Source organism: Phacochoerus africanus, chromosome 5 (assembly GCF_016906955.1).
Source record: "Phacochoerus africanus isolate WHEZ1 chromosome 5, ROS_Pafr_v1, whole genome shotgun sequence".
Taxonomy (NCBI): domain Eukaryota; kingdom Metazoa; phylum Chordata; class Mammalia; order Artiodactyla; family Suidae; genus Phacochoerus; species Phacochoerus africanus.
Genome location: NC_062548.1, coordinates 101,127,302 through 101,239,123, shown reverse-complemented (window position 1 = coordinate 101,239,123; position 111,822 = coordinate 101,127,302). Strand labels below are relative to the sequence as shown.

The 111,822-nt window shown below is 42.6% G+C and overlaps 3 protein-coding genes across 7 annotated transcripts; 2 read left to right on the top strand and 1 right to left on the bottom strand.

Moving 5' to 3' along the window:
- The first annotated feature begins 3,696 nt into the window (after positions 1 to 3,696).
- Positions 3,697 to 54,742, top strand: DYNC2LI1 (dynein cytoplasmic 2 light intermediate chain 1). Of its 4 annotated transcripts, XM_047782169.1 has the most exons (13): positions 3,697 to 3,831; positions 5,659 to 5,776; positions 23,233 to 23,267; positions 24,288 to 24,357; positions 26,749 to 26,837; positions 38,451 to 38,637; positions 39,581 to 39,649; positions 40,249 to 40,326; positions 44,748 to 44,824; positions 45,454 to 45,524; positions 49,137 to 49,234; positions 49,671 to 49,763; positions 53,802 to 54,739. In XM_047782169.1, exons 1-13 carry the CDS (start codon positions 3,824 to 3,826, stop codon positions 53,862 to 53,864), a joined length of 1,056 nt encoding a protein of 351 aa, XP_047638125.1. In that variant the 5' UTR covers positions 3,697 to 3,823; the 3' UTR covers positions 53,865 to 54,739. The 4 variants fall into 4 exon arrangements, with proteins under 4 accessions (XP_047638125.1, XP_047638127.1, XP_047638128.1 ...); XM_047782171.1 differs by lacking the exon at positions 40,249 to 40,326 and having other exon boundaries at positions 53,802 to 54,740; XM_047782170.1 differs by lacking the exons at positions 3,697 to 3,831; positions 5,659 to 5,776 and adding an exon at positions 20,391 to 20,489 and having other exon boundaries at positions 53,802 to 54,742.
- A 1,875-nt stretch (positions 54,743 to 56,617) lies between these two features.
- On the bottom strand, positions 56,618 to 93,108 carry ABCG5 (ATP binding cassette subfamily G member 5). 2 transcript variants are annotated; one of them, XM_047782167.1, is made up of 13 exons: positions 92,963 to 93,108; positions 92,247 to 92,368; positions 83,022 to 83,158; positions 82,803 to 82,901; positions 78,089 to 78,221; positions 75,886 to 76,025; positions 74,907 to 75,036; positions 73,984 to 74,197; positions 73,696 to 73,901; positions 72,778 to 72,916; positions 68,268 to 68,453; positions 57,820 to 57,932; positions 56,618 to 56,816 (listed from the first exon to the last, which is right to left on the bottom strand). In XM_047782167.1, the coding sequence occupies exons 1-13, from the start codon at positions 93,106 to 93,108 to the stop codon at positions 56,623 to 56,625; spliced, it is 1,959 nt and encodes a 652-aa protein (XP_047638123.1). In that variant the 3' UTR covers positions 56,618 to 56,622. The 2 variants fall into 2 exon arrangements, with proteins under 2 accessions (XP_047638123.1, XP_047638124.1); XM_047782168.1 differs by having other exon boundaries at positions 56,623 to 56,812; positions 57,816 to 57,932.
- Positions 93,109 to 93,388: 280 nt separating this feature from the next.
- ABCG8 (ATP binding cassette subfamily G member 8) lies at positions 93,389 to 111,532 on the top strand. The gene is made up of 13 exons (XM_047779224.1): positions 93,389 to 93,524; positions 98,519 to 98,620; positions 100,229 to 100,379; positions 101,926 to 102,164; positions 102,612 to 102,744; positions 102,835 to 103,104; positions 105,795 to 105,957; positions 106,045 to 106,125; positions 107,644 to 107,843; positions 108,376 to 108,452; positions 109,440 to 109,707; positions 110,637 to 110,764; positions 110,850 to 111,532. The coding sequence occupies exons 1-13, from the start codon at positions 93,462 to 93,464 to the stop codon at positions 110,985 to 110,987; spliced, it is 2,013 nt and encodes a 670-aa protein (XP_047635180.1). The 5' UTR covers positions 93,389 to 93,461; the 3' UTR covers positions 110,988 to 111,532.
- Positions 111,533 to 111,822: the final 290 nt, after the last annotated feature.

Sequence of the window (111,822 nt, the reverse complement as noted above, 5' to 3'; positions counted from 1 at the left end):
CTGCTAGGCTACCAGGGAACTGCCTAAAATTTTATTTTAAATGTTCTGCATTTTCGTGTGTCTGTCCTTCAAGTCAGATACTACCAGAGCTTAGAAATAAATTTAACTCTGAATTTACAGGAAAAATTAGTTACAACTTATAGTCTTGAAAAATGTGTTTATTAAGTGGTTGTTTGGACACTTTTTTTTTTCCCCGCATGGGGAAAAAAATACATGGTAGTTGGGTTTCTGGAATAATACGTGTAACCCATAATTGTACTGACGTATAATCCTGAAGAATTAACCACCATGGATAACCCTTTTTCTCTAGAAAAAGGCTTTAAATGTTCCTGGGAAGCCAGGAACACATTCACCCATCCACCCACCTCATCCCCAGCTGTCATGGAATCTGGACTTCCTCTCTGCAGAGTCTCTGGGCTGATTCCTGTAAAGCAAAGGTTTAAGCTTAAAGAGAGTTATTAGCTTTGGGATTATGCACAAATTATAGGATACCCCCCACCCCCCGATGTAATATCATTAATGCTGATGTCATGCCCCCACTGTTCTACTGAAACTTCTTTATGCAGGGTTACCATTGACCCTCTCACTGCCAAATCCAGTGGACTCCAAATCACCCCATTGTGTGCTGGCCAGATCTCAAACTCGTCCTCTAAACCTGACTCTCCTACTCTGTGCCCCCAACAATTTGTTGATAGGATCATCATTCATCAGTCACTCAATAGGGAAATAGTGACTTATCTCCCTTTCCCTGAGCCCTCGATTTCTGCTGTTTAGTAACTATATCGAATAGCACTTGTATTTTTGAAAAGCCCAAAATTCAACTTGAACTTAGATTTAAAAAGAGAGCGAGAACTTATTACAAGGATATGAGGAAGTGTCACATAAAGCGAGAGCTGAGCAACCAAGTCATAAGAAAGATAGACAAAGATGAGCCTCAGGGAGGACCGGAACCATGAGATTCATGCCAGTTCTTCCTCTTCCCATAGCTCTGCATCTGTTTCATGTTCTCTTGCTACAAAATACCTCCTTCATTTAGCAGGAAATATGCCAGTTTCCTTCAGAGGGAATGACTCGATTTTCCCAATTCCAGTTTGGAAAAATTGCAGAGGACTCTGATTTAGCCCAACTCAGGTGAGGTATTTACTCTGAACCATCTCAAATACTCATATTAGGAAAATGACTAATTATTAAAAATCTCTATAGTGGAATCTTATGCAGCCATCAATGATATTTTATTGCAGGCGTTTAAAAAAAATTGACATGGGAAAACACATGTTAAAATCAGAATATTAACTCACTTTACAGTAAAATTTCAACTATGAAGAAAAAATATTAGCATGAAATACATCAAAATGGGAGTTCCCTTGTGGCACAGTGAGTTAAGGATCTGGCATTGTCACTGAAGTAACCTGGGTCTCTGCTGTGGTGAGGGTTCAATCCCTGACCCAGAAACTTCCACACATCCTGGGTGCAATCAAAAAGAAGGAAAGAAAGAAAAACAAATACATCAAAATGCTTAACAGTTGTTACTTCTGGCATTTGCTGATTATACCCTCTTCATCTTTTCTGTACACTATTTGTTTCTACAATATGCTTATAGAACTTTGAAACAAGGGGAAAATGTAAAAACTCTGTCACTTTCTGGGTTATTGTTAATAATCTCCATATGGACTTGCAGACTCCAACACATCCTTCATGCAGCTGCAAAAAATTGTCTCACTGAAACTCAGGTCTAGCCGTGGCACACCCTTATTTGAAATCCTATTTGGTTTTTCATCACCAACATAGTAAAATCCAGACTGCAAGATCTTTCCCTGCAGCCCAATCTACCTGCCCAGTTTGCTCTCCCACATTAGTCCCACCAGACACTTTATAAATTTCCATCCAAGCTATTGATAGGTCCCCAAATATATCCTGCACATACCTTTATCCTTCTGTACTGTTGCTCATTTCATCCAGAAAGCAGCATAAAATTATCTCCTCCATCACCACCGTTGAAGTCTGAGTCTTCTTGAGCTGATCCAGCAGGGGAGCTCAAATTTTCATATGTTCTTAACCTTAAGTACAATTTTCATCTACCCAAGAAAGTCACTTTCTTTGTCCAAGTATGAAGCCTCAGGAGGTGTAAGGGTAGAAAAGGGAATTCACCTGTTCAATCAGATCAGCTGAATCAACTCAGTCACTCCTGAATGAATGCTGGTGATCAGGGACCAGTCAGATTGCTTTCACCTTCCTTGTTCCTAGGCTTCCTTCTTCAACCACCCATCCCAGTTATCCAAACAATTAAAACTTTAAAATGCTAGTACTGTGCCTAGGACCCAGCAAGCACTTGGCAAAATGTTAGCTGCCATTATTGTTATCCATACCAATAGGGCTTCTCAACTAACACGCAAAGGGATTCTGAGCTTCCAGAATCCAAATCTTTATGATTCATTACAGTTTGTCCCATGTCAGTCTGTGGGTTTAGAAGCACGCCAGCCCCAGGCTATAGATGCTGATTCTATGGTAGATGTAGCAAACGCCCTTGCTACCATCCTTTCTCCCTTGAACTCCATTTCTTCTCTGATGTGCAACTATAGTCTCCTATGTCTCAAAGGTTTTGGGAGAATCTTATCCCCAAAGATTTTATCTGAAGCTAATGCCTCTTTCCTTCTACCAACCATCCCCCTGCTTCATTTTCTTGTGTTTCTTTCCTCAACGTTGCTGATCAGCAGCTTACCACACAATAATAAAACTTATTAAGCACTTATGTCAGATGCACATTAGTTATGTTTTACATGTATTTATCTCATTTAACACTCATCTTTTTCTCCTGCTTTACAGGATAGGAAACTAAGACTCAGAGAAATGGAGTGATGTATTCATTGTGGGAATGCGACAATGTAGCCAGTGTGGCTGTCAGGACTTAAATCTATCTTATTGCAAAGCCCATATTCTTGAGACCAAGCCAAATGGCAGAAAGGTGGAGGAGGAGTTTCTCCTTCAAATATTCAGGACACCTTGGGCTAGAAAGCCTGGGTCTACTCAGCATTCAAGATAGATCAAATATTTTCACTGCCATGTATGTTTCACCAACTCCTTTAGGCATAATTAGTCCCTTGTTCTTATGTAAATTGTTTGTACCCAGCAATAGCTTATATCACTTGCTTCCTTTGAATTATTGTAATTAGTTGTGTATTTCTCTCTCGAGGGCAGTGATCTTGTCACAGTCATCTCGTCATTCCTTACTCTCTATAGCAGAGTCTTGCATTCAGTAATAACTCAATGTTTGTTACTGATTTGGAGATACAGTAAATGAAGTATTAAGGAGATGCATTTCTTTACTAACTTATTAATAAATTATGCGTTATTGCATAAATCCTGAAACAACCAAACAAGTAGAAAATTGGAAAATACTAAAAATCGTAAATATTTTTTGTCTCTAGTAAATTACTAGCAAATAGCTCAGTAGATTGTTCCGTCCTCAATTTCAAATCATTGCTACTGGGAAGAGAAAAGTAATTGAAAAGGGAGAGCCTCCTGGCATATAAGTAGTCGGTACTCAGTAAAATATTTTTTTCAGTCAAAGAACACGTCCAGCCCAGAACTTTTAGGTCCCAGGTTTATTACCGCGTATCTCCTCTCTGTCACCCACTACCTAACGAAGAACTCTGAAACTACATCTCCCGTGATGCCCCTCTTCCGCACGCATCCCGTGCTTGTGACGTCGCTACCATGGCAACATAAGAGCCCGCACAACCAGGCCCGGCTCCGAGCTCGCGGACGGATAGGCTTTAAGCTGGGCCCTACGCTTCGATCAGGACACCGGGACGCTCGGGCCGCGATGCCCAGGTATCCCTGCAACCCTGCTTGCTGCTGGCTTATGCTCCCCTCGAGAGCCTTCCCTTTTTTCCAGTCCTGCCAGAAAGGGGTGGGGTGGTGGGGACTGGGGGGAAGAGGCCCCCGCAGGTATATTTGGTTAAAGATCCACGCGGGACCTGCTGGTGGAAGAAAATTTGGGGTCTCTCCTGCTTGCAGCGCTTGTTTAGATGGTTAAGGATACGTAGTCATTATTCCTGAGCGTGTGGATTTTGCCGCAAACCGAAATAAAAGTTCCCCAGGTGGAAAAGCTAAGAGATTTCGAAAGATCATTCTACTCCAGTCATTTACTTCTTAATGAGAGTTACTGGCGGGACAGGGAATGTTCTAGGGGCCGAGTTTCAGACGGTGAGCTAGACCACCAAGCCACTTCCAGGTGCAGATGTTTGCCACCACAATAAATGAGGGGGAACTTGTGAAAGTTACACTGTGAAAAGTGTCAGCTCAAATTTAAAGGGGCAGCAGGGGTGGGGGCTGGGTTTTTAATCACCTATCAAGTCCTCTTCAGTTCTCTGATGTCAGTGTTAATTCCTTGTTCTCAAGTAGATACCTAAAACTTCTCTGAACAACTTAAAACGACATCAGGAAGAGAGGGGTCCTGGAGTCCATTACCGAGCAGGATAAGTCTGTTTTCCTTACATGTGGGCAGTGTGATCTCTGTAGAGTTTGTGAACCTTAAAAATTGTCAGCTTCCCATCACCGTATAATTGGTTCTAGCACCTACCAGGTTTTAGCACCTACCACCTCCTTCTCTTTTCCCCCGCCCCGCTGGTAACTTGGAAAGAAGATAATCACATCATGAAGAAATGGTGTGTAACTAAAGAGCCAACAGGCCCGGATTGAGTTCCTATAGGCTCACCTGCGACATAAATGTGTGAATTTTAGTGCTTATTTCGATCTTTTCTCTGCCCCCTTTTCATTCCTAAAATAGTAATTATAAGTACTCTATTATTTTAGGTGACTGTATATAGACCAGGCCCTAACCTAAATGAATTATCACATTTTAACAATCGTGGCAATCCTATAAAGTTGGTATTTTTTTAAATCAGCATTTTAGAGCCTGGGGTCTAGCACAGAAGCTTGCATATATTAGGTGCTCAATAAATATGTGTTGAATTAATAAAGGAATGAAGGCTCCAGGGAGGTTAGGTAATGTGCCCAAGTTGGCATACTTGATAGATGTAGAAGGTAGCAAATTCAAGCTTATAACATCAAATCTTACTCATAGTTTTTTTAGTTCAATACTCCATAATTCATTTAGGCTTTACTTTTTTTTAAGAAAATGGTGTCTTATTCGTGTAAAATTCATGTGTAGAGAGATGAATGATAGGATGATTTTTAAAAGTGATTTTAGGTGACTTCCCTTTTTTATATTTTTAAAAAGGAATCTTGAGCCAAAAAATATAATGAAAAAAACAAAAACATATTTCAGGGAGCAAAGATTATGTGGTACACTGCTTTTACACAGTCCTCATTTTCTTAGATATTGGTGGTTTGGAAGTTGTACATTTCCAGAAGGCATTGTATATCCATGTGTTTGAGAAGCTAACACATACAGCAACCAGCCTTGCCCGGGAGCCCCCAAATAAGACGACCTCAAATCCTGGTGATAAAGGCTGTTAATCATTTTCTGTCTCGATGGTCTAGTGCAAAGATCCTTAGAAGTTTTACCGACTTATTTCCCCCCACAAATAATGACTTATAAATTTGACTGAAATAAAATTTCTCTGGGCTTGAAATAAATTCGTGGAAGAATTCTTTTGAAATCCTCTGAATTTTGGTTTGCTGCCTCTCATACAGTGAAACTCTCTGGGAAATCGCAAAAGCTGAAGTGGAAAAACGGGGAAGTAATGGAAGTGAAGGTGATGGAGTTGAAATTGGAGAAAAGTCTGTGTTCTTCATTGGCAGTAAGAATGGGGTAATGTGCATTTTTTTCCTACCTTTTTAAAGTATGGTGATGATTTAACAAGGGTAAAATTGATTTTAATATTTTGATAAAAATTTAAGTACTTCAGGCATTCTCATTGCAGCTCAGTGGATTAAGGACCTGACAATGTCTCTGTGAGGATTTGGGTTTGATCCCTGGCCTCCCTCCGTGAATTAAGTATCTGACCTTGCCATTAACTGCAGTGTATATCACAGATGCAGCTCAGATCCCGTGTTGCCATGGTTTCAGCTGCAGCTGGGATTCAACCCCTGGCTTGGGAACGTCCATATGCCGCAGGTGTGGCTGTAAAAAAGGAAAAAACAAATTTAGGTACTTCAGCTCTTTAACCAGATGACCAGTCTCCGGCCTGCTGGTTATGTTGATCTGGTTGGGCCCTGCTTGTGGGTGGTGGGGACTAACATCCAGCCTTCTTGTCAAGTGGTGTGCCCTGACCTGAGCCACACCAGCCAGAAGAAGGGCTACTCACTTCTGATTGGACAGCCCAGAGGAGTCATCTTTTCCCAAGTTGCCCAAAGGCACCATAAATACTTCTCATGGTCATATCAGGTAGTTTGTATAAACTGAAACAAGCATATAGATAATAAAAACATGAAACATGTAGAGTATAATACATTTAACGTTCACTTGTCTTAAAACTAGCATTCCAGGAACTGAAGGAATCTTTGACAGTCTAGTTTTCTACAATAGGGAGTCTTACCCTGGAGTGCATAGAGCTACTTGTTGGGGTCCATGAACTTGCTAGAAATGTATGCACAATTGCGTGTGGTTGTCCACTGGTGTTGGTTGTTTTGTTTTTTGAATGGGAAATTAGATTCCCCCAGGGATCTAGCACCTCCTGAAAAGGTTGAGAGCCACTGCAAACAGTGGCTGTATGGTCTAGGGTTGACTATTTCCAACAATGAGGTGTCCTCTTTCACAAGGCAGCCTGCTTCTGTTTTTTGTTTTTTTGTTTTGTTTTTTTTATCTTTTTGCCTTTTCTAGGGCCACCCCTGTGGCATATGGAGGTTCCCAGGCTAGGGGTCTAATCGGAGCTGTAGACACCAGCCTGCGCCAGAGCCACAGCAATTCGGGATCCGAGCTGTGTCTGTGACCCACACTGCAGCTCACAGCAATGCCGGATCCTTAACTGGCTGAGTGAGGCCAGGGATCGAACCCGCATCCTCATGGATACTAGTTAGGTTCTTACCCCAATGAGCCACAACAGAAACTCCACCATTTTCATCTCTTTTACTGTTTCTTCTGTCATTTACTTCTGTTTCTGAATAGTGTGCTTATGTGTTATTTCCAGACTTTCAATGTTAGACACTATCTGTTGAATTTCTGATAATAGTAGAAGAGTATTTACTTTGCTGTGACTCTCAAATGCCCACTTCCAGCAACATTGTTGCTATTATCATTTGGGGCTAGATCACTATTCAGTGTTAAGTATCTAAATTGTTTTTGCTGCTACACCAAGTGCAGAATTGTGATTATTGCCTTTCTCAGATAGCTTTTTCCTGAAGTTTAAAACTTCTTTATTTTTTATTTGCTTAGTTTTTATATATTTACCTTAGTTTTTATGTGCATTAATTTTTTATTGCTACGTAGCAAATTACCCCCAAACTTATATCAGCTTTTAAAACAACAAACATTATCTCATCCAGTTTCTAAGGGCCTGGAGCCTGAGAGCACCCTAGTGAGGGTGGTTCTGGCTTAAGAATTTTCAAGAAGTTGTAGTCAAGATGTCATCTGGGACTAAAGTAATCTCTTAGTTTAGCTGAACTGGAGAATCAAATTTCCAAGCTCCTTGGCATGGCTTTTGGCAGGAAGCATCAGTTCCTTGCTGACTGCTGGCCAGAAGCTTTAGTTCTTCATCTCCACAGGGATGCTTACAGCATGGCAGCTTGCTTCCTCCAGAGTGAGAGATCAAAAGTGAAAGGGTACCGAAGACAGAGGCTGCAGTCTTCTGTCACCTGATTTCGGAAGAGACATGCCATCACTTCTCACATGCTATTGGTCCAAAAGACCAACTCTGGTACCATGTGTGAGGGTCTACACGTGAGTAGTGAATACCAGGAGGTGGGGATCATTTGGGACCACCCTGGAAGCTGGCTCTCCAAGTACCTCTTGCAAATTCTTTCCACAATCCCCAGCAGATGGTCAATATAAATTTTCGTGTGGCCTGTTGGATCGAATCATCTGAAAGTTCCCCTCTCCAGCCAGAGTCTTCCCATCTTTGAACCTTCGGTGCCAGTCTCTACTGGTTATTCCTGGGGGGGAGCTGCACAGCTACCATCTCCTCCAAACATCTTGGAGACTCCCTTTGCCTCTCTCTAGTGTTGGAGCTTCAGTTTCCTGGAGCCTTGTCTTCCTTTTTCTTGCTTTACTCACTTTTTGTGGAGCACATTCCTTTGTAGTTTTCTGGGAATGTATCCATGGAAAACCTTGCATCTCTAAAATGCCTTTATTTTACCCCTACTCTGGATTGAAAGTTTAAGTATAGAATTCCAGGTTGTAATTGGTCACTTAAGCCATGTGAATCTGGATTATTTTCCCCTGGGAGTGAGAGAAAACTCAATTCAAACTGACTAAGACACTGTCTTGAATAATGATATCCCCTACAGTGTTGAAGTTTACCTGTATTCCTCTTGTGATGTGTATCATGAGATCATCTATGTATAATTAATTTCAGGTGGTCAGGCCACAAGATTGCATATGTTCTCCTTTATTTTCAGTTGGATTTATTTATGCTGACACCATCTGCATGTGTGCAAGTTTCCATACAAATACACAAGGTGTGCAGCCTTTTTTCTCCTCTTCTGTCTCTCTCTATTCTTTACATTGAAATTTCACACTTTGCTCATGCCACAGGTTTTGGTAGTATATATGAAGTCATTTTCTCTGTGATAATACTAATTTTACTTGTACAGTTTTGCATCTGGGGCTATAGATTATGCTAGGGCCTTGTCTCAGCTGGTTTTTTTTTTTTTTTTTTTTCCTGTGAATTACCTGGACCCACTTCCATTATTTTATTTTTATTTTTTTAATTTATTGAATTTTTTTAGGTTTTCATTTTTTCCATTATAGTTGATTTACATTGTTCTGTCAATTTCTGCTACACAGGAGTTCACTTCATGGCTCAGTGGTTAACAATCTCGACTAGGAACCATGAGGTTGTGGGTTCGATCCCTGGCCTGGCTCAGTGGGTTAAGGATCCGGTGTTGCCATGAGCTGTGGTATAGGTCACAAACATGGCTCAGATCTGGCATCGCTGTGGCTGTGGTGTAGGCCAGCAGCTGTAGCTCCAATTTGACCCCTAGCCGGGGAACCTCTATATGCAGAGGGTGAGGCCCTAAAAAAACAAATAAAAAAAAAAAAGATTTTCTGCTGTGCAGCACAGTGACCCAGTCACACATATTTCTCACATTATCACATTCTTCTTTTTTTTTTTTTTTTGGTCTTTTGTCTTTTTAGGGCTGCCCCCACGGCATATGGAGGTTCCCAGGCTAGGAGTCGAATCAGAGCTGTGGCCATCGGCCTACACCACAGCCACAGCAACACAGGATCTGAGCCACGTCTGCGACCTACACCACAGCTCACGGCAACGCTAGATCCTTAACCCACTGAGCAAGGCCAGGGTTCAGACCCGCAACCTCATGGTTCCTAGTTGGATTCATTTCCGCTGCTCCAAGATGGGAACTCCACATTATCACATTCTCTTTCTCATGTTATCCTCCATCGTGTTCCATCACAAGTGACTAGATATAGTTAATTTACAATGTGGTGTTACTTTCTGTTCTACAGGAGAGATTCAGATTTTATAAATATACATATAAATTCTTAAATATATTTTCTTTTTCACTATGATTTATAACAGGATATTGAATATAGTTCCCTGTGCTTGCAAAGTAGGACCTTGTTCATACATCTATGTCATACTTTGCATCTGCTATTCCCAGACTTCCAGTCTACCTTTACCCCCCCAACTGCTCCTAACAACCGCAAGTCGGTTTCCTATGTCTATGAGTCTGTCTGTTTTGTAGATATGTTCATATTTTAGATTCCACATATAGGGAATATCATATGGTATTTGTCTTTCTCTTTCTGACTTTTCACTTAGTATAATAATTCTAGATGTATCCATGTTGCTGCAGATGGCATTGTTTCATTATTTTTATAGCTGACTGTGTGTGTGTGTGTGTGTGTGTGTGTGTGTGTGTGTACTTCTATGCATTCTTCTCTATCCATTCGTCTGTTGATGGACATTTAGGTTTCTATTTCTTGGCTATTGTAAATAGTTCTGCTGTGAATATAGGGGTACAGGTATCTTTTTGAATTATAGTTTTGTCTGGATATTTTCCCAGGAGTGGGATTACTGAGTTGTATGGCAAATCTGTTTTTAATTTTTTATTGATGTATAGTTGATTTATAATGTGTTAACTTCTGATGTACATCAAAATGATTCAGTTATACATATATATTATATAATACACTCTTTTTTATATTCCTTTCCATTATGGTTATCATAGAACACTGAATATAATTCTCTGTGCTATACAGTAGGATCTTGTTTTATCCCTTCCACGTATAGTAGCTTCCATCTGCTAACCCCAGCTTCCTACTCCACCCCTCCGCTAACCTCCTCCCCCTTGGCAACCAAAAGTCTATTCTTCCTGTCCATGAGTCTGTTTCTGTTTCAAAAATAGGTTCAGTTGTGGGGTTTTGGTTTTTTTTTGGTTTTTTATTGTGTGTGGAGAGGGCCTTGTCTGCAGCATGTGGAGGTTCCTGGGCCAGGGATCGAATCCACACCACAGCAGCAGCCCAAGCTGCTGCAGTGACAACACTGGATTCTTAATCTGCTGTGCCACAGGAAATCTCCATTTGTGTCATATTTTAGATTCCGCATATAGGTGATATCAGATGGTATTTGTCTTTCTCTTTATGACTTCACTTGGTATGATGATCTCTGGTTGCATCCATGTTGCTGCAAATGGCATTATTTCATTCTTTTTATGGCTGAGTAGTATTCCATTGTATATATGTACCATAGTTTCTGTATCCATTCATCTGTCGATGAACATTTAGTTTGTTTCCATGTCTTGGCTATTGTAAATAGTGCTGCAGTGAACATAGGGAGTGCATATATCTTTTTGAATTATAATTTTGTCTGGATATATGCTCATAAGTGGGATTGCTGGATCATATAGTAACTCTTAGTTTTCTGAGGAACCTCCATACTATTTTCATAGTGGCTGTACCAACAGTGGAGGAGAGTTCCCTTTTCTCCACATCCTCTCCAGCATTTATTATTTGTTGATTTTTTAATCACGGCCGTTCTGACCAGTATGAGGTGTTAATTCATTGTAGTTTTGATTTGATTTTCTCTAGTAATTAGTGATCTTGAGTATTTTTTCCTGTGCCTATTGGCCATTTGTATTTCTCCTTTGAAGAAATGTCTTTTTAGGTCTTCTGCCCATTATTCAATTGGATCGTTTGGCTTTTGTTGTTGTTGTTGAGTTATATGAGCTGTTGGTATATTTTAGAAATTAAGGCCTTGTTGATCACAGCATTTGTAAATATTTTCTCCCATTCCATAGGTTGTATTTTCATTTTGTTTATGGTTTTCTTTGCTGTACAAAAGCTTATAAGTTTGATTAGGTCCCATTTGTTTATTTTTGTTTTTTATTTCTATTGCTTTGGAGACTGAAGAAAACATTGGTACAATTTATGTCAAAGAATCTTTTGCCTATGATCTCTTTTTTTTATTTTTTTTTTTGTCTTTTTTGCTATTTCTTGGGCCAGTCCCCACAGCATATGGAAGTTCCCAGCCTAGGGGTCGAATCGGAGCTGTAGCCCCAGGCCTGCACCAGAGCCACAGCAACAAGGGATCCAAGCCGTGTCTGCAACCTACACCACAGCTCATGGCAACGCCGGATTGTTAACCCACTGAGCAAGGGCAGGGACTGAACCCGCAACCTCATGGTTCCTAGTCGGATTCGTTAACCACTGTGCCACGACAGGAACTCCGATCTCTTTTAGAGTTTTATGGTGTGATGTATTATGTTTAAATCTTTAAGCCATTTGAGTTTATTTTTGCGTATGGTGAGAGGGTGTGTTCTGACTTCATTGATTTATATGTGGCTGTCCAATTTTTCCAACAACACTTGCTGAAGTCTTTTCCTCATTATATATTCTTGCCTCCTTTGTTGAAGATTAATTGGCCATAGATCTGTGGATTTATATTTCTAGGCTCTCTATTCTGTTCTGTTGTCCATATCTGTTTATGTGCCAGTACCACACTATTTTGATTACCATAGCTTTGTAGTATTGTCTGAAGTCAGAGTCGTTTCTCCTGCTTTGTTCTTTTTCTTCTGGATTATTTTGGCAATTCCAGGTCTCTTATGGTTCCATATAAACTTTAGGATTATTTGTTCCTTTTTTTTTTTTTTTTTTTCATTTTTGCCCACCCTGCCCCATGTGGTTTGGAGCTCCTGGGTCAGGGATCCAGATCTGAGCCACAGTTTTGACCTAAGCCATAGCTGCAGCAATGCTAGAACCTTAACCCACCATGCTGGGCTGGGGATTGAACACACATCCCAGGGCTCCAAGATGCTGCCAATCCCATTGAGCCACAGCTGGAGCTCCAGGATTATTTGTTCTAGTTCTGTGAAAAGTGTCATGGGTAATTTGATAGGGATCATATTAAATCTGTAGATTGATTGGGATAGTATGCCTTTCTTTTCTTTTTGGCCATGCCTAAGGCATGCAGAGGTTCCCAGGCCAGGAAATGAACCTGAACCATAGCAGTGACAAAGCTAAATCCTTAACTACTGGACCTGGAACTTCCAGTATGGCCGTTTTAACAATATTAATTCTTCCAATCCAAGAGCATGGACTGTGTTTCCATTTATTTAAATTATCTTGTTTCCTTTATTCATGTTTTATAGCTCTCAGCATATAAATCTTTCACCTCCTTGTTCAGGTTTATTCCTACATATTTTATTTTGGGGTGTGCAATTTTAAAGGGTGTTGTTTTTTTATTTTTATTTTTTTCTTTGTCTTTTTAGGGCTGCACCTGCAGCATACGGAGGTTCCCAGGCTATGGGTTTGAATTGGAGCTGCAGCTGCCAGCCTGCACCATAGCCACAGCAACACCAGGTCTGAGCCACATCTGCGACCTATACCACAGCTCACGGCAACACCAGATCCTTAGCCCACTGAGAGAGGCCAGGGATTGAACCTGCATTCTCATGAATACTATTCAGATTCATTTCCACTGAGCCACACTGGAACTCCCTGGTATTGTTTTTTACAATCCCTTTCTGATATTTCATTGTTTGTGTAAAGAAGTGCAACCATAGAGTTCCCATTGTGTCTTAGCAGGTTAAGACCCCAACATAGTGTCTGTGAGGACTCAAGTTTGCTCCCTGGCATAAGCTGTGGTGTAGGTTGCAGATGTGGCTTGGATCTGGCATTGCCATGGCTGGGGCATAGGCCTGCAGCTGAGGCTCTGAGTTGACCCCTGGCCTAGGAATTTCCATATGTTGCAGGTGTGGCCCTAAAAAGAAAAGGAAAAAAAAATGCAACTGTATGTTAATCTTGTATCCAACTACTTTGCTCAATTCTTTTATCAGTTCTAGTAACTTTTGTGTGGAGTCTATGTATAGTATCGTGTCATCTGGATAAAATGTCAGTTTTACCTTTTATTTCTTTTTCTTGTCTGGTTGCTGTGGCTAGGATTTCCAATGCTATGTTGAATAAAAGAGGTGAGAGTCGGTATCCTTTCCTTGTTCCGAATTTTGGCAGGAAGGCTTTCACCTTTTCTCTGTCAAGTATTATAATTGGCTGTGGGTTTTTCATAGATAGCTTTTATTATGTTGAGATGTGTTTCCTCATACCCACTTTAGTAAGAGTTTTTATGATGAATGGATGTTGAATTTTGTCAAATGCTTTTTTTGCATCTCTTGACATGACCATCTGTTTTTTTGTCTTTTTTTGTTGTTGTTTACATGATATATCATTGATCTGCATATGCTGAACCAAATTTGAGAACTTGGGATGAATCCCACTGGGTCATGGTATATCTTTTTTATGTGCTGTTGGACTCAGTTTGCTAATATTTTGTTGAGAATTTTTGCATCTATATTCAAAGATATTGACCTGTAATTTTCTTTTTTTTTTGGTGATCTTCATCTGTATCAGGGTGATCATGGCTTCATAGAATATCATTGGGATATCATTGCTTTTACCATGGGTTTTTTTTCCTTTTAGATTTGTATAGTGGCTTATTTTAATTACTTTCCAGTTGTGATTTCCTCCATCCTATATCTTCTCACTTCTTTCCCGTTTAGAGGAGACCTTTCAATATTTCTTTTAGAGTGAGTTTAATATTGCAGTATTCTTATAGTTTTTGTTTGAGAAATTCTTTATTTCTCCTTCTATTTTAAAAGATAATCTTGCTGGGAGAGCATTCTAGGTTGTCAATTTTTCCCTTTGAGAATTTTGAATATATCTTGCCACTCTCTTCTGGCCTACAGCATTTCTGTAGAGAAATCAGCTGATAGGCTTATGAGATTCCCTTATAATTAACTGTTTTTCTGTTGCTGTCTTTGGAATCATTTCCTTTAACTTTTGCCATTTTTTATTATAATATGTGTTGATGTGGGCCTATTTGGGTTCAACTTGTTTGGGGTCTGTATCTGTGCTTCCTGTATCTGGATATCTCTTTCCTTCTTTAGATTTGGAAAGTTTTCAGCCATAATTTCTTCAAATATATTTTCAGTCCCTTTTTCTTTTTCCTCTTTCTTAAATCCCTATTGTGTGTAGATTAGCATGCTATATTATCCAATAGGTTTATAGTATTGCTTTCATTTTTTAAAAAAATTTGTTTTTATTTCTAATGCCCTATTGTGTGATTTCCATTATTCTATCTTCCAAGTCATTTATTTGTTCCTCTGCATTATTCATTCTGGTGTTCAGTGCCTTTAACTCAGCTTTTGTCTCTGCAAATGAATTTTCTAATTTTTCTTGACTCCTCCTCATGGTTTCTATTTTTTTTTAAAGTAATCCAAGTTACTGTTGATACCTGTTCTTAATTCCTTCAGTATTTTCATTACCTACTCTTTTAACTCAGTGATCATTAGACTGCAGAAGTCTGTTTCATTGTTTGCTTCTTCAGGGGAATTCTCCTGTTCTTTTAACTGGGAATGGTTCCTGTTCTTCTTCATTTTGCTTATATTTTTCTTATTTTATGAGTTTAAGAAAAACAATTATCTGCTATAGTCTTGAAGAGCCATTTATATGTAGGTGCGTACCTGGGTAGCTTATGAGGGCTTACTCTTTTTGGTGTGATGGCTGCTTTTGGTTTGGATGCTTGCTGCCTCTTTCCTCAGTGTGTACAGGTCACTATCCCCTTGATAGGGGGTGTGCAAGTAAATGGCCTATGTGTGCTTCCAGGGAGGTGGGGGCAGTGGGTAGTACCTATAGACAGAGCCTGGTCATCAAGCCCCTGGCAGTGGAGAAGATCCATGGGAAAGTGGGGGCAGCAGTCTGCTTCTGGTTGCAGGACCCTGGGTAATGGCAGTGACCCTCCAGGATGTGGGGGCAACACCCAGAGCCTTTGGCAATGGCAGCAGCAGCGTGGGACGTGTCCCTTCCCAGCTGGGTGAGGGCAACAGGTGGCACCCAGTTGCATGGCCCTCCACATTGATGACCCCTGAGGTGACTGGGACTTCAGTCTATACCCACCCACAGAATATTCAGTGGTGGCAGGCTGCACCCATTTCAGGAGTCCGGATTACTGTGGCAGTTTGCTCCTGCCCCCATAGCCCATGCAAGAGGCACCCAGCTGCCCAAGAGCCTGTGTGTGAGCAGAGAAAGAAGTATCTGTGGTGATCCCACTCCCCCTTTATTTCCCCCCAAAATAATGCCTTGCTTCTCCTGTGGGCCAGGCCTCTTCCTGCACTCCCTTGGCTGTGGTACATTCCTCCCCAGCCTGTGGTGCACCCCTCCGTAGCCTCCTTGGGCAGTTCCCACACAGCCAATTCTAGTGCTCTTTCTGGAACTGCCTAAGTAGCCTGAAGAGTCTCAGCACCCAGCCCCTACCCAAGTGTCTAGGGTGTGGTGTCCTGGGCTATGGTACCAATAGTCTGTGTGGCTCTCTCTCTTTTCCTTCTTCTGACCAGCCACTGTTCTTTTCTCTGAGGCTTTGAAGCTCCGTCTCTGTCCTGCCTGATCTCCATGTCAGTTAGGTTGCCTCCCAGGGTATAGATTCCTTTCCTCTTTCACACTCCCTCTCAGGAGTGTTGTTCCCATCCTCATTCCTTTTTTTCTCTTCTCTCTCTCTCTTGCTTGCTCACTCTTCCCCCCGCCCCTTTTGTTGTATCCAGTTATATGGAGGGTTTCTTGCCATTTTTGAAGGTCTGAGGTCTTTTGCCAGCTTTCAGTAGATGTTCTGTGGAAATTGTTCTACATGTAGTTTTGTTTTTTTTTTTTAACGTGTTTGTGGGATAAGCAGAGTGCCATGTTTTTCTCCTCCATCATCTTGCTTCTACCCTGCTTTTGATTTTTGCTTACCCAGAGGTCCCATTGTGGCACAGCAGAAATGAATCCAACTACTATTCATGAGGATGTGGGTTCAACCACTGCCCTTGCTCAGTGTTGCCGTGAGCTGTTGTGTAGGTTGCAGACATGGCTTGGATCCTGCATTGCTATGACTGTGGCGTAGGCCAGCAGATGTGGCTCTGATTTGACCCCTGGCTTGGGAACTTCCATATGCTGTGGTTGTGGTCCTTCAAAAAGAAAAAAAAAAAAAAAAAAGAGAGAGAGAGAATCTTAAATTATAGCTAATTGCCTTAGACTGGTAGTCATATAGGCTCAAACATGTTCTTGGGGGAAAAAAATCTACATTTTCCTCCTCCTTTCCCACATTTTATGATTTTAATGTCCTCTTTTGCATCTTCATGTTCATCCTTTGCTGTTCATTGTGGTTATCATCACTGTCACAGAAATTTTTTGATTTATTATGTTTTTAGTCTGTGTACTGGCTTATTTAAATGGTTTACTTTGCAGTTGTGATTTTCTCTTTCCTATAGACTCTTACTTCTTTTCTATTTAAAGTCCTTTCAGTGTTTCCTTTAGGATAGGTTAAATATTGCTGTATTCTTTTAGTTTTTGCTTGTCTGGGAAATCCTTTATCTCTCCTTCTATTCCAAATCATAATCTTGCTAAGTAGAATATCCTAGGTTGTAGATTTTTCTCTTTCAGAACTTTGAACATATCTTGGCACTCTCTTATTGGCCTGCATGTTTCTGTAGAGAAGTCAGCTGATAGAACTATGGGGGTTCCCCAGTCATTAATTCTTTTTTTCTCTTGCTGCCCTAGAATCCTCTCTTAGACTTTTGCCATTTTTATTTTAATATGTCTTGGGTGCAAGTCTGATTGGGTTTATTTTGTTTGAGACCTTCTTTGCTTCCTATACCTGGATATCTGTTTTCTCCTATAGGTCTGGGAATTTTTTAGCAATAATTTCTTCAAACGTATTTTTGATCCCCTTTTCTCTTTCTTCCCCCTCTGGGATCCCTATTATGCATAGATTGCCACACTCTATATTATCCCATCCGTCTCTTATATTGCTTTATTTTATTTTCTTTAATTTGGCTTTCTGTCTGCTGTTCTTATTGGGTAATTTCCATTCTATCTTCCAGGTCACTTATTTATTCCTCTGCATTATTCATTCTGTTATTTGTTGGCTTTAGCTTGGCTTTTGTCTTCTCAAATGAGTTTTCTAATTTTTCTTGGTTCTTGTTTATAGGTTCTAGTTCCTTTTTACAGTATTTGGCATTTTTGTCAATAGCCTTTCTTTCTTTCTTTTTTTTTTTTTTGTCTTTTCTAGGGCCAAACCCATGGCATGTGGAGGTTCCCAGGCTAGAGGTCTAATCAGAGCTGTAGCCGCCGGCCTATGCCACAGCCACAGCAACGCAGGATCCGAGCCACACCTGAAACCTACACCACAGCTCATGGCAACACTGGATCCTTAACCCACTGAGCAAGGTCAGGGATCGAACCCTCAACCTCATGGTTCCTAGTTGGATTTGTTAACCACTGAGCCACAACAGTAACTCCTGTCAATAGCCTTTCTTAGGTCCTGCAGTATTTTCATTATCTCGTTTTTGACCTGAAGACATCAGTTTTATTGTTCTTTTAGGGAATTCTCTTGGTATTTTAATTGGGAGTGGTTCTTCTGCCTCATTTTATTTATATTTCTCTTATTCTGTGAATTTAGGAGAAACAGTTGTTTACTGTGGTCTTAGAGGGCTGTTTACATGTAAAAGCATCCCTGTGTAGCTTGTGTAAGTTAAATATTTTTGGCGCAAGGCCTCTTTTTAGTATGGGTGATTCTTTTCTTAGTGTGTACAGGCCATTATCCCCTTGATAGTGGGTGTGCAGATGTGGCTATGGCAGCTGGTACCTGGTCCTGGGGTTATTGGTGATGGTGATGGTTCCTCATACACACCCTTAGAGCACACAATGGGAGTGGAGGTGGCTCGCAACCACTGTTTATATCTGCAAGAGAGGCAGAGGTGGCTTGCAACTGCTTCTGAAGCCTGGGAGGGTGGAGGCGATGGTTTTTACAATTTTTCTTAATGTCACCTACTAACATCTTAATTTATCTGGACCTTTCTCATTTTCTCTGTTCCTGTTTAATTGTCAGGTCTCTAGGCATTGTCTTCTGATCCTCTTATGTTTCCTCTCTTAGCAGAGAATAATTCTTCTAGTATTCTGAGAGTGTGGTCCAGAAAACTTGTCATTGACTAGTCCTTCACTTCCCAGAGCTTACTTTCTCACTCCAAACCTGAACCTCTGGGTGGTAGAAAAGTGGGAAAAAAGCTACCTAGACCTAGACCTCTGAGCTGTTCCTTTTGTAACTTTCCACACTTTAGGATCTGGTTGTCAGAAAATGCTTTCCAGAGTTCCTTAGTAGATAGCAGATACTAGGCACATACCTTGTTAATCATGGTCCCCTTTTCTTGTTTTCCTTTCTTTTTTTGGAGGGGGGGGGGTGCTGCCGCTCCACGGCATGTGGAGATTCCCAGGCTAGGGGTCTAATCGGAGCTACAGCTGCCAGCCTACACCACAGCCCACAGCAACTCAGGATCCGAGCCATGTCTGCGAGCTACACCACAGCTCATGGCAACGCCAGATCCTTAACCCACTGAGCAAGGCCAGGGATCAAACCCACAACCTCATGGTTCCTAGTCGGATTCGTTTCCGCTATGCCATGACGGGAACTCCACGGTCGTCTTCTCTGGTGGGCCTGAAGATGACATCTGATCCATAGCATTCCAGGAAAGTGTTGGCAGTTGAGATAAAAATCTTTTTGTCATTTCTAACCCTAGTAATGTCATTTATCTCCACACGAATTAGCAGAAGTCAGCCAGAGTCCATGGGTTGATGTATGCACAGGTATTGCATACCCTTCAGATCAACAGAGAGGTAATTTCACATAGAATACCACATTATGTCATTTGAGCACTTTAAGTATTGTGTACCATAGAAGGAAGTTAATTAAGAAATAATTTTGACTACAGTATTAACACTCTCACTGAGACATGTGATTGGAAAATATGCAGATGAAAGAATTTTACGTATGGAAATTTATTGTCTTTATCATCTAATATTAGAATAATTTAATTTTGAAAATATTATTTAGACATTTTGTGCAAATTCATGGTCATGGAACTATTGAACTTGAAGTTGGTGAACTAAATTTATTCTTAGTTAATACCATATTTAGCATGAGTTAGAAAGCACTTATACTGAGCTAGGCAAAATTGTAACAGTAAACAATTAAAATATTTTTCAATAGTTGTATTTCATAATTTGAAAATATTAAACTTTTCTACTTCAATTGAGTATAGAAGCCACGATCTATTTAAATATCTGAGTCACTAAGTCAGTATCCTAATAATATTCATATGTTGGATTCAGTTACTTCACTCTTAGGAGTCATATTTAAGGAATAATGGCTTGTGCCAATGATGTTTGTCAAAAGGTTATTGTTGTGAAAAATATGGGGGGAAAGGACAGCATATCCACTGGAACACTTTAGTAGCAAGAGACCTTCTCCCCCACCCTGTGTAAGTTTCTGTTTTGTTTAACAAAGATTACGGAAAGGCTTAGGAAGTGGCCATACAGAGCAGGAGCAGATGCGTCATATCTTCATGCAGCTTTGCTTAGCCCACAGAGTTCCTGCCAGAGATGCAAAACGGCTGGTGACACTATCTGAAAAAGGCTGAGGCATGCAGATCCAGGATGCTGAAAACCGTCCTATTTGGGGTTTATATTACAGACCTGTCTCGACTTACCATGGGGTTACATCCCAATAAACCTATCATAAGTTGTAAATACTGTCAGCCGAAAATGCATTTAATAAACCTAACCTAACCTACATCATAGCTGACCTAGCCTGTCTTAAATGTGCTCAGAGCACTTACATTAGCTTACAGCTGGGCAAAATCATCTAACACAAAGCCTCTTTTATAATGAAGTGTCGAATATCTCATGTAAATTATAGAATACTGTTCTAAAGTGAAAAACAAAATGGTTGACTGGGTATAGAATGGTTGTGGGTGTATTGGTTGTTTCCGCTTGTAATTGCAGGGCTGACGGAGCTGCAGCTCACTGCCCTGCGCAGCATCATGAGGTAGGATAGCAGTGTGGATCACTAGTCTGGGAAAAGTTCAAGATTCAAAGTACAGTTTCTGCTGAATGTCATAAGGTCGAAAAATCATAAGTGGAACCACCCTAAGTCAGGGACTAATTTATCATACCATATATTTACTCCTGTGCTTCATGCTTCTACCTTAGGGCATGTTAACAGATGGGAAGCTTTCTGCATCACTGAGGCTGCATTTTTACTAAGCAGAATCGGTGCCCAGGTAGCCTGAGCACCCCTTTGTCTCCAAAAGCAGACATGGACTTTTAAGTGTTTGAGAGAGATGGATGGATTTTTAAGGCCTCTCACTAAAACTAACGAGTTATGACTATGGGGATTTCTGAGGAAATGGTGAGAGAATGTTTTATGTGTGATTTTGGAAGTGGTAACATTTCCAGTAGTGAAACGGTTCGAGACAGAAACTTGAAAGTGACATGTGACAGGATAGAGTGAAGGAAAAGTTCTCCTGAGGAGGCCAGGGGCACTGAGCGGTCAGGGTCTTGGATGGGTTGCCATGCCCACATGGGTGGGAAGTAACAAGGCTAGTGACAGCAGCCAAGAGGGAAAGGGAGCCTGTGAGTCCGAAGAGATGACAGCCACAAGGGTAGGCTGATACAAGCCTCTAGGGGGTTGCAAGAAGAGGAGGGTCGAGTAACTGCTTCCAGGTGGCACTGGGGAGCAGGGCCCTGAAGTACATCAGGCTGCTGAGAAGTAGCCTTATTTAATAAGACTGCCGAGGAAGTGGTCCAAAGACAGCCACATTTTAGCACAGGCCAAGAGGAAGAGACGTTCTAGAGAAGAGGTTGGGGATGTAGGGCAGATGGTATCATGGAGCTAGAGTTGTGGGTTAGACGGATTTTAGGGGGAAGAGGTCATTATGGCAGAGGAAGGGACATGTAGGGGTTTATGGAATTTGAGTTGCAGGGCTAACAGGCCAGAGGAGAAGCCTAGATTTCTGATGTGACGGCGGTGACGGGAAGGAAGATGGTGTTCATTTTGATGGCCCCTCAGTGAACTTGTACTAGATCAGTGCTTTTTGGACTAGGAAACCCGGGAGTCTATGGATGCATTCTCAGAAGGCAAACTTAAAAAAAAAAAAAATGAAATTTGGATTGTTATTTTAATGGTAAAAGTTGATTTGGGTGCCCAGAGTTGAGTTTATTTTTATTTGGAATTCTACTAAATAGCCCTATACATTTAAATTATTTGTATTATAACTTTATATAAATCAACACTATGGGACTATGATAATTTGGAAAATTAGCTAGATATTACCTAACATTCCTTCCAATTCAAAGATACAGTAATTCTGTATGCCTTCTTATACCTAGAATACATTAATCCTTAGGTATTGTAATCATTTATTTAAAACTTTAAAAATACGCTACACATGATACATATTCAGTATAAGATAATTAGAAACTCCTACTAATTTTCTTAAAGAATACATTACCTACAAAGTTATTACCTAGAAACTTTCACCGTTAACATGGGATATCTTTCTGGATTCATTTGTGTTTGTTTCTCTGTCTATCTATGCACATGTGTATATATCTGTGCATCTCAAAGGAGTAGAAAAAGATGTTTTTAAATTGAAAAAAGGTCATGCAAATCTGTTACCTTAGCATGGCATGTCCTACCATTTCAGTATGATATTCCTGCATCATTCCTCCTAAGAGCTGCATGTGATTTCTTTTATGGATTGTCATAATGAATGTAGCCAACCCCCTATTTGGGACATTTAGATTATTTCTAGTTTTTCACTTTGTTATAACACCCGCTAAATAAATATCCTTCAATAATGTACATTTGTAGTACTATTCTAATTATATATCTCATTACTGAAAAGTCATTCATTTTGTTCATTTCTGGATATAATCTAGAGTCATGTACTTATGATTATCCTTTTTGGATGAATATAGGTTTCTTGGTTAAAGAAACATATGAAAGTAAAATAATCTTTGTTTTTGATAGTCCAGAGTTTTCTAAACTGCTGTCCTTGGATCCTAAAGGTGTCCTTTGATAGAACTTTCCCTGCTGCTCCTCTTTTATTTTTTTGTAAGAGATTATTTTTCTTAAGAAAAAGTTTTACTATTAAAAAAAAAAAAAAACAAATGATTTAAAACACTGAGCCAGTCCCTGATTAAGATGTGAGGTTAATTTTCATAGTTAGTGGCAGAAATGGGACCCGAGCCTTTATTTCCTGACTCCTAAAAAGAAATTTGGAATAAGTACATCCTCTAGAAATAAAACAAACTCAAAAAAAGTCCTCTAACCTGGTATCTGGGTTGCTTACCTTGAACATATTAGCAACATGTTCTTTATTTGTATGTTATCTTTTTTTTATTTCCACTTCAACAAATTGGAATTAAAATATTTTAGAAGACACTCATCATCAGCTTAACCAGTAATTAGCGTTGATGAATAGAGAGAAAATTTAAGACAGCTGCCAAGTTGACCACTAAAATGAGGTATGATTTGCTAGTATTTGTCATCTGTGGAACTTTATAATTATAATAATAGCAGTGTAGTTACACTCTGATGGAAAGTTGACAGTTAACTTTTTCCACTCATCAAACTTAGGAACAATTCTGAAAGTTTCCAGTTTCTAGTTTCCAGGTAATTTATCATTCAAGTGATTAAAAGCTATTTTGGGCCACAATTATGAACAATAATAAAATTTTACATGTGGATGACATTAACGCACTATTCTTTCTTTTTGAATTTCCAGGGGAAGACAACTATTATTCTAAGGTGTCTTGACAGGTAAGTGTTATGTTAACCTTTAGACTAATTTTTGCTTATTCTTGTTGTGTAGGACAGGTTAGACTCTGAAAAACATGGAGAATAATTTTGAGGCTGAAATAAAACATTTCAATTCTTAGTGAATCTTCAGTATGGCTTTTAATAGCTCCTTTAAAAATAAAACCAACAACAAGCAGAAAAAAATTACACAGGATTAATAATTAGATTTCCTTTTTTGGAGGGGAGAAATTAACAGAATTACTCAGCCTATGGTAGTACTTACTGTTTTTTAGGCTATGCTACTCTGGTATTTAAAATTGTTTTTAATCTGCCTAATTCATGATTATTTGAAGATTAATTATAATCTTTAAATTTCTCGTAGGTACATTTTTGAAGTACATTATTGGTCCTCATGCTGTACATATTCCCATGTGTTTTGTATACTTGCTCATCTTCTGTACCATAGAAGCGAGCCATCAGATTAAGGTTTAGGATGACATGTAGGTAGTGCCAGAAGTTGATAAGGAAAAGTCCTATTTATTTGCAGCTCTCAGTAGCTACATAATGGCCACGTTTGAGCCATGATTTCGGATAGAGAACCAAATTCAAATCTTTCCTTGATGTCTCCATTAAATTCACAGTCATTAGGTTTCCTGCTCCCCACATCCAAGCTGGGCATAACCCTGATGTCAGGGCTTCCCACATGACCGAGATGCAGCGAACTTGTGCCCTGACCTGTCCACCATCACTGCCAGCCTGCTGCCTTCCCCCCCTGCCCCAGTGGTGTTTCTGGATGCAGCCACTGCTACATGCAGATGCCGTCACTCACCTCTGCAGCTGCTACTGAAATAGATGGTTTTTTGAAGGCTTAATTTTTAGGTACATTTTTAATCATTTGTATCTCAATGTCGTATGTAAAATGTAACTTCTCTACTACTAAAATAAAGTTTTTAAGAGGAAGCAAAAATAAATCAGGTAAGATGATAGCATAACAGAACAACCCCACCCATGATGGTAATGCTACCTGTCTTTATTGTACAGGGATGAGCCACCGAAACCAACCTTAGCTTTGGAGTACACATATGGAAGGAGAGCGAAAGGACATAACATAGTGAGTGTCTGTTTAGGTGATGCTGCTATGCCCTTAGTTGGAGAAATAATGATGCTGACATTGTTTTACATTTTCCATCTTATCTATAATCAATAAAAGTATCTAGCTATATACTTTCTAGTTATGTGCTTTTTTTTTTTTTTTTTTGGCAGTGCCCATGGCATGCAGAAGTTCCTGGGCCAGGGATTGAACCTGAGCCACAGCAGGGACAATGCCAAGTCCCTAACTACCAGGCCACAGAGGAACTCCCTTAGCCTTGTATTTTTAAACATAAGTGCAACTCAGCACATTTGAAGCCAACCAAACTGTGAAAATATTTTGGTCTTCTCATTTGTTATGTCTTAAAATGCTGGAATAAGACTCCTTTGGAAATATCTTGCACAGTTTTTGGCATTTTTTTTTTAATGAGAATAAAAGTGTGAGTTGTCTTCTGTCTCCCCCAGAAAATCTGCTAAAAATATGAGCTTGACTTGTGTAATGTTTATGAAAATATTCTCTATTTTGAGAAATTATTAGAAATTATTAATATTTTATAAATACATCTTGAAATTGGTAATGCTATTTGAGACCACAGGCCCTAATTGCTCACAATTCTATTTTCACTTGTTTTAGTGTATCTGCAGAGGAAAGCTAGAAATTGTTCAGGATAGAGGGAGAACTTACAGTATATGCTGGGGGAATGAAAATTCCTAAATAGAATTCTCTTTCCGAGTTCTCACATGAAAAGAAGTCCTTCCTTCCCTGCTCCCTCCCTCCCACAGCATATGGAGTTCCCAGGCCAGGGATCAGATCCAAGCCACAGTTGTGATCTGTGCCACAGCTGTGGCAATGCCAGATCCTCAATCCCCGTGTCAAGGCCAGGGAATGAACCTGCATCTCAGAGCTCCAGAAATGCCGCCAATCCTGTTGTGCCACAGTGGGAACTCCAATAAGTCATTTCTTTTTTTTTTTTTAATTAATTAATTAATTTTTTTATTTTTTCAATAAGTCATTTCTTAAAGTTAGGTGTGTGGAAGAACAGTCTAGAATAGAAGGTCCCATATCTCCCATAACATAGGCAAATTTTTATATATTGATCCAATCCAAATGTTTAGTTCTTAGACAGTGTATAAAGAGTTAAAATTGCCTGCTGCTGCTTCCTGGATTCACCAATGCAAGTTGTAGGCCAGCAACTACAGCTCCGATTTGACCGACCCCTAGCTTGGGAACTTCCATATGCCATGGGCATAGCCCTTAGGAGACAACAACAGCAAAAAAATTGGAAAAAAAAAAAAAAAAGAGTTCCCATTGTGGCACAGTGGAAATGAATCTGACTAGGAACCATGAGGTTGCGGGTTCGATCCCTGGCTTCTCTCAGTGGGTTAAGGATCCAGTGTTGCCGTTAGCTGTGGTGTAGGTTACAGACACAGCTCAGATCTGATATTGTTGTGGCTGTGGTGTAGGCCTGCAGCTATAGCTTCGATTTGACCCCTAGCCTGGGAACCTTATATGTTGAGGGTGCAACCCTAAAAAGCCAAAAAAAAAAAACCACATTTGAGTGAGTGTCTGCTACATGTGATGTTTACAGATTTGGGGCGCTGTTTAATGTCTTCTATTAAGGTATTACTAGAATTGGGGCATTAATATACACATGTATATTCTTTTTTTTTTTTTTCTGCTTTTTAGGGCCGTACTCACGCATATGGAGTTTCCCAGGCTAGGGGTCGAATTGGAGCCATAGCCACTGGCCTACGCCGCAGCCACAGCAACATCAGATCTGAGCTGTGTCTGCGACCTACACCACAGCTCACAGCAACGCCGGATCCTTAACCCACTGAGTGAGACCAGGGATCTAACCCGCAACCTCATGGTTCCTAGTCTGATCTGTTTCCGCTCTGCCACAATGGGAACTCCCACGTGTATATTTTTAATGTTTCATCTCCTTTGGAATAGATGACTTGGTGCATTTTGAAGGATGAGATAGAGAATGGAGAAAATTTTGACTGCCAAGAAAGGGTTGATTGAGAACTGTAGTATTCTGTATCCATAATTAATACTGGCCAGTGCTAATGAAGTATAAGAAGTAGTTAAAATTCCAAAAAATTGGAGTTCCTATTGTGGCGCAGCAGAAACGAATCCGACTAGGAACCATGAGGTTGCAGGTTTGATCCCTGGCCTCACTCAGTGGGTTAAGGAGCCGGTGTTGCCGTGAGCTGTGGCGTAGGTTGCAGACGCAGCTCAAATCCCGTGTTGCTGTGGCTGTGGTGTAAGCCAGCAGCTGTAGCTCTGATTGGGCCCCTAGCCTGGGAACCTCCATGTGCTGCGGGTGTGGCCCTGAAAAGACAAAAAAAAAAAAAAAAAGCCAAAAAATCAAAAATTTTAAAGTGGAAAAAAAAAACCCTTTCTTTTCAGCCAAAAGATATTGCTCACTTTTGGGAACTAGGTGGAGGGACATCTTTACTGGACTTAATCAGCATACCAATCACAAGTGACACCTTACGGTAAGTGGACTAACTCCAGGAACTGTTGCTAGTAGGTATACAGGAGAGGCCACGGGATGAATATGAGCAGGCTTTTGTGAATCAGAATTTGCAGGGACACTTTTATGTTGCTGAAGGGCTTAAGTTCACTTCTTTTCTGTGTGCTTAAACCGTAACACCCTCAGATTTTGAGAAAAACCAAGGTTCTGGCCAGTGCTGAAGTGAGATAGTTGGCATTCCAACTAATACCATATATTTCTCAAACCTGCAAACAAACAAACAAAAATATGTCAGATGACACTTGGGCAGTGAATTCACTTGGCAAAAATCAATTTGAAAACAGTTCTTTCTAATACCCATCCAAGTGTGAGCTCATTGAGCCCTGAGTTTTTCCTTCAGCTGGATGTTACAAGTCACCTTTGAATTTACTGCTAATTCGTACCACTGAAACCTCATCCAAGGGAAGTCTATGAGTTAGAGGAGAAAGGAAGTCTGTTGCTGACCTTAAAGAAATAGAACCTGGGGGAAAACCTCAAACTCCTTGGTGGTGCTTTCCTGACAATGACTCCCACATGTTGGCCAAATCAGATGTGGAAAATTGTGACATTTCTCACAATGTTCCTGGGAACCCATCTTAGCCAAGGAAAACAAAATTTTGAAATCTAAAATATCTTACTCTTGTCAGAGTTTAGCACAAATCATTGCTGCTCCCTGGACCAAATACGAAAGGCTTGACAATTCTTTGTTACATTTCAGCCATTAAGATCCAAATAAGTATGGCATTATTTCTTGTTACCAGGATAATTGTTTTTCCATAACTAGCCAGTAACATTGGCTTTATTTGTCCAGTGATTTTTTTTTTCTTTTAAAGAAATATAATTTACTGTCTTATCACCAAAGTAATGTATGCCATATAGAAAACTTAGAAAATCCTAAAAAGTACCTAGAAAGTAAAAGCATCCTCAACAATGTGAAAGATAACCACTCTCCACATATTGAGGTATTTTTCAGTGTTTTCGGAGTTTGTAAATTCACCTTTGAACAGATGTGAGATGTTTTATATCCACATTGAGATCTTTTTCACTTAGAACCACCATTTTCCTCTGATGTTGTTTTTCAGAATCTTGGAATTTTACAGTTATATAGTTTATTTGTCCTAACAGAGAAAAAGAATCAAAGCTGCCTGGGAATTAGGGCAGATCATGGTGGTTGGTTGAGGAGAGATGGCGAGGGTGGGGAGGAGCTGAAGGAAGCAGAGCCTGGCCGGAGGCTGACAGAAGTGAGAAAAGGCTGGGAGCAGCTCTTTCCTGGCCGGGCGCTGGCTCCAGTTCTGGCCCTGACGTGTCACATCACCTTGCTGTGTTACCTCACTTCTCTTCTCTAGACCTCGCTGGCTTGTAGAAATTCCGGTTTCTACTGGAAGGCAAGTCTTTCTACAGCTTCTGTGTAATGCCTCGGTTTGTGGGCTCTTGGTCTTCTTGCCCTGCAACCCCAGGCAGCTAGAGGCTGCTTTCAGAGAAAAGAAGGTCAGGGTTCTGATCAACAGAGGGAAGGGCCACCAGAGGCTTGGGTCCAGAGTAGTTTGCTGAGTGGTTGAAGAATTCCTGGAAAACATTTCACTCCTAATATAGTTGCAAATCTGAGTGTTTTGTGACTGGATTTAATTTGACACATAATTTTCTTGTGTTGGACAAAGCCCAGCAACTTCAGAAAATGATACCAAATGCTACCAGCAGTGCTTATCTTTAAAATGACTGTTCATAGAATAATTATAAATGCATAGAACATCTCCAGAGACTTGAGATAATTTGTAATAGAGCATTTCCTGTGGTCTGCTTCCCTGGTTTTTGTGGCTGTTGTTTGTTTGTTTGTTTGTTTGGCTTTTTAGGGCTGAATCTGTGGTATATGGAAGTTCTCAGGCTAGGGGTCGAATCAGAGCTGCAGCTGCCGGCCAGAGCCACAGCAACACCAGATCCGAGCCACGTCTTCAACCTACACCACAGCTCATGACAACGCCGGATCCTCAACCCATTGACCAGGGATTGAACTAGCATCCTTATGGGTAGTAGTCAGGTTTGTAACCTGCTGAGCCTCAATGGGAAGTCCCCACTTCCCTGCTTTAAGAGGATGGCTGTGTTAAAAAAAAAAAGTTTTTTAGCTGCCATTTGCCATGAAGGTAAAAGTAACATGAATATTTCTAGTACACTGGATGCATACATTTTAATCCTAAAAAAAAGTTGAATAATCCCTTTCACCTTTGCTTAAAACAAATTTATTCTTATTTGGAAAAAAGATGATAAATTTTACGTTATATTTATTTTGCCATAGTGGAAAAAAAGTTGGGACTTCCCTGGTGGCATTGGGGATTAAGGATCTGGCATTGTCATTGCTGTGATGTGAGTTTGATCCCTGGCCTGGGAACTTCTGCATGCTGTGTGGACAAAGCCGAAAAAAAAAGTTAAACCATAGGCCTCTTTAAAAGAAAAAAAAAAAAAAAAGGCATTAACAATACTAAAACCCTGAAAATAAAATTTGTTTCCTTACTATTAAAAACTGTATATATTATGTTGTTAAAATTAAGCAAACCAGTTTATGAGCTTATTAAAATGACATATGATTGGCTAGATAATTTAATAGCACAGTAATTTTATAGAAAATCTTGATAATGCCTAAAAAGACTACTTTCTGAATTTAGACATATTATAGAATTTAGCTACTGATTTGCTTTACACAAAATAGCTGATTTGATCAAAATAAGAAAAATAACTTGACTATATTATAAAATAACATATATTGTAACTCTATTAGCAGAATGTTTACCTGTTGATCAAGGATATATTGGCCCATAATTATGGCCCTACATACATATTATGTCATCTTCTGAAATACCCCTAGATTTATATGCGTTCATTTTTATTATGGTAAAAGATCATAACAGAAAATTCACCACTTTAGCCATTTTTAAATGTACAGCTTAGTGGCCGTAAGTATATTTACATTGTTATACAGCCATCACCACCATCCATCTCCAGACTATTTCATCTTCTCAATCTGAACTGTCTGTAACTATTACTCAATAACACCCTAACTCCCACTCCTCCAACCCCTGGCAACCACCATTCTAGTTTCTGTCTCTATGATTTGACTACTCTCTGTACCTCATGCAAATGAAATACAGTACTTGTCCTTTGAGTCTAGCTTATTTCACTTAAAGTGATGTCTTCAAGATTCATTCATGTTGTAGCATGTATCAGATACCCTTCCTTTATAAAGCTGAATAAAATTTTTTTACATTTCATTTTATAACACAAGTGTAAGAGAAATATATTTGTGTTCATTTTTTGGTCTGGTTTTTCAAACTTGTCAGGAAGATCTCACCATTTCTGTTCTATTTTTTTCTTTTTTAAAACTTTATCAGAGCATAGAGTTCCTTTACAATGTTGTATTAGTTTCAAGTGTACAGCAAGGTGACTCAGTTATAAATATACATATATTCATTCTTTTTTCCCATATAGGTTATTAGAGAGCATTGAGTAGATTTCTCTATGTTATACAGTAGATCCTTGTTATCTTTTTTCATTTTTAAAAATGTTATTGAAGTATAGTTGATTTACAGTGTTGTGCCAATTTCTGCTGTACAGCGGAGTGACCCAGTCATACATACATATACATTCTCTTTCTTACATTATCTTCCATCATGATCTATCCCAAGACACTGGATATAGTTCCCTGTGCTATACAGTAGGATCTCATTGCTTCCTCATTTAAAATGTAATAGTTTGCATCTATTAACTCCAAACTCCCAGTCTATCCACTTCCTCTCTCTCTCCCCCTTGGCAACCACAAGTCTGTTCTCTATGTCTATGAGTCTGTTTCTGTTGTGTAGATAGGTTCATTTGTGCTGTATTTTAGATTTCACATAATAAGCAGTATCATAGGGTATTTGTTTTTCTGGGACTTACTTGACTACAAGAATCTCTAGTTGTATCCATGTTGCAAATGGCATTATTTCATTCTTTTTTATGGCTGAGTAGTATTCCATTGTGTATATGTACCACATCTTAATCCATTCATCTGTCAGTGAAAGTTTAGGTTTCCATGTCTTGGCTATTGTAAATAGTATTGCTATGAACATGAGGGGTGCATGTATCTTTTTGAATTGTAGTTTTGTCCAGATATATGCCTGGAGTGGGACTGCTGGATTATATGGTAGTTCTATATTTAGTTTTCTGAGGAGTCTCCATAGTATTTGTACCAATTCACATTTCCATCAGCCCGGTAGGAGGGTTCCCTTTCCTCCACACCCTCTCCAGCATTTGTTACTTGTAGACTTACTAATGATGGCCATTCTGATCAGTGTGAGGTGGTACTCCATTATAGTTTTAATTTGCATTTCCCTAATAATTAGTGATGTTGAGCATTTTTTCATGTGCCTACTGGCCATCTGTATGTCTTCTGTGGAGAAGTGTTTAAGTCTTCTACCCATTTTTTGATTGGGTTGTTTGAGTTTTTTGTTGTTGAGTTGTATATGAGTCAATAGTAAATTTCAAATATTAAACATTTGACAGTGCATCGTTTGCAATTATTTTATCCCATTATGTATGTTGTCTTTTTTTTTTTTCTGGTTTCCTTTGCTGTGCAAAAGTTTTTAAGTTTGATTAGATCCCGTTAGTTTATTTTCGTTTTTATTTCTATTGCCTTGGGAGACTGACCTAAGAAAATATTCATAAGGTTGATGTCAGAGAATGTTTTGCCTCTTCCAGAAGTTTTATGGTGTCATGTCTTATGTTTAAGTACTTAAGCCATTTTGAGTTTACTTTTGTGCATGGTATTCTAGTTTGATTTACATGAAGCTGTCCAGTTTTCCTAGCACCACCTGCTGAAGAGACTTTTTCCTATTTTATATTCTTGCTTAATTGACCATAGGTGTCTGGGTTTATTTCTGGGCTCTCTATTCTGTTCCATTGATCCATATATCTGTTTTGTTTCTTGTTGTTTTGTTTTGTTTTTGCTTTTTGGGGTTGCACCCATGGCATATGGAATTTCCTAAGCTAGGGGTCAAATTGGAGCTGCAGCTGCCAGCCAACACCATAGCCACAGCAATGGGGGATCTGAGCCATGTCTGCAACATACACCACAGCTTGTGGCAATGCTGGGATCAAATCCTCATCCTCATGGATAACTGTCAGGTTCGTTTCCACCGCACCACAATGGAAACTCACAATATATATGTTTTTGTACCAATACTACACTGTCTTGATTACTGTAGCTTTGTAATATTGTCTGAAGTCTGGGAGAGTTATGCTTTTTTTTTTTTTTTTGGTATGCTACTGCTTTTTCTCTCCCCTGAGGATTGTTTTTGACAATTCTTGGTCTTTTAAATGGTTCCATATAAATTTTTGGATAATTTGTTCTAGTTCTGTGTAAAATGTCATGGATAATTTAAAAGGGATCGCATTGAATCTTTTGGTCATGTGACCATTTAAACAATATTAATTCTTACACTCCATGGAGCATGGGATATCTTTCCATTTCTTTGAATCCTCTTTAATTTCCTTGATTAATATTTTATAGTATTCATCATATAAGTCCTTCATCTCCTTGGTTAGGTTTATGCTTAGATAGTTATTTTTTTGGTGCAATTTTAAAAGGTAATTTTTTTATATTCCTTTTCTAATATTTCATTTTTAGTACACAGAAATGTAACGGGTTTCTGAATGTTAATCTTGTATCCTGCTACTTGGCCAAATACATTTATCAGTTTGAATAGTTTTAGTGTGGAGTCCCTAGAGTTTTCTACATATAGTATCATGTAATCTGCATATGGTAACAATTTTACCTCTTTTCAAATTTGAATACCTTTTATTTCCTTTGTTTGTCTGATTGCTGTGACTAGAACTTTCAATACTGTGTTGAATTAGTGAGAGTGGGCATCCTTGTCTTGTTCCAGATTTGAGCAGGAAAGCTTTCAGCTTTTTTCTGTTGAGTGTTGGCTGTGGGTTTGTCATAAATGGTTTTTATTATGTTGAGATACCCACTTTGCTGAAAGTTGTTATCCTGAATGGATGTTGGATTTTTGTCAAACGTTTTTTCTGCAGCTATTGGGATGATCACTTAGTTTTTGACTTTTCCTTTGTTAAAGTGGTGTATGACATTGATTGCCTATGTTGAACCATCTTTGTGAACTTGGGATGAATCCCACTTGGTCATGATGTATGATCTTTTTTATGTGTTGGATTTGCTTGGTAAAATTTTGTTGAGAATTTTTGCATCTATATTCATCAAAGATATTGGCCTATAATTTTCTTTTTTTTGGTAGTATCTTTGGTTTTGGTATTAGGGTGATGGTGGCTTCATAGAACATCTTTGTTAGTGTTTTCCTTCTTCGGTCTTTTGGAAAAGTTTAAGTAGGATGGGTGTAAGACCTTCTTTGTATGTTTGGTAGAATTCACCTTTGAAGCCATTTGGTCCTAGACTTTTGTTTGTAGGGAGGGTTTTTTTTTTTTATTACATATTCAATTTCATTTTTAGTGATTGGTCTGTTCAAATTATCGACCTTCTTGGTTCAGTTTTGGTGGACCAGTATTTCTAGAAAGTTGCCCATTTCTTCTAGGTTGTCAAATTTGTTGCCATGTAATTGTTCATAGTATTCTCTTATGGTTTTTTGTATTTCTGCAGTATCTGTTTAGATTTCTTCTTTTTCATATTTTGCATATTTGGGTTCTCTCTTCTCAGTGAATCTGGCCAAAGACTTGTCAATTTTATGTCCCCTTTAAAAGAACCAGCTCTTGGTTTTATTGATTTTTTTTCTATTGTTGTTTTAATCTCTATTTTATTGATTTTCTCTCTGATCTTTATGATTTCCTTCCTTCTGCTGACTTTAGGTTTTGTTTGTTCTTTTTCTAATCCTTTTAGGTGATAGGTTAGGCTATTTATTTGAGATTTTTTTTCTTGTTTTTTGAGGACAGCCTGTATCACTATGAACTTCCCTCTAAGAACTGCTTTTGCAGCATTCGATAGCTTTTCTATGATTGTGTTTTCATTATCATTTGTCTCAGGTATTTTAAAATTTCCTTTCTGATTTCCTTGTTGACCCATTGGTTTTTTAATAGCAGGTTTTTAGTCTCCATGTAGTAGGTTTTTTTCTCATTTCCTTTCCTGCGGTTGGTTTCTAGTATTATGCCATTGTGGTCAAGGATGTTTGAAATAATTTCTATACTCTTAAATTTGTTGACATTAGTTTTGTGTCCTAGTATTTGGTCAATCCCAGTGAATGTTTCATGTGCACTTGAAAAGAATGTATATTCTGGGTTTGGGGGATGTAATGTCCTGAAAATATCAATTAAGTAACTGTTCTATTGTCATTTGCAATCTCTGTTGCCTTATTGATTTTTCTGTCTAAAGGACCTGTACATTGATGTCAGTAGGGAGTTCAAGTCTTCTACTATTATTGTATTCCCATCAATTTTTCCTTTTATGTCTGTTAGGATTCGTTTCATGTATTTGGGTGCTCCTATATTAGGAGCATATATATTCACCAGTGTAATGTTTCCTCTTCTTGAATTGATCCTTTTATTTTTAAATAGTGTCCTCCTTTGTCTATCTTTATGGACTTTGTTTTGAAGTCTATTTTGTCTGATATGAATATTGTGACTCCTGCTTTCCTGTCATTTCCAGTCACATTAAATATCTTTTTCCATCCCCTTGCTTTCAATTTATATGTGTCCTTTGCCCTAAAGGTGAGTCTCTTGTAGGCAGCATATTGTAGGCTTTTGTTTTTTAATCCAGTCTGCCACTGTATGTCTTTTGATTGGAGTATTCAGTCCATTGACATTTATGATAAATATGTATTTATTGCTGTTTTAAACCTTGTTTTCCCGATGATTATGTTTCTCCTTTGTTCCTTTTTCTTTTTTTGATGAATGATTTCATTTTGTTTTATGCTTATGTCCTCTTTTTGGTTTTTGTGAATATATTGTTTGGTTTTGATTTATGATTGTTAACCCCTTCCTATATCTGCTTGCTTTAGCCTGATAGTCATATAGGCTCAAACACATTCTAAAAAAAAAAAAAAAGACTCTTGATTTTCTTACTCTCCTACATTTTATGATTTTGATGTCCTTTTTTATATCTTCATGTTTATCCTTTTGCTCTTCCTTGTGTTTATCATCACTTTTACAAATAGTTTTTTGTTCTTTTTAATCTGTATAGAGGCTTATTTAAGTGATTACTTTCCAATTGTGATTTCATCCATCCTATGTCTCCTTACTTCTTCTCTGTTTAGAGGAGATCTTTCAATATTTCTTTTAGAATGGGTTTAATATTGTTGTGTTCTTTTAGTTTTTGTTTGAGAAATTCTTTATTTCTCTTTCTTTTTGAAATGATAATCTTGCTGGGGAGAGTATTCTAGTTTGCAAATTTTTCCAGTTTTGAATATGTCTTGCCACTCTCTTTTGGCTTGTAGAATTTCTGTAGTGAAATCAACTGATAGTCTTTTGTGGGGGTTCCATTGTAATTAACTCTCTGTTTTTCTTTTGCTGCCTTTAGAATCCTCTCCTTTAACTTTTGCCATTTTTATTATAATTTGACTTGGTGTAGGTCTATTTGGGTTCAACTTGTTTGGAGCCCTCTGTGCTTCCTGTATATGGATATCTCTTTCCTTCTTTAGATTTGTAAAGTTTTCAGCCATAAATTCTTCAAATATATTTTCAATCCTCTTTTCTTTTTTCTCTCCTTCTGGAATCCCTATTGTGTGTAGATTAGCATGCTCTATGTTATCCCATAGATTTCTTCTATTGCTTTCATTTTTTTTTTTAATTTGGTTTTCTGTCTGCTGTCCTAATAGGATGTTTTCCATTTTTCTATCTTCCAAGTCACTTATTTGTCCCTCTGCATTGTTCAGTCTTCTGTTCAATGCTTATAGTTCAGCTTTTGTCTCTGCAAATGAATGTTCTAATTTTTCTTTGCTCCGTCTTATAATTTCTAGTTCATTTTCAAAATAATTTGCATTACTGTTGATATCTGTTCTTAATTCCTTCAGTATTTTTACTGTCTCTTTTTTTGAATTCAGTGTCTGTTGGACCACAGCAGTCTGTTTCATTGTTTGTTCCTTCAGGGGAATTCTCCTATTCTTTCCACTGGAAATGGCTCCTGTGCTTCTTCATTTTGCTTATATTTTCCTTATTCTGTGAATCTATGGAAAACAATTATCTATTGTAGTCTTGGAGGGCTATTTATATGCAGGAGTGTCTCTGGGTAGCTTATGTGAGCTTACTATTTGTTTTTTGGGGTTTTTTTGGGGTATTTTTGGCATAAGGACTGCTTTTGGTTGGATGCTTCCTGTCTCTTTCCTCAGTGTGTGCAGGTGAATGACCCATGATAGGGGTGTGCAGGTGAATGACCCATGATTGGGGTGTGCAGGTGAATGACCCATGATAGGGGGCGTGCAGGTGAATGACCCTTGATAGGGGGTGTGGAGGTGAATGACCCATACATGCTTCCATGGAGGTAGGGGCAATGGGCAGCACCTGTAGAAAATGCCTGGTTGCCAGTTCCTTGGCAGTGGTGAGGGCCCACAGGAATGTGGAGGCAGCAGGCCCTGGTTGTAGAGCCCTGGGCAGTGGAGGTGACCTTATGGGAGGTGGGACGGCACCCAGAGCCTTTGGCAGCAGCAACAGCAGTTCATGGTGCATTTCTAGGGGGGTGAGGGCAACAGATAGCACCTGGTTACAGGGGCCCTCCACAGCAGTGACCCTTGAGGTGACAGGCCACAAGCAATGCCTGTTCACAGGACCCTTATTGATGGTGGGCTGGACATACCTCAGGAGTCCAAGACGGCTGCTTGTACCCACACCCATAACCCTCGCAAGAGGTGCCCTGCTGCCTGAGAGCCCACACACATGCAGAGAAAGCAGGTCCTACAGCCATCCCCCCCTCCTCCTCCTCTTGCCCTCCCCAACACTGGTACCTTGCTACCCCTGTGGGCCCAGGCCTCCTTTCGTGCTCCCTCAGGCTGTTTCCACACAGCCAACCCTAGTCCTTTCCCCAGAACTGAATTTTGCAGCCCAAGTCTCTCAGGCTGTGGAGCCCCGGGCGGTGGTGTTGATGGTCTATGTGGCTCTCTCTCTGCTTTGCCCTCCTCTGACTGGCTGCTGTGCTTTTTTCTGAGAAGCTTTGAGGCTTCTTCTCTGCCCTGGCTGATCTCCTCATCAGTTAGGTGGTCCCCCAGGGTGCTGATCCCTTTCCTCTTCACAGCTCCCTCTCAGGAGAGCTGATCCCGTCATAATTCTTTTTTTTTTTTCTTTATTCTCTCTCTTTTTCTTTCTCTTTTTTTCTTTTCATTCTACTCAGTTATGTGGAGGGGTTCTTGCCTTTTTTGAAGGTCTGAGTTCTTCTGCCAGCGTTCAGTAGATGTTCTGTGTGAATCATTCTACGTGTCGATGGTTCTTTTTTTCTTCTTGATGTATTTGCTGAAAATGGTGAGCACCACGTCTTATTCCTCTGCCATCTTGATCATACTTCCTGAATAATATTTCATCAAATGTACAGACCATGTTTCATTTATCCATCAGTCCATTGATGGACATGGGTCATTTCTACCATTTGGCTATTGTGAATAATGCTGCTCTGAGAATTTGGTGTGCAAATATCTATTTGAGTCCCTGATTTCAAAACACCCAGAAGTGGAATTTATTGAATCCTCTAATTTTTTGAGGAACCACTATACTGTTTTCCACAGTGTTTGCTGTACTATTTTACATTCCCACCAACAATGCACAGGGGTTCCAGTTTCTCTGTATCCTTAACAATGGTTGTTATTTTCAGGCGGGGGGGTGGGTTGTTTGTTTTTATTTTTGTTCCCTTTTTATCAAAGCTATCCTAGTGAGTGTGAAGTGGTATCTCATTGTGGTTTTGATTTGCATTTCTCTAGTGATTAGTGGTACTGGGCATCTTTTCAAATGTTTACTGGCAGTATATCTTTAGAGAAATGTCTATTCGAGTCCTTTGCCCATTGTTAAATTGGGTTGTTGTTGTTGCTGAGTTAAATAGTTTTATGTGTGATATACATGAACATGAGGATACGTGGTGACGGTGGTGGTATGTGTCTTGGTCAAGAATGTGCTTTCAGAGAGACAGCAAAGTATAGTAGAAAGGTGACTTTGGATCTAAATACCAGCTCTACAATTTATTAGTTACAGGAATCTGTACCTCAAACTTCTGATCCATAAAATGGCCATTATAACATCTTCTAGGAGGTGTTGATGAATAAGCTAGATCATCCCCTAGCAAAGTCCCTCAGTAAATCTGTTTCCTTCTCTCACCTGATTGTTGAATTGTCGCTGATGCGGTGATTGTTTTAGCTTCCCTTCTTTGGAGCACACAGCAAAACTGGATATAAACTTTTTGCTTGCAGATTATTTGAACTGGATTATTATTAGTTTGAATAAAATCTTCAGTTGTTACACTTAAATACTATTAGAGAAAAGCACTGGAATAAATAAGGCTGTAATTTGGTCATTTCTTTCTTAGAAAATTGCTATTTTTTTCCTTATAGTGTTACTCTTAGAAAACAAATTTCAGTAAATGGTAATTATTTTTGAGTCTTTTTTTTGAAAGATATTTTTACTTCTTTAGGACATTTTCTGTCGTTCTTATTTTGGATCTTTCAAAACCTAATGACCTTTGGCCCACCATGGAGAATCTGTTGCAAGCCACAAAACGTCATGTAGATAAAGTGATAATGAAGCTGGGGAAGAAAAATTCTAAAGCAGCTTCTGAAATGAGACAGAAGATATGGAGTAATATGCAGAAGGACCATCCAGTGAGTGGCTGTTGGGGTTATTCCTGGATTTCTTAGCTCCATACATAGTTAAAGTTAACATCACAAACACATTCTTGAGATTTGTATGCATGAGTTGAGATTCATTTGATGTAGATGAACCTGTTCACTGGAAAATTATAGCAATTTAATAAAACCTCAGGAGCAAAACAAGGAAAAAGATTTTGTATGTCTTATTAGACATCTTCTGTGATTGTTATGGCACATTACACCAATCAAAAGGAACAGAGTTTTAAAGTAGTAGTTTGATACTGATTTTATAATCTCTGTAAAATGAAGCTAAAAAGCCAGATTGTACAAATGTCACCTGGCAAAGACTAGATGAAGCTACAATTTTAAGCAAGGAGCAGGGTTTTAACAGCCTTCACCTTCACTCTATACTTTAGATTCATTCAGTGGCTGTCACATAATCAATATCTTTTTATCATCTGATAATTAATAAAATTATAAAGTTGCAATGTGATAACACACACCCTTTATATACAGCCATGAATTTTGTCTTTGAGAAAACTAAGAGCAGTATTTTATAGTACCCAGAGTGTATATGAATGTATTTTACAAAGGTAATATCAGAACATAACTGAAAGTTTACGGATCCCACGTATGCAGTATAAATGTTACTGTAACAGACAGTTAATACAAAATAATAAAAAACAAAAACAGGAAGATGACATTTTCTTATGTTACATAAGAAAATTAAAGGGCAGAACATGAAAATGTGATTATATATCACAGTAACTTAGGAACTTATTTCTAGTTTTATGCTTGAGAAATGTAGCTTAGTAAGTGGAAGTTAAATATTGGAATAACCTCTATGTCAAGCAAACATTGTCAACATTATGAGAAGATTTAAAATGAGATAAGTAGAATTTGCTGAATACATAGTAATAAATAATTATAACCAATGAAATATATTTGTTAACAGGATCGTGAATTAATTGATCCATTCCCAATTCCTCTGGTCATAATTGGAAGTAAATACGATATTTTCCAGGTAAGCTCTTCCCCTTCTAGTTGAGTTTGTGTACGTGCATGCCTGGTCTTTATAGGAGAGAAACAAATGCAATAACGAAATGACAAAATTGACTTGGGGAGGGAGAGGTCAGGGGTCACACATCTTAAAGATTTTGGAAAAGAGGATATAGTTGGGAAAGAGAAAATAGGAAGAGTAAATACTGTGAAATGGGGATAAGGTAGAGGATTTAGAAACCAAATCCAATCCAGTTACCAAGGGACAGGACTTAACGTCCCAACTTTTAAATTGAAGAAAGTAGAAAATTGGTTTCTTCTTATCTTGACTTGTCAGAGAATCCTCAGGGTATTCCATGTTATAAAATGTGTGCTAATATCTAAATTCTATTGAGCTAAGTGTTTAAACAAGGAAAGATCTGAAAGCTGTAGCTCTAGAAGGCTGCAGCTCTGTTCAGCTCTCTGCAAATAGCAAGGTAATAGAATCCTATCCTTCAAGGTACATTCCAAAAAAGTAAATAAATAAGAAAGAATCTATTTCTGTACTTAAAAATTTCTGCTTTCTTGCTACAGATATTTAGTTCCCTCAACTTGTTTTTTCTTTGTAATAACATATTTCTTCAGGACTTTGACTCTGAGAAGAGAAAGGTAATATGCAAGACACTTCGTTTTGTTGCACATTATTACGGAGCATCATTAATGGTTTGTACACTTCCTATCCTTTGGGTTTGCATGGACAGTAGCAATTTTTTTTTTTTTTTGTCTTTTTGCCATTTCTTGGGCCACTCCCGTGGCACATGGAGATTCCCAGGCTAGGGGTTGAATGGGAACTGTAGCCACTGGCCTAGGCCAGAGCCATAGCAATGCTGGATCCGAGCTGCATCTGTGACCTATACCACGGATCACGGCAACGCCGGATCCTTAACCCACTGAGCAAGGCCAGGGATTGAAACCACAACCTCATGGTTCCTAGTCGGATTCGTTAACCACTGAGCCTCGATGGGAACTCCACAGTAACAGATTTGATAGGTGCTAATGCTTTTACGAATGCATGTCATCCCCTTCTTTCCTTTCCCATTGCCCCCAAACTCTCTTGTTACAGAGTGTTTATCATCCATTTATAGAACATCCTCTGCTAGGTGTTGCCTAGGTGTTCAAGCAAAAATTCTAAATTTCTGATAGCCATAAATACCAATCATCCTTAGAAAGAGATAAATTGGTTATATATTTATCCATTTTTACAGTTTCCCCTTAAGAGAATCTGTTTTCTTTTGAAAGAGGAAAAAAACCTTTAACAACATGTTGGGTTTTTTTTCTTTCTTTCTGTCTTTCTTTGGCTGCGCCACGGCATATGGAGTTCCCAGACCAGGGATCAGATCTGAGCCACAGTTGAGACCTGCACCACAGCTGTGGCAACTCCAGATCCCGAACCTATGCTGCCTAGCCGGGGAGCAAACATGCGTCCCAGTGCTCCAGCTATGCCCCTGATCTTGTTGCATCACAGTGGAAACTCCAACAGTGTGTTCTTTTTTAAACTTAAAAAAGGGCTGCTTGTTGTAGAGGTTAAAAATAGGAACTTCGGAGTCATGCTGCCTGGGTTCGTATCGCAGGGCAACAGTGTACTAGATAATGTGGTCTTGCACAAATCGCAGAATCTCACTGAAGCTTCCGTCTCCTCCAGGGTAAAATGGACAAAAATAGTACCTTGTTGTGAGGATTCATAGACGGGAGTACCTGTGAAATCCTTAGCTCAGGGCCCGACACAAAGTATTGCTCAGTAAAGGCTGGGTCATATCATTACTATTATCATTATCTTCTCCAGCAGGACCAGATATTGCTGGATATTCTTTAATGTAATAAAATATAAAAACAGTTTTATTTAAAAAAGATTTTTTCCCCATTTGATTGGCCTCTTTTCCCCTCTAAATCAAAATGTTCAGAGGAACCTGGAGACAACATAGCCTAGCCCCCAGCCTTCATGGCTAGTATATTCTGACTAAAGGTAATACATAGGATTTGTATTTAAAATTTTTACATTTCTCAAAATATTCCAAATACATTTTATCATGTATTTTTCTTTAAAAAAAAGCAATCCCCTTTTATGTTTGTGTGGTATCTGCTTACATATTAACAAAGCACTCTGGAAATATTCTTTCCTGTTTTGAAAAGATACAGGAAATTTAAAGTAAATTAGTCATTCAGGGCACAGAAGTAAAGACTGTGGATCTTGTAGTTTCTCATTTTTGTCACTAGATGAGGCCCTACATTTACTTCGGGTTAATTAGCTGGGGGAAACTCCTGCCTTTCATTAGGAACAGATCCTGCTTGATGATCAGCCAAGGCCCAGGCAGCTTTTATGGGGACAGATTTCAGTGAAGTCAGGTCAGTGCAGGCCACAGCAGGCTGTGTTAACCATAGCTCAAAAGATTCAGGAACTGGGGAAATGATTTGAGAATTCTTCCTCTCAGCTTTCAGTGAGCCAGAGGGATCAGTGCTTGGGGTTAGAGGAGTACTTCTGGACCACCAAGGGAACCAGAAAAGCCTTTCCAGCTTCCCAGGCCCAGAAGAGAGCAGCCAAAGTTACCAAAGCCCCATCTTTCACGTCCACTCTTACCCTACAGCCCATTCAAGGGAGCGAGTTGGGTACTGCATTACAAGATTCAGTGACACTCAGGAGTTCCCGTTGTGGCTCAGTGGTTAATAAATCCAACTAGGAACCATGAGGTTGCGGGTTTGATCCCTGGCCTTGCTCAGTGGGTTAAGGATCTGGCGTTGCTGTAAGTTGTGATGTAGGTCGCAGACGTGGCTCAGATCTGGCATTGCTGTGGCTCTGGTGTAGGCTGGCAGCCGCAGCTCCGATTTGACCCCTAGCCTGGGAACCTTCATGTGCCACGGGAAGCAGCCCTAGAAATGGCAAAAAGACCAAAAAAAAAAGATTCAGTGACACTCAGCAGGGTTTTTTTTTAAAACATAGTTTACCTTCAATAGTATGGGCAATCTAATCAAGTTAATAAAAGCAAAAAGAAATAAACGTTGATAAGTTGGACCAGATTAAATGGAGAACCACCAGGATGGTAGGGGACATAAAATTATGATCTAAGAGGAACAGTATACAATTAGATTGTACCATCTAGAATGTGGTAACACTAAATACTTGAACTGTTCCATGGAAAAGGGATTAGATGTATTCTTTGCTCTTTTAGAGTCAAGAACAAGGAATCAAGAGAGTTTGGTTCAAATTAAGAAAGAAACTTCAAATACTAACATTTTCTGAAAATGGTATAAGTTAGAGTTCCTGTTGTGGCTCAGAGGGCTAAGGACCTGACATTGTCTCTGTGAGGCTGCGGGTTCGATCCCTAGCCTCGCTTGGTCGATTAAAAATACAGCATTGCCATGAGCTGCAGCATAGGACGCAGATGCAGCTCAGATCCAGTGTTGCTGTGGCTGTGGTGAAGGCCTCAGCTGCAGCTCGGATTATACCCCTAGCCCAGGAACTTCCATATGCCACAAATAAAAAGGAGGAAAAAAAATGGAATAAGTTGTTTCTGAAAATAAGTTCCAGGAGGCACTGAGTTCACAAGTAGAAGCTCTACAGCTATTTGTGGAGGATATTTTCAAGGCAACTGATGCAACAGATGGGGAAGGGGAGTTGAGTTAAAAGCTTCTTGGGAGTTCCCATCATGGCGCAGCAGAAACGGTATCCATGAGGATATGGGTTCGATCCCTGGCCTCACTCAGAGGGTCAGCAGTCTGACATTGCTGTGAGCTGTGGTATAGTTCGCATATGCAGCTCAGATCCTGCATTGCTGTGGCTGTGGCCAGAAGCTGTAGTTCTGATTCGACCCCTGGCCTGGGAATTTCCATATGCTGCAAGGGTGGCCCTTGTAGTCCCATGAAATACATTTGTGGTGAGGTTTTCTTCACCATATAGGGAACATAATAGATAATATAAAAAGAAGAAGAGAAAGAAGTGTTTTTAAAATTCGATTAAAGTTTTCATGTTAAAAAATTGTCTCGGAGTTCCCGTCGTGGCGCAGTGGTTAACGAATCCGACTAGGAACCATGAGGTTGTGGGTTCGGTCCCTGCCCTTGCTTAGTGGGTTAACGATCCGGCGTTGCCGTGAGCTGCGGTGTAGGTTGCAGACGCGGCTCGGATCCCGCGTTGCTGTGGCTCTGGCGTAGGCTGGTGGCTATGGCTCCGATTCGACCCCTAGCCTGGGAACCTCCATATGCCGCAGGAGCGGCCCAAGAAATGGCAAAAACAAAAACAAAAAAAAATTGTCTCAATAGAAGCATAAAATTGCTTTAATTTTAAAAAATATAAATGTATCAAATCATAGATTCACACTAGTGTTCTCCTTGGAATACTTTCCCTGGGAGCCTGTTCTTAATCCGTAATGAATCTTATCCTGAAAGCTGATCTCTCTTTGCCTTATAATTACATTTCATTTTGGTTCAAGATTGTTTTTCCGGCTTTGGTACCTCTGAGTCACTCTGATTTGGCTGGGTGACGTTTGATATCTCCAAAAAATCCAAATTAGTCTTCAAAAGATTTGTAGAGTAACCATATATCCCAACTTTCACCTGATTTTTCTCAGCTTAATTATTAATAGTACCCACCCCTGCCCTGTCTTATTCTCTAAGATGTTCCAGTTATGATCACCCTAGTTACAGACCACCCCTGAGAATATTCAGTAGCTTATTTTTCAGGCTCCAAAAGCAATGCAGAAGAGAAGTTAAAAAAAATCATTTTAGTGAGTGTGAGTATTGTTGGACAGGCCTTCAACTCCCACATTAACTGCTTTGAAGACAGTAATATGCCCTGGGAAGGGAAAGTTATTTATGATGCCCACTTCCTGTTTTGTAACCAACCAGTTTGCACCTTGGCAATGAGGATAATCCATTCGATATCATGCATTCCTGTAGTTTGAAGAGTGGATTAAGACAACTGCTTTTGAGCTTGCTTTCTTTTCCTTTGCTTACTCAAACACAAGTATTTGTTAGGCAAATAAATAGTAATTCTCCCAGTAATATGTACTCACTCAAAACCATATTTATTTTACCTGCTATTTGAAAAGCAGAGCATGTAATTGATTCCCCTGATTTTTTTTTTATCTTTTTAGTTTACCAGTAAATCGGAAGCTCTATTACTAAAAATACGTGGAGTTATTAACCAGTTGGTATTTGGCATTGACAAAAGGTAGTTAAAATATTTTTTCATTTTATCATTTTTGGTATTATCTCATTCAGTTATCATCTTTACCAGTCTTTTGTTTCTTGACCCCAGAAGTGCCTCGGATAACTGTTCTTAAAAGAGATAATTTCATATTATCTCCTGCTGCTTATTTTGTTTAAATATATCTCGGGTTTTACAAGTAAAATGTTATAAAATACTTGAGACTAGAATAAAATAGTGATGTTATACTTGTTTCCCTGATTTCTTTTACTTCTTTTCCCTCATTTTAGTAGCTTTCCCTCTATTATGACTTGTTTATATTGATTAGAAATTGAATCGATAATTTTAGTATGTATTTTTCTTAACCTTCCTACTTTTCTTGCCTTTAAGATAATTTGGGTCTGTCACTTCTTTGTCCTATAAAACCTTTATTAATGCTGTGTTTTAATTTTGGGGAAACAGCTGTGCTCACCACTATACATCCAATGCACAATATTTTAATTTTTGAAATCACTTGCCTTAACTTTCACTCTTTCATTTTGGGTGATGCTCTCACCAGTGGCTAGATATAAAACTCTGCTCTTGTATTTACAGTAGGCAGGCTATTCGATTGATAAACTAAATTAGATTCTTTTTTCTTCTTATCCATGTAGTAAATCAATATGTGTGGATCAGAATAAACCACTGTTTATCACAGCAGGATTGGATTCTTTAAGTCAAATAGGTTGGTAAACTTATTAAGATTGTTCAATCTTTTTTTAATTGCTTATTGATTTTATCCTACTCCCTGTTCACTTCATCTCCAACTTTACCACTGTTTCTGGTTTCATTATCATTGCTGTTATTTCTTACATATTTATTCGTATACACAGAATTGATGCATAATGCATTACATTGACATATTTGCAAAAGAAGGGATGTTGCCTCATGAAAGGCTGATTTCTCTGATCTCTAGTCCACTAAAAAATTCGCATGTATTTTCTTTTCCTCACTGATTTCCAGGTACTTTTAAACTTAAGCTCCTTGAGTTTAGAAGGAAACCAGAAACATAGAGTGGTCAGGAAATTAAAAGCTATACATTATGGCAGTGATGAAACACCTGAGAGATGCAAGTGATGGAATAAATCAAAAAGACCACAGTTGTACTTTGTAATTAGATATGCCTTAATTTCTCATTATGAAAACAACTTGCCTCATCTAATGGGATGTGTTTCCTAAACTTTAGATGCCACAGGCAAAAGGAATTTTAAGAGTTTAAAGAGTCAGGCTCCTTGTCTTCTCAAGAACTGTTTTCATTGTGGAGATTTTTAGACCCAGCAGCTCTTTATTCTCAGGTTGCATAGTTTGGTTTTAAAATTGTAATGGACAATAGCTTTCTTTTTTATCCCTCATCCCTCATTACTCTTTCAAGCTAAAGTTGACTTGACTTCAAATGTAGAGATCTTTCTGCTTTTTAGGGCCACACCCATGGCATATCGAAGTTCCCAGTTAGGGGTCAAATCAGAGATACAGCTGCAGGGCTACACCACAGCTGCAGCAATGCAGGATCCAAGCCACATCTACAGCTCACAGCAAAGCCGGATCACTGACTGACCCACTGAGCAAGGCCAGGGATAAAACCCGCATCCTCATGGATACTAGTCAGACTCATTTCTGCTGTACCACAATGGGAACTCCCAAATGTAGAGATCTTTGACAAGAGATTATAAATTGAATTGGAATGAGAAGAATAGATGTGGTAATGAGTGATCATAGACTGATTTTTATATTTATTATTAGTATCAGCTTAATTTTATTAGCAGTGAGAATCACTATGTACTGATAGATAACACTGATAGAAATCTTTTGCTGAGTTCCCCTCATGGCTTAGTGGGTAATGAATCTGACTAGGACCCATGAGGTTGTGGGTTCCATCCCTGGCCTCATTCAGTGGGTTAAGGATGAGGTGTTGCTGTGAGCTGTGGTGTATGTTACAGAGGCAGCTCAGATCCCACGTTGCTGTGGCTGTGGTGTAGCCCGGCAGCTACAGCTCTGATTAGACCCCTAGCCTAGGAACCTCCATATGCCATGGGTGCAGCCCTAGAAAAGACAAAAAAAAAAAAAAGAATTTCTTTTGCCCATGTGAGTAGAGATGGTCAGAAAACAGATGAAAATTACTGAATTTAAAAAATCATGGAGCTTGGACCTCATCAGAATTAAAAACTTTTGCTCTTTTTTTTTCTTTCTTTTTTTGGTCTTTTTTAGGGCCATACCCGCAGCATATGGAGGTTCCCAGGCTAAGGGTTGGATCAGTGCTACAGCTGCCAGTCTACACCACAGCAATGCTGGATCCGAGCCATGTCTGTGACCTACACCACAGCTCATGGCAACGCCGGATCCTTAACCCACCAAGCGAGGCCAGGAATCGAACCTGCATCCTCATCGATACTAGTCAGATTCATTTCTGCTGAGCCACGATGGGAACTCCAACTTTTGCTCTTAAAAGCCCATGTGAAAAGGATAAAAGACATGTTAAAATCTGAGAGAAAATATTTTAAAACTACATGTTTGAAAATAGGTAAAAACTACATAAATGACTAGTATCTAGACTACATAAAGGAATTAATAGTAAAAAAAAAAATCCAACTAGAAGATATGCAAAAGACATGAGTAGACATTTCACTTAAGAGGATATTCAAATAGCAATAACATGAAATGATGCTTAGTATCATTAATTGTTAAGGTGTTGCAAATTGAAACTGCAATGAAAGACCACCACATACTTATCAGACTGGCTAAAATAAAATAGAATGACAACACCAAATGCTGGTGAGGGGATGCAGAGAAACAGGATCACTCAGACATTGCTGCTGGGAATGTAAAATGGCACAGCCACTCTTGAAAACAGTTTGACAGTTTTTTATAAAACTAAACTTGCAGCTACTTTATGACCTAGAAATTTCACAATTGAACATTTATCTGAAAGAAAATGAAAACTTTATGTTCACAGAAAAATCTGTACACAAGTATTCATGGCACCTTTATTTGTAACAGACCCAAAGTGGAAAAACCCAGATGTCATTCAACAGGTAAATGGATAAACAAACTGGTGTATACATAGCATGGAATAATACTCTGCCGTAAAAAGGAACAAACTATTGATACGAACAGCAACTTGGGTGAACTTTCAGGAAAGTTTACTGAATGAAAAAAGCCAATCAGGAAAGGTTACATACAACATAATTCAAGCCTACAAAGGTGATAAAAATAATAGAGAACTTAATACACACACAGGTGAAGACAAGGAAAAAACTTGGGAAATCTGAATAAGATTGGTGGATTATGTCAAAGTCTTTCCCACCAAAGTGGTAAGGACGCCTCAGGAGATCAACAGTAACATAGTGTGAGTGAACAGTGTAGGTGCTGGAATAGAAAGCATGAGAAATCTCAGATTATGGATTGAAAATTGCCAAGAAGTAGCAGCATATTTTCAAAATTTTCATGTTAATCTTTAAATTAAATTATGCAAGAAATACATAAAGACATCTGCCTTATAAAATCTTGAAATAGTACATATAAGGATCAAGTTTTGTATGTATCTTTCCAGACTATTTTCTATATATGTGAATGTGGTATAGAAAAAAACTATTTTAATGTGATTGTATCATTCTATATCTATCATTTTGAAATTATCCTTTTTTTTACTCAATACAGCTTGGTGATTTTTCCATATTAATTCCACATGTAGGTCTATTTTGTACTTTAACTGCTGGAGAGCATGACAGAGTGTGGCTGTGCATAGTAATTTAGTTCACAAAACCTCTATTGATGGACATTTTCAGGTGGCCAGTTTTTTACTAATACAAATGATGCTCCTGTGTGAAATCCTTAGTACATGTATGCAGGTGTTTCTAGCAAGAACACCCCAAACCAGAATTGCTGGTTAAGAGGTATGATCTTTTTTAGTATTTTCATAGTATTTAGTGGTGTCAAATTACCCTCTGAATTAGCCATCCCAATTTGCACTCTAACCAGCAGCACGTAAGAATATCTGTTTTCTTACAAATTCACGAAAACATGGGAATATCAAACTTTATATTTTTGCTGGGCTATAGTTTAAGTGTGGAGAAGGAGAACTATAATTTATCATTGCTCTGTCTCCTCTTCCTTTGATATTCAAATCTGCCCCAATGGCCTTGCTACACTGGGTTGGGGTAAATTTTAATAGTGACTGTATTAGGGAGAAGAGAAGTGAGTGATCTAAGATTTATGTTTGCATAAGTGTCATCAGCTTTATTGATAGAGTTTGTAAGGTTTCAGTCAATGCAGTCATTTAGAGTAAAACTTGCAATTTTAGGATCGCCTCCTGTTCCTGATAATGACATTGGAAAGATTCAAGCCCATTCACCAATGGAGTTGTGGAAAAAAGTATATGAAAAGCTCTTTCCACCAAAGGTATATATATTTCTAATTCTTTCAAAACAAGAATTTTCAGCACTACTCAACAGTTCTTGGGAAATGTTCCAGTGGGCCTATTATGGTACCTTTGTTTCCTACTCACATGCCCCAACATCAACTAAACATTTGCCAAAAATCTGTTGTAGATGAGGCACTGTGGGGTTTCAAAGATGGGTAAGACACAGTTCTTGCTCCCCTTCCAAACAGAGTTCTCTGGCTCTTAGAGAAGAAAGAGACAACATCTGAAAGGAGAGGGAGGAGAAAGGACAGGGGGAATCCGAAATGGCCCTCAGAGGTGCCAATAAAAGCTCAAAAGATAGCCTTCACCTTCACCGTCTGGGTGGGGAATGGGAACTTGGCCTGGGAGGTAGATGATAGTCACTGAAGGTCTTGACTTATGGGCATGCAATGATCTGAAGAATTGTGATTTCAGAGTATCAGCACACGAAAAGATGTCAGGGACCCTGCAAGAGACCCTCAGTACGCTGAAAGTGAAGTTGATGAAATGAGAATCCAGAAGGATCAGGTATTATCCTAAACACTTTTAAAATTTCATCTTGTTTTATCACAGAAATATCCATATTAGAATTCCATAAATTTTTCTCAGTTGATTTCCTTAAATTTCTTTACTTTTAAAATTAGTTAAACAGTACACCTTCACTATATTAAAAAGAAACTAAAATTCCGACGTGCACGTAGAAGGAGCTAAGAATCACCTGTCCAACTACCACCCAGAGATGTTCACATATCCTTTTTGGATTTTCCAGTTTCCTTTGTGTTTAAGATAGGTAGTGATTCTTCCCTCATTGCTGTGGAGACACTTCCATGATATCCTTTTGTTTGTGGGACTAGTTAAAAGGTTTTGTTTTTTATTAGGACATTTAGATGTGTCTGTACTTGTATCAGAAAAATTAAGGACGACCCAGTCTAAAAGCACAAAAACACAGATGACAAAACACAATTTCCAGGCTCTCCCAGGAAAGTGATTGCAAGTGGAGACTGCCTTCCCATTTGTGATACACAAGTCTGATGTAAGAATGAAAAGGTTGGTAAATTTATCAGGAGCCAGTGTTTAGATTTTTCCCAGATCTCCGCTTAGTTTGATAAAATGAGACCTGGTGCAGAACGTGACCTTATAGAATTATGCACAGTACATTGAATACTTTGACCTCAGGTGGGATTTGTAGAGCTGAGTAGCTTGGGCAGCCACATGGTTACAAGGGAACTGCACACAACCACTCATTGCGAGCAGTCACCAGGGCCTTTTTCTCAGCACTAGTGTTTCACCTTCACGGGCCCTCGAATAAGTAAGTAAAACATTTTATTTAAACACAGTCCAGAGGGCTTTTGAAAAATATGAATATTTAGAGGGTTTTGTAACTGTAGCGCAGGGAGAGGCATGTTGTTGGAAGGGTAAAATGACCTCTCGTAACCCTTATGTTGGTAGTTCTCTCTGAATTAATAGAGATTAGTTGGAAGTTATCTCTGAATTAATGTTTACCTAGGAGCCAGTGACTAACTGCCATTGTTGATAAGAGGATCTGTTTAAATTATACAGGGATACCTTTTGTTATTTGTATATATATACACACATATGTGGGTATTATTAAAGGGTTAGAGTATTTCTGAGCATCATGAGTTTTCATGTTCCAGCCCATCTTCCCTAACTGACCTAAAACCATACAACTGTTGAGTGGAACTGGAAAGCAGCCCCACAATACCGATATCATTCGTTACTTCACCTTGGACCTCACCGCTTCTTCACGAATTCCCATACCCTCTTGCCCGAGAGATTTTTTTTAACTCATCTGAAGAGTTATAATATCCAAATTTTGCCTCTAAACCAGTTTCATTCATGTTATTTTAGTAAGTGAATGGCATTGATTTCAGTTTGCATGTGCAGTACCTTAAAATAATTTTATACTTCTGTTTTAAAGTCACCCTAAATATTACTACTTGATGCTGAATTATTGAATTGATATCCACATTCAAACCTTGACATTCTAATATCCAAAATTTTAAACTTGTATATTGTTCATGTTCTTCCAAAGTAGTTGCAGGGCCTTATGTTGTTTCCAGTTGTCTGCTGACATATACAGAAACTGACTTAGGTATGAGAGAGTTGTCAATAGATTAATGTTGAAAGATCCCTATGAATTTCCCTCTTAACATTTAAGAATACATTTTCATTTATATGGGCAAGATGGTGCGAGTTTTATTAACACATTGAATTTGTGTGTTAATTAAAGCATTTATCTGCATTAGGTGAAAAACTAATCTGTAGCTTTTAACATTTTTCAGTGAAAACAGCATTATAATCTTTAGATTTGATTTGCCTGTTAGAACAATAATAGCCATCTGAAAGAAATGTCTCACTCAGTAATTACACAAAAGTATGTTCTTATTTAAAAACAACCTCTAAATGCTTGAAAAAGTGTATACTGTATGCTCTGTGTCTTCATACCTTTAACCCAAATAGTTATCCTCACTCTTGAACTTCTTAGGAGGAAAGATGACATCCTGCTTCATTAAAATATAATCCAGTTGCATATGAGTGGAAGGCTAGTCCTGAGCCTGTCTGAAACTAGATGTGATCCCTCCTCTTGACTCCTTCTCCGTCCCCAGACCTCACTCCTAGTGGCTTAAATAATCAGTAATCAAACAAAATATGGCATGGCCGGCGTGACCAGATCCATTCTCTCAGTTTGCTGTATGCAGAAGGGAGAGACTACTAGCACAGACCCTCAAAGCACTGTCCTCTCTATTATCATTGCTAAAAAGAATTCAGCACTTCCAATTAAAGAGTTTGTGATAACTGATTACTGTTAATTCTTTATGAGCTAATAACCTTTGAAACCATAAGCTAAGGTAACGGGTGAACTGAGTTAAGTTCATTAGAAAAAAATAAGCCAACCTATAAATACTACTTTGGAGTTAATACTATAAAAATTCTTCGAGGAGTGCCCGTTGTGACTCTGCAAGGTAAGAACCTAATGTAGTCCCTGAAGGTGCAGGTTCCATCCCTGGCCTTGCTTAGTGGGTTAAGGATCCAGTGTTGCTACAAGCTGCAGTGTAAGTAGCAGATGCAGCTCAGACCTGGCTTTGCTGTGGTTGTGGCATAGGCTGGCAGCTGCAGCCCCAAGGTAGCCCCTAGCCCAGGAACTTCCATATGCCACAGGTTTGGCCATTTAAAAAAAAAAAAGAAAAAGAAAAAAAAAATTCTAAAGTCTTTATACAGTTTTGAAACTTTCAACATTTAAATTTTATTTTTTTTAACATTTAAATTTTAATAACTTAAGGGTATAGGTATGAAACAGACCATTTGTAATTTTCCTGAAAATGAGAATGGAATTTTCCTTTCCTAGCAGCCGTGAACTTGTTACATCAGCCAAAGGGCAGTGGCTGCCTTATCTTGCAGAGTAACCACTTTTTGCTTATCTGAAATAATAATATACTTTGTACAGTTAGACCTTGAACCCATGTACGAGGCCAGGAAGCCGTCCCCTTAGATTGTCCTTTCTGCATGTCAGTTGTCTCGTGCAGCATTTCCACCCCCACTAAAATGTACCTTGACTTTATGAATTGTAAAAGTAACATAAGCTCATTGTGGGAGGAAAAAAAAGCTACAGAAGTATAGAAACCAGAAAATGAAAGTGTCATGCCCTTTCCTTTTTCATGTGGCACATACTACCTACCACTATTATTTTTGCTGGCTGCCTACAAAGTCGGGGGTGAATGAGCCCCCATGTATTTAATCAGGCCTTACTGGGAGTTAGTTATCCAAATTGTTTCCAACTGCATGGAATACACAATGTACACAGTGTAGTGAATATCCTTCTATTTCTTTTTTCTGTTTTGTTTTTTTGGTTTTTTAGGTCCGCACCCTTGGCATATGGAAGTTCCCAGGCTAGGAGTCAAATCAGATCTGTAGCTGCCAGCTCACACCACAGCCCTAGAAATGCAGGGTCCGAGCCGCATCTGCAGCCGATAACACAGCTCACAGCTATGCTGATCCTTAACCCACTGAGTAAGGCCAGGGATTGAACCGACGTTCTCATGTATAGTAAGGGGGTTTGTTTCTGCTGAGCTATGACGGAAACTCCAATACTCATCCTTCTATTTCTGTCCTTCTGCTCTTCTCTCTTATTCTTTGTTATAAATTTCTAAAGCACAATAGGATGTGTACATATTAGGCATTAATTGGCAAACTTCAGCCATGACTTGATGAGAGTTGAACAACAAATGGTTAAAAATAAGATCACTTTATATACTTAAAGTATGACAAATGCTTTATTTTGTTAGTCGAAAGACAGTTTGTATATACCATATAGTGTATAATTTTGTCTGCAACTTTAATCTCTGTAAGTGCTGCTTAGAAACTCTGAAGAATATGTTTCTACAAAATAAATCCCAAGTATAATCATTTATAAAACAGTTGTCAAGAAATTTTGAGAAGGATAACACCATAATACCCCCAAAATACCCCCAAAATGCTAAGGCAGTTTTAGGTGCCTAGTTTAAATTTTAAAGTTTATTTTTTAAGTAATATATGTTTTTGTTTTAGGAACTAGAACAGTACAAAAGAAGTTCTTCCAAGTCTTGGAGGCAAATTGAGCTTGATTCCTGAACCTACTTCAACTACAGTGAATTTATTTCTTCTTTCCCAGATATAAGTAAGATCATTTTATTAATTATTATAATAATGAGTGAGGAAAGTTTAGACATAAACTTTGTTTAAAGGAAAACAAACATTTGTTTAAAGGAAAAGTGGGAATTTCTTGTTAGTGCAACTCCCTGGATACTTTTAAAGTCTCTTAAAAGGGAAAAATTATATGATTACTTGTAATATTTTTTTAAATAAAAAGAATCTTGCATTCCCTACCTCTAACATGTTTTAAGCAGTGTATTCTCGGTTCAGCATTTATAAGTTTTTGCTTAAGTTTTCAGGACTATGAAAGCAAGAGCATTTAGTAACAGCTGTGAGTATGAAGTTGAGCATTTATATTAGACACATTGTGTCTGATGGAACAGTGGATGGGGGGTCACTTTCATGGGTGTCATTTTACTCTAATTAATGGAGGTGCACAAGAAGCACCTGAAGTACTTATTTAAAACACACATTTCTGAGTCCTCACACTCAGAGATCCTAAACCAGTGGGTCTGGAATGGGGCTCAGGAATCTGCATTTTTAATCAGTACCTCTGGTGATTCTGACTTAATTTGAATATAACTTTTTGAAGAATGGGCAAATATAAGGAGGTATTCTTTCAATAAGCAGGCCCAAACTGCATGAGCTGGTGATAAGCAAGATGATTTCCAAGATGGAATAATCTTTAAGAAGCCCTCTAATGCCTGTAGATTTGTGTACCTACAGTTCAGTTTGAAGTAAGCATAATTGCTGTCATTAAACAGGAAAGTATTTGTTCTGTGCTCTTCCCTTTCCACTATAGACTATGTTGACTTTAATATGCTATGCACCCAGCTACAAATAAGCACACTTACCAACCCCAAGAACACCATGGGGTTGGTAAGTGTGCTTATTTGATGAGTGCTATCCAAGTGGATCGCAATGAAATAAAGACTTCCTAAACTAGTTACAGCGCATGTGGTTCCAATACTCTTGAATTTTCTGCCTATCTCCAAGGAACAGCAATCGCAGGAGCAGACAAGCACCCTGCCCGGGTGCTGTGCAGAAAGAGCTCCTTTTAAAATAACAGTGAACATTATGATCTCAGAAACATCACTGACTTGGTCAGAAGAAACAGCCTATTCCACAATAGTAATAGGAATTTTTATTATATAATGTGATTTTTCTTAGATATCACTGTCCATTTTTGACTTGAGACACAAACTATCACATGTTGAAAGTCATTGTGTTTTTCTAAGATGGTATCACTAACATTTAATAGCTTCAAGTCATGTGCTATGTCAATTTCCCAAATGTTTCAGAGCTAGAATGAAATTCATCTGCATATGAATAGCAGAAAATGTTTCCACTTATATCGTACACCCATATCTTTAGTACGTTGAAATCAGTGATTTCAAAAGAGGTTCCTGTGGGACGCTTTGAACTACTTTAATAGACTTTCATCTCCAGAATTGTCTATAACTGATGTGACATATATAATCTGTAAGGCATTATGTAACTATTATACCATAATCATCAGTGTCAAAGACCTTTTATAAAAATTGACAATACTGTTCTGTAATTTACCAATGTCTCTAGATCCTTAAATACTGCTCTAAGAAATAGAATTTTACTGTGGTTTTCTTAATGAACCGATCTTTCCTACTATAATGTGAGACATTTCAAATGCTATAATTTATCATTCTTTATAAGCTAGGTCACAGTAACAAGTTCATGTACTCACTGAGATATTCTCACTCAAAGTTACCATGGTAACATGGAGACAGTTTCATTTCAGATTTGTACATTAATTGAAGATAAATTAGAAAGATAATCATTTAGTCCAGAACCCACTTTTAATAAATCTATATACATAATTTTTTCATGCCTAAAAATTATTTAATCAACTTACTTTCTCTTTACAGTTCAAGAACATGAATTCCTAACATAGAGCTGTTCTTCATAGTGTAAATGTTGGGTCAGTTGAGCATCTCTTCTATATGGACTTTAAATAACAGCTGCTCTCCAACTTTAAAAATGTCATTTCTCAGTACATACACTTTTTATCTTGTAACATGGGCTCTTAATTTTGTAGGTAAACTAAATGGAAAGTGAAAAATAGCAAACTAATCTTTTTGTCTGGTGTGTTCTCAGTTCAGCCCATTCCTGCAGTTTTTCCTTTTAACTCTCAGTAAAATCAGTGGGTGCTCGGTGTCAGGGGTCTTCATCCAGCACCTGTCCAACATCCTCTCCCTGTGACCAGGTAACTTATGTGAACACGTGCACATAAATGTGGGTTTTTAAATGATAATGAAGGCATTCTTACCCAAGTCTGTGTGCCGCTTTGCTTCAATCAAACCACAACTCTCTTTTCTGTTACTTATGTCAGTAATCTTTCAGGTGTTTTCTTTTTTTTAACTAAATCCTTTATCAAATGTAAGCATAATTTAACTGACCTATTTTGCTGTGTCTAGAACAAAGAAAACAAATAGTCACACTAGTCTCCCATAACTTTATGAATTATTATTATTTACTTCTTTGGAGCAGCTCAGTCGCAACTTCCAAATACCACATGTCCCCTGCAAGTTGGAGTAGCATTCAAGGCCAGCATGGATCCAAGGGGGCACAGATGGAGTCTTAATGGTTAAAAGACTTAAAATGTACTATTAAGAATCACATGGCATCCTTTTTCTCAGAAAGTCAAAGCACTCCTGTACATCTAGGAGCTTAAGTTCCATTTTCACAGCAGTGTTCTTTACTATCTGCTGATGAGATGATCCCTTATTTTAAAAACAATTATTCCCAGGATGACAAGAGTTGGGATAAATGAATACAAAATCACAAAGTTTGTTGTGAATCTGGATGTTGCACCTGGACAGGTTCTCTCAATGAACTGAATTCCTTGACTCAAGGCACACATTGGATTAGTTGACACAGAAGCATTTGAGCTGCCTGTGGGGGGATGGGGGGGGGGAAGATCGACAATGTCAGATGTGTTACTTGCAAGGTCATTTAATCAACACATATTTATTACCAAATCCCCACTGCATGCTTAGCATTCTGCTAAGTACCCTTCTTCATAAAGATATTGGATGCAGGTTTATTTCCTTTAGGTATATACTCATTACCATAGATCATGCTAAAAATTATGATCACTTAGCACTGAATATCCCAAGGTTACTGTTATCACCTAAAGATGTTTAGAACAACTGCTAAATTCTGCCCTGTTCTTTAGTTGTCTTCAGAGTGGCCTAGGATTTTCAGAGGCCAGGAGTGCCTTGCTGAGCTCCTACTGCCCTTCCAAGGGATCAGGGAACAGACTTTTGCCAAAAATGGTTCACTCAGCTACATACTACGTACATTTTGGAGAACAAAAAAACCACTGCATCCTGCTTCAGCCTGTTCAGTAGTATAGGAATTAATTCCATCCAGAAAATATTAGAGTTTACCTAAGTATACATTGTTTTCTTATTTTTGTTTTTCTTTCTAAGGCCACACCTGCAGCATATAGAAGTTTCTGGGCTAGGGGTCGAATCAGCTGCAGCTGCCAGCCTATGCCACAGCCACAGCAACTCAGGATTCAAGCCACATCTGAAACTATACTGCATCTTACAGAAGTGCCAGATCCTTAACCCACTGAGCAAGAGGAGGGGTCGAACCCGCATCCTCACAGAGAGGACATCGGGTACTCAACCCACTGAGTCACAAAGGGAATTCCCCTCTGTGTACATTGAGTCTGTAATTTTCTAAAAATATCATGGTGGGCTTAAGCTGTTGACCTTTAACAGGTGACTAATTTGACTACTGCTTATTTTAAAAACTAGAGGAAATATTATCATATTTCAAAATATAGCTTTTATTTTAAATACATTTCCCTCAATGTATTTTTCTGAATATGTAAAAATATTTTCTTGAAGTAGTATGTTAAAAATAGATTCCAAAATAGAATACTTACCACAAGTGAAATTCTGTCCATAGAACTCATTGACCACAAGAATTTCAGAACAATATTTTTGGAATGTAAAATAGCTGAGGATTTTAAAAGGGATGGGCATTTCTTCCATGTTTCTTAAAAAACAAAAAGAAAGATGAAATTTAATAGGCTCTGGTTAACCGTCCTACCAAATGAAAAGGGAACCCTTATGTTTCGCAATAGGAATATATGCAGCTTTTCATCTCTCATTATCAATATTCTCACTATAAAAACTTCAAAAAAAAAAACCTCAGAGGTATAAAGAAATACCACTGCCCGGAAATAACTATTGTTAACACTTTGGTGACATATATAACACATGTGTTTATAACATTTTGCCTAAATGAGATTAAACTCCTCAGCCTCTTTCCTAACCTGATTTTTCAAACATATGTCTCAGACACCACTCCAAGTCAGTAAGCATGGCACTCTATCATTTTTAATCACAGCTTGGTGCTCCATTAAAATAGAAACCTTAATGTAACAATCCCCTAGTGATGGACTGGTATCTAATTTTATTGGTAGGCACCACTGTTAATAAACATGAAACATCACATTAGAGGAGAATGTTTGTGATTAAACAGATTTGAGGGTGCTGATGTATGAAGTGAAAACTAAACTATAATACAAGGGGGAAAGGATGGAGAGAAGAAGTAGAAGATATACATTGTGAAAATGAAGTATGTCACCTCTTCACCCTGTTTCAGGAAAAACCTCACTCTGACCCTACAGCCTTCTTTGTCCACCATGTAGTTTCTATCAATCAACGAATATGCATTAAATCTGTTTGCAAAGCACTAGTTCTAGGTGCTTAAGGAATTAAAAAGAAGTTTCCTATCTCTAAATAACTCATAATGCAGTTGGGGAACATAGATTATGTATCCCTAAGACTATAAAAATACATAGTGGGGCAGGGTCAAGATGGCAGAGGAGTAAGACAAGGCACTCACCTTCTCCCACAAACACATTAAAAAAAAATTCTACTTGTAGAACAATTTACACAGAACATCTACTAATGCTGCTGGCAGAAGACCTTAAACCTCCGAAAAGGGCAAGAAACCCTCCACATAACTGGGTAGAACAAAAGGAAAAAAAAGAGAAAAGAATCAGGATGGGACTAGCAATCCCGAGAAGGAGCTGTGAACAAAGAAAGGAACCCATACCTGGGAAGCCACCTAACTGATGGGGAGATCAGTTGAGATGAAAGGACCTCAAAGCCTCCAAGAAAAGTGCAACAGCTGTACTGAGGAGGGCAAAGCACAGAGAGAGCAACATAGACCATCAGTACCACCTCTTGGGACACCACAGCCTGAGATGCTCAGAAGGGGGCTGGGCACTGAGACTCAGGCTCTGGAGGTCAGTTCTAGGGAGAGGACTAGGGCTGACTGTGTGGAGACAGCCTGAGGGGCTAGGGAGTGGTGTGCCAAGGGCTGGTGAGTGGAGCACCACAGCCGAGGGAACCCAGGAGGAAGTCTACACCTGCAGCAGAAGCAAGACACCATTGTTGGGGAGGGCAAGAAAAGGAGGGTTGGACCACATAGGAATATCTTTCTCTGTGCCCACTCAAACTCTTGGATGGTGGAGCTACAGGCAGTGAGTAGCTGCCTACTTGCACAGACTACAGGTGGTGGCACCTCCTACGTGGGCTAAGCTTGACAGGGCACCTTGTGCATTGTCTACAGTCTGCAGGGGAAAATAACCAGTCATCTCAGACTCCAGAGGTAGGCATGGCCTGTCACCACTAGAGGTCCATGAACAGGAACCACCTGTGGCCCTAGTCACCTCAGAGGTTGGCACAGAGGAGGCCACTGCAACCAAGCACAACTCTTTGTTGCTATCACTCCCCTGGGAATGCACATGCCCTGATGCCGCCATTGCCAAATGCTCTGGGCACTGCCTACACCTGCCTGAAGGTCACTGCCACTTTCCAGGGTCTTGCAACTAGGAGTAGCCAGCCTGTGCCATCTTCCCACAGGGTCCTTACCACTGTCAAGGGCCTAGCAACCAGGCAGTGGCTACTATCCCTGCCCATTACCTCCATCTCTATGGAAGCACATGTAGCATCATATCAAGAGGATAACAGCTTGCACACACTGAGAAAAGAGACCGCAAGCATCCAAACCAAAAGTAGCCCTCATGCCAAAAATAAAAAGTAAGCCCTCAAGAATACTCAGGGGTGCTCTCGCATATGAATAGCTCTCCAAGATTATAGTAGTTGTTTTCCCTAAACTCACAGAATAAGACAAATACAAACAAAATGAAGAAACTCAGGAACCATTTCCAGTTAAAAGAACAGGAGAATTCCCCTGAAGGAGCAAACAATGAAACAGACCTCTGTAGTCTAATAGATACCAAGTTCAAAAAGGAGATAGTGAAAATACTGAAGGAATTAAGAGCAAATATGAAGGAATTAAAATTAGATATGAAAAGCAATGCAGATGCTTTAGAAAGGGACTAGAAAATACAAGGAGGAGCCAAGAAAAATTAGAAAATTCATTTACAGAGACACAAGCTGAGTTAAAAGCACTGAAGAGCAGAATGAATAAAGCAGAGGAATGAGAATAAGTGACATGGGAGATAGAATAATGGAAATCACCCAATCGGGACAGCAGATAGAAAACCAAATGAAAAAAAAAAAGCATGAAAGCAATATGAGATCTATGGGATGATATAAAGTGAGCCAATCTATGCATAATAGGGATTCCAGAAAGAGAAGAAAAAGAAAAGGGGATCAAAAATGTATTTGAAGAAATTATGGCTGAAAACTTTCCAAATCTAAAGGAAACATATCAAGAACAGGAAGCACAGAGGGCTCAAACAAGTTGAACCCAAACAGACCTACACCAAGATATAATAAAAATGGCAAAAGTTAAAGAGAGGATTCTAAAAGCAGCAAGAGAAAATTATAGAGTTAATAAAGAGTTAATTGTAAGGGCACCCCCATAAGGCTATGAGCTGATTTCTCTATAGAAACACTACAGGCCAAAAGAGAGTGGCAAGATATATTCAAAGTTCCAAAAGGGAAAAATGTGCAGCCTAGAATACCCAGCAAGATTGTCACATAGGAATTCCTATCGTGGCGCAGCAGAAACGAAGCTAACTAGGAACAGTGAGGCTGCAGGTTCAATCCCTGGCCTCTGTCAATGGATTGAGGACCTGGTGTTGCCATGAGCTGTGGTGTAGGTCACATATGCGGCTCAAATCTGGTGTTGCTGGGACTGTGGCATAGGCTGGGAGCTGTAGCTCCAATTAGATCCCTAGCCTGGGAACTTCCATATGTCATGGGCGTGGCCCTAAAAAGACAAAATAAAAGTGTCATTTAAAGTAGAAGAAGAAATAAAGAATTTCTCCAACAAACAAAAACTGAAAGAGCACTGCAATACTAAACCCATTCTGAAAGGGCTCCTCTAAATTAAAAAGTATGAAGAAATAGTAGGAAGAAATCACAATTGGAAAGTAATCACTTAAATAAGCCACTATGCAAATCTAAAAGGAAAAAAAGAAACCTATTGTAAAAGTGATGATAAACACAAGGAACAGCAAAAGGATAAACATGAGGATGTTCAGAAAAGGACATCAAAATCATAAAATGTGGAGAAGGAAAGTAAGAAAATATGGACTCTTTTTTTCTAGAATGTGTTTGAGCCTATATGATTATCAGGCTAAAGCAAGCAGATATAGGAAGGGAAAAAACAGGGCAACCACAAATAGAAACCAAACAATACATTCACAAAAAGAAAAAGGGGACGCAAACATAAAAAGAAACCATCCAACCAAAAAAAGAAAGGAACAAAGAGAAATGTAGAGTCAACTGGAAAAAAAGGTTTAAAGTGGCAGTAAGTACATATTTATCAATAATTACCTTAAATGTTAATGGACTGAATGCTCTAATCAAAAGATGTAGAATGGCAGACCGGATAAAAGAGCATAAGCCTAGGGAGTTCCTGTCGTGGCTCAGTGGTTAACAAATCCAACTAGGAACCATGAGGTTGTGGGTTCGTCCCTGGCCTTGCTCACTGGGTTAAGGATCCAGCGTTGCCATGAGCTGTGGTGTGGGTCACAGATGTGGCTCAGATCCCATGTTGCTGTGGCTCTGGCGGAGGCAAATGGCTACAGCTCTGATTGGACCCCTAGCCTGAGAACCTCCATATGCCACAGGAGTGGCCCTAGAAATGGCAAAAGAAAAAAAAAAAAGAGTATAAGCCTTTAATATGCTGTCTACAAGAGACTCACCTTAGGGCAAAGGATACATAAATTGAAAGTGAGGGGATGGAAAAAAATACTTCATGTGAATGGAAAAGACAGGAAAGCAGGAGTTGCAATACTCATAAAAGACAAAATAGACTTTAAAATGAAGGCCATAAAGAAAGACAAAGAAGGACACTATTCAACCATAAAAGGAACCATTCCATTACACTTGTCAATATATATGCCCCTGATATAGGAGCACCCAAATACATAAAACAAATCCTAACATACATAAAAGGAGAAATTGATGGAAATACAATACTAGTAGGAGACTTTAACACTCCATCACATCAATGGACAGATCCTTTAGATAGAAAATCAATAAGGCAACAGAGATTGTGAATGACACAATAGAAATGTTAGACTTAATTGATATTTTCAGGACATTACATCCAAAAAATCAGAATATATGTTATTTTCAAGTGCACATGAAACATTCTCAAAGACCGACTACATACCAGAGCACAAAACTGACCTCAACAAATTTAAAAGTATAGAAATTATTTCAAGTATCTTCTCTGACCACAATGGCATGAAACTAAAAATCAACCAAAGGAAAAGAAATGAGAAAAAACTGACTACATGGAGACTAAACAACATGCTACTAAAAAAAACCAATGGATCAATGAGGAAACTAAAAGGGAAATTAAAAAGTACCTTGAGACAAATGATAATGAAAACACAACCATTCAAAATCTATGGGATGCTGCAAAAGCAATGCTTAGTGGGAAGTTCATAGTGATACAAGCCTTCCTCAAAAAAGAATAAAAATCTCAAATCAACAACATACCACCTAAAAGAATTAGAAAAAGAATAGCACAGAAAACCTAAAGTCATCAGAAGGAAGGAAATCATACATCAGAGAGGAAATCAACACAATAGAGATTCAAAAATGAATAGAAAAAAACAATAATAAAATAATAATAATATAATAAATAAATAAATAATAATAAAACCAAGAGCTGGTTATTTGGCAGGGTAAACAAAACTGACAAATCTCTGGCCAGACTCACCAAAAAGAAGATAGAAAGAATCCAAATAAAATAAGAAATGAAAAGGGAGAAATCTCAAAGGATACTGTAGAAATACCAAAAAAGCGCGAGAAGACTATGAACAATTATATGGCAACAAATTTGACAACCTAGAAGAAATGGATAACTTTCTAGAGACATACGACCTGCCAAAACTGAATCAAGAAGAAATAGATCAATTGAACTGAGCAATCACTAGAAATGAAATTGAATATGTAATAAAAATACTCCCTATAAACTAAGTCCAGGAGCAAATGGCTTGAGAGGCAAATTCTACCAAACATACAAAGAAGGTCTTATACCCATCCTTCTTAAACTTTTCCAAAAGCTTGAAGAAGGAATAATCCCAAAGACATTCTATGAAGCTACCATCACCCTAATACCAAAGTATAGGTATGTATACTTGGTTTTGTATATAAAACCAAGAAAGAAAATTATAGGCCAATATCTTTGATAAGTACAGACACAAAAATTTAACAAAATTTTAGCCAGCTGAATCCAACAACATATAGAAAGGATCATATACCATGACTAAGTAGGATTCATCCCACATTCACAAGGATGTTTCAACATATGCAAATCAATTGATGTCATACACCACATTAACAAAAGAAACGTCAAAACAAACAGGATCATCTCAATAGATGCAGCAAAAGCATTTGACAAGATCCAACATCCATTCATAATAAAAGCTCTTACCAAAGTGGATAGAGAGGGAATATATCTCAACATATGACAAACCCATAGCCAATATAATATTCAATGGAGAAAAGCTGAAAGCCTTCCCGCCTAAATCTGGAACAAGACAAAGATACACACTCTCACCACTTTTATTCATCATAGTATTGGAAGTCCTAGCCACAGCCATCAGACAAACAAAAGAAATAAAAGGTATCCAAATTGGAAGAAAAGAGGTAAAATTGTCTATGAAGATGACATAATACTATATATAGAAAACCCTAAGGACTCCACACAAAGACTACTTGAACTGATCGATGAATTCAGCAGATTGGCAGAATATAAGGTTAACATTCAGAAATTGGTAGCATTTCTGTACACTAACAATGAAATATTAGAAAAGGAATATAAAAATACAATACCTTTTAAAGCCACACCCCAAAAAATTAAATACCCAGGAATAAATCTGACTGAGGAGGTGAATGACTCATTTGCTGAGAACTATAAAACATTAATCAAGGAAATTAAACAGGATTCAAAGAAATGGAAAGATAGTCCATGCTCATGGATTGGAAGAAATAATATCATTAAAATGGCCATGCTACCCAAAGCAATCTACAGATCTAATGCAATCCCTATCAAATTACCCAGGACGTTTTTTACAGAACTAGAACAAACAATCCAAAAAATTATATGAAACCATAAAAGACCCAGAATTGCCAAAGCAACCCTGAGAAACAAAAGCCAAACAGGAGGCATGAGTTTCCCAGGCTTCAGACAATATTACAAAGCTGTGGTAATGAAGACAGTGTGGTACTGGTACAAAAATAGACACCAATGGAACAGAATTGAGAACCCAGAAATAAACACAGATACCTACAGCCAGTTAATCTTCAACAAAGGAGGCAAGAATATAAAATGGGGAAAAGACAGTCTCTTCAGTAAGTGGTGCTGGAAAACTGGACACCTGCATGTAAATCAATGAAACTAGAACACACCCTCACACCATGCACAAAAATAAACTCAAAACGGCTTAAAGACTTAAACACAAGACAAGACACCATAAAACTCCTAGAAGAGAACCTAGGCAAAATGTCCTCCAGCATCAACCATATGAATGTTTTCTTTCTTAGGTCAGTCTCCAAAGCAATAGAAATAAAAGCAAATAAGAAACCAATGGGACCTAATCAAACTTACAAGCTTTTGCCCAGCAAAGACCACAAAAAAAAAAAAAAAAACTCAAAAAGACAACCTCCAGAATGGGAGAAGTTTCAAACAATGCAACCAATAAGGGCTTAATCTCCAAAATTTACAAACTCATACAACTCAACAGCAAAACAAACAAAAAAAAAACCTCACACAACCCAATTGAAAAATGGGCAGAAGACCTGAATAGACATTTCTCCAAAGAAGACATACAGATGGTCAACAGACACATGAAAAAAATGATCAACATCACTAATTACAGAAATACAAATCAAAACTACAATGAGGTACCACTTTACACCAGTCAGAATGGCCATCATTAATAAGTCTACAAAATAACAAATGCTGGAGAGGGTTTGGAGAAAAGGGTACCCATCTACACTCTTGGTTAGTAGGATTGTAAATTGGTAAAACCCTATGGAAAACAGTATAGAGGTACCTCAGAAAACTAAATACAGAACTACCATATGGTCCAGCAATCCTACTCCTGGGCATATATCCAGACAAAACTTTCATTGAAAAAGATACATGCACCTTTATGTTCATTGCAGCACTATTCACCATAGCCAAGACACAGAAACAACCTAAATGTCCACTGACAGATGAATGGATTAAAAAGATGTGGTACATATACATGATGGAATACTACTCAGCCATAAAAAAGAACAAAATAATGCTATTTGCAGCAATGTGGATGAAACTAGAGATTCTCATACTAAGTGAAGTAGGTCAGAAAGAGGAAGACAAAATACCATATATTATCACTTATATGGAATCTAATATATGGCTCGAATGAGCCTATCATAAAAAACAAACTCATGGACATGGAGAACAGACTTGTGGTTGTCAAGGGGGATGGAGAGGGATAGAATGGGAATTTGAGGTGAGTAGATGCAAACTATTACATTTAGAATGGATAAGCAATTCCAGGTCCTGCTGTATAGCATAGGGAACTAGATCCAATCACTTGTGATAGAACATGATAGAAGACAATATGAGGAAAAGAATATATGTATAACTGGGTCACTTTGCTGTACAGCAGAAATTGACAGAACATTGTAAATCAACTATTATACAAAAAAATTAAATAAAAATAAACAGTGGTGAACAATTTGTGCCTAGAAAAATATGGAAAACCATTGCCACATGTCCAATGACATTCTTGTATTTAGTATTTATGGTTTCATCTATTCCTATTTTAATTAAAGATTGTATAAACATCTAGCAAGATACACAATAAAACTTAATTCTGGACAGTGATACTTAAGGTAATTTTTACTTTTGTCCTTAAACATTTCTTTATTGTGTGCATGTTTGTTTTTCCCAAAGAACTGTATTACTTTTTAAGCAGAAAGAATAGCAAAGCTGTTTCCACTTGTGTTTAATGGGGAAGTATCAAAAATTGCAAATGCTGTAGGCAGTCAGTCAGGAACGATGATAACTTGAGGGAAAAATATAAATTCAGTGACTAGGAGGTTGATGTGACCTTCAGGGGTGGAGTGTCACATTGGTGATGGGAGTGGAACCTAGGTAAAGCCTTGGGATGTTGAGATTTTGCAAAGAATGTGAGAGAATTTTGGTAATGTTGGCTACTGCCTCTCTCTTAAGAACAATCCTCTTTTTTTTTTGTCTTTTTGCCTTTTCTAGGGCCAGTCCCAAGGCATATGGAGGTTCCCAGGCTAGGGGTCTAATTGGAGCTGTAGCCGCTGGCCTACACCACAGCCACAGCAACACCAGATCCGAGCCACGTCTGCGACCTACACCACAGCTCACGGCAACGCCAGATCCCTAACCCACTGAGCAAGGCCAGGGATCAAACCCGCAACCTCATGGTTCCTAGTTGGATTTGTTAACCACTGAGCCACGACAGGAACTCCAAACAATCCTCTTTTCTTATAAATCAAATACATGAAATAGTGCCAGACTGATTGGAACACACACAGATTCAAACATGAAAGAGGAGATGCTGCTGAAAGTTGGGTCTGTAACTTGCTGGCTTGATTCCATGCCATTGGGGTGATTTGAGTTGCACATTTTTCAGAGATGCTAACAAGCCACTTAAGCTACATAGACAAATGCAATATCATAGTATCATTGTAAAAAAAAATCCTCCTTGACCGAACAAAACCTAGGTCACTTGGCTTTATAATATATCACCTTTTATAACTCACTAGAGTTCATGAAATGTTTCCCCGCTGATGATCTCATTTGATTCTCATGATCCCTGGAGGCAGGTGGAGCTGAGATCATTATCTCCATTTTATAAATGAGGAAACTAGTTTAGATAGAAGAGTGACTTGCCAGTGGTCACATGACAGCAAAGTGGTAGGAGGGAGACTGACTCCAGGATCAGTCCTCTCTCCAGGGAGACCCATGCCTCCTGGGAAAGTCTTGCCAGCTGGTGACCAAGCAACATCACATCTGAGCTTAGCCCCCTTACCTGAATGTGGATTGCTCCGAGAGTGAAGTCATTAAATAAATACGATTACATATAGTATTTGCTCAATAGCTTTTAAATTGTAAGTCAAAGAAACAGAGTCACCTTCACCATTTTCTCAGGGACCCATGGTTTCCAAGATCCCACTCACATCAACCACCGAAGACCACTTTCACCTTCTAAAATGTTCCACCCTTCCCTATAGTACTTTTTAAAAATTTATGCTTGTGTATTTTTTTTCTCTTGGTTAAAAAATAGAAAATTCACCAAAAAAAATAAATAAATAAAAATGTAAAAGAAAAAATAAAAATAAATATCACCCAGAGATAATTACTGTTGACATTTGGTGTGTGTCCTTTGAGCCCTCATGTTTTTTTGAGCAGTCCTTCATCCTGCAAGCTCTTTTCTTTGACTATTCTTACTTTCCCTAAAGTAAATGGGAATTGAGAGCTGGAATAGAAATCAACAGTGCTGGGGAAGCATTGAACAAAACGCGTGTTCTTCAGCCTGCAGTAGGCTGAGTGTTTCTGAAGGATAGCTTGCTTTCCCTTCTCTTGTTACAGCGGTTCATGACGGAGAAATCATATTGATAAAGAGGCCTAAATTGTCATTTCTTGATCCTCACTCTGAAGACATCGTACTCAACAAATGGCGAACAGTTCAAAGTTTAAGCATTAATGATTAGCAAACATTATAAATCCAGGCTATGCGGTGATACAGTATCACAGTATCACATAGCACTGCTCTGGGATTCCTTATATTAATCATTATTAAGTGATTATTAACATCAAGTCATATCAATTTAAATCATCTGAATGGGTAGGTCTTACCTCACAAATCCGGAGCCCACAAGCACCCCAGCGATGCTGAGCAGAGCCACCACACTGTTGACCACGTTTGGGTCTTGGATGACACCAAGCAGCAAAAGAGTTAGAAATTCACCAATTATGTGGGGGGCCAAGAGAGCCGCAGAGAAATATCCAAATCTGGCAGCCTCAGGGTATAAGGCCAGAGTCCTAGAAAAACACAAGGTCTTTAGCTCCCTTCCAGGGGTTATCATTTAAGGAAAATCCCACACTGGCATTTTCTGCATAAATCCATGGTGGTTAGTGGGTGAGAAGAGTTTGCAGGGGAAGCCAAACTCCCCTTTGAGAGGCCTTTTTTGGAAGAGAACCAACATTTGAGGCCATTTAGTACCGAAGGTTGCTTCTGTTGGCCCCAAGTCAATGGAGCCACCCTTTCCTTTTTACAGCTGCTCAACTTTCACAGAAAAATCCTAACACCTGGGAGATAGTCACAACCAGCTGCAATGAGTAGGGCTGAATGCCCAGGCTTCTCCATAAGCACAGTCACATCCTGCCTGGCTGACGCTGCTCCCGCCCTAGTTAGCCCACGACCCTAAATGCTGAGGACTCACCCAACGGCTCCCCAGCCCCTCCTTCATGAACCTCACCCCTGTTATATGGGGTTATTCTCAGCATGAAAATCCTTCATGGCTTTCATTCGTCAACAGACAAGCCCTCCCCAGGCCTGTTCTGTCCCATTCTTACCTTTTATTCTACCAACCTCTTCTATTGACTTGACCTTCATGTTCTTGTAAACAAGCTACCCTATATTCCTGCCCCTTACCGCTTATATTGCTTTCAGCAAATAACATTTCCCTGGTGATAGCATGTCCTCAAACAGCCTTTAGACCTGGCCGCTCTTTCTTCCATTTCCACCACCACTCACCAAGGCCATCTGCCTTTGCTCCTATATAAATCATGAAGTTCGCTTATACCATCAGGTCTCTGCCCCAATGCCGTCCTCTGCGACTGTTAAGACACTCTCTCACCTTTGATGATTTTACAGCTTCTGGACCAGGGTCAGTCTTTGCGCTCCTGCCTGCCATCATGATCCTCAAAGTCTTTAACCTCCTTGATAAACCATCAACATCAATGCCTCCTAATTAGGGAACCTCATCAATTCCAGTGGCTCCACCCATGTAAACTTGATCACTCATCTTGTCTTCGATTTAAATGTTAACTTGTTACTCAAAAACCCCACTTCCAAGATTCAGATTCTGAAAAGACCCTTTCTGATCACAGCCTCCCTCCTGTCTCCCATTTCCCCAAAGCCCTCACTGCCCTGGATCCTCACTCCCTTTGGCTGCTCTATGTTTTACCAATCCCCACACCTGGAGACCTCTGCTCTCTCACTTAAGCGGTATTCATTGAATCCACGCTACCACTTTGCCTCAGCTGACTCTTGGACCTCTTAATTTTTCCTCATTTCTTACTGGAGTCCAATGGCTCTCCCATCATGGCTAAAATAAACTTCTACTTTAAATTATGCCCTCTCCCCAGGGAAGTTCAGACTTTCCCCAGTGCTCAGCAGATGGCTTCACATCCCATTTTGTGAATTTCTACCTTTATCTGTCCTACTTTTCATATTCTCTCCCTCTCTCTCTTCTCCCTCCCTCGCTCTTCCCCCATCTTTGCCAAACTTCATCCCTATCTTATCTTGCATCCTTGAGTCTGTGTTATCCTGCTTTTCCTGTCCCAACCTTGGTCTACTGTGGAAACTTGATCTGTGAATTATCCAATTTCTCTAGAGTTTTATCAACTTGCAATCTGACGGTTTTTCCCTGATGGACTTTCTTACCATTTTGTAAAATAACCATTCCTAGAGACTGATAACACTTTTTTTTTTTTTTTTGGTTTCAGGTTTTTAGTTTTTAGGTTCTTTTTTTTTTGTCTTTTTGCCATTTCTTGGGCCACTCCTGTGGCATATGGAGGGTCCCAGCCTAGGGGTTGAATCGCAGCTGTAGTTGCCAGCCTACGCCATAGCCACAGCAACACTGGAGCCGTGTCTGCAACCTACACCACAGCTCACGGCAATGCTGGATCGTTAGCCCACTGAGCAAGGGCAGGGATCGAACCCGCAACCTCATGGTTCCTAGTCGCGTTCGTTAACCACTGCGCCACGATGGGAACTCCAGTTTTTAGGTTTTTTGTTTGTTTGTTTGTTTACCATACCTGCAGCATGTGGAAGTTCCTGGGCCAGTGATCAAACTGGCACCACAGCAGTAACCTGAACCACAGCAGTGACAATGCCAAATCCTTAACTGCTAGGCCATCGGGAAACTCCAAATCTGACAACCTTTTAAGCAACTGCCCCCTCGTCATCCTACCCTATACCACCAAGCTTCTCAAACAGCATCTGCTGCTTCCATTTCTCTCCTTATTCCCTTGCAAACCTGACCTGCATCCCTACCACTCTACCGAAGCTCTTTTTTTAGAAAGTTGCCAATGACCTCCTAATCTTAAGCCTCACCTCCTTGAACCTCTGCAGTACTGAATGGGTTTTCTCCACTTGCTGGAAACTCCTCTCTTGGCTTTGCCAATGCTGCCAATCCTCCTCCTCCTCCTACCTCTCTGACACCTCTCTGCCTCTGTCTCTGGATCGCTTGCCTCTCTCCACCCTCTGAATGGGCCTCATGAGGTCTTACACTCCACTGCTTCCTTCATTTGTGACATTCTCTCCTATAGAATCCATTCCCAGGTCTTTATTCTTACCCCCCTCACCTTTTCTCCCCAACCCACCCTATCACCCAAATCTCAGGTTGACATCACCAGTTGGGTGTCCTGTAGCATCCCAAGTGCCACGTGTTCCACATCAAACCCATTCTCTTTCCTGGCAGACTTGACAAGGAGGCTGTCACCTTCCCATTCCCCCAGGCTAAAACCTCAGGCATCACCCCTGATTTTCTTTACTCCCAACAAGTCCATTCAGTTTCTGAGTCCATCGGTAACTACTTTCCCAGCATCTCAAAGCAATCCCCGCTTTCTGTTGCCTCTGCTACTCTCTTCCCCGGGGGCCTCTGCCTTTCCCACAGACTCTTCACTGGGCCATCCAGCATCTCTGCCCTCACTGCAGCCTGCAACCAAAGTGATGCTGGCCTCACCCTCCAGAGTCCAACACAGACGCATTGCTCGCTGGGATTCAGAATCCTCTACCGTGTCCCAATATCCAGTCCCCTTCAGCCCCTGAGCCCGGCATTCAGCATCTCCCCTACCAGGCTCTGGGGCTGTCAGCCCCATTTACCACTACTCTGTCCAACCTCCCTTTCCCCACAACACAGCTGAACCTTTTCTCTGGAAAGGTCTTGTGTGTTTTTGCTTCTGAACCTATACTCCTGCTTGTTCCTTCTTCCCCTGGAATATGCCCTTGCTCCCTTTCTATCTGTTCAAATGTTCCTCATCTCGGAAGTTCTCCTCTGTAAAGCCTCCTGGAGTCCCTCTCCCTGCCCAGCCAAAGGGACCCTTGGCCTCCTTTGTGATTCACTGGGCTAATGAATGTGAGATGGGAAAGAGACATCTTCCAACAGGGTAATTAATAATGCCACCTTCCTAGAAAGGTGGCAAGGATTACATGAACTGATGTATTTAAACCTCTTAAGTCCCTGACATAAAGCACGTGCTCAATACATGTTAGCTATTATTATAATGATGATTGTTATTTATTGTTATATTCCTCAGATAGTGTTGGTGCTTCTGAATAATATTAATCTTAGACTTTCTTGAATGAGAGTCATCTGGAGATTTATGCCCACAATCCAGCATCTGAAACACTTTGGGGCCGCAAAGCTGGCCACCTTTCCCTACCGGAGTCACAGAATGCCAGGTGATTCCCCCCCATCTTTTCCTCAATGAAAAGCCACAGGGAGTAGAGAAGGTAACATCTCAACATGACAACAAGGAATACCAATAACTCTACACGTTTCAGATTTATATCTTTTAAAGATTCCATGAAATAAAAAGCATTCTCGACAAGCCATCCATCAAAACCCAGCATCAGGGAGGCTTCATGGTCCCCCAGTGCTCTCTCCCCACAGTCGCTCTCGATTGCTCAATCCCCTACCACCCCACCCAACCGTGGTGCCCCAGCTCAGTCAGTGAGGCCTCAGGCAGCATCGCTGCTCCAGCTTACGGCAGCCTGGGAGCCACGATGAGCTGGGTGGACACTTGCTCGATGCCTCTGCACCTGGGTCCTGGCTACTCCAGAGCCCTCTCCTTGGGCCAGGCCCTGAGGTGAATGTGGGATATGCCATTCCCGGGTGCATGTGGTCTAGTTTGTCTGCTCTCAGGGGCCATGTTGCCCACAGTGGGGTTTTTCCATTGTCCTGAAGGACAGGACATTGTCCTGGGCCCTGATGGGCAGAAACAGGCCCTCCAGAGCAGAGAGCAGGGACTTGTTTTCCCTGGGGTTCTCCCTCCACAGGTCCCATCGGCCCTCTGGGACCCCCATGGGGAGCGTGGCCCAGGAGAACTGAACACCTCGGGATCCCCTCCCCCTTACCAGTAGCACACGCTGCTGAATATCATGATGGCAAGGGCGCTGAAGGGGAGGACATGCAGCATGTAGGCCAGCAGCATCTGCCACTTCTGGTACAGGCCGTCCTGGCTCTCCTGGTCGCTGATGGCTCGAAGCACAGGAACTGGGCACGGAAGGCAGGTTTCAGAAGAGCCAGTCACCACACAGCCCACAGGGGGTGGGGGCTAGCCCGAGCTGAACTTGAGGTCTTCAGGATGGCCGGTGAGGTCACCACACAGCCCCCTGGTGGGGGCTCGCTCGTCATGGAGAGAGGGGACCTGCCATCCGTAGAACTATAAATACCCCCACGCCAGAAATCTACACTCGACCTCAATTACCATGATTACGAAAGTTCTCATAATTGGTTTCTTTCTCGGGGGGAGGAGTGTCACCAATTCAAGAACACATGTGCAATAGGGACACAAATGAGTGACATGAGGTACTTTGTCCTCTTTTCGTGCAGGGTCTTGTCACAGAACATCAGGCAACCACAAGTTGCTTCTGGACTCCCACTGAGTTTGAAAACCAGGTTCTGGCTCTCCTAAAATAGCCTCCAAAAAGAAGGTTAACAGTGCCAAGTTGGCCAGGCATCTGGGCCCCCACGGCTGCACCTCCTAATGGTTAAGACAGGACACTAGAGATGACCCTTCCCAAACTCTGCTCCTCATAACTTCCTGTTTCCCTGAATCCTCAGAGACCTTCAGGGAGATCTGCTTGGTGACCTAATTCCCATTAAGATGTAATGACCTTGCCCCAGCGAGAAAACCCTGGAAAGGGCCAGGTTGAGCTCCGAGAAATACCCTTATAATGGGGGAAGCTTGCAGGGTGCCAGTTGGAGAAGGGAGATACTCTGGGAGACAAAAGCCCCCAACCCCGAGGGTACCTCCTGGGCACAACACTCACACAAGTTCACGGCGTTCAGCATGCCTGTGTACGGAGTGGCCCCCACAAACTGGTACAGGAGACCCACGCGGTCCTGGATGGCACCCTTCAGCACATCGTTCTGGAGCCGCAGCAGGAAGAAAATGATGAACAAACCCATGATCAGATTCTGAACGAGACGCATCGTCACCACCAGCTTATTTCTCATTAAGTTTTTCATCACTCTCCTGAAAGCCAAACAACCCCGTTTTAATTGCTTTGCTTTTGTGGGTGGACGTCGACTGACCTAAAACGGGGTGAGGTTCTTACCTCAAGAGAACCCACAGTTTAGAAAGGACTCCCGGAGAATCTCTGGTTTTGAAAGGGATCATTGGTAATGTTTTCAGGTGTTTTGTTCTTTCAATATCCTCCAAGGTTTTGCGATAAATTGCCGATTCTTTGTAGGCAGATTCAATCAGCTGGACTCTCCTGTAGGTTTCTATTTCCCGTTCTTTGCTCTGGGTATCCACTGATGTCAGGTCCACTGAAATATCCCCCCAGAATGACCCATGTGTTTTTAAATGCTTATATATACCAATGGCTAATAATATACAATTTCATAAATTAATTTTAAGAAGACTTCATCTCATCAAAATAATACCTGATGTTAATGCCCACCTATAAAATCAGAATTTTTTTCTTGTCTTATTAGCCCCCCCCCCCCCCAACGGCATATGGAGGTTCCCAGGCTACGGGTCAAATCGGAGCTGTAACCATCAGCCTACGCCACAGCCACAGCAACACAGGATCCGAGCCAGATCTGCAACCTACACCACAGCTCACGGCAACGCCAGATCCTTAACCTACTGAGCGAGGCCAGGGATAGAACCCGCATCCTCATGGATGTTAGTCGGGTTCGTTAACTGCTGAGCCACGACAGGAACTCCAAAATACGAATATTTTAAAGCTACCAGCAGGGCCATGAGGATCCCAAAAGCCCTGTCTAAGAGAATTCAGAAGTTCAGCTAATTTTTCTCTGACGAAGTAGGAGTGCACCACTTCAAGAGCAATCCCCCACCTCATTCTGATAGGTCATCCATGGCGCATTAATTGACTAGGCCAGATGAATTTTTTCAAGACTAAAAACACCAAAGCAAAAGCAAAAAGAAAACCTACTTGTGCTAGTGTCATCCAGGCAGAAATCTGAGATGATAAAGGCTAAAAAACTTTCAGGATAAGAAACCAAAACTTACTATAAAAATCAAAAGGGTTTGAATGCTCAGGACAAGGGTAACCGCAGCCACTGAAGAAATCGAGCATTTCCACGGGTGTCCCACAGAAAACCAACTCTCCACAGCTCAGAATGGCGATTTTGTCAAAGAGCTGATTGAACAACAGACAGTGTGAGTGTGTCATCAGGTCACTGCATCCTTATGGAAGATAAATTTCAAGTAGTCAGCCCTTTGATTATCTCAGCCATACATCAGTCATCTTACTGCATCCATCGAATCCCCAGAGTCATCTCTATTCTTTCCAGCCTTGGTTGCCCCTGTGGGTCCTGCTGCCTCCCAGCCTTCACCCAGCACCACATCTGGGATGGAGGAGAGCTATTGGACCTGGTCAGTGGACCTGTGTTGGAGTCCTAGTTGTGCCCCTGAGTGAGTGACCTTGGACCAAAAAAAAAAAAAAAAAATTTTTTTTGAAGTATCAGATCCTTTTCCATAAAATGCAAATAATAGCTCCCTAAAAGGATCCTAGGAGATTAAGGTGAGATTTCTGAAAGGAAATCTATATGGTTTAATGGAAAAACACAGACTTGAAAGCCACCTGGAATCTGAATGCCAATTCTAGCTTTTTATTAACTGTGATATTGGCTCAATTTTGTGTCATTTCTAAGTCTCACTCTTCTCCTCTGTAACATGAAAATACTGGGCAGAAATTGAAGGAATATTGTAAATCAACTCTACTTAAAATTTTTTTTTTAAAAAAGAAGGTACTGATATCCACCTCATGGGGTTGTTCTTTGGCTTAAGTGAGCTAGTGTATAGAAGGTATTTGGTACATGGTAGGGGCTGAAAGAATTGAGTTTCCATCCTTTGCCCTTCCCACATCAGGAGCTATTGGCTCCAATTGCAAGGGTTTAAGTACAAATCTCTACCCTGAGATCCCCAGCCTGGCACATATATACTCACCCTGGATGAGCAGAGCTGGAACAAGAGGCATCCCCCTTACCTGGAAGAGCTCAGAGCGGGGTTGGTGGATGGTGAGGATCACGATGCGGTCCCTGCGAGCCAGTTCTACTAGGAAGACCACAATCTGATTGGCAGTCATGCAGTCTAGGCCTGTGGTTGGCTCATCAAATAGCATGACCTCTGTAGGCAAAGAAAGGTCAGACATCTGAGCCTGGGCTCTGAGCCCTAGACTCAGAATTTTGTTCCTTATTGAGCTGTCTTATCCCATCCAAAGAGTCTGCAGGGAGAAGGACCTCAGCCCGCACCTAGGAGCAAGCACCTGACGCAGGAGGGCCCAACTCCCAGCTCCAGAAGACATTTTGGCCTTGATCCTTGAAGGGACAGAGTGGCAACCAGATCAGGCCCCTCACGTGGCACTATAGCCTGGACTCCATGCAGGGAACTCTAACAGGGAACAAGAGCTGGCAGGCTGGCACCCAGGTCTTTCTAAAAGGCTAAAAGGAGGCTGGTTAAAAAGACAAAATCTCACAACATGGATAGACTTTGGGGATCATCATACTAAGTGAAGTAAGAGAAAGACAAATGGTATCACTTATACAGGGAATAGAAAACATGACACAAAAGAACATATCAACAAGACAGGTACAGACTCTCAGGCATAAAGAGCAGACTTGTGTTTGCCAAGGGGGAGGGGAAGTCGGGGAGGGATGGATTGGGAGCTTGGGATTAGCAGATGCAAACTATTCTATGTAGAGAATGGATAAACAACAAGGCCCTACACCTTGCACAAGGTATTGCACAAGGAACAATATTCAATATCCTGTGATAAACCATAACGGGAAAGAATATGAAAAAATGTGTATATAACAGAATCACTGTGCTGTACAGCAGAAATTAACACAAAATTGTAAATAAACTATACTTGGATAAAACGTGGGGTTGTTTGTTTTTTGTTTGTTGCTTTTTAGGGCCACACCTGTGGCATATGGAGGTTCCCAGGCTAGGGGTCTAATCGGACCTACAGCTGCCAGCTTACACCACAGCCACAACAACGTGGGACCTGAGCCACGTCTGAAACCTACACCACATCTCACAGCAACACTGGATCCTTAACCCAGTGAGCGAGGCCAGGGATCGAACCCCCAACCTCATGGTGCCTAGTTGGATTTGTTTCTGCTGCGCCGCAACGGGAACTCCAAAACATTTTTTAAAAGACATCATCTCAGAGTTCCCATCGTGGCGCAGTGGTTAATGAATCCGACTAGGAACCATGAGGTTGCAGGTTCGGTCCCTGCCCTTGCTCAGTGGGTTAATGATCCGGCGTTGCAGTGAGCTGTGGTGTAGGACGCATACATGGCTCGGATCCCGTGTTGCTGTGGCTCTGGCGTAGGCTGGCAGCTACAGCTCCAATTAGACCCCTAGCCTGGGAACCTCCATATGCCGCAGGAGCTGCCCAAGAAATGGCAAAAAGACAAAAAAAAAAAAGATATCATTTCTTTTCATATCTAGCACTTTCCCACACCAACTGGGTCTTTGCACTGCAAAAATTTCTGGCCCATGAAACAAAATCCGAGGTGGGAATCTTTAGAGGGTGTAACAGTAGCTTATTCCTACTCAAAAAGTACAGGGGCTCTTATAACACCCCTCTTACTTGCTCTGAAGACAGGCAGTCTTGGTCTACCTCAGTGTGAAGAAAGTATCCAGATGTATTGTGTCCTCTTCCAAGTGCCTATAAATGGCAGGGTTTCCCCAGATAGTGGGGAAAGTGACCAAGCCAGGCAGGAGAGGCAGGGGACTGGCTACCTGATCTTGAGAGCCCTTCCTTCCAATATATATACTTTCTTATGTATCACTCAAAGTCCTATTTTAATTCCTGCCATTTCCTAAACACTTCTAGTCACACTAAAATGCACTGGCTTTCCAGCGCAGACACAGTGGTGCTGCTCCTATAGGTTATAGGATGGACAGGGCAGGATCACACATGTATAGAAGATCCTAATTGATCATTAGCACAAATGCAGTACTTCCAAGTCCAAGAGCTCTTTGGTACTTGGGTGATGGAATTGCACCAGGAGCTACAGAGTATTCCCAAAGAAACTGGGTCCCCAGTTGAAACACCTCAGTGACTCCAGTTCCATACCAACCCCGTTCCAAACAAAGACTGTGAAGAAAGGACTGACAATGTCTGCAGACACGTGGAAGCTACCAGGCAGCAGTTAGTGGCAGTTCTGGGTCCCACTTACTGGGATCCTGGAGGAGCTGTGCTGCAATGGAGACCCGGCGCCTCTCACCGCTGGAGATACCCCCAAAGTTGTAGTTGCCAATCAGTCGATCTGCAACGTGGTTCAGACTCAGCTCTGCCATGACTGCCTCCACCTGTGGGAGACACAACGTCCAGGAAGGCTGGTGACTGCTAGGATGCTCTCACAATTCATGGGCTGAGGATGCCACGGGAGATGCAGCACACTTTCCTTGAGTGCCTAGGCCCTTTCATACGCACCACACCCTGGGGAAAGCACACCTATTACGACAGAATCCAATTTGGTTTAAATCACACTAGAATATACGTATGAGAGTAAAATAAATAATACGAATTTTTTTCAAAAGTCCTTATGACAATAAAAACTGCTTTCACTTGCTTCAGGGAAATGCAGCAAGAAACAGTAGAGATCTTGCTGGACTCCTATTTTCAGGGGTAAGTCAGTCCAGCACATACAGAAAACCCCCCAAAGACATAGTTACAATACAGCTTATTTTAAAATCTTTGGTTTTTTGAGCCTTTATTATAATGTTTTATACCTTAAAAAAAAAAAAATTTGCTTTGAGCTAATTCTAGCTTCCCCTATGTAACCCAAAAAAGTCCTGGGATCCCATGTGGTCCTATCTCACTGTGGTTTTTGTATCAAATATAATCCAACTATCAAAAATAATTAAAAATAAAGCCAGTCTTTATTGGAACCTCTTTAAGGACTTTAAAAGGTACCCAGTTTATAACCTACAGCCACACTTTAAAAAATTTCCTTTCCCCCAATTCTCTCCATTCTGCTTATCTTACATCCTACAATTCCCTGAACCCTCTCCTTACTCCTCAACTCCCCAAAACAATAATCACTAAAAAAAAAAAAAAAAAAATTCTTTACTGCCTCTAATCAAGAAGGTTGGCCTTCTTCCTCCCTCTCCCTCTTTGCTTCCTCAGCTTACCTCCTCTCCAGAGACACTTTCAAAAATCTCTATTTCTGGCCCTCCCCTTACAGAGTACCCCTATCTGCATAAAGCCCTGGGGAAAGCAGACAGAAAGTGACTGAGAATACTTTATATACATGGTAATGAGTTTTGTTCCCATGTACTTCTAATGAGATTGTGTTTTTTTATAATGGAAAAAAAAACCCAAAATATTAAAAATGACAACAATGAACTTTTACTGGAGTAAAAGAGGGGGTGATTTATGGAACAAAGTTCCAGAAGAGATAGAGTGTGGGATCAACAGATGAAGCTTTGACCAAAAGAAGGGACCCATCTGAAATCGATACAAGGGAATAACAAGAAGAGAGGATAATGTGAGAAAAAGAATGTCCAGGAGTTTCCGTCGTGGCTCAGTGGTTAACAAATCCGACTAGGAACTACGAGGTTGTGGGTTCGATCCCTGGCCTTGCTTAGTGGATTAAGGATCCAGCGTTGCCATGAGCTGTGGTGTAGGTCGCAGATGTGGCTCGAATCCCACGTTGCTGTGGCTGTGGCATAGGCTGACAGCTACAGCTCCTATTCGACCTCTGGCCTGGGAACTTCCATATGCCACGGGAGCAGCCCAAGAAATGGAAAAAAAAAAAAAAAAAAAAAGAATGTCCATATATGTATAACTGGGTCATTTGGCTGTACAGCAGACATTGACAGAACACTGTAAATCAACTACAATAAAAAAAAATTTAAGTGCATAAGTAATCCAGGATGATGGTTTAGGGAAAAAAAGAAGGGTCTCTTCTTGCTAGCAGAGTAGGATTCTGGAATTGAAATTCTCTTGACCTGGCAGGGTTTATGCATTCACCAGCCAGGGCAAATTCCTGATCATACCTTTCATCTGCTCTGCAGCAGCAAGAAAAAATAAAACTTGCCCCTCCTGGCTCAGAAGGCATGGAGAGAGGAGACATTCTCTTAATCTGTTCTGTCCCTGGTGAGAAGCCTCTCCCATGCTTTGCAACCACTACTGGGAATAGAATTCACAGAATCCTGGAAGGGACCACTGGGCTCATTGGGATCCATTGGGATCATCAATCCTCTCCATGCTGTGTGATTTCACACAAACAGGTTCCTCATGTCAGCTCCAGGAGAGAGGCATTATTACTCTATTGTAAAGGAGAAAACAGATCCTCAGAGAGGTCCATCGATGGCCCAAGGCCACACCATTAGCAAATGGCAGAGCTGAGACTGAGAGTAAACTGTGTGGGTTCTCAAGTGGTCCAAGAAGCACAAGATTTGGCCAACCACCCAGCAGACGCAGCCTGCCCACGTCAACCGTGGCTTTACATGCAAGTTCTGCAGAGAACAGAAGCAGCTCTGCTATGTTCTCTGCTCTATTATCACAGGCACTGCCTTCTTCCTAAATTATTTTTATCAGGATTTTACAACCTGTAGACTGGATTTACTCAGAAAGTACTCTCGGAGTTCCCACTGCGGCTCAGTGGTTAACAAACCTGACTAGTATCCATGAGGATGTGGGTTCGATCCCTGGCCTAGCTCAGTGGGTTAAGGGGGGTTAAGGATCCGGGGTTACCGTGAGCTGTGGTGTCGGTCGCAGACATGGCTTGGATCCTGTGGCGTAGGCAGGCAGCTACAGCTCCAACTGGACCCCTAGCCTGGGAATCTCCATATGCCGTGGGTGCGGCCCTAAAAAGAAAAAACAAAAAGAAAAGAAAAAAGAAAACAAAGAAAGAAAGTACTCACAAGCAGGGAGAACTTTATGATAGGAAACCTCGAAAGGCTGCCAGTTAGGGGCTGCCAGTACTAGGGAGAGGGACCCTTCACAGGGAGCAAATTTGCCATTAACCAATGGCAAGTACCCTTGAATTTTCTGAATCTTTATACAAATACGTGCATTTTTCAGGGGAAATGGCTCATCGGCTTTCTCAGATTCTCTCCTCTGGGGTATGGGATGTAGATGGATCACTACCTCAAAAGAATCTGCTTATGACATCGTTTCTCCCACTCAAATACCAATGAGATGTCCCCCTACCTATTTCAGAGACAAAAATACTAAAGCAGGCAGACAGGAAGCCTGCAGAGGGGCTCGCCTGTCACTCACTGTCACGCGAGCATGCCCGTGTCTCACTGGGAGCTGAACTCTGACCTGCACCTTCTAGAGCACCGGGGGGCTCAAGGAGGCATGATGGAGCTAGACGACCTGGGATGGCCTCCCAGCTCTGCCTGTCCGACTTGTGGGATCTTGATCTCCTTGGGGGTCAGTTTCTTTTCTTTCTTTCTTTCTTTTTTTTTTTTTTTTGTCTTTTGCCTTTTCTAGGGCCGCTCCCGCAGCATAAGGAGGTTCCCAGGCTAGGGGTCCAATTGGAGCTGCAGCCACTGGCCTACGCCAGAGCCACAGCAACGTGGGATCCAAGCCACGTCTGTGACCTACATCACAGCTCACAACAACGCCAGATCCCGCAAGGCCAGGGATCAAACCCGCAACCTCATGGTTCCCAGTTGGATCCGTTAACCATTGAGCCATGACGGGAACTCCAGGGCGGGGGCGGGGGGGGGGGGGTGTCAGTTTCTTAAGCTGAAAGATGGAGATAAGGCCTCCCTCAGAGAGTTGATACCAGAATGAAATGAGATATCATATGTGAACAAGGCCAAAATGATGCCAGCCAGATATAAGAGCCCAGAATGCAAGCTGGTAGAAGAGCAAGAACCTCACAATGGCTTCAGGCAATCTCCAGGGAGGAACAGGGCTAGTCTTTCTCTGTCTTTTTCTAGGGCTGCACCCATGGCATATGGAAGTTCCCAGGCTAGGGATCAAATCAAGGGCTAGTCTTGCTCTGTGGGGCTGATGGTCCATTTGGGGGGAGGGGGCATTAAGATTTTTTTTTTTTTTTTGCTTTTTACTTTTTTGTTTGCGTGTTCGTTTGGGGCTTCATTTGTGGCATATGGAAGTTCCCAGGCTAAGGGAGGAAAGCCCATGAGGAGCCTTGCTGTGTCCTCACGGTGGTAAAGCTTCTGAGACAGGTGTCACGGGTAGTCTCTGGCAGCTCTGGGAACCCATTTCCCAGGGAACTATGCCTGCTCTGCAGCTGACACACTAACCTGTCCTTTTTGTGTGTCCAGGTAAGCTCCCCGGGAGGTTACCTAGAGTTACTTCCAAACTGGGTACACTGAACGAAACAGACTGGAACCTAGAAAGAGGTGACAATTCACCAGTTCCTCCTTCACCAACTGAATCCAGTTTGGAAAATGCTTCAGAGGAATTTGGGAAAAATCTCAATAAGGCTGCAAGGCAAGGGGCAGTGAGGAAAATAACCATATCTGTCCATAGAGCTCCCAAGACAGCACCATCCAACAGACATACAATGCAAACCACACTGAGAAGTTCAACAGTTTAGTGGCCACATTTTAGAGAGTGAAAAGAAGCAGGTAAAACGAATTTGAGTGGTATAATTTCTTCAACCCAAGGCAGCCAAGATATTATCACTTTGACCCATAAATCAGTATTTTAAACATCATTAATGAGTTAACTCACATTCTGTGGCTCCAGACTAATTTTCTAAAACCTCACAGCACACCTCGGTTAGGTCTAGTCACATTTCAAGGGCCCCAAAGCCACTTGTGACTAGTGGCTGCCGTAAGGGACAGCACAGGTCTAGGCGCTTAAAGGATGAAGCGTGAAGGGGAGAAAAGAGCACATGGAGGGAAGAGGGGTGCGAAGCCAACATGGGGAGGTCCCCTGGGTGGCCCCAGGGTGGTACCCACCTTCTTCTGGATGACGTTTGGGGAGCTGCCACGGATGGCCAGCAGCGCTGTGTAGAGCAGCGTCTCGCGGACCGTCAGGTTGCTCAGCAGCGTGTCGCTCTGCAGGGGAGGGATGGGTCAGTGTCCGTGTTATCCAGCCCCCCCCACCCCCCACTCACCATCACACACACACACACCCCCCCCAGTGGCTTCACAGTCAGGGGCCGGGGATGCATGCACCTGCAGGACGTAGGAGAAGCAGTCCTGGAACTGCTCCCTGCGCAGCGCCTGGCCGTTCACAAACACCTCCCCCAGCAGGGTCCCCGTGCTCCCCAGCCTCCCGGACATGGCATCCAGCAGCGTGGTTTTCCCCGAGCCTGGGAGGTGACAAGAGAAGGCCTTAGAGGAAGCCCTCCATGACACCGCGCAGGAATTTCACCAGACCCTTGGTGAACCTGTGGTGCAGCCCTGACATGTCCTCTCCTTGGCCTCATGGGTCAAACTCATGGCTGGGAAGCATTGTTCCAGCTTGTTCTCTCAGTGAGAGGGGACAAGCTATGTCTCTCCTCCAGGTCAGGACTGGAGAAACTTCATCAGCCTGTTTATTTTGCTTTTAAAGTTGTTTCAGGATGAAAAAGAAAACACAGGATCAAAATAAAAAGAAAATCAGGGCTCTTGGAAACGTTTGGAGCCTAGGATATCTGAATTTCTTTTGGGGACTCCCTGGGATCCTTTGGTGGTTCCTGAATGTAGGGGACACGAGAGCCTTGCTAATCAAGTGTGGTCTGAGGACCACCAGCAGCAGCAGCACCTGAGAGGTTGTTTGAAATGCAGAATCTCAGGCCCCAACCCAGAACTCCCAAATCAGATTCTGCTTTTTAATAAGATCCCTTCTTATTAAAAGGATCTTATTAAAGTTCTCGTGCATGTTAGAGTTTGAGAAGCTCTAGCTTAGCAAGTCAAACCAAGTCAAACCAAGTTGGTCTCAGCCTGCAAGGAGAGCCTAGAGCATAATGCAGCTGGTTGTCTCTAAGAACTTTCTCAATAGACGCAGAAAAAGCCTTTGACAAAATCCAACATTCATTTCTGATTAAAAAAAACCCTTCAGAAAGTGGGCATAGAGGGAACCTACCTCAACATAATAAAGGCCACATATGACAAACTCAGAGCTAACCTCATTCTCAGCGGTGAAAAGCTGAAAGGATTCCCACTGAGATCAGGAACAAGACAAGGATGTCCACTCGCACCACTACTCTTCAACATAAGTTGTAGAAGTCCTAGCCACAGCAATCAGAGAAGTAAAAGAAATAAAAGGAATCCAAATTGGAAAGGAAGAAGTCAAACTATTACTATTTGCTGATGACATGATACTATACCTAGAGAATCCTAAAGACTCGGCCAGAAAACTGTTAGAGCTCATCCATGAATTTGGCAAAGTCGCAGGATACAAAATTCATACACAGAAATCAATGGCATTTCTATACTAACAATGAAAGATCAGAAAGAGAAATTACAGAAGCAATCCTGTTTACCATCACATCCAAAAGAATAAAATACCAAGGAGTAAATCTACCTAAAGAGACAAAAGACCTGTACTCTGAAAACTATAAGACACTGATGAAAGAAATCAAAGATGACACAAACAGATGGAAAGACACACCATGCTCTTGAACTGGAAGGGTCACTATTATCAAAATGACTATACTACCCAAGGCAATCTACACATTCAATGCAATCCCTATTAAATTACCAAGGACATTTTTCACAGAACTTGAACAAAATATTTTAAAGTTTGTTTGGAAGCACAAAAGACCCAGAATAGCCAAAGATATCCCGAAAAAGAAAAATGGAGCTGGAAGAATCAGGCTCCTTGATGTCAGACTATATTACAAAGCAACAGTCATCAAAACCATATGGTACTGGCACAAAGACAGACACATAGATCAGTGGAACAGGATAAAAAGCCCAGAATTCAACCCATGCACCTACAGCCAACTAATCTGTGACAAAGGAGCCAAGAATATACAATGGAGAAAAGACAACCTGTTCAATAAGTGATGCTGGGAAAACTGGACAGCCACATGGAAAAGAATGAAATTAGAACACTCCCTAACACCATACGCAAAAATAAACTCAAAATGGATTAAAGACCTAGATATAAGACCAGACACTATAAAACTCCTAGAGGAAAACATAGGCCAAACACTCTCTGACATAAATGACAGCAACATCTTCTCAGATCCACCTCTTAGAGTAATGACAGTAAAAACAAAAATAAACAAATGGGACCTAATTAAACTTCAAAGTTTGTGTACAGCAAAGGAACCCCTAAACAAACGAAAAGACAGCCCACAGAATGGGAGAAAATGTTTGCAAATGAATTGACTGACAAGGGATTAATCTCCAAAGTATATAAACACCTTCTGCAGCTCAATACCAAAAAAACAACCCCATCAAAAAATGGGCAGAAGATCTAAACAGACAATTCTCCAAAGACGTACGGATGGCCAAAAAACACATGAAAAGATGTTCAACATCACTCATCATTAGAGAAATGTAAATCAAAACCACTATGAGGTACCACCTTACAGTTGCCAGAATGGCCATCATCAAAAAGTCTACAAACAATACGTGCTGGAGAGGGTGTGGAGAAAAAGGAACACTAGTACACTGTTGGTGGGATTGTTACTTGGCAACCACTATGGAAAAAAGTATGGTGATTCCTCAGAAAACTAAAAATAGAACTACCATTTGATCCAGTAATCCCACTCCTGGGCATCTATCCAGGGAAAATGATGACGTGAAAAGACACATGTACTCCAATGTTCATTGCAGCACTATTTGCAACAGCCAAGAGATGGAAACAACCTAAATGTCCATCGACAGAGGAGTGGATCAAGATGTGGTACATATACACAATGGAATATTACTCAGCCATGAAAAGGAAAGAAATAATGGCATATGCAGCAACATGGATGGACCTAGAAATTATCATGTTAAATGAAGTCAGTCGCACAATGAGACACCAACATCAAATGCTTTCACTGACATAGGGAATCTGAAAAAAGGACAGAATGAACTTCTTTGCAGAACAGACAATGACTCACAGACTTTGAAAAACTTATGTTTCCCAAAGGAGACAGTTCGGGGGGTTGAGGGGATGCACTGGGGGTGTGGGATCGAAATCCTATAAAATTGGGTTGTGATGATCATTGTACAACTATAAATGTAATAAATTCATTGAGTAATTAAAAAAAAAAAACCTTTTCACAGAGGAGATGGGATGAAATCACCGCCCTGAGCTGGGATGACTGGAGGGTGAGGTTTCTCCTGGTTTGCTTTTTCTAGGACTAGAGATTAGTGATCCTTTAGGATAAGACACCATCAAGACCTTCCCATTCTTACTGGACAGAAGCCCAGAAAGTTATTGGAGCTAACTCTCCAATAGAGAGTCCCCAGGCTTTTCTAATCAAGGCTGTTAGGAATTCAGAATTAGTAATGGAGGAAACAGGCAGGAGGTTCTGGGCCGTCGGAGAAGATAACCAGCTAATTCTACTCAGGATGTGATGACTTGCGCAAAACCAAAGAAAAGATCTTTGGTTCAAATATTTTAAAGAAACTCCTAGTTGCTCTGAAGGGGTGCGAAGTTGAGCAAGCCCAGCTCCTGGAGCAGTGATCTTCTTGTCCCGTGACTGACCATGCTTGGAATCAGCCCCCGTGTGTTCAGGTAGAGGTTGGCATGGGGAAGGGAGGAGGGTGATGGTAAAGAAACAGCATGTGACTTCACTGGGGTTGTCTTTCAAAAATGCGCCCTGAAGTTTCTCAGTCACCATATTAGGCCATGTCTGTGTTTCTTTTAACTAGTGGCCTCCCTGGCCTTACATTTCTGGGATGCAATCTCAACTCGGATTGCTAGTGTTACTTCATGTGAAATTGTTTGGGCTTCTGTCAGATGCTCCACATATCCTGCCGCCTGGATTGCCGGTCCACCGCTACGGCCAGATTAACCTTCTTCTTTGTTGCCAAATCCAGGAGATGCTTCTCGGCATGTTGTTGACCTCTCGGCAATGTTTGATACTCTTGTTTGCCCCTCTCTGTAAATCTCTCTCCTTTGGCTTTGATGCCACCTCATCCTCTTGGTTTAATCCTGCTGGTTTGGCTGCTGCTTCTCAGCCTCCTGTGGGTGGCCGTGGATTGGGGTTCTTTTCATATCACACATTCTGACTGAGCAACAGTGAGCACCAGCTTGCTAGCCAGCATGGGAGGGAGCCATTTGGGAAGTAGCTTCTCCAGCCCCATGCAAACCTTCAGATGACTGCAGCCTCAGCTCACATCCAACCTCACCTCGCAAAAGACCCCAGACAGAAATCTCCAACCAAGGCACTCCCATATATCTGACTCAAAGAAACACTGAGAGATAATAAATGCTTTTTATTATTTTAAGTCACTTAGCTTGGGGATCCTTTTTAAAACATAAAAATAGGTAACTAATAGTGTTTCCTTTAAAAACATGTGTCAAATATTTATTAACTCATTAGTGAGGGTACCAGCAGGATGACTAAACTCATTCAAAAATAGATATGAGAGGAGTTCCTGCTGTGGCATGGCAGGTTAAGGATCTGGCCTTGATGCAGCTGTGGCATAGATCGCGGCCGAGGCTTGGATTCGATTCCCGACCCGGGAACTTCCATGTGCCATGAGTGCAGCCATTAAAAAAAAAAAAAAAAGATATAAGAAATGAGTATGTATTCTCAGTGGAAAAGAGAAGATTGGAATAAGTTGCAAAGTTAGATGCAAAAATGGTTAATGCTCTAGGATGTGACACCAAAGGTACAGGTAACAAAAGAAAAAATAGACAAATTGGACTTCATGACAAGTTTAAACTTATGCTTTTCAACGAAAGACACTATCCATATTATAAAAAGGCAGTTCACAGGATTAGAGAAAAATATTTGCAAATCTTATATCAGAAAAGGGATTAACATCCAGAGTAGACAGAGAGAGCTTCTAAAACTCAACAATGACCACAACAACAATGACCAAAAAACCAAATAACTGGATTCGAGACTGGTAAAGGACTTGAATAGACATTCCTCCAAAGATACACAAATGGCTAAGAAGCACATGAAAAAATCTTCAATCTTATTAATCATTAGGGAAATAGAAATCAAAACTATAATGAGAAACCACCTCCCACCCAATAGATACTATCAAGAGAAAAAAAAAAACCAGAAAATAACAAGTGTTGGCTAGGTTGCGGAAAAATTTGAACCCTGTGCGCTATTGCTGGAAATATAAAATGGTGCAGCCTCTGTGGAAAAGAGTACAACAGTTCCTCAAAACATTCAAAATAGTATTACCATATGATCCAGCAATGCCACTTCTGGATATAGATCCAAAAGAATTAAAATTAGGGTCTTGAAGAGCTATTTATACACCCTTGTTCACAGCAACATTCTTCAAAGTAACTAAAATGTAGAAGCAACTGAAGTGTCCATTACTGGATGAACAGATAAGCAAACTACAGTCTATAGATACAATGGAATGTTATTCAGCCTTTAAAATGAAGGAAATTCTGCAATATGCTACAATATGGATGAACACTGAAAAAAGCCAGTCAAGAAGACATATGGTCTGATTCCATGTAGATGAGGAGCTTAGAGTAGTCAAAATCATAAAGATAGAACGTGGAATGGTGGTTGCCTGGGGCTGAGAGAATGGCAGAAAAGGAGTTACTATTTAATGGGAATAGTTTTCATTTGACAAGATGAAAGGTTTTGTGGGGATGGATAGTGGTGATGATTGCACACAACCATGTGAATGTATTTAATTCTACTGAACTGTACATTTTTAAATGGTTCAGATGGTACACAAAAATAAACTCAAAGTGGTTTAAAAACTTAAATGCAAGACATGACACCATAAAACTCCTAGAAGACAACATAGGCAAAACATTCTCTGACATAAATCGCAGCAATATTTTCTTAGATCAGTCTCCTGAAGCAAAAGAAATAAAAAACAAAAATAAACAAATGGGACCTAATCAAACCTCTAAGCTTCTGCACAGCAAAGGAAATCATCAATGAAATGAAAAGACAACCTCCAGAATGGGAGAAAATATTTGCCAATGATGTGACTGCCAAGGGATTAATTTCCAAAATAAACAAAAAGTACATACAGCTCAGTATCAAAAAACCAAATAATCCAATTTTAAAAATGGGCAGAAGACCTAAACGGTCATTTCTCCAAAGACATACAGATGGCCGACAGGCACATGAAAAGATGCTCAACATTGCAAATTATTAGAGAAATGTAAATCAAAACCGCAATGAGGTATCACTGGCCAGAATAACTATCATCAAAAAGTCTACAAATAATATATGCTGGAGAGGGTATGGAAAAAAGAAAGCCTCCTACAGTGTTGGTGGGAATGTAAATTGGTGCAGCTACTGTAGAGAACAGTATGGAGATTCCTTAAAAAAATAAAAACGGAGTTACCATAAGATCCAGCAAATTCACTCTTGGGCATATATCCGGAAAAGACAAAAACTCTAATTTAAAAAGATACATACACCCCACTGTTCATTTCAGCACTATTTACAATAGCCAAGACTTGGAAACAACTCAGGTGCCCATCAAGAGATGATTGGTTTAAGAAGTTTGGTGTGTATGTATATACATACATACACACACACACAATGGAGTATTACTCAGCCATAAAAATGATATAATGCAATAATGCCATTTGTAGCAACAGGGATGGATTTAAGAGATTATCAGGGAGTGCCCATCATCATGGTGCTGTAGGAAACGAATCTGACTAGAAACCATGAGGTTGAGGGTTCGATCCCTGGCCTCTCTCAGTGAGTTAAGGATCTGTGAGCTGTGGTGTAGGTTGTAGACATGGCCTGGATCTGGCATTGCTGTGGCTGTGGTATAGGCTGGAAGCTGTAGCTCTGATTAGACCCCTAGCCTGGGAACCTCCATATGTGGCAGGTGAGGCCCTAAAAAGCAAAAAAAAAAAAAAAAAAAAAAGAGAGAGAGATTATCATACTAAATGAAATAGGTCAGAGAAAGACAAACATGATATCACATATGTGCAGAATCTAAAAAAAAAATGATCAAATGAATTTATTTACAAAAGAGAAACAGACTCACAGACATAGAAAACAAATTTATGGTTACCAAAGTGGAAATGGAGCAGGGGAAGAGATGAATTAGGAGCTTGGGATTAACAGATACACTACTATATATCAAATAAATAACCAGCAAGGACTTATTGTACAGCACAGGGACTTATATTCAATATCTTATAATAATCTATAATGAAAAAGAACATATATATATATATAGTTGAATGACTTTGCTGTACACCTGAAACTAAGACAACATTATAAATCAACCAAACTTCGATAAAAATAAATAAATAAAATGGTTAATTTTACACGTAAGATGGCAAATTTTACGTGTATTCTACCACAATTTAAAATAAGAAAGGGAGTTCCCATTGTGGCCCAGTGGAAATGAATCCGACTAGTATCCATGAGGATGCACGTTGGATCCCTGGCCTCGCTCAGTGTGTCAGGGATCCAGCATTGCTGTGGCTGTGGTGTTGGCTGGCAGCTGGAGCTCTGATTCAACCCCTAGCCTGGGAACTTCCGTATGCCTCAGATGCAGCCCTAAAAAAAAAAAAGAAAAAAAGAAAAAAGGTTAATGCCCTACAGGGCAATAAAACGCTGACCTTTGGGCTTATCTTCTCTACAAGGGCAGAGATAGTCTGTAAGCAAACAGTCTTCCGCAAGGGAGCAGTAGCCTAGAGTCCAGGTCCTAAATGTTAGAAAATAATGGGTCAAACTGTCTTCCCTTGGAGTGGTGGTTGCCCGTGGGCAGGCTCGCATTGGACCATTCTCTAGTCAGACTTTGTACATCTGAATCATCTTTTGCCTCACTAATAAAGACTCCATAAACAATACAGTTTTAGATAAGACACCAGAAAAACCCCAAGAGTAATTCAGAGCATTAATTCATGTGCTTACTCATTTATTCAGCAAATATTTATTAAGCACTTACCATGTGGCCAGCCCTGTCCTAGCTGTTAAGGATACAGCAGGAAAAATAAAACAAAACCAAAAACTCCCACGCTCACGGAATTTACCATCTATTATGAATTCATGTTCAATATAAAAGGATGGACAGTCATAAAACCATGATAAGATATCTCAGAAATCAGTCCATGAGCCCCTAGAACAGAGAGCCCACCCACTGTCCTTGCTGAGTCATACATGAAGTGTGACACTGGCCTGTGAGACACCCTTCCAAGAAGGGGGGTTCAATTCCTTGTGCTTCATGTCACCCTTTTTTATCCTACACAAGGAAGGCAACAAGTGACACATTATTATAGGAATAACTCAGCCTTTTTTTTTTTTTCTCGTCCTTTTAGGGCTGAACCTGCGACCTATGGAGGTTCCCAGGCCAGGGGTTGAATCCAAGTGGCCGCTGCCAGCCTGTGCCACAGTCACAGCATCGCAAGATCCGAGCCGCATCTGTGACCTACACTACAGCTCACGGCAACCCTGGATCCTTAAGTCACTGAGAAGGCCAGGGATTGAACTCGAGTCCTTATAGATAATAGTCGGGTTCATTACCGCTGAGCCACGACCGACCGACCGGACCTCCCAGCCTTTTTCCTTTTAAAGAATGGGAAAGCGCAATTAGAATGATCCTGGAGGGGGGAGGGTGAGGGAGGGGGTGGGATCGGGAGCTTGGGGAGGGATTGGGAGCTTGGGGTTAACAGATGCAAACTATTGCTCTTGGAATGGATTTACAATGAGATCCTGCTGTGTAGCATTGAGACCTATGTCTAGATACTTACTTTGCAGCACGACAATGGGGGAAAAAATTATGTATACATGTATGTGTAACTGGGTTCCCATGCCGTACAGTGGGAAAAAAAATAGAATGATCCTGGATGTTGTGATCCATGCATAATAGTTAGACATGGTTAAAAATTGGAAATAGGAAATGAAATCTCAGGTAATTGTAACCATTCTTATCAGCGAATTCTTTTTCAGTTCAGCTTAATGGCACTGCTGTAGCAAGGGAGTGGCTGTAGATTTAACTTTCTGGGGTCAAAAGCATCTGTGACCATGCTTGACCTGTTTCCAGGCAGAAAAACGGCATTTACTGAGCACCCTTATATGCCCGGCACTGTGCTGGGTGCTTTTCAAACTTCGAAATATGAATTAACTTACATGTGTTTCACAGATCTTTCCAAAGATTTCACATCAGCACCAGATTCTCTTCATATCGGATGTGCACGTCATCGGATTTCATCCTAATATTAAACTCATGGCCTTCTTGACCTACAACTTAGAGCTATTTTTCTCAATGTGGTCTTCAAATCAAGCTGAAGCCTCTTCTGAGTCCTCATGGACTCAAATTTGGGGAACGCCTTCCCCGGCTTACCTGAGCTCCCTAAGATGCACATGATCTGCCCACTCTCGATGTACAAGGAGATGTCTTTGAGGATCTGCCTGGTCCACTTCTTTTGACAAGATGCGATGTCCCACCAGGGTCCCACGTGATAGCTTTAAAGGAAACCCCGTGAGGGGAAAGGCAGCATGGGGTCCTGCAAGGGCCCAGACCCTTGTCCCCCCAGCCCTGATCCCAGTTCTCCCCAGCCCTAGTTGTCTCTGGACAGGTTCCTCAGTGTCCTCCTCTGTAGATCCCGGCACGTAGTGATGGAAGGTCACCTATGAAAAGCACCTGTCAGGGAGCGGCTCTGATTATCAGCTCTCTGTGGCTAGCCAGCAGGTGACAAACAGGACACTCCTTGTTCGTTCGGTTGCCTCTGCGTTCCTTCATCCAGTTCATTACACCTCGGGTTCCCAAGCACCCCCATTCCCCAAGCCCGCTCCATCTGCCCGGGGCAGGCTGCCGTCAAGGGAGACACGAGGCGGGAAGGGGCAGGAGGCAGAGCACAGCAGCTGTTTGTGGCAGCTCCCAGGTCCCGCTGTGGGCAGGAGGAGGGGGCCCTTCACTGTGGCTCCTCACGTCCCTCTGGCAGCCCTTCTCCTCTCCTCTCTCCACCTCCATCCGCTAAAGAGGGAGCCCAAGCCTCCGAGCATGCCCCCCCACCCCGCCCTCGACCCCGGGGGAGGTGACAAAGGAGGAGGCATTACCTAACACTGTAGGAGGAATGGAAAACGCCCAGGCTGTGTCGAGATGTTGAAGCAGCTGCAGGAAGCCCCTTTAGGGAGCTCCAGGAGCCTCTGTGTACTTGGAGCTCCCGGGACTCCACAGGGGTGAGAAATGGAAGTTCGCTCATGGTCAACAGGAAGCCAAGAGAGGGCAATTTTCTGACCCTCCCTGGTGCGCTCCCGGGGCAGACTGTCCAGCCTGCTCCTCACCTGGCCCGGGAGCCTCTCCTCAGGCCTTCCCAGCAGCTGGACTGGGGTTTGGCCGTGGATGCCATTATCTGATGTACCTTTAGCCAGAGTGCGTGCATGGGTGTGTGTGTGTGTGTGTATGTGCGTGTGTGTTGGCAGTGGGCGGAACACACAGCCCATGTTTGTAGGAGGGCTTGCAGACAGGAATACTGGGAGACAGAGCAGAGGTTGCCCAGCACTGGGAACCAGCAGCTAAGTCCAAAGCAAGCTGCGGCAGATACTGCTGGGCCCCATGGCTGAGGAGGCCCTGAAGGAGACGGGGCTGGGCAAAAGGGCTGCTCCCCAGGATGACTTGGTGAGTGATGGGGAGGCAGTCCCCTCAGTCCTGGGGGGAGGAGGCCAACCGGGCCTTTCTGTCCTCCCTCGGGAGCTTTCTGTCCCAACCCAGCCCCAGGACCACAAGCAGAGCGAGAAGCTGGCCGCCAGACTCTACTTCCTGGGGACATCACAGGGCTGAGGGCAGTGGACTCAGGGGTCAGGGGGACGGGGGTGGGGAGAGCGCCTCTGAGGTCACTTCCTGCCCTGGGCTGCGTTCCTACGGGGAAATGATGTTCTTGCGAGTGAGTGACTTCGGTTGATCCAGCTTTTTCCTGAATGAGGCTCCATCACAGACATGGGTTACACGACCCAGGGACCCTGGGGTGTCTCTTCTGTCCATGTGGCTGTCAAGGTCAGAGTCTCAGTGGCAGGAAAGTGACGAGACAGGATGGCAGCAGGCTTTGGGGGCACATCAGAACTTGGGCTCCATACACGGTCACAGCAGGCAGTCATAGCTCCTGGAGAGAACTGGAAGGAACAGGCGACAAGCCGGGGAAGCTGAGAGGTGGGGCTGCGGGGTTCCTGCCCTCACTTTCCAGGGAAAATGTTTCCCTGGCAAATGGCCTCTGACTGAAATCAGGGCGTGGGTGGGATTTGAAGCAAGAGGTGAAATCGGAAGATAGAAAAGAAGCGAATCCCCACTCTCCAGCCCCACCTCAGGCCACCCTCTGATTCATCATTGCCAACTGTGAGTGGGGACCAGGGGTAGGGACAGAAAGACGCAAAGGACTGAGGACTCCACACCACAGGAAGGGCCACAGGCCACCTGGACTGACCTTGAGTTGCTAGGACCCGACTTCGGTCGGGCCCCAGGGATCCACCACTCCTGGCCAGCTCTGTAGCCACAGCAGGGGACCAGCTCTGCTCTGGGAATCCCTCTTGGGGCCAGTGCCTGCTGGGAATTGATTCCTAGAAGCCAGGACTGCAAGGGTCCCAGCTGCAAAGGAGATAAAGTCACCGGTAGCTCTGGGGGATACTTCCTGCCCAGAACTGACACTTCAGCCTCCATAGCTTGGGATGCAAAGAACTGCCCAAATCGGACATCCAGGAATATGTGCAGGCGCTGATGTTTCCAATTTCCTTGTCTCCAATTCCCTTTTCCAGTTTCCTTTTCCTGCTTCTCAAGGTGCCCAGTGAAGGCTGCCCCTCACGTTTATGGCACCTGGAAGGCAGCATAGGGCCATGTATCACAGGTCTGGATCCTTAATTAGTCAAGTTACAAGCTCTTAAATAAAATAGTTCCTCTCCTCTTACTCTGACATACCTTCTTCACAACGTGGAAGGCCAGGTGAAAATTGAGAAACTCTAGGACTGGTGGCTTCCCACCAGAGCCACGGCCTGTCCCCCTTCTCTCTCCAGGCCCAGCACCACAGTGACCTCACACCCCCCCACATGGTCACCCCATCCTGCCCACCCACACTCTATCCATACCCCCTCCCCAGACAAATGCCCTCCTGGCCTGGGATGCCCGGGAGGATGGGCCTGGGGTGAGGTTCACGCAGGCCCAGGGAGCGGCCTTGTGGCCATCTGCACAGGTACTTCTGGGGTTGTGGGTACCCAGAGTGGCAAGTGCCCTTGGCCCAGAGACTCCCTCCCGGGTCCATGGGCAAGAGCCTGGCCAGAGGACAAGAGGGGCCCAGGCCTCAGGGTCAAGTCCTCAGCAGGTCCCTGCTTCTCCAAGGCACAGGCTCTTCACCTTGGAACAAGGACCGTGGGTTCTGGGCTCCCTGAGTCGTCTTCTGCTCCACGCGTCTGACTCAGGAATTTGCTCTGAAGTTAATACAAGGAGAAATTACAATGCAGCCCAGCAGGAGCCCAGCTGGTTACCTACAAACAAAGCTGCTCGTGCTTTTTGGGGTGTCACCTGTCAGAAATGCAAGTGATGTTCTGACAGTCACACTGATTAAGATGTCAGCTGAACAGATATTTAAGTATTTGAAAGACACAGAGAGTTTGTCAAAACCTCATGAAGAGTCTAACAAATCCTTCCTGGGAGCCAAGGAAAATATTTCAAAATGGAACAGAGGCCATGAATTCTCTTCTGAAAGCTGCGGCCCCAGATGGCCCAGTCCCTCAGTGGTGGCCTGTGTCTGCCACCTTGGCCCAGGGGGAAGGGAGGGTGAAGGCGCCGAGGAGCAGGAGGCATACATCCCTCTCCTTCCTTTTATCTGTCTCCCATCCCCAGGGCCCCCACCCGCTTCCACCTTCTGAAAGCTCCTGCCTGGAAGAGGGAAGCCCCTAGGTGTCAGGTCACTGCCACATATTGCGCCAGACTCCCAAATGTCCAGTGGTCCATTGTCAGCAGCCTCTGCCTCAAAATCTAACCTGGGGAGCTTCTGGCTCAGGTGTCTGTCCACTAAAGCAACTTCGGAGCTAACTCATACTTTGTACCAATCAACTAATATTCTTCCTGCAGACATTTCCTTTCTAAAAACAAGCAGGATGCATGTTCGCCCAAACGAGTCTTTCAGCAGTGGATAGCATTTCTGATAGCTGAACAAGGTAAATGGGAAAACCAGCCAGTGCAAATGCTGGTGGAGGAGAGTGGGAAGGTCAGGGCTGCAGGGCTCATCTGCCAGAATCCAGAGCAGCCCGTGAGCTCCCCAGGAGCTTCATTCTCCAACTCTGAGGACACGACCTCCCACCTCCGCCACCACTGGAGGCACTGGCAGCTGGAGAGCGAGGTGAGAGTAGGATTCTGGAGTTCTCCTCTCAGACTCACTCTCTCAATCTGAAAACATTTTGAAAGATTTCAGGAAAGGCAGTTCAAAGAAGAGTGAACTCAACTGGGTCATTTTTTGCAAAAATTGACAGAACTTTGTAAATCAACTATAATAGAAACAAACAAACAAAAAATGTATATTTTTTGTGGCTATTTTAGGGCTGTGCCTGAGGCACATGGAGTTTCCCAGGATAAAGGCTGAATCAGAGCTGTAGCCACTGACCTACACCACAGCCAAGCAATGTCAGATCTGAGCCGCATCTGCAATCTACATACACCACAGCTCACGGCAACACCAAATCCTTAACCCACTGAGAAAGGCCAGGGATTGAACCCACGTCCTCCGGATCCTAGTTGGGTTTGTTAACCGCTGAGCCACAAAGAGAACTCCGGAAAAAATAAAAATCTTATAAAAAAAAAAAAAAAGAAGTGTGAACTCCCATGTACCCATCACTAATTACCAATAGCTCTGAAGCCCACCCCGTCCCCTACCCACCGGGGCCACTTCCCCTGTATCCTTTCCTATACCCCACAGATAGCCCTTCCGCTGACTTAGCTGCCTCCTTTTCCCATGTTCTTCTGTATAATTTAGAATCTTGACTGTGCTAGTTCAAATATTTAAAAAGGTAAATAGCTGCTTCCACTCTCACCCAGAATTCTGGGGGCCACTCACCGTGGGTCTGCTGCAAACTGTCACCTGTATTTACTTCCCTCCACCTTCCTCTGGTCCCCACGCCCTTTTTAAGGACCTCTTACCTCCACCGCTGCAGGAATGCTTTGACAAAGACTGTTGGGTGGTGTTATCTTCACATAAGCCACAGGCATGTTGTTTTTACATAAAGCGCACATGGTCTTTCACATACACAGTGAAGATTCACCTTGATCAGGTTCTCAAGGTCCGCCTGTCTCTCCACCCGGCCTGTCTTGCTCCAGCCTCATCACCTGTCTCATCCATTAAAACCTAAGCTTCTCAAAGGCGGTCTTTTTTTGGAGTTCCCGATGTCATGCGATATAAACAAATCTGACTGGCATCCCCAAGCATGTGGATTTGATCCCTGGCCTCGCTCAGTGGGTTAAGGATCCAGCATTGCCATGAGCTGTGGTGCAGATCACAGATGTGGTTCAGAACTAGCATTGCTGCGGCTATGGTGTAGGCCGGTAGCTGTAGCTCCGATTTGACCCCCGGCCTGGGAACCTCCATATGCCCCAGGTGTGGCCCTAAAAAGACTGTCTTTTCACCATTCCGTCAAAACTCCAAGCCTAAAGCATGCCGTAGGCTGCCTGTGTTTATCAGATGCTTGCTTGATCGACTGAAGGAACACATCAGCGGGAGGATGGCCGTTCTGAGAGAGGAAGACGGGAATCAAGAGGAATTTATTAATGAAGGCATACTTTCCCCTGCACTACTGCAAAGAAGGAAAAATTGAATGTGGTAAAAAAAAACGGAAATCTCCCTAGGCAGGTTCTTCCTTGCTTGGAGCTTGGTGATTTAAATGACTCAGTTGATAAAAGAGAAGGAATTCAGATCTGCAGGTGGTTACTATCATTCGACGTTATCAGCTGATACCCTGAGACGGTGATCTGTTTGATGTACATGCAAATAAAGCCACACTCCAGCAACCGCAAGATGATGATGACAGTGATGGTGGCGGTGACGACGATGGGGATGATAGGGACTCCCTCTAACATCTCCCAACATGTTGGGAGCGTTGTTGTGCAAAACTCCTTGTCAAAATAAGATGTGACTTTTCTAAGGGGTGGGTCTTCAGGGTGTCCTGAGCACTAGCTTGACAGCTGTCTGCTTCACACACGCTGGGGACGGGACATCTGTGTGGCGTGAGGATATTAAGCCAGATCCAGGGAAGAGAAAGTTGAAGGCCAGCCCCCAGCTCAGATCCTCCCCAAATGCAGAGGCTCACAAACTCTTTCCAGGCCAGGATCTGGGTCTAGTCCACCACAGGTTGCTTGCGTTCAGATTTCAGGGGTCTGGGGTTGAGCTTCTCTGGGGCTTGGGGCTATGCTGGAGTGAAGCCCCAAAGCTCTCACTGCAGGGAAGGGGAGATGGGCCCTCATGGATGCTCCTGTTTACTCAGCGCCCTTGGGCTCCTCCTGCCCAAATCCATCTCTAGGTTATTCGGGACCTCACCCACACTCACGCTGGCTCTCACCTCTCTGGGTCCCCTCCATCTGTTTTCTCCTATGTCTCCCTCCTTCCAAAGGATGCCCTCACCTGTCCTGTCTCCCAGCAGGGCCTCCAGGACAGTGTGTTCTCCTCTGAAAGTGACAACAGCCTGTACTTCACCTACAGCGGCCAGTCCAACACCTTGGAGGTCCGAGGTCTCACCTACCAGGTAGAGGCACAACTGAGCACAGGGGGGAGGAGCAGGTGGAAGGCCAAGCATTTCCTCAAGCAGATGGGAAGGGTGAGCCCAGATGGGGGCCCTTTGCCCCTAAGGACAGAGTCAAGGTCACACTGATGCTTCATATGCTGGGGGCAACCACCCTGGAGATGTCCCTCAACTACACACAGCAGGAGGTTGACAGGCGTGCAAAAGAGAATGAGACCTTTGGAAAAACACAAAGCCAACCGTGTGAACCTGCGGGGAAAAAAAATCTCTAAAGCTCTTTTTCAAGTTTATATTTTGAAATACTTTTATAGTAGAGTTCCCATACATCTTTTGTCCACCCTCCCCTAATGCTATCATCTTGCTTACCCATAATCCAATGATCAAAACTAAGAAATTAACCATGGCGGGAGTTCCCATGGTGGCTCAGTGGTAACAAATCTGCCTAGTATCCATGAGGATGCAGGTTCAATCCCTGGCCTCCCTCAGTGGGTTAAGAATCTGGCATTGTCTTGAGCTGTGGTGAAGGTCACAGAGGTGGCTCAGGTCTCGCGTTGCTGTGACTGGGCTCTTCCATATGCTGCAGATGCAGCCCTAAAAATAAAATTTCAAACAACTAATAAAACATTCCAAGTTCAAGGACCACTGGCCTTTCAGAGGCTCTCAGGAATCTTCTGGTCAGATTCAAAGAGCCCTATTTCCTACACCTCCCCAGGGCCAGATACTAGGTGACACAGATGGAGCCTGGTGGGGCCTGGGATGGTCACCCTCAGAAGACCAAGTCTGGCTTCCTGGGGAAGTAAGACAGAACAAGCTGACAAGCTACACCATTACCTTTCTCTGCTCTGCCACGTATTAGCTGTGTGACCTTGAGCAAGTTACTTCACTACTCTGAGTCTCATCTGCAAACAGGGACTAAACAGTATATGTGTTATAGGTTTGCAGTGAGGACTGAATGAGATGAATGGACATGAACAGATTAATACAATGCCTTGCACATTCAATAAATTATTAGTAAATTACTATTGTTATTATTATTATTATTAAGTGAAGCCATCACTCTGCTTCGTGTTGTGTTTCTATTTCTATTCTGCTATTACGCATGCTTCCCAAGTCTTCTCTTCAGACTTGGAAACGGCAAAAAACAAAAAACAAAAAATGGAGTTCCCGTCATGGCACAGTGGTTAACGAATCCGACTAGGAACCATGAGGTTGAGGGTTTGATCCCTGGCCTTGCTCAGTGGGTTAAGAATCAGGCGTTGCCATGAGTGTGGTGTAGGTCGCAGACACGGCTCAGATCCTGAGTTGCTGTGGCTGTGGCGTAGGCCAGCCGCTATAGCTCTGTTCAGACCCCTGGCCTGGGAACCTCCATATGCCGTGGAAAGTGGCCCTAGAAAAGGCAAAAAGACAAAAAGCAAAACAAAAACAAAAACAAAAAACAAACTTGGAAATGGCAGCTTCAGGTTCTCAGCCTGGTGGGGTCCACCTCCATGTTCAATAGAACCTGGGTGGGGAGCCCCTCAGGCCTGTTGTGTGTCAGCAGGAGGATGTCTGCTGGACAGCACCCAGCAGAAGTTGAAGCCCTCTGAGGAAACTCTTGATGTCTTTCCACAGGTGGACATGGCCTCCCAGGTGCCTTGGTTTGAGCAGCTGGCTCACTTTAAGATGCCCTGGACATCTCACAAGGATTCTTGTGAGCTGGGCCTTCAGAACCTGAGCTTCAAAGTGAGGAGCGGACAGATGCTGGCCATCATAGGGAGCTCAGGTAGCACTAGGGGCAAAGAGTGGGGCAACGGGTTCTCTCTCTCCTGGGATAGAGAGTGGTCCCTGGAACCAATGGATATACCTTGCAGAAGCCTTTGCTGACGGATAGAATAATATAGCAGAGTGGTGAAAACACAGGTTCTGGGTCTGACAGAGCTGGGTTCAAATCTCAGCTCCTCCACTTCCTAGCTCTCGGGTAATTGCTCCCCTTATGAATCCTGAGGGTGCCTCTTGAAGCTGCAACCAGAGGTTTGGTCCTTCGTTAATACCAAGGTTAGGGCTTTCCAAGAGTACCAGGCAGCTTTGGAATTCAATGTTCTTCCCAGGGGACCCCCCCACCACAAGGCACACTCATTCATCCCCAGATTAGATTCCTGCTTCAGTCAGACAACTGGTAGGCACAGCTCCACTGGCAACTGACTTCTCAACTAACCCAAGTCTTAGCTCAACCTTCAACCCTTAGCAATGATCCAGATTTTTCGAGTGCTTCAAAAAGTCACTTCCGCAGACCAGACTTAAAAGTACAGAACGCCAGAGCTGGAAGGAGCCTTGGAGAACTGAGATCATGCCCTTCACCGTATTTTCCCGTTCTTCTTACCAGCCTGGAAGCATCTTTAGAGGAGGGTTTTCGAATTATCTAGTTCTCCAGAGTTCTAGAGAGTCCTCTGGCTCCTATACCATTCCTCCTTCATTCGACAGACGAGAAGATCAAAGAGGAATGATTCACCTAAGGACATACACTTAATGCAGAGCTAGAACCAGAACTCTGGTCTCCTGATGCACAGATGTTTAAAAAAATTCAGCAGATTAGATTGTTAAGATCTTATTGGCTTTATTCAACCATTCATGAAATGGGCAGCATCCCATTTGGCAGGTAGAGTGTAGCTCTGGAGAGTTCCCATTGTGGCTCAGCAGTAATGAACCCAACGAGTATCCATGAGGACAAGGGTTCAATCTCTGGCCTCACTCAGTGGGCTAAGGATCTGGCGTCACCGTGATATGTGGTGTAGGTCACAGACACAGCTCAGATCTGGTGTTGCTGTGGCTGTGGTGGAGGCCGGTGGCTGCAGGTCTGATTGGACCCCTAGTCTGGGAACCACCATATGCCTCAGGTGCAGCCCTAAAAGAGACGAAAAGTACAAAAAAGAAAGTAGCTCTGAAGGGGAGTTCCCTGTGTGCAGAGGATTAAGGATCTGGCATTGTCATTGCAGCGCCTCGGGCTGCTGCTGTGGCGAGGGTTTGATCCTGGCCCAGCAACTTCCACATGCCATGAAAGAGGCCAAAAAAAAAAAAAAAAAAAGGGAGAGAAAGGAAGAAAGCTGGGGTGTTCAGGCCCTATTGGCCAGTGTGGGATCACTGGGGTCTGAAGGCTGTGTCACCTTCCCTAGGGGCGGGTCACATCTGCAAGGACAGAGCAGTCCAGGGTGGCTGGAGAGTGCGATGGCAGCAGTGGCTTCCAGGCTGCTCCCCACCCCCCACCCCCACCCCCACCCCCGCCTCCTCCCCTAGAATCTCTGTTCTCAGGGATGTGTCTGGTGGTTTCTCAGGCTGCGGGAGAGCCTCTTTGCTAGACGTGATCACTGGTCGAGGCCCCGGCGGCAAGATTAAATCCGGCCAAATCTGGATCAACGGGCAGCCCAGCACGCCGCAGCTGGTGAGGAAGTATGTGGCTCACGTGCGCCAGCATGACCAGCTGCTCCCCAACCTGACCGTCCGCGAGACCTTGGCATTTGTTGCCCAGTTGCGCCTGCCCAGAACCTTCTCCCAGGCCCAGCGTGACAAAAGGGTAACTAACAGACTCTGGTGACCCCCAAGAAGCCATGATGTCCTTCCCTTCCCTTCCCTGACCCTCCCTCCCTGCTTAAAGGTCCAGCCACAGGTCAAGTGTGAGCGACCCAGTTCACCATCAATCCAACTGAAAAAGTCCACCGTAAGCTCAACCCCAGGCTTCCGTGGTTTTCAAAGCCCCATCATAGCCCCAAATGCATGATGCATCTTTGCTTACTCTGTGCGGGCAGGGAGCGAGACATGGCCACGTTCCCAATGAGTTGCACCACGCTCGGCACGTGGGAGCTGCGCAGGATGTGTGTAAAGAATCAGGGACAAACATTGCAGCAGAGAAACGAAGGCTGGAGCTTTACACCCAGGCGTCCTCCTCCTTTGAGGTCCAAGATGCCGGGCCCCAGCAGGCTCCCCGTGGTCCTTCTAAAGCCCTGGGCACCTCCCTCCCCAGGTGGACGACGTGATCGCAGAGCTGCGGCTGCGGCAATGCGCCAATACGCGCGTGGGCAACACCTACATACGGGGCGTGTCGGGGGGCGAGCGGCGCAGGGTCACCATCGCGGTGCAGCTGCTGTGGAACCCAGGTGAGGCGGGAGGGGCCGGCATCGCCCGCCTGGCTTAATCCGATCCAGCCGGAGCCCTGCCCCTTCACCAGGCTTCTCTCTGTTGGGAAGGAATCCTCATTCTGGATGAACCCACGTCTGGGCTGGACAGCTTCACTGCCCACAACCTGGTGAAAACCCTATCCAGGCTGGCCAAAGGCAACAGGCTGGTGCTCATCTCCATCCACCAGCCCCGCTCCGACATCTTCAGGCTCTTTGACTTGGTCCTCCTGATGACGTCTGGCACCACCATCTACTTGGGGGCAGCCCAGCACATGGTCCAGTATTTCACCTCGGCCGGCCACCCCTGTCCTCGCTACAGCAACCCTGCTGACTTCTATGGTGAGCCAGCCAGGCCAGACGCATAGATCGGGCCTCCCCCACACCCCACACCCTGCCAGGAGAGAAGCTCACAGAGGCTTTAGGAGAACGGGACCAGGGATGGAAGCGGAGGGGCAGATGGGGTGTATTACCTGCTTCAGTTTGCCAAGCATCAAATGACCAGATGCTCGAAAAGCACCTTGGGACATATCTACCCCTTGTGCGCAGGACAGATAAGAACCTTCTGAGAACTCCAAACCCATTGGCTCAGTTTCTGGAACTGTGGCCTTTATTCAGATTCTGTAGGGAACTCAGGATATTTGAGGTCGGAAAGCCACCAGGAAATCTTTAAGCTGTGCCCTGGTGCCCCCACAGAGGCAGGGGCCCCAAAGGCGCTGGGTGGTGGAGGGGGGCCCAGGGCACAAGCCAGCCCAGGGCCATTTGTGTGGTCTTAGCCAGTGAATCTCCAGATATGCAATTGCTGTTCAGCACCAGCCTTTCTGCTTGGGGTCCTGAGGCCTTAGCATCTGGCCCCCAATTTCTGTGGGGACAGCTGCCCTTCTAGGTGCCCTCCCTGAAAGCAGGGGCCTGGATCCTCAGTGCTGAGATCCTGAGGACTAAGGACTGCTGTGGCTGCTGGACCAGCTGCATGGTTGTGCCTGGGCCAAGGAAAGCAAGCTGTCACTTGTCCTAAACATGGGTCACCTGGAGCTCACCCAGCCTTCCTCCCAGGCCTCTCTGATAAACTCGATGATAAGGACCAACTCCTTAAAGCCAGAGACTATGCCACAGATGCCAAGCACCCACAACCTGGTGAAAACCCTATCCAGGCTGGCCAAAGGCAGGGCCACAAGGGCCATGGTTGTCTTCGGCCTTACAGATGAGAAGGCCAGAGTCCTCAGACGACAAGTGCAGAACTCCTGTGCCCAGCCCCTCCCTGCCTCCTGGCACCCACTTGCCAACCCTCCCCTAGGAGGACAGGTCACTCTCTGTGTCCCACCAGCCCTCACCCTCTATGCTTAAACTGCGTGAACTCATCTGTGCTCAGGCGCCAGCCTGGCTTCCTGCCAGTGTGTCATTCTTTGGCTGCCCATCCCCAGATAAGAGGGCAAAGTGTACCTGCCAGCTTGGCCACTGTGAGACATATGCAACAACCCTAGAGAAGAGTTACTGGAAGTCAGGTACCCAGATCTGAACAAAACGTTTTCCTCTTCTTTCTTCCTCTTTTCTTTTCTTTTCTTTTTTTTCATTTTTGGCTGCCCCGCCAAAATGGAGTTCTAGAACTTCAAATCTGAGCAGAAGTTGTGACCTAAGCTGGCTGCAATGGCAGCAACGCTGGATCCTTAACCCATTTGTGCCAGGCTACGGGGAGTGAACTCACATGCCAGCACACCCAAGACACCGCTGATCCCATTGCGCCACAGCGGGAGCCCCTGAAAAAAAAAAGTTTTCCTGTTTTTTTTTTTTTTTTTTTTGGTCTTTTCTAGGGCCTCACCTGCCACATATGGAGGTTCCCAGGCTAGGGGTTGAATCAGAGCTGTAGCCACTGGCCTACACCACAGCCACAGCAACGCAGGATCCAAGCCGCATCTGCAACCTACACCGCAGCTCATGGCAACGCCAGATCCTTAACCCACTGAGCAAGGCCAGGGATTGAACCTGCAACCTCTTGGTTCCTAGTCGGATTCGTTAACCACTGAGCCATGATGGGAATTCCCTTCCTTTTCTTAATTTTACACCATTATCATTGGAGGGGGGCACTTGCCCACAAGCCCCAGGGCGGGTGGCCTGCACCCATCCAGGCTGCATGGCCTGGCAGTGCCCCAAAGAATCCGGTGTTTGAAGTTATGGCCCTGCACACAGAGGGGACCCTGCGTGGTTTACAAGGCCCCTCTGAGACATGATCCCGCCTTGAGTCTCGTCATGAAAATGGGGAGGAGGGAAAAGGCAGAGAGGTTAAGAGGGAGCTCCCCCAATTCCCCGAGGAATAGAGGGAGGGGAGGCTTAGGAAGGGCCCGGCAGGTGAGACTCTCTGGCACTTCAGGGGCCCCGGGAGAGGAGGGCTGTGGTCTGGGGCTACCAGGTGTTCCCAAAGGGGTGACGAGGAGGGAGGTGCAGCCCTGCCTGGTTCTCCAGCTGGTGGTGCTGGCTCCTTCCTTCTGGGGCAGTGAGAAGTATATTTGGCTGGATCCTGGCACCCTCCGGTCAAAATATGTTTTCCTTTTGGGCAGGCTGCTTGGGAAGCCAAATGACTAAATTTACAGTGACAGCTTGAGCTGCGAGGAGCCCAGCTGGTCAGCCTCCCCCTGGCCTGCCCATAGCAGGCACATTTGTGAAGCTGAGTCCTCATAGCGAGCCTCTTGGATGGCTGGAGTGGGAGCCAGGGCATCCCTGTGCCACCCCAAAGCCTCCTTCCCTGTCCTGGCAATGTCCCCCTCATGAGCCTGGCTGGTGGGACCAGGGCCAGTGCTCACAGGGCCTCTGCTGATCCACCTGCCCTTCCCCTGAGGCTGGGTTTCTGTGGATGTGGGGGACAGCCCCGGGCTGGGCTCTCTGCCTCTCTCTGCTCTGACCATCCCTTCGTGGTCCCCTCTCAGAGGCTGGGGAGCATGTCCCAGGGTCCTCAAGGGCTGACCAGCTTCGTGGGCTGGGCTTGCACTGAGCTCCTGTGGGGACTGGGTCACCTGTGGCCCCACCCCCTCTGCTTACAGTGGACTTGACCAGCATCGACAGGCGAAGCCGAGAGCAGGAAGTGGCCACCAGGGAGAAGGCTCAGTCACTTGCGGCCTTGTTTCAAGAAAAAGTGCGTGGCTTTGATGACTTTCTATGGACGGCGGAGCCAAGGGCACAGGGTGTGAGCCCTTGCATGCAGAGGTGAGACAGCTGGGTGGTTCTGGGTGGAGAGTGTCCTGCAGAAGGTGGCCACCCCACACCCCCATGACACACTCTGTCTCCTGACAGCTCGGCTTCCCGGAGTGACACCGACACCTTCCAGATCCCCACCAAGCTCCCACCCATACTGCAGTTTGCCACACTGATCCGGTAATTGTCTGCCATTTCGTCACCCAGCTGAACCCCCAGAGTCTTTGCTGTATCAAATTAAGCCCTTTGGATCTAAAGTGAATTTGAGGAGTTCCCATCGTGGCTCAGTGGTTAATAAATCCAACTAAGAACCATGAGGTTGTGGGTTTGATCTCTGGCCTCGCTCAGTGGGTTAAGGATCCGGCGTTGCCGTGAGCTGTGGTGTGGGTCGCAGACGCGGCTCGGATCCCGCATTGCTGTGGCTCTGGTGTAGGCCGGTGGCTACAGCTCCGATTGGACCCCTAGCCTGGGAACCTCCATATGCCACGGGAGCAGCCCTAGAAAAGGCAAAAAAAGACAAGAAAAAAATAAATAAATAAAATGAATTTGAAGGAGGAATTTGAATTTGAAAAGGTAGAATCATTTGAAAAAAAAAAAAACCCAGCACCAGCCCTTCAGGTTGTACAGAGCACTGTTACTTTGACTCTTTAAACAAAATCAGAATTTCCTTACTAGCCAGGTGATGGCAGAAATCACCCAGAATCATTGTGAAAAACTCAGACGATACAATGGAAATGCATGTTGTTCTGTAACCTCTTCCCCCACCCCCCACTTAGAATAGGGCCTCTACCTCCCACCTGGTTAGGTTGTCTTCAGTTTTCCCCATCTAACCATAATAAATTTATCCATGAAGTCCATATTGATGGTCAGATTATCTTCAGGCATTTGGTATTACACGTAATGCTATGCCAGACATCCTGGTACATGCATCTTTTTACTCCTGATTGCATCTTTCTTCAGGATAATTTTTTTTTTTTTTTTTGTCTTTGTGCTATTTCTTGGGCCACTCCCGCAACATATGGAGGTTCCCAGGCTAGGGGTCAAATCGGAGCTGTAGCCACCGGCCTACACCACAGCCACAGCAACGCGGGATCCGAGCCGCATCTGCAACCTACACCGCAGCTCATGGCAACGCCGGATCCTCAACCCACTGAGCAAGGGCAGGGATCGAACCCACAACCTCATGGTTCCTAGTCGGATTTGTTAACCACTGTGCCATGAAGGGAACTCCAGGATAACTTTTTTTTTTGCTTTTTAGAGCTGCACCTGTGGCATATGGAGGTTCCCAGGCTAGGGATCAAATCAGAGCTGTGTCTGCGACCTACACCACAGCTCATGGCAATGCCAGATCCTTAACCCACTGAGTGAGGCCAGGGATCGAACCTGTGTCCTCATGGACGCTAGTCAGATGTGTTTCCGCTGTGCCACGATGGGAACTCCCTCAGGGTAACTTCCTTAAATAAAATTGCAAGGCTGATACCTTGGCCACAAGAGTCAGAATCATTTACTGAGCACCTGCTGGGAGACAGATACAAGCATCAGTTATCACCTCTGGTCCTCAGAGAAACTCTGTGGGCCCTGCTCTCTCCCGATTTTACAGAGGAGGAAATTGAGGTTTACAGAGATTAAAGGACATTGCCAGGGCCACAGTGCCAGGGACTGTTGTTCCCTTGGGACGTCTCTCTTTTGTTTTCTAAGTCGTCAGATTTCCAATGACTTCCGAGACCTGCCGACCCTCCTCATCCACGGGGCGGAGGCCTGCCTGATGTCTCTGATCATCGGCTTCCTCTACTACGGCTACGGGGCCATCAAGCTGTCCTTCATGGACATGTCGGCCCTCTTGTTCATGATCGGAGCGCTCGTCCCTTTCAATGTGATCCTGGATGTCATCTCCAAATGTAAGTGTGACCTGTGTCCACGACCCACACCTGGAGCAGCCTCGGCTGTGCTCGGAGCTGGTCCAAGGCGGCCTTGAGTGCCTCTGAGCTCCTGGAGAAAACGGGTTTCCTCGGTAACTTCATCCTGACTGTGAAATAAAAGATGATGGTGGTTTCTCGGGAGGTCCCTGGTGGTCTGGGTTTCAGTTCCTGGTCTGGGAACTAAGATCCATGTCAAGCTGCTGTGCACCAAAGCCAAAAACAGAGAGTGAGAGAGAGAAAGGGTTGCTTTTAAAGTGTGAGCATTAATATTAGTGTGCACAGGAGAACGATTCCCGAGGAGTCTGCGGCCCTCCTGCCCTAACAGGAGTTATATGGATAGCGATGCCCGAGCCACGGAATTACAACATCTTAATTGGGATCTAAATCTGCCTGTGTGTTTTTTTTTAATAGAAGACATTTAGGCAATAAAACTATTTCAAATTGTACTGAGACTTGGAAACAGGTGATACATGAATTTTACGTTTTCATTCTCCTTTCCTCCCCTTTTTAGGCCACTCGGAGAGGGCGTTGCTTTACCACGAACTAGAAGATGGGCTGTACACTGCTGGGCCGTATTTCTTTGCCAAGGTGACTGGTCAGGCCTGAGAGGGAGTGGCTACCCTGGGTTGGAGGAGGGGCAGAAAACGCTGCCCCACGTTGTACAGAAGTTACGGGGAAGGAAAGCGTTTTGCTCAACTGTCAGGCCCTGCATCATCTGTGGTTGCAGATGCCATGTTCCTTAGGGAAGTTTCAGAGACCATATTTTAAAAACATTTGCCAGAAGGCCAGGACCACGGACCAGGAACAATATTTTTCTGGTCATCAGAAACCTAACAAAGAAGAGGTGGGAAACATGGAACATTCTTCACCTGTCTAGTCTCCCTGCATCCCTGGGAAGCAGGTCAGACAGGTATGCCTGTCCTCACTTCAAGGGAGTGGAGGCTCAGAGTTCCTGCGGTGGCTCACAAGTAATGGACTCAACCAGTATTCACGAGGATGTGGGTTCGATCCCTGGCCTCGCTCAGTGGGTTAAGGATCCGGTGTTGCCGTGAGCTGTGGTGTAGGTCACAGACACGGCTGGGATCCCACATTGCTGTGGCGGTGGTGTAGGCTGGTGGCTACAGCTCCGATTCGACCCCTAGCCTGGGAACTTCCACATGCAGTGGGTGCGGCCCTAAAAAGAACACCAACCAAAAAAGGAAGGCTCAGAGAGGTGATGTGACTGTCTCAAGGCCACACAGCCACCAGGTCTGGGCAGGCAGGGTGGGGACTTGAAACCAGGTCTTAGGAGAGCAGATACCCTACTGCCGTTTTCACTGAGCCACGTGCCTCCCGGGAGGAAGCTGCTCTGGCCTGCCCCAGGGGGAGAGCGCGTGGCATCTGCAGGGAGAAGCCAGCGGTGAGCTCACACCCCGGAGTCCCACACAGCTGTACCCACTGGCCCACCACCTGTTCTACCACCATCGCTACCAGGAGGGGAGGTTGCGTCCTTGGGCGCTGCCACCTTTGAGCACTTCCCAAACGATAGCCAGTGAAGGCGTTGGCTCCCCATCCTTGCGAGCGCTGTCTTTGCAGATCCTGGGGGGGCTTCCTGAGCACTGTGTCTACATCATCATCTACGGGATGCCCACCTACTTGCTGACGGACCTGCGCCCAGGCCTCGAGCCCTTCCTGCTGCACTTCATGCTGGTGTGGCTGGTGGTCTTCTGCTGCAGGATGATGGCCCTGGCCACTGCCGCCCTGCTCCCCACCTTCCACATGTCCTCCTTCTTCGGCAATGCCCTCTACAACTCCTTCTACCTCACCGGGGGCTTCATGATAAGCTTGGACAACCTGTGGATAGGTGAGACCTGCTCCCCTCACCAGTCAGGCTTTGGGTCAGCCTGCTTTCCCTGGAGAGGAGAGCTCAGTGCTTAGGTCCAGTTCCTGGCTGGCCCTTCTGGGAGCAGGTGCCTGGGCCAGTTCACCTGCAGGCCAAGGGAATGCCTCTGTGGCGGGGGTGTGATGGCAGCAGATGGCACCTTCTCATTTGACATCTGGGGACCACCCTTGACTTTCTCTCACTCTGTGTCACCAGTGAGCCAAATCTGTTCTGCCTCCCATGTCTTACTGAAAGATCCTGGGCCACTGTGAGAGTCCAGTGTCTGTCACCCTGCTTCCTCCACGTCCCTCGCAACCCTCACCCAGGCAGCCTGAGCTTCCCGAGGTGCAAATCCAGTCACTGTTGTATTCGAGTGGCTCCTGGGCTGCTCATTCCCCACTGCCTCTACCCAGCTGTTCTGAAACCCCCCCAAGACATTCCACGCTCTTGCAGTAGAGCCTGTGTGTCCCTGCTCTGCGAAACACCATGACCCCCCTTCTATGGGCCTTTCCTGACCAGCCTAGGAAGGATTCATTGTTTCCTCCGCCGCCCCGAACCGTGATACCTCCTCAGGGTCAGGGTCCAGACTCAGTCATCTCTGGTTTGGGGTCCTGGGTCTCCACAGTCCATAGGCTCCATGAAGCTGAGCACGTGCTGGACACCTGATTCAGTTACTTTCTAGAGTTATGATGGATCAACCACGTGGTGACCCCGAGGCCACTTGGCCCTCCTGCCCCAGTCCATGACCCAAGCTTTCGCCCTCTGCCCTTTCACCCTTCTGTCCGCCCCCTTCTCCTTGGTCCTTCAGGGGACCTGCTGCCCCTGGATCAGAGCCCCTCCCCAGTCCCACTTCCCAGGGAGCAGGTGGTTAGACCACGTGAGTGATGTGACTCGCCTCTCACCGTCTCCAGTGCCCGCGCTGATTTCCAAGGTGTCCTTCCTCCGATGGTGCTTTGAAGGGTTGATGAAGATCCAGTTGGGTGGGCTCACTTACCACATGGCAGCTGGCAACCTCACCATCCCTATCCCAGGAGACGTAGTAAGTAGCCGAGGTCTTGGATGCTAGATAGACGGCAGCCATATGAGCCTCTTCTTACGGAGCTCACTGTTGTCTGTGTCCCCAGATCCTCAATGCCATGGGCCTGAACTCCTACCCGCTCTACGCCATCTACTTGATTGTCATCGGCATCAGTGGTGGCTTCATGGTCCTGTACTATATATCCTTAAGGTTCATCAAACAGAAATCTACTCAAGACTGGTGATTCAAGCCCAGACTCCTGCCGACCCGGTGGCGGACCCAAGCAGGCCCTTCAAACTGCATGTTCTTCCTCCCAAGGAGTCCCTTCCCGGGGAACCAGGATGACCTGAGAACAGGAAGCTCAGCCACCTCTGGCCCACGGTGCTGCATTGGCACAGGCTGGCCACAGGATGGCAGTAGAATAAAGACAGTCAAAAGGGATTTCTGATCACCCGCCGGGGCTCGCGATTACTGGGAACATGAAAAACATACTTGGGGACGCTTACAACGCCACTAATTTATTTCCTTTCGCTATGTATTTGTATAGGCAACTAATACAAGATGGGAGCAAATTAGGTATGAATTGAGTAGTTCAGCTATGTGGAAACAATGACATAATAGCTAGTGGAATACTTGGCCTCATCTTCCAGGGTCCCCAAACTCTGTTGAGCCCCTCTCAATACAGAAAACAACCTAAAACCTACCAGCGGGATGCCATCCCCTCTTTTTGTGTGGGGCCACAGGCACCAGAAGCCAAACTGAACAATTAAAAAAGTCTTGAGCAATTGCTTTGCACCAGGTCAGCACAAAACTCTTATTTAAGTGGATGATATTTAATTCCCTATTAAAACAAACACCCTTTGTGGTGGGCAGCACCCCATGTTATAGATGAAAAAACTGAGGCACAGATTGTTTGCTAAGTGAGGTCCCGGGGGCTACCAGGTTGTGGAGTCAGTCACGTGGGTCAGAAAGACCTTTGAGACCTTGAGGAGTTAAGAGGGCAGAAGGAGCCACCCTAAGCCTTGGAAGCCTAGGGGGGGCTCCCGATGATGAGGTATATAGACACGGTGTCAGCACAG

Coding starts and splice junctions, on each gene's coding strand:
- DYNC2LI1 (XM_047782169.1), top strand. Junction 24,358..26,748: donor GAGCGAAAGGACATAACATA/GTGAGTGTCTGT, acceptor CTTTCTTTTCAG/CCAAAAGATATTGCTCACTT. Junction 38,638..39,580: donor ATATGCAGAAGGACCATCCA/GTGAGTGGCTGT, acceptor ATTTGTTAACAG/GATCGTGAATTAATTGATCC.
- ABCG8 (XM_047779224.1), top strand. CDS start 93,462: ATGGCTGAGGAGGCCCTGAAGGAGACGGGGCTGGGCAAAAGGGCTGCT. Junction 105,958..106,044: donor GTGAGCCCTTGCATGCAGAG/GTGAGACAGCTG, acceptor GTCTCCTGACAG/CTCGGCTTCCCGGAGTGACA. Junction 106,126..107,643: donor CAGTTTGCCACACTGATCCG/GTAATTGTCTGC, acceptor TTGTTTTCTAAG/TCGTCAGATTTCCAATGACT.
- ABCG5 (XM_047782167.1), bottom strand. CDS start 93,108: ATGAGCGAACTTCCATTTCTCACCCCTGTGGAGTCCCGGGAGCTCCAA. Junction 78,222..82,802: donor CAAACGTCATCCAGAAGAAG/GTGGGTACCACC, acceptor TGTCTCCCACAG/GTGGAGGCAGTCATGGCAGA. Junction 74,198..74,906: donor AAACCCTTTTGATTTTTATA/GTAAGTTTTGGT, acceptor GGGATATTTCAG/TGGACCTGACATCAGTGGAT.